Source organism: Vulpes lagopus, chromosome 10 (genome assembly GCF_018345385.1).
Source record: "Vulpes lagopus strain Blue_001 chromosome 10, ASM1834538v1, whole genome shotgun sequence".
Taxonomy (NCBI): domain Eukaryota; kingdom Metazoa; phylum Chordata; class Mammalia; order Carnivora; family Canidae; genus Vulpes; species Vulpes lagopus.
In genome coordinates, this window is record NC_054833.1 from 4,216,527 (window position 1) to 4,360,705 (window position 144,179).

Consider the following 144,179-nt stretch of genomic DNA (forward strand, 5'->3'; position numbering starts at 1 on the left):
CTACTCTAATGGGATAGACTTCAAGTCATTCTTTGGGTGAAATGAAGCAAGTTGGCTTTCAGATGATCTGAAACACAGATTGGCAATGCTTAGTGACCTGTTTCTCATCAAACTATAAGATCCCAGACTCAAGCCAGTGATTCATCTCTGGCTTAACATTGAAAAGACCCGTGGAACTTAAAAACAAAAAAATATCTGTGTCTGCCCATCGCCTACCTGGTCCAAACATATGCCAAGATAGATTTTGATTTATTTCTTCTGGGGTATGTACTGGGCATAGTAAGTAGGAATATGTGTGATTCAAAAAAAAAATACAGTCAGGGTTGAGAACTGAGCTTTCCATCATAGGACTAAGTTCAGTCTTATTCAGAGGCAACTCTATTGACAAATAAAAATTGGGTAAAAGAACACAAAAAAATTGTATTTGTTTTTCACTCTAAGAGAAGTTTTGGAAAAGGGCGATATATTAGTTAGCTGCTTCCCCACGAAAAGAAATAAAGAAAGATTGTGGGAATTTGATTTAATTCAATAAACATTTGCAGATGCCTTAGGGGATACAAAAGCCAACAAGACTCTTTTTCTCTAAGGAAGGTACAATCTTGTAGAGTGAAAATGCGCACATGCATAACTACACTTCTGCACGAACTTGGTTAAGCCCATTGGTAATTGTTCCATGAATAATAAGATGGACAAATGCATTGTTCTAAAGAGAAAGAATGCAATGTGTAGAAGGTTAGAGTATTAGAAAGGCATATTAGGAAGAGGAAGGTAGACTAGTATTGGCTCAAACAAGAACAGAGGCTCAAAGAAGAGATTGGCAGGCATGAGATTTGAGAGGGACAACACCTTGCATATCAACTGTTGTCTATTCTCTTGTGTCTCTCTCCATTGATTATAATAGTTAGATTCATAACAATGACAATAACAGCAGTAGCTTTCATTTTGGCTCTTTCTAAATGCCAGTCACTATGATGTCATTGCATCCTTATAGAAATCCTAAAAATTATGTCATCTTATTGTTTTCATTTTATATATATGGAATCAGAGGCCCATGGGCACTGGAAGTAACTCAAAGTGTTAGGGGACTCCAGAAATTGAATGTGGAGCCTCAGAAATTAGGCAAAGTGACCTTGGCCAATGAGGAACTTTGGAGGGTGGGGGAGTGGCAGTAGATTTCTGTCTTACCCTTGGGATGCAAGACCATTCTTGCTTGCTTGCTTTCCCTTGCATCTAACTTAATTGGTCACAGTGGAAACAAAACATGGAGTTAGAGGGATGCCTGGATGATTCAGCAGTTAAGCTCTGCTTTCAGCTTAGGGCCTGATCCTGGAGTTCAGGGATCCAGTCCCACATCAGGCTCCCTGCATGGAGCCTGCTTCTCCCTCTGCGTATGTCTGCCTCTCTCTCTCTCTCTCATTCTGTGTGTGTGTCTCATGAATAAATAAATAAAATCCCTTTTTAAAAAACAAAACATGGAGCTGGAGGGTTTCTGGCTTTCATTGTTAAATCAATAATCAGTTTTGTCACTGACATTTGATTTTGGACTATATCTCTTCATACCATGTCTTTGTATGGATTTGAAAGGAAGAGTACATTTTACCTTTTATGAGTGGCAATTGAAAAGAAGAGAGTAATTTGGAAGTATGTTGTGTTAAATTACATGTGAATGAATGGTTGACAAATGATTTTTCAGTTTTGAAGAGGAAAGCATTTGTGGGAAGGCTACCAGCCATCTACCTCTTCTGAGTTAGCAGGCAGCTTTTTAAACCACATAGCCCCAGGGCTGATTCCCAGATGTACAGATCACTAGCTGTTCACCCACTGACCAACTTCTGAGGCTCACTAAGCTTCAGTGGTTTTCATCTGTAAAATGGGGACTAAATGGGCTGCATTGATCATTCTCTAGTCATTGGGCCACCATTGACATCCACCTACATAGGAGATCAAGGAATTGGGACATCTTTTATTTCATAGCAAATTTTAAGGTAATAAAAGAACTTAATACCTTGCTGTTTAAACTCAACTCTCTAGACTTATAAATTAAGAGGCCTAAGAAAGAGCAAGAAAGGTGTCTGCAAGTTTATGGAGAGAAATCCCCAGATGCTTTCTCTCCTCTTTGTGAGTGCTAAAAAACAGAAATGTGGAAGAAAAAAAAACACCCTTCTCTTTTCCCACCGTGAGCTCTGTTCCTTTAGTGGAGGCTTTAGACACTTTTCCTAATGCTTGACAAATTGATTCCTCCTGACTACAAATCAGCTGGTCCTGGTTTGCTGTGCATATCATCTGTGGATTACAATCCTAGAGGAATTCTGGAAAGAAATAAATACTATGTTTGCTTTTCTTAAAGAAAAAGTATTTGACAAATACCTTGGAAATACCCATGAAACTGCTATAACCTTGGACCTCTGGTGGATTAGCTCCAAAAGCCCTCAAGAATGAATGTGCCGTTTCAGACTTCCCAATAATTTGAGTGTAGAAAATTTTTGCAAAGATAGATGGGTCGAAAAAAAAAAAAAAAAAAAAAAAAAAAAGATAGATGGGTCGTATGAAATGACCCTTTAGATTAAGCTGCTTTGTGACTTCCTTATATTTTTATAGTACTCTACAATTTACAAAAGGCCTGAATCTACATGACTTAATCCTTCCCAAATTGTTGAGTCAGACCAGGGAGTTATTGGTATCATCTTTTCAAAAGAAGAAAGAATGACTGAGAAAGGTTAACAGGTCTTTTTGAAATGACTCAGCCACTATTTATCTAAAGGAGCTTTACAAGAATCTTTCCCAGGTTATAAAAACTATTGTTTGTAAAAAAACAAAGCAAAACAAAACAAAAAACAAAAAAACTATTGTTTGTATAGAACTTCACAGATTACAAGTCTAAATAAAACTAAAGGCACCTGCTTTGTTAGGATTTGTGAGTGATACTAGAAATAAGAAACAGGTTAATTTGCCTTAAATAAGTTTATCGAAAGTCAATTTGCCAAATGATCAATTTGTTGATTTTCATCAAATATATCAATTGTGCTTTTTACCTAAAAGCTTTAAAAGGAATGAAGTCAAAATATAAAAACCATGTTTTAAACATTAACAAAAGTGAAGTTTATATGCTATCAGAGAAATCAAAGGATCATAAAAGGATGTGAAAATATTGGTGTAATGGAACTCCATAAAAAATAAAAATTTCTAGGGCACCTGTGTGGCTCAGTTGATTAAGCAACTGACCATTTGATTTCAGCTCAGGTCGTGATTTCAGGGTCATGAGATGGAGCCCTGAGTTGGGATCTCCATTCGGTATAGGGTCTGCTTGTTCCTCTCCCTCTATTGCATGCACAATCTCTCTCAAATAAATAAATAAATAAATAAATAAATAAATTCTTTTAAAATAAAAATGTTTGACATCTAATGCTATTTTTCCCATCTGATATTCAACATTTATAAGGAATAAAAATATTGGAGCTATTTCTACAAAAATAAAACCAAATATAATTACAGAGCACAGAATTCAGATTCACAAATATCTGGGAAAATCAGAAGTTTAACTTCGATCTAATATAAAATTAAATTTTCAGGAGATTAGCCTAGCACTCTGGAAAGACAATAAACATATTTAGTTCTGTCTTCCACAGCCTTACAGTCTAGTGGGAATGGTGGATTTTAATCAAATAGTCCCACCCATGAATGTAAAAGAACAGTGGGGGCAAAAAAAGAAGTAATAATAACATACAGAGAAAAAAGGATCAAGGAAGATTTCCCTGCTTTAGCGTCAGATGTGGAGATCTGAGGGATGTGTAAAAGCTAATTTGGGAAATCTGGAAATATATCCATAGCATAAGTGTTAATTACTTCTTAATCCTTTACACTAACAGGGTTCCAGAGCTTCACGGCTAATTTATTTGTATTTCTGATGAATGTGGTTTTTTCTACTGTGGAAACACCATGTGCCTTTCCATTCCTTGTTACCCAGGGTCCTGAAATGTAAATCCACTAACAATACTGTTAGGAATTATTTGCATTTCCATTTGTATGTTTTTCAGAGTGTTGCACTGACTTACTTAGTGAGGCTCCAATTAATGTAAGAGGGCAAACTGAACCCACCCAATTTGACCAAATTAGATTCTGAGGTTTGATTATGCACTTTGACTGCCGGCTTCCTTAAACCATACCCAAGCTTCGTAGCTTTCCTATATTCATGCCTCTACTTTGAAGCATAGGTCAAATATGTCTTCCTTCCAGAATTATAAAAATAACGGCATATCAATACATTTGTGATTATAGCAAAATGAAGAAGAAAATCACAGCTGTATAAGAATGGTGATAACCATGTTACCAAAGGGAAGTTTTATCAATACCCAAATCTGCAAATCTTATACTCATGAGAAGAACTGAATGTCTTTTTAAATTTAACTTTTGGAAAATGAATTTTCTTTTATTTCCTTGAGTTCCAGGAACCCAAAACAAACAAGAATAATGCCACCTCAATCAAATACATTATTAAATCGCTCCATTTGGCAGATACTCTAGTTCCCTCTTTATCCTGTTCCTGAAGCTGTCTTTAAAATAATCATCCTTTCATTGGCAAGATTAATGTTCACTGAAATTTGCATGCTTTATAGGCTCACAGCATATGTAAAATATGTTTTTCCCAGGGAGATATTTGTACAAAAACAAAATATACTATTGTGTTAAAATGCATTGTACAATTGTGTAAAATTGCTCTTTTTTTTCTTTAGTCATCTAGTTTTCTCATTTACAAGTGGTTTCTTTATTTTTTTATTTATTGCATTTTATTTTTTTAAAGATTTTATTTTTATTTATTCATGAGAGAGACAGAGAAAGGCAGAGACATAGGCAGAAGGAGAAGCAAGCTATCTGTGGAGAGCTTGATGCAGGCCTCACTGGATCCCAGGACCCCAGGATCATGACCTGAGCCCAAGGCAGATGCTGAACCACTGAGCCACCCAAGTGCCCCACAAATGTTTCTTTAAATGAAAGGATAGTGTCTTCATAATCAGGGGACTAAAATTTTAAATTCTAAGCAATACTCTCAATTTGTGATAGATTTCTTGAGTCTTGCCTCATATTGTTTAAAATCTTTGCCTCAAATTCTTTACTTGGGTAAATAAAGGCTCTTAGTAGCACCACAATCAATGCCCAAACTTCTTTTGAGCAACAGTCAACAACCTTTAATTATGAGGGAGAGGTAGCACACAGCAGAAGAGAAACCTGTTTTATAAATGCAGACATTTTAGTTATAGGGAAAGAAGATCAATGGGAATGCTGAGAGACTGATTAAAATAGAAAGCACGACATATAGTGAATAATATTGCAATATTTTTACTACTGTTGGAATCATTTAACAAAAGCGTTCCATAAAAATTCCACCACAGAATCAAGATGCTAATGTTATACCTCATTTATTGCCAGCATATTCAGTGACATTTTATAATGTACATCTGTCAGCCAGAGATATAAATGAATGAGGTGAACCATACAATTTACCCTCAGGAAGTTCCATTAGAGCCCCCAAAGTATAATATTTATGAGGTCAGAATCAATTAATCAGATAGCTGTATTTGCTTTTCAGCTCAGCAGGCTCTCTGCTTCACCAAACTGTTGCATTTGAAAATCTTTCATATTTGGCAAAATAGTAGGTTTGTATGTGCCACATAAAAGCTATTTTGTAAATCAATTACTTTAGTAACACAGAGTGTATTCAGTAGTAATTCATAGTCTAAGTGGAGAGAATGCAAAATATGTTCTTATCAGAAATGTTTTATCTCAGTAGGAGTCCTAAATATTCTTTATGAGCTATGATGGTCTTACCTAGCCCATGGTTTACTGAATCAAAGGCAATTATGAAAGAAATACAGACTTGTGCTTGTGTTGCATGGCAATTCAAACTTTGGGTGTGGTGAAACCATGAAAGGTGGCAGAGGCAGAGCACATGCTGCTGTCAAAAACAATCAGGGCAAAAATGGACAAGGACCGTAAGAATTTTACAGTAGAAATGGCTACTATTCTGATAAAGAAGGGCATGTGTAGTTAGCCTCAGAGAATACAATGAATGACAGTTGCTCTGTTATTCACAGTGAGCTGCTAGCTTCTCTACCCAGAAAGCAGGTCTCAGAGCAATTTTAGAAATGATGATAAGTTAGAGGAACTCTGATAGTAAAAATATAAGAGCTCTCTCTCTCTCTCTCTCTCTCTCTCTCTTTTATTTTTATTTTTTTGCAGTGGAGAAGAGAGAACAGAGACCATGAGGACTGGTACTTTATTAATAAAAATGCTAATAATTCTTTTTTATGATTTTACAACCTGGGTGGATATTAGAAATTATGGAAAAAGATTGTAGGTAATAAAAAAATTTAGCCAAGAGACAATAGAGTAATTTTACCAAGTCCATAAATTTACATTAAATTCCTGTTATTTGCCCTCCATATTGTGTGCATGTATGTGGAGGTGTGTCTGTGTGTAGTGTCGGTGGTTCAGTTTGGTAAGTCAGTGAGCATACATAGAGACCTACAGTGTGCAATAAATGCTACTGCTAATATAACCCAGGTAAGCTGGGCTGCTTTATAAGCCACTCAGCATGGCATTGCATTCAAACAGAACAAAATGAACCAACGCAACACAAGTGACATCTTAAAGACAGCAAAATAACAATATTTCTATCTCATCTCCTTTGTGAAACGAGCTAATGAGTAGTAAAAACTAAAAATTAAAAAGATCATGGGGGAAAAAGCCCCAAACAACCCTCTTTCAATAAAACTAGGAATCTCTGGACTGTAATTGCCATTATAGAATATAAGGTTCACAAGGGGAGAGATGCTCAGTTGTTTGGTTTATTAGCAGGGTATCCCCAGAACCTAAAAAGTTATGGGTAAATGTCTGTCAAATATATGGACTATATTTTTGAATGGCATTGTAAGACCTTTTAAAGTGATTGCATTCAACTAAGTAGGAGAAAGATCCCTTTTTGTTTTATTTTTGTCTTTCCATCTTCAAACTGTATCTCTTGGCCTCCCCTTTCTGAGGGAAAAGAGAAACAAATCCAAAATGCAGAGAGAAACCATCAATCATACTCTTTGAGAGTCCAAGGGCTCATGTCCTGAGTATGTTGATGGGAATTTTAGAAGGGTCATTTAGATTATACCTGATTTTTGTTTGGTAGGCTGACTATAACACCTACCCCCACTTAAGCAGAAAGACCCCTCTGAACTACAATCAGGATGGACACATGCCTATACACACAGCAAACAGGTTCTCCCAAAACTCGATGGCAGGAGTCTGCAATCCCTAGTATTTTACCTTTACTCAAACGGCAAGGGTTAGAGGCTTAGAGCACCTCCTGAAACATAGGGAGCTCTTCTATATACAGGCCTTGTTGGGAGTGGTTTTGCGGAATGAGAGGAGGGCAGGCCCTCCCCCCAAACAGAGGAGCATAGCAGAGAGGAGTGATCATTGCAGAGCACTGCATTGATCAGCATTGCAGAGAGGAGTGATCAGAGGAGCCAATCAACTTGGCGCTGCCATAAGCACATTTTAGAAAACATACCTGACAGGAAACACTCCTTTAAGCCCCGATTTATAATATTGACCCATTTCTACATCAAGGGGATGCTTGGGTCCGTGTACTTTTGTTTTGAAACATGCGTGACAAGTTGTTTCCCTCACAGTAATGATTCTGGCCTGAGGTGCTGTGATTCTTCCGAGTATATTCAAGTTACTTGGCGTAAAAATAATTAGCTTTCAGAGATGTCCTGTTTACTGAAGAGTGAGCATCACACTTATTTATCTGGTGCCATATTTCAGAATGTGTGGATATCTTTCCTGGTAAATTAAGTTCTATTTCAGCAGGGTTTTTTTTTTTTTTTTTTTTATGATAGTCACAGAGAGAGAGAGAGGCAGAGACACAGGCGGAGGAAGAAGCAGGCTCCATGCACCGGGAGCCCCACGTGGGATTCGATCCCCGGTCTTCAGGATCGCGCCCTGGGCCAAAGGCAGGCGCCAAACCGCTGCTCCACCCAGGGATCCTATTTCAGCAGTTTTAAAGAAGACTTTTGATGGTGTGTCAAAAATGCCTAACATAATTATCTAAATAAAAGGTAAATATGAAATTGCTAGTGGACTAACATCAATAACTAAAAGGCCAATGACAAAGTAATAAAGGAAGAAGAAGATGAAGAGAAAGACAGTAGAGCTTTAAGGAGAGAATCTTGAGGGATGGCACAGTACTATATCCCACATGTCCTGGCTTTTGTTAAGTGAATGGTTAGTAATTTGCTTTCAAATTATCTGGAGTAGGCTATCATTTCCTGACCGAATCAACTTGACCTGTACACTGTGGCGTCAACTCTAGGATTCATTGGCTGAGAGTCAATGAGGAAGATGGGAAAAGGTATACATTTTAATGGGAAGAGGGCTTTGTGTGATGCAGTATTTAGAATAGCACATGAAGAATAGTGGACAAAGCAGGGAAAGAGAAGGTAGTAAAAAAAGACAGGAAAAACTGGATTATCAAGTTTTTATATTAGAGGAACTTAAATAAAGAAGCAAACTGAAGATAGAGGGTGTTTGAAAATGTCAATGTAAACTCATGACCTAGAAGAAATATTTCTCCCCATCATTTTTTGGAGTTACTTTGTCTACTCCAAGTACCCAGTGGAAATTATTTTCATGCCACTCTTGACCTCCCTGGTGTTTGAACACTAATATCTTTTCTAAGGCAATTAGAAATCTAGGGAGAACAACAACTCATGCCATATCTTGAGGCAGAATGAATAAATACAGACCTGAAATATCTTATTGCAAGAAAGCAAAGATATTTTGAGAGATGTCTGGGGTTGTGTTGAAAAGGACAAAGAGGCCAGAAGAAAAAGCAGCCTGTTCGTGGCCAAGCTGTTAAAATTTGAGCATCAGAATGAAAAATTATAGCCAGTTGGAACAGAGGTGGATGTTCAAGAAGCTGTATGTCTGTGATTACAGTAAAACAGGGAAACAAACCCAAAATGCTAAAAAGTGTCTGCAATACACTTGAGTTTTTAATGTCATTGATAGGAGATGCTGTTTATTGTGTAATCAAAATGACATACATCATAGCCTATAGTTTTAGTCAATTAAAAGGTTATGAAACACAGAGTTTGGTTGTTTTGTGTTCTGTTCTGTTTTGTTTTGTTTTCTGGGAGGAAATGAAAATGCAGATACGACATGTAAAAGATGGAGGAATTTTGCATAAAATGTTTGGCTTTCCCTGTGTTTTCTACACCACATCATTGATGGCTCTTCTGGTGGACTAGCGTAGTAACTTATACTTTTGTTACTCAGCCAGTAAAATTGTGGTAGTCCGCTATGAGACAAAATTTAATAGTATTGTGAAATGTGGTGTGGTTGTCTGGAAATGAAAGTTTATATAAAGAGCTGGGCCCAAGATTGTGGTGTGGTTAAGGGCATAATAATCAGGGAGGGGTTGTAATTCCTGCCCCTTTGGATGGGGGAAGAGTAACTGCCTTTCACACATTTCTATGGGGATTTGGAGTGGTGCTTCTAAGTAACAATCTCTGGTCACTGCAACCTCAAGATTTCTTTTAGAGGCTTCTTTGGTTTGTGTATGCCTTGTAGCTGAGATTCTTTGGGGGCAGTTTATATTAAAATTTACAGGATTTTTCTATCTTCTTTTCTCTTCTCTTTACTCTTTCTTTCTTCTTTCTTTCTTTCTTTCTTTCTTTCTTTCTTTCTTTCTTCTTTCTTTCTTTCTTTCTTTCTTTCTTTCTTTCTTTCTCTTTCTTTCTTCTTTCTTTCTTTCTTTCTTTCTTTCTTTCTTTCTTTCTTTCTTTCTTTCTTTCTTCTTTTCTTTCTTCTTTCTTTCTTTCTTTTCTTTTTTGCAAGGAGGAGTGCGGTGGAACAGAGAGGGAATGCATTCCTCATTCCTGATTTTTTTTTCTTCCAAATGGAAGAAGCAACTCTTGCTGGCTTATTCCTGACCTCTCTTTGCACTTCAATCATTCTTTGCCTGGGGCCAGGGGAGGAGGGACAAGGATGAGGTTGCTTGCTGAGATTGGGAGAAAATGAGTTTGCACACCCTAGCCTTCTCCTGCATTTTGCTCCAAGGAGTAGAATGCTGGAAGGCACACATGTACTCTGCTTCTTAAAGTGCAAGTCTTCCTTGGGCTGTCCCCACCCTCTTTTCTGTAAGGGAGGTGCTCCTGGCCAGCCTTGCCTGTGATGGCATGGGAGTCTGAGTCTGTAATTCATTATTAGTCAGGACACCTTCCCAAAGACAGAAATCACACTCTACCACCTATTGCTTATCAGGAAATAGGTGGCAGCATATTTCAGCTATGATGGACTTCTCACGTTTATTATTTCTGAAGTTGCAAAATGCCTTGCAATCCATGAGATATTAGAAATCTAGTATTTTGTTCTTTCATCTGCCACCTACTTATCTTACTTCACAACTTGTTCAGATCCTGGATCTGAAAACAGCAACAACAACATCCGCTATTTTTTGGAGTCTTGAAGATTCCAAGGTGTATATAAAAATGGTTCAATGCTAATTACAGAGGTCAAAGGGTTTTAACCTGCAGAAAATCCCCAAGTCTGAGCAACATTTCACCCCCCCTCCCAAATAACAAGACAACTTGGATTGATTCTGACACAGCAATGAAAAATATGTGAGAAAACAGTGGAAGGAATGTGGCATAATTAAAAACAAGAAGGAGGATTGGGTCTAACATATGGAGTTTAGAGTCTTGCTTCCCAATGAAACACATGGGCTTGTTAAGAGTATACCATACTTTGGGGATGAGCACTGGGTTTTATTCTGTATGTTGGCAAATTGAACACCAATAAAAAATAAATTTATTATTAAATAAATAAATAAATAAATAAATAAACCTAAGACTTCCCATTGTATTAATGACAACATTGTGACATGCTACTTTAATGTAATAGAGTAACACTTTGTTCAATCCAAAGTCTTGAAAATTACAAATTTCTTCAAATGTGTCAAGGAAGATGATTTTTTATAAAATCTCTCAAAATAAAAAAAAAAAGTATACCATACTTTGGAAGAATGAATTGGAGAATTGATAATTTATGTTTAATAAGAAAATTACAGTAATAAAATATTTCTTCTTCTATTAGCATTAAGATAATATGCCAAAGTAATGTTGTGACGAAAGAAATGAAGCAGGGACCTGCAGAGAAAAATAATAATATACCTATTTTATGAAGAGACAATAAATGTTAGAAAGACACTTTCAGAGACTGAGGTGTATTGAATTGAGAGGATTGATCAGAAGTGAAATTCAGAAGGGGATTTATTTTGGAGGAGGAATGAAAGGCATAAAGATTAGCTAGTAGAAATAAAGGGACGCTTGGGTTGCTTAGTGGTTAAGTATCTGCCTTTGGCAAATGTTGTGATCCGGGGGTCCTGGGATCAAGTCCCACTTTGGGCTTCCTGCAGGGAGCCTGCCTCTCCCTCTGCCTATGTCTCTGTATCTCTCATGAATAGATAAATAAAAATCTTAAAAAGAAAATTAACTAGTATAAATTTAAAAAAAAATAAAGATTAAAATGTCATGAATACATGTAGGGAAACTATATAGTTCAGCTCCACCTTGAGGTAAACTAGAGAGGGTGGAGAAAAGACAGTAATGAAAACAGAAATAAAAAACATGACAGGAACAACAACAATGACAACAAGACAGGACCACCTGGCAATAGCATATTTCCATTCTTTTGATAACACTTTATGAATCTAGAAACACAGCCAAAGGTTAATCAGGTGAAGGTTTCAATAGCGACTGCAGGATCCAAAGGCCTGTTACCAGGGCAGCGGAGTTTGTTTGTTTGTTTTGTGGGAATGCCATTGTAATGATGAAAAACATAGGTGAACATTAACTAGAGGTGAAATCGCAAATGGTCTCCTGAAGCCCACCTGATCAGAAGTTCTGGGTGGAGTTTGGGAAGGATTTGTGCCACAGATAAAGGGTGCAGTTGTGAGGGATACACAATATGGCTACCTTGAGTCTCTATTAGCACCTGCTGTCCCTCTCAGACTAGGTCAAAATCACCATGTACCTGTGAAGTCACATTGTTTTACTTCTATTCACCAATGTCTGTATCTGGAAAGAAAATCGGTATGAGAAAACAAGACTTCTGCTCACTCACTTGATTCAGGACCAGAAGTGTAATAATAGCATGCTTTTGTCCAGCAGGATGATGTTGGCCAGGGAACTTCCTGAGGATAAAATAGAGATTACACAGGAATTACATTTTGCTTAATTTGAGGCTCCCAGAATGGCTATGTCATGTATATAATAGAGAGTTAATGCATATCTTGTGATTTGAACTAGGTGACTGTGATTTTTAGCAGCTCTGATGGAATCAGAAGGGTTCATATACTTGGTGGAAGATTATCAGAGGAGGATGAGCTGTACTTCGTGTGGTTTCAGGCATAAGTGCCCCCATATAATAACCCTGATGATAGGAAAATAACATCCAGTGAGGGGTGAAGGGTGTGGAGTATGGGCATTTAGTTCTGTCTACCTCACTCTTTTATTTTTTTTAAAATTTTTTTAAAATTTTTATTTATTTATGATAGTCACACACAGAGAGAGAGAGAGGCAGAGACATAGACAGAGGGAGAAGCAGGATCTGACGTGGGATTTGATCCCAGGTCTCCAGGATCGCGCCCTGGGCCAAAGGCAGGCGCTAAACCACTGTGCCACCCAGGGATCCCTACCTCACTCGTTTATGAGGACCTGCTTACTCTGGTGAGTCAGTTAACTACTATGTTCAAAATATCATTTAATCATTTTTAAAGAACAGTAGAATCAATAGTCAATGAGCTTTATTTGTAAGGAAGACTGTAGGCTTTCTGGGTTGAACAAAATAGACAAAGCTACAGTGTAGAGAGTGGAATTCACAAGCAAACCATTCTAGCATGACAGCCAGTGATAGTATTTCTGGGGGATATGAATTTTGGGGCAAGAGGTCAAGTTTGTAACTGGCCAGAATGAGTTATGAGAAAAAAAGAGACTAGAAAAAAATATTCTCACAATTCTTCCACTTCATGAAATATAATTCAGGGGGGAAAATGTGGTTTGTTATATATTTTCTGCTCTGTTATGGTTTCTGATAGGTCTTAGTGATTCCTTTTCTTTTTCCTACTTCCTCTCTAGCTACCAGGACGGCTGATCAATGAGATTTAGATAACATAATATTTGCCTTAACAGTGGTAATTCTGGAATGCCTGGGTGGTTCAGTGGTTGAGTGTCTGCCTTTGGCTCAGGTCATGATCCTGAGGTCCTGGGTTTGAGTCCCACATCCCACTCCCCACAAAGAGCCTACTTCTCCCTCTGCCTATGTCTCTGCCTCTCTCTGTGTCTCTCATGAATAAATAAATAAAATATTTTTAAAAAATAACATTAGACTCAGCATCTGCAGTATGGCTGGAGAATGTGGCTTGGAGTCTGTGGCAATGGGAACAAAGACCAAAGAAGATGCCAGAATTGCTTCTGTGCAGATGCCATTGCAACCACCAGTTTTGTAAGGTAACTGTTCAAGGCTTTTGTTATTTATATTTTATGTTATCCTTCTTTCTTTTTAAAACTTATTTGGAGAAGTTCTTTAAATAATGTGGATATTAATTCTTTATTGATTTTATGTAAAATAAAATATTTAGCAAATATCTTTTTCTGTATTATAGCTCTAGTTCTTTTGTCCCCCTATTTAAAAAATAGTGTCTACTTAGGGGCCAATTACATTGAATCAAGCTTGGTGATTGTGTTTTCCAAATCTTCTATATCCTTATTGAGGCTTTGTTTTTTGGCTTATGTTACCCATTATTGAGAAGTGCATTAAATTCAGTCATTCAGTTTGATTGTGATTTGTCTATTTCTTTTCAGACAACTGTCAGTTTTTTTCTATGTATACTTTAAGGCAACACTATTGAATAGAGTATTTACAATTATTTTTCCTCTCTGGTGAATTGAAAATTTTATTATCCAGTAAATATCTTTATGTATAGTAATGCTTATTCCTTTAAAAATATTTTTAATCTGAGGAGCATCTGATGGCTTAGTTGGTTAAGCATTTGCCTTCAGCTCAGGTCATGATCCTAGGGTCCTGAGTTGGGCTCCTGGCTCATTGGGGAGTCAACTTCTCCCTCTGCCCTTGCCCCTGCTTGTGCTCTCTCTCTCTCTCATCCTCTCTCCTTCTCTCAAATAAATAAATAAAATCTTTTAAAAAATTAAAAGCATACTTTTAATCTGGTAATAGTATACCAATTGATGCACTAATATTCTTTTGGTAGAAATTTATCAGGCATATATTTTTCTGTCCTTTCATTTTCACTTTCCTGTTTTCCTAAGTTTTAGATGTATTCCTCATAATAGTATATAGTTGGATTTTAAAAATCTAGTTAGTCTTTGACTTTTAGCATTTAATCTATTTATATTTATGTAATTGTTGGTTTATGTAAGAGTCTGATACAAGGTTTTACTTTATATTCCTTCATTTCCAAAGTATGCTATATTTCTTTTTTTCTCTTTCCTTTTAGTTTTTTTAGATTGATTTTCTTGTTTCATTTCTTTTCTCTACCAGTCTGGAAGTTTTACACATTTTCACTTTATTTAGTGGTTATCTTAAACACACACACACAAGCTTAAAATATTGGAGTTCAAAGTGAATAATAACAAGGATCTTATTACACAATGAATTCATTAACTTCATCCCATGTTCTATGCTATTACTTTCATGTATTTTAAATCCCTCTTGTTGCTTTTATTTTTAATATTTTATTTATTTATTTGAGATAGAGAAAGTACACATGAGTGGGGGGTAGGGGCAGAAGGAATGGGAGAAAGGGACTTAATCACTGGACCTTGAGATCATGACCTGAGCCAAAGGCAGATGGTTAACCAGGCACCCCTATCTTGTTACTTTTGAACTAACACTAGGTTATTAGTTTTTATGAAATGTTACTTTAGATTTTCTCTGCTTCATACTCGTCCTTAAATGAGGTTTGATTTGCCATCTGCTTGACATATATCTTTGAGAATTTTCCTTTTCTTTCCTCTGCTGGTGGTAAATTTTTTGTTTTTGTTTTTTGAAAATTAAATTTGTTTCATTTTTGAATCCAATATTTCTGGGTAAAAATTTTTTGGTTGGTCATTCATTACTTTATCTGGCAATGAAGATTAATACACTGTCTTTAATTTATAATACAACTATTGAAAGATATATGTATATTTATCACTTCTTTTTAAAGATTTATTTATTTTAGGGGTGTCGTGGTGGGGAGGAGAGGGTCAGACAGAGAGAGAGTCTTAAGCAGATTTTGTGCAAAGCATGGAGCCCGACATAGGGCTCAATCTCACAACCCTGTGATTCCAACTGAGCCAGAACCAAGAGTTAAATGTTTAACAGGCTGAGCCACCCAGGTGTCTCAATATTTGTCACTTTTTTTAAAAGGTAATCTGTCCATTTATTTGGGTGCTTTCCAGATTTTCTCCTTGTTTTTCATGTTCTTCACTTTCATGATAATGTCTTCATGTGGATTTCTTTTTAAATATCCCTCTTGAGGTTTACTGGTTTCTATGAATCTATGCATTAATGTCTTTCCTAAATAAGTATCCAATATTCCTTCAAATATTGCCTCTGCTGAACTTTTCATTTCAGTCTAAACTTCAATTAACTGTGACTACCGCCTTGTCCTTCAACTTTTGTGTCTTACTTGCTCTTTTCATCTTTTTGTTTTTAATGTTGTTTATTGGATCGTTCCTACAAAACCCACCTTCTGGTTTGTTAATTCTGTCTTCAGCTGTGTCTAATCTATTATAAATTTACCCAATTAATTTTAAATTTTAAATTTTAATTGTTATAGCTTTCTTTTCTAGAGGATCTATTCTTTTATCTTTTAAATAAATATTCTCTACACATTATTTTAAACTTATCTTTTATTCCTTTAAACATTATCAAGTAAAAGAATTTTGCATATCATCATTGATTATTCCAATATTTAAAATCTTTGCAGTTTCCTTTTCAATTGTTGCTGTGAGCTATCAGTCAAGGTGACTTTTTTTCCTTTGATTTCTGAGTTTAAATTAAGAGGAATTCTTTTTGTGTTGTTGTTTTTTAATATTTTTTATTCTTTTTGAGACCTGCAGTGATATATTTTCTGCAGATGGCACTGGATTTGTATCTGCCTGGCACTTTGGGTCAGTAAAAATTATAGGATTTATTTGATTTACTTAATGGCTTGAAATTATTTTGGATAATACAAGTAATGTGATTTGGAATTGCTGATATTTTTGCTTCTAGTTACAAGGGTCATCTTCCTGTTACCTCTTTTCTGGTTGTAATTTGTCTCTTGGACCTCACTCCATGTTCTAGTGCCAACACAATTTTCTTTGTAGTTTCCAGGAAATAGAATGCCACTTGGATTTACTTTTGCTTCACATTAACACTGAGGGTACAGCCCTTTGGGATCTCAGATCTATAATGGGGAATCTCCTATTAGAACCATTTGGGGGGGCACTGAGTCTTGTCTTCTCTCTCAAGTACTATGAAGGACTATAAAAATACAAACTAAATTTATCCATATTTGAAAAATGCTTTTAAACTATATTTGATTTCAGAAATCTGTTTATTTCCCTGAATTTCAACTTTTCTTGTATATCGTACTTAATATTTCCTTATTTTTGGCAGCACTTTTACCTTTGAAAAGAAGTCTTTAGTGAGAAGGTGTACCTAAGCAGTCATATTGTAACAGACAAGGCTAGGAAGAAGAATATAGAGGATGAGAGGTATCATTTCACTAAAGTGAAAATCTACATCACACTGGGGATGTAAATCAGGTCTTTTCTTAATCCTGAATTATCACAGATAATTGGTATGAAGCATTTTTATTAGCTCACAACTGACCCTAAGCAAAACGTGTCCTTTATCAATATTAGCCTACAATATGGAGGATTTTCTTAAATTTCTTATTCAAAACCCATTTGTTTTTCTTAACATACATATAGCCCAAATTATATGAATCCTTCCTCATGTTTGCCTTTGATCCATCAAAAGATTACAAACCTTCTGGAAAAGGTCAAGAGTTCTAGCCATTATATAATAATATTGCTAATAAAGAAAACTCTCTATTGCCGTGATGTCTGTTGTTGTCATGATTGTCGATATTTTGTGTTTGTGTTTTGTTTTTGGTGAGCATTTCAATGAAAAACTGCTCTGCTATTTGTCTGTTTTTGCAAAGGATTTGCCCCAAATCTATGAGGACCCAGATGGATTTCCCTGCTCTTTAATGATTTTCTGTAAAATTACTATTCCAAGTGTGATATATATTTTTCTATCACATGCCTGTCTTTGACTCATGCATTTTCACAGTCTGGATATTGAAGATATTTTCAGATAAAATTTAACTGCCAATATTTTTATGGTAAAGACATTACTTTTCTGTTGTTAACTTTGTTGTCCAAAAAAAATCAACTGGAAGTGGATTTATTCACTTTACTATTGTATTCAGTATCACACTAATATTATCAGAAAGCAGATTTCGGTATCCTACTATTCAGCCTGAAAACTGGACCCTTCGCTTTTGCCTTCTCATTAGCCCTGTCATAGTGTAAGCTTCTTTAATTGCACGTTCTGTATTAATTTCCTATTGTTGCTGTGACAAATTACCACAAATGTGGTTGCTTAAGACAACACACATTTCTTGTCTTATGGGTCTGGAGGATAGATGTCTGAAACCAGTTTCCCTGGGCTAAAATTAAGGTGCTTCCTTGGAAGTTCCAGGGGGAGATTCTGTTTTCATGCCTTTTCCATTTTTCTAGAGCTGTGTTCTCTCCCTCAGTCCCTGTCTCCATTTCTAAAGCCAGAAGTGTCACATTGCATTCCTTTGTGTCAAAGCTCACACTGCTTCTCTCTAATAAAGACATTTGTTATTTCACTTAAGGCCCTCCTGGATAATCTAGGATACTTTCTCCATCTCCAAATTCTTAACTAATTCATATCTGCAAAGTCGCTTTTGCCGTATAAAGTAAGATTTATAGCTTCCAGGGTTTAGGACCAGGATACTTTGGGGCACCATCACTCAACTGACCACATCAGGGTTCTATCTAGTGCTTCCCCTTGGCTGCCACCATTGTTAGCAATCCCTTCAGTTTGCTTTGCTCTAACAAGATATGAAAGCTACTGTACAAAGACTTAAACTTATAGTAGTAGAAACTGACAATACTTCATTTTCCCATTTTTGTCTTACATGGAGCCACTTATTTCACTCTGTTCTCAGATATAATGTCTTGCAATTTCAAAATGGACTGGAATAGACTTCCAAAGTTAAAATAATGAATATCATCTTTCCAATGTAGCTGTTTCTAACTCCATTGTTATCAGAAACTGAAAATTAGGTCTGGTAAATTCAGCCAGTGTGCTAGATTCCTCCTCCCTGGTTATTGTATATATGTATGCCCAGCTCAGAGTGCACAACAGGCAGGGTTGTGGTGTATGTATCGGGGTGTACATTAATGACAGAAGACTAAGCATTGAGCCCAATAGGAGCCACATGATGATCACACATACAGGATTGGATGTTGATATACAAATTAACAATAAAATGTAAATGATCTAGGTCCTAACTCCTCTGTGTTACAGAGTAAAATGCAAAAAGCAACAGGAAGTAAGAGTTCCTAAATATGGAGATATTAGTCAAAAAAAAATCAGGAAAGTCACTGAACAAATTGAGACACGTTGTTCACCCCTCTCTTAATCCACTCTTCTGTAGCTTCTAGATAACGTCCAGTTTCTAAGTTTCCCTGATTTTGTAAAACAAAACAAAACAAAAAACCAAAGACCATTCCGTCATAAAGTTGGGTTTGGGGAGTGTCATCTTGAGGGAAACACTCAGATTTGAAGTTCTCATGAAGAGCCTATGTCAGGCTGAATTCTTGTGGTTTATCATCTGTGCTGAGAATCTTGCTGAGGATGCTTTCAATAGTTGTCTTCCCTTGCCTCTGAGGGCCTTTGGCCTTGCAAAAAATTATATAACTGAGGTAATTCTTTAGAGCTCTCTTCCTTATCTGGAAGGAAGTATCCAGTTTGTCCTTTACTTTTTTGAAACAATATTTATATTTTGTAAGCACAGAACATTGGGTAAATTAGAATCACACAGAAAAATTGAGTGACTCATTAACATTATAAAGTTGGTAAATGCCTGGTCAGGGTAGAACTGAATTTCCCCGCTGTCTGAACAAGTGTTCTCCACGTGCTCATCCTAACTTCCAAACATCAAATGATGAAGAAAATGGATACAATTCACTTCCTGCATCTGATATCCGGCAGTGAATACAGGATGTTAGCACATGTGAAAGGAAGACATTTAGCATAAGAAGTGGCATATGGAACCCTGGCAAACATTATTTTGTGGTGGATTATGAATTAACCCTGAGTTTTCTTTTTTCCTTAATTTACATATTTTAATGTTGCCAGCATTTCATTTATATTTGGAACATTTTGTGTGTCTTGAAATATTGTTAGCATAATACATATCTGAGAAAAAGAACCATTCTTTTAAAATATTTTTTAGTCTTATCTTTTTAATTTTCTTCTCTGAGAAAGTCAGATTTGAAATTAGCCTATGCTGGTAAAACATGATGTGTTGTCTGATATTTTCTATGATTTTAACTCCTATGACTCTGCCAAGCCTGTTTTGAAGATATTAGAGGTCATTTTGAGGAAATGAAACGAGTATAATATTGCAAAAGGATAAAGTTATGTCATTAAGGGTGGCATATGAGTAAAGCCATGTCCTTAAGAATTTTTTTTAAAAAGAATTTATTTATTTATTCGCGAGAGACACACAGAGAGAGGCAGAGACACAGGCAAAGCGAGAAGTAGGCTCCCTGTGGGGAGCACAGTGTGGGACTTGATCCCAGGACTCTGGGATCATGACTGGAGTCAAAGGCAGATGCTCAACTACTGAGCCACCCACATGCCCCTGTCCTTAAGTATTTATGAGGACTTTGGTTGTTGACTTATTTCAGTCCCTGCAAATACTCACCTAATGAATAAGTAGGTTTTAGTAAATGAAAGTATTTTGTAGGCATGAATGGATAACTGCTTCTCTAGCCAGAAAGCCACACTAGAAAGTGTTTCAGATGGTCAAATGGGCTGTCTGTATACAGGACTACTTATGAGTGCAGTCAGCGTTATGGTAGCTCAAAGAAGGCACTTAATGAGTTATAAATGAACATATCTTTGGCTTAAGGTATAATACTTGGAAATGGTTGCTTTTTTTAGTAAGTTAGGAGAGCTTGCATAGGGAATTGAATAAATAAATGCATTTTTATCCTGATAAGTTTAATTCATTTTTGTCTGCATAATTAAAAACAGAAATAACAAAGGAAAATGACTAAGGACACAACATGAAGTCAAGCAAACATATATTAACAAGATGGGATAATTAGTGTCTAAGTGAATTTATCAATATATGAAAATATATTATACATTAATATAGATGGAATGGATAAATTGGCATGAATTTATCATTGCTATTAGAAACATACACTAGTTAACACTGAGATGGCTTCATTTTACTATCATTTTTATGAAACAACTATTATTTATTGTCATCAAATAAAAATGGTATTATAATTTAAAATTTAGTTAAGATTTTAAAATATGAATTTATTTATTTATTTTTACAACATTTCCACAACACAATGGATATATATTTTTAAAGATTTTATTTATTTATTCTTGAGAGATACACAGGAATAGAGAGAAAGAGGCAGAGACACAGGGAGAAGAAGCAGGCTCCATGCAGGGAGACTGGGTCTCCAGGATCACACCCCAGGCTGAAGGTGATGCTAAACCACTGAGCCACTGGGGCTGCCCTATGAAGTTATTTGATAATGTAAAAATGTTTAGCAGTTTATTAGGGATTTTATAAAAATAATACCTTACTAATATTATGTAGCTTTTTTTTTTTTAACTACAACTACTTCCCAGTGTACTTTCTTATTCAACCCTTAATCTCACATTCCTTCCATTGGACAATGTTTTCTGCAAAAACACAGATATTAGGTGTACCAGATGGAAGTTCGGATCTTCTCCAGGGACTTTTAATAATGTTTTTTTCTTCACAAAAATATCAACTTCTATTAGTTGTAGGGATTTAAATGTCTCTTCTACTCTGCTTTCAGCTATCTAAAAGCATGCTCAAGAGAGAAATATTAGTAGACATTTTCTTGAGATGTACATTAAGTTTCTGTCCTCAAAATTTGACACAGAAAGAAAAGTATATAGAACATAATGTCTCTTCTGAATGTGTCCCTATTTAAAGATCAGAATAATTGCAAATTATAATTTAAAATGGTCTCACAAATCATTTAATTTTACTAATGCCTATTAATATTAAATTACATGCTTAAGCATATAAGCTAGTTAGTGTTAGAGCTGCAAGTAAATCTTAAATTTTCTTACGCTTTAATGCAGTGCTTTTCCCATTATGTATGATTTGTACCTAAATTGATATGTGTTTTTGTATTTAACATTTTGAGATGATTAAGATTATTTAATTGAAAACTGATCCTCATTCATATAAAAGATACAAAAGACAGTAGAGTCTTGCAGAAATAACAATTGGTAGGTCAGAACACTGGGGCATTTGATTTGGCTCACAGTTTATTGGCAGTTAAAACTGAGAGGGAAATTAGATTGAATTACAGAGCTTCTGTTTTCTGGCAACAGAGAACCTACACATTCATTCAGAAAGACCATATTTTCTTGCACATGAATTTGATGTGGAATATATAACAAAAGTGGGAAGAGAATATTTTCAGAGCACCTACTATGTTTCAGGTATTGTATTAACTACTCTATGTATGCCATATGACTTAATTTTCATGAACTGTGAATAATAACAATTTTATATATGAAAAGACTGAGCCTCAGAGATGTGCACTTAACTGCCAGTTACTTCCCCCTTAACACCTACTAATCCCATCACTTATAAGTGATGAAGCCAAGATTTGGACTACACTGGTCTCAGGTGAGTGATGGGAAGGAAGGGAGGTACTTAGATACTATGCAGATTTTTCAAAGAGTCCACATATAATCAATTTGTTCACAAGCATTTTCTATACATGTACAAAATAAATTTTAGGTCTTACAAATGTATGTACTGTTTTTAATACTGTTTGCATTAATAAAATGCATATTTAGATACATTATTGATGTCTAGTAGATTTTTTTTACTGTACATTTTTGCAATCAAGGATATTCAACATACAATTGTGCAGAGGGTCATAAGTCTTTATGAGGCACCAAAGAAGTGCTCACAGATTAGAAACTATTAACAAACTTCAATCACTTATTGATCATTTACTGGACACTTATTGAGCTATATTGAGCATTGTGGGAAAAATGGGATGAAGACTAATAAGGTATACTTTCTCTACGAAGGAAGCTTAACATCCAGTTGTTAATATATATAAACAGTTTAGCTATCTATATCAGAAAACATATGATTAATACAAACTATGTGGTACTTATTAGAAGTTTAATAAAAATATGGAAGAGAAGAGAACAGGACTTCAAGTTTTAGATTCAGCATGTAAGGCACTCAGAAGTCACCATTCTGCCCTAACAATAAATGAAAAGATAACTGAAAAAAGCTGGAAAATCAACAACTCTTCTTAGATATGCTATAGAAGTTAGATTACAGGACAAACTGCTGTCCCCCAGATTAAATAGATGAATAGGTGGTTACAGAGAATCATAACTTTCATCAGCAGACTCCTTAGAGGGAGCCAGCACTGGGGCAGAAGAATCTGAACTGTACTTGACAAATTGCTGGAGGCTCAGAGTAGACAAGCCTGAGAGTTAAAAATTCCAAGTACTCCCATTGATGGTGGGATGGGGGTTGTCTCACAGTTTGGTGAGTTGTAGAGTCTCTATATAATTCTTGTAGTAAATACCAGAGAAAAATCCCCTGGTGCTTCTGCAAGGGGCAGGGAAAAATTATCATTCTGAAATACCACACCGAATTCTGTTCTTAAAACAAGACTTGCCCCTGGGAGAAACTATTTTTTACCAAATCCTAATCTACCGAGGTCCTTTTTGAACCTAATCAAACTGAGGATGGGAAAGTACTCAATCTCAGCCAGCCCTAGCTTTCCTTCCACATGTGAGAAGGGAAATGCTCAACTCTTACCCCTCTGAACACAGTTTCACCTAAACAGGGGGATACTGAGAAACACTGATAAAGTTCATAGTCTAGGGCCACAGCTTCACCTAAAGACTGAGACTAATCATAAGACTATGCAGGGCTTCCCTTACCCCTATATATTATCACTACATTATTAAAAACCTATTTGCCACAGTTCTTTTTACCCTGTACATCAGGTCCTCATTTCAGTAAAAAATTACAAGGCATTCTAAAAAGAAAAAGCACAGTTTGAAGAGACTGAACAAGCCTTAGAACCAGAATCAGATATGGGAGGAATGTTGTAATTATAAAACCAATAATCTAAAAAGCTGTGATTAATATGTTAAGGGATTTAATAGGAAAAGTGGACAATATGCAAGAATAGATGGAGAATATAAGCCATCAGGTGGAAATTCTAAGAAAAAATAAAAAAATAAATGCTAGTGATCAAAAACTTTGTAATAGAAATAAAGAATGCTTTAGGTTGGCTCACTTGGAGACATGACATGGCTGGCAAAGAATGTATAAACTTGATGCTATCTCAGTTGAAACCTTTAGAACTGAAACATAAATAGAAAACAAGAAAGGCTGAAAAAAAAAAAAAGAAAGAAAGAACAGAATATCCAATAGTTGTGAAGGAACTCCAAAAGGTATAACATACATAAAATGGAAACACCAGAATGGGAAGAAAGTGAGAAATAAACAAAACAATAATGAGTGAGAATTAACTCAAAATTAATGTTGGACACCAAACCACAGATCCAGGAAACCCAGAGAACATCAAATAGTTTAAAGGCAAACAAAAGCATACCTAACCATATCAAATACAAACCTCAGAAAATCAGAGATTAAAAAAATATTTAAAGAAGTAAGAGGGGAAAATAAATAACTTACTTATATAGGAAAAAAGATAAAAATTATGTCTGATATTTCTTCAGAAATATAGAAGCAAGAAGAGAGTGGAGTAAAATATTTATGGTGTTGAAAAATCCCCACCAATCTAGAATTCTGTACCCTATGAAATTATCTTTCCAAATTGAAGGCGATATAAAAGCATTATTAGACAAATATAGGTTGAGAGAATTTATTTCCAGTAAACTACCTTGTAAGAAATGCTAAACAAAATTCTACAGAGAGAACTATATAGATAAGAAATTTGTATTGACATAAAGAAAGGAAATGCATTAGAGAAAGAATAAATGAAGATAAGATAAAAACTTTTATTTTTTCTTATTTTTAACTAATCTAACAGACAACAGCTTGTTCAATATAATAATAGCAATGATGAATTCTATTATATACACACATATATGCTTGTGTATAAGTGAAATGCATAACCATGATGATAAAAGGGATAGAAGTGGGAGGAATCAGGAATATTTTGTTGTTATAAGGTACTTCAACTATCCGTGAAATGGTATAGAGATAGTTGAACATGGATTTAAGTTGGTTGTAAATGTATTTTACAATCTCTATAGCAACCACTTATAAAAAGTATAAAAGAAGGATAACTGGTATAAAATAATAGAGGGAAAATGGAATGATAAAATGCTTAAATCAAATCATAACAGGCAAAAAAAAGATGGAAAACAAAAGAAGACAAAATAATAAGAGCAACAGATAGTGATAGTAAATATGGTAGGTATTAATCCAATAATATTAGTAATCATTTTGAATATGAATGGACTAAAGCAGGAATTAAAAGACAGAAATTGTCAGAGTGGATCAAAAACTAAAACGTAGGTGTATGTTGTCTATAAGAGACCTACTTTAAACATAAAGACACATATAGTTAACAGATAGATGGCTAGAGAAAAATTTAAATGCTATACAATTTTTTTAAAAAGCAGAAATAGCTATCTTTATCCCAGACTGAGTAGATTACACAGCAAGAAAAGTTATCAGGCATAAAGAGGGGCATTACATAATGATAAAGATGTCAGTTCTTGGAGAAGACATAACAATCCTTAATGTGCCTGATACTAGTGCATCAAAATAATGTGAGGCAAAAACTGATAGAATTATAAGGAGAAATAGATGAAGCAACTATTATAGTTGGAAGCTTTAATACCTCACTCTCAGAAATGGACAAATCCAGCAGGCAGAAACTCAGTAAAGATATTGTTGAACTGAACAACATCACCAATAAACTGGATATAATGGACATCTACAGACTACTGCATTCAACCCAGTAAAATACACATTCTTCTCAAGCTCACCTGAGATGTTCACCAATATGAGCCACATTCTGTGCCATAAACCACATCTTAACAACATTAAAAGAAAAGACATCATATAGTTTCTGCATTCAGAGCATAATGGAATTAACCTAGAAGTAAATAATAGAAAGATAGTTGGAAAATCCCTCAAACCAACAACTTCTAAATAACACATGCTTCAAAGAAGAAATCTGAAGAAATATTTAACAATATTTTGAACTAAATGAAATGCAACTTATCAAAATTCATGGAATGCAGCAAAAGCAGTCTTTAGAAGGGATTTTATAGAATTTATAGCATAGATTAGAGACAAAGAATAATATAAAATCAATTATCTAAGCTTCCACCATAGGAAACTAGAAAAAGAGCAAATTCAGTGTAAAATAAGTGGGAGAAAATAAATGATAAAAATTAGAGCAAAAAAATGGAAGCAAAAAGTGAAAATCAAAGAAAAAAATTAACAAAACCACAATTGTTTCTTAAAAAAATAAATAAAATTGAGAATCCTCTAGCCAAGATAATCCCCCTAAAATAAACTAAAATAGAGACAGAGAGGAAAAAACCACAAATTATTAATATTAGATCATTACCGATCCCATGGAGAACAAAGGATAATAAATAAATACTATGAACAACTGTTTGCTCACAAATCTGATAACCAAATGAAATGGACCATTTCCTTGAAAGACACAATCTGTCAAAACTCACACAAGAAAAAATAAATAATCAGGATAAGCTGCTATCTCTTAGGGAAATTGAGAATTGAAAGAATTGAAATTAATAACCTTACAAAACAGAAAGCTCCAGGCTCAGATGGGTTATCAAGTGAATTCTATCAACATTTAAGAAAGAAATTCTTTACAAACTCCTCTGGACGACAGAAACAGTATACTCCTAAGTCATTTTAGGAGGCCATCATTATCCTAATACCAAAATCAGACAAAGATATTACAAGAAAAACATTGCAGACTGATATCTCCTATGAACATAGATGCAAAAACCCTTAACAAAATGTGAACAAATAGAATTTTACAATGTATGAAAAGAATTATGCATTATGATGAAGTATGATTTATTCTAGCTGTACAAAGATATTTCAACATTTGAAAATCTGTTAGTGTATTTATCAAATCAACAGGCTGAAGAAGAAAAAACACATGATTAAATAAATAGATAAGAGAAATCTTTTGACAAAATCCAGTACCCATTCATGTTAAAAACTCTCAGTAAATTAGGAACAGAGGGGAATTTTCTCAGCTTAATGAGGAAGTTACTACATTCTTTATTTACAAAAAACCCTCTACAGCTAACATTATACTTAATGGTGAGAAACTAGACATTTTTCTACTAAGATTAGAAAAAAGACAAGGCTGTTTCCTCTCAGTAGTGCTTTTTTTTTTTTTTTTTTTTTTTATTTATTTATGATAGGCACACAGTGAGAGAGAGAGAGGCAGAGACACAGGCAGAGGGAGAAGCAGGCTCCATGCACCGGGAGCCCGACATGGGATTCGATCCCGGGTCTCCAGGATCGCGCCCTGGGCCAAAGGCAGGCGCCAAACCGCTGCGCCACCCAGGGATCCCTCAGTAGTGCTTTTAAAAATCATGCTGGAACTCCTAGCTAATGCAGTAAGGCAAAAAAAGGTAATTATTGTACACTAACTGAGAAAAAAAGAAATAAAACTGTTTGCAGGTAGCATGATCATCTATGTAGATTTAAACTGAAAGAATCAACAACAACAACAACTAAATACTACTGGAACTAATAAGCAATTATGGCAAAATTGCAGGATATCCAGTTAATATGTAGAAGCCAATTTTTTTCCTTTATACAAGCAATGAACATATGGAATCTGAAATTAAAACACAATACCATTTCCATTACCCTCAAAAGATTTATACTTAGTATAAATCTAACAAAATATGTTCAAGATATATATGATAACAATTAGAAAACTCTAATGAATGGAATCAAAGAAGTAAATAAATGGAATAAGAGTCCATATTCATGGATAGAAAGATTCAGTCTTATCAAGAAGTCAGTTCTTCCCAACTTGATCTGTAGATTCAGCGAAATCCCAATCAAAATTCCGCAAATTATTTTGTGGATAGCAACAGAGTAGTTCTAAAGATTTATGTGAAGATGCAAAAGACTCAGAACAGCCAACATAATATCAAAGGAAACAAACAAAGTTGGAATACTGACATTTTGAAGACTTACAACTTTTAAGCTTACCAAAAAGCAACCAAGACAATGGTGAGATCGATCAAGATCAATCAAGACACCCAGGAGGTGAAATGACAGACAAATAAATCAATGGAATAGAATAATAGCCAAGAAATAGACCTACTTAAATATGCCAACTGACCTTTGATAAAGGAGTAAAGACAGCATAATGGAGTAAAGATACTCTACCCAACAGATGGTGCTGAAAGAACTAGACGTCCAGCATGTAAAAAAATGGATCTGGACATAGACTTTACAGCCCTTCACCAATGAACACAAATCAACTCAAGAAGATCATAGACTTTAATGTAAGATGCAAGCCCCTAGAAAATAACATTGAAGAAAATCTAGAAGACTTTTGGTATGGTGATGAATTTTTATTTTTTAAAGATTTATTTTAGAGAGAGAAATGAAAGAAAGAAAGAAAGAAAGAAAGAAAGAAAGAAAGAAAGAAAGACACACACACACACACACATATATATATATATATATATATATATATAGAGAGAGAGAGAGAGAGAGAGAGAGAGAGAGAGAATGAGAGAGCAAGGGGAGGGGCAGAGGGAGAAGTAATCTCAAGCAGACTCTGTGCTAAGCACAGAGCCCAATGCCAAGCCCCATTTCACGAGCCTGAGAGCATGACCTAAGCCAAATTCAAGAGTCAGATGTTTAACTAACTGAATCAACCCAGGTGCCCTGTTAAGAAAATGACCTGAAGGATTGAATATGGGCAAGAGATTGGTACACATACCTCATTAAGTATCATCAGAGAATTATAAATTAACACAGCAATGAAATACCACTATATACCTATTAGGATGACCAAAATCCAAAACACTGACACCACCAAAATGGTAGGAAGGATGTGGAGCAATAGGAACTCTCATCTGAAGAGAGGAAATGCAAACACGGTGCTACCACTTTGGAAAACAATTTGGTGGTTTCTTAGAAAACTAAATATACTCTAAGCACACGCTCCAGAAATCATGTTTTTGATATTACTCAAATGAATTGAAAATTTGTCATTTATATGAAAATATGCACTTGGGTATTTATAGATACTTCGTTCATAATTGCGAAGACCTGGAAGCAATCACAATGTCCTGCAGTAGGTGAATTGATAACTTAAACTGTGGTACACTGGGGATTTAATATATAGCATGGTGACTATAGTTAACAGTACTGTATTACATGCTTGAAAGTTGCTAAAAGAGTAGATCTTCAATTTTTTTTACCACCCACACATAGCCAAATTATAATTATGTGAGGTGATGGATATGATAGCTAACTTTATTGTAATCATTTCCCAATCTGTATGTGTATTAAATCATTGCATTTTACACTTTAAACGCACAAAATTTTACATATCAATTATAGCTCAATCAATATGGAAAATATAGTTCAGGATAAAATAATCCAAAAAAAACCCAAACCAGCCTAGCAATCAGACAATGTAATATTAACCAGCACTAAAAAGAAATAACTGTTAAACCATGAAAAGACATAAAGGGAACTTAAATAGATGTTACTAAGGGGAGGAAACCAACCTGAAAAGGCCAGACATTGTATGATTCCAACTCTATGGTATTCTGGAAAAGTCAGAGCTATGGAGAGAGCAGTGGTAGCCAGGGGGTAAGGGAGAGGGTGAGATGGGAGCACAGAGGGTTTTTAGGGAAGCAAAACTATTCTTCATGATACTGTACATGTCAGTGTACATGTGTCAGAATTCACAGAATGCACACGAGGCCTGAACCCTAAGGTAAACTACGGACTTTGGATGATGATGATGTATTAACATAGGTCCAGTGATTGTAACTGATGTACTGCTGTTGTGTGGCCCCACTGGTGACCATGTAGTGGCAGTGGGTACATGGAAACTCTATACTTTCCGTTCAATTTTTTTCCACCCACTCAGAACTGCTCAAAAAAAATAAATTTTTGTTTTGTCTTTCAAAAAGGGAGAAAATAATGTGGACCAGAAGGGGGACAGGGAAGAGTGTTTATGGAGTAAAGGGGCCAAAGTGAGAAAGAACTAAAGGAAGAATTCTTTATGTTCTGAGAGCTGCATGAGCAGAGGGATGTACTTCAGGCCAGGCATGAAATATAAGGATATAGGTAGAAGAGGACACATTCAAGGCAGTATCTGCCATATGGAGATGGTAAAGATTAGCAAATTGAGGTACAAATTCCTGTACCTTCCTCTTGGAGCAGACAAATAAGGCCATGCCATGTGGCCAGACCCAGTTGGGCCAAACCCTTGGGTGACTGAGACTTAGCTGATGGCGAGCCTGATTTGATTCCAGGTTGCTTAATTGCCAGCTGCTGAGTGGATATTTGTAAAATGCAGTATTTTGCCCCGGGCACTTTCTCTCTCTTTTCAGCAAAACTGAAGTTCCTGCTCATTATGAACAATGCAGTTGGCATTTTTTATTGGGGTGCCACCACAGCACAATAGTCACGACAGGCCCAGAAAATTCGGCTTATGCTTCGTTTTTTTTTTTTTTTTTTTTTTTTGGCTTTTCCTTTTTTGACAGCATCAGAGTAGCATAAAGAAGGGAAATCTCATGGAGATTTTCCCTAAAGAATTATGGTTTTGCAGTAGCACTGATTTATCATCCAAGAGACCAGTTCATAAAATAAAAATGTAATAAAACATAATGGGAATGGTTTTTCCTCATCCCACCACATAGGTCTTATTAACATTAATGGGAATTGTAAGTGAGTTTGGAAAGGGGAGGATGCCTGGTTTTTCCAAAAGCTTTATATTTAGACCGATTCAATGAGAGGGTCTCATACGCTTTATTCAAGCACAATATAGAATAAAGGGAGGGACACAGGGCCTCTCTTTGGAGAATACTATGCTTTTTGTTGGGGTAATTTGATTTATTTTACTCTGCAGAAGTGTGGAGACAGAGCAGGGGAACCATGTGACAGAGAGAGAAGGGTGCTGTTTTATTGCTAAAGCCTAATGCACAGTGAGTAAGTTCACTTATAATAATGATTTCAAAACACACTCTTGTAAAATGGTTCTATTTCTTCTTGATTTAGTATTCTGTGTGGTATGTCTTACTCTACCCCCCAACTCTGACAACATATAAAAAAACATCTCAGAGGGGGGAAAAAAGCGTAATGATTTTTCTCCCTTAATTGAATCAGGCCTTCCAGTCTCTCTGGGATTGAACAATTGCCCTGAGCAACTGGTTTTCCTCACTGGTGAGTGTTGTCTATGCAGTTGAGTGTTGCTGAGCAGCTAGTGTGTAGAAGTCTATTTTTTCTAATTAAAAAATATATAACACATTTTCATGGTGCAAAATTTGAAAAACTCTCAGAAGGTAGAAAAAAAAAAATAAAAACTGTCCATAATCTCATCATCCAGAAATACTACTCTGTTGCTACATTTTAATACATTAAATATATTTATATATATGGTTGTTTGCATATCTTTTACGATACTGACACTGTATATAGATTTTTGATATCTTGCCTTATAAACTGTTTTTATGATAACTATCTTCCCATCTCTTTAGATGGTCTTTGGAAGCATAGTTTCTAATGGCTAAATAATAATTTGCCTGTTCATTTAATTAACCTCCTATCGTGGGATACTTAGATTGTTAACAGCAAAAATCCTTTTGTATAAATTTTTGTGCATGTAATTGACACAGTGTATTATAAGTTTAATAGTATTTGTTATTTTGGCAGGTAAAAATATTATGCTGCTGTTTTACCTTTCGTTTGTTTGATTGATAGAGCAACTGAATAGTTATTCAAATGTTTATTTGGCCATCCAGTCACTATTTGGTGACTAGACAGCATAATATTTAATAATACCACACAAATCTGCATATCTGAGGCTAAAGTTCATTTTGAACTGTGTTTAAATATTACCGATGGGCCAATGCTTTAGGGCTGGAAGTTATAGATACTGTTATAGAACTCTCAGGAACAGTTTGTTCAAAAGAGAAACATAATTATTCATGTATTAAGAAAAAAAATTACAGTGTTCATGTCCCCAAATGTCTGTAAAGTCTGTAGGCTAGTGGCAAAACCTATGTTTTCTCAGCAATTTGAAAGTAAATGTATTGTCTTGCTAGATTGGGTATTGCAGAAAGCAGATACTGCTCTAGCTAAGTTCAACTCTGAAAGCTTCTCGGGCTCAACTTGAACAACAACTGTATAGAGCTTATTTACTTAGAGCCACTGGCTGGGAATTTTTTTTGGGGTGGGATTAAATGATTAAAATATTTCTCTCTTGTTACTTTGAGATCCAACAACATGGATGTATAGTCTTATCCAATCGGCCTCTATAACTTGTTCACACTAAATTTTAAACGACAACCACTGGCTTACAAATCTTACTCCTTGGCATCCTGGGCCTGTTGATTGGAAACTAAACTGAATATCATCCCACCTGCTACTTCCCAAAGTGTTTGGACCAGGATAATTCTTTGCTGTATAGAAATATCCCACCAATCACAAGATGTCTAGAATAATGGCACCTTCTATAACAGATACATGGCAACTCCCAAAAATGTATGGTTACATTTCCAAATAGCCCTTGTCAGGGAAGCATGGAAGAAATAAAATAAATGGCATGGGAGCTTATGATCGGTTAGTGAGACAAAGTATACAGTTATAATACAGAATATAAGATGATAAGGAAAGTATAAATAAGAGTCTGGTAGGGGCTACAGGACAGAAGAGATTGATTAGTTGATCAGTTCTACTTATCTTTTTCTTTCTACTTACCTTTTAAAATGTTTGTGTTTTTTTTACATAGATATTACAGGCAGCTAGTTTAATATAATTCCATATGTCAAAAGCAAGAGCATCAATTGCCTCCTCAAAGGCAACCACTTTCAATTTTGTTAGGCTTTTTATTTTCGGGCATTTATTTGATTCTCTAAAAATACATGTATGTAGTTAAGCGGTAAGCCACCTATCATGGTATATTAAGATTTATTACGCTTATGGTCTCACATACTACCACTATGTTTTTATATATAATATGTTCTTTTTAATATATTCTTTACCATTGCATACATTATTTAATCATTTATTTTTTTTTTTAATTTTTTTATTTATTTACTTATGATAGTCATAGAGAGAGATAGAGAGGCAGAGACACAGGCAGAGGGAGGAGAAGCAGGCTCCATGCACCGGGAGCCCGACGTGGGACTCGATCCCGGGTCTCCAGGATCGCGCCCTGGGCCAAAGGCAGGCGCTAAACCGCTGCGCCACCCAGGGATCCCTATTTAATCATTTAATGTAGATAATTGCATCTAACTTCTTTCTTTTTCTTTTTCTTTTTCTTTTTCTTTTTCTTTTTCTTTTCTTTTTCTTTTTCTTTTTCTTTTTCTTTTTCTTTTTTTTCTGTGAAGAACAACCCCACTCCCTTTTGGAAATGTGCTTCTAATTGCTGTTCTCCCACTAAACTCTGATAGAGCTCTCTCTTTTTATTGAAGACCACACTTCTCCAATGAAATTGTCTTCTGTCCTTTTCTCTTTCTTGTCTTGGGTTTTGACTTTTTATTCCTTTACCCTCATTTTAGTGTGACCTGAGGATGGTGCTGGAAAGGAGGTGGATATTCATATTCTGTCTTCCACATGTCATGGTCTCACTGACTCTCTCTTGGTCAGACAGAAGAGTTGGTGAGGGATTCCCAGAGTAGTGACTTCAGAGGTGGGTTTTCATAAATGACTTACATCTGTACAGGAAGGTGGAGCAAGAAGGAAGTCCACTCAGAGCCTGTGACAGACATAGGGACAGGGTGGAGGAAAGGGCATGGCCTGCCTCATCCTGTGGAAGAGAAGGGGACACTCAGGGACGTACCCATGTCTCTGTGCACAAAATTACATAACTGAGGGCCTTTCAGGACCAGTAAAATGTGAGGAGCTGAGTGGCTTTTATGAAAAATTCTGAACACTTGCTAGGAGAGTCACCAGATAGGGGAATGGTGCAGCTTATCTGAGGGCGAGAAGTAAGGTTTAATAATGTTCCTATATATACTGTCCTTTTTACTTTTGACTGAGGCCCAGCAATTACTTCATCAGTGTTGGTTGAAATAATTATCAAGATGATTTGATTAGCTTCCAAATTAGTACATCTGACTCTCAGAGGCATAGCATCATCTCAGCAATGGTTATCTTAACCCAAGCTGAATCTTGTTTGCCTACAAGTTTGCTTGTTGTATCTGATCTGTGGGGAAAGGCCTCTTTCTCCCTGCCCACATTTGTGTCTGCAGGCCCACTGCCACCCTTCTCTCTGAGGAGGGCAGTAGAGTCCCACAAATCACACTTCTTTCCACAGTCTTTGTTTCCTTTTCATTATTCACTGGTTTTCCCTTTTCCCCTGGATTCTCACTTCTTTTTGTAATTCCATCATCCATTCTAGGGAAATAATATTATCTATTGGGAAGGCCTCAATGTCTGTAACATAGCACACCTGTATTTAAAATTCTAGGAGTCATAAATACAGAATGTCAGGGCTTAATGCCATCTCACAGATCAGCGTAGAACCCTTGCCTCTTACAAAAATCTGAAAACCATAAAGGTGACTTGCTCAAAATCTCAGGTTAAGTATGAATAGCACTGAGACTAGAACCCACATCTCCAAATTCTGTAGTTTCTGCTGTATGATTTTACTGATTTTTGGCAGCTGGTGCTCAGAAGGTGTTTACCAGCAAAGGAAATCCAATTCATTGTCATGATATTTTATTATTATTATTATTATTATTTATTTTATTTTATTTTTTTAAAGTAATCTCTACACCCAATTTGGGGCTTGAACTCATGACCCTGAGATCAAGAGTCACATGCTCCACCATCATGAAATTAAAATGTTTGCTCAAATTTTTAAAAAATATTGCCATTCCTATCCCATTTCCATTTGCACTAAAAGTAAAGTAGGATATCTTTCCCCCATCAGAGGATTTATTTTTTTTCTTAATATGTGCCATGTATTATTTACACCATGTTAGCCTTTGTGAAGGATATAAAAGGTAAAAATATAATATCTATTTGGAGAGACAAGATACCCAAAAGAGCCAAACTAGTTAAAATAATATAAAATCATGAAAGAAGGGTAGTTGTAACTAGTTGCTAGGTTAGTTATACTAGTTACCAGGTGAAAGATCTACAGGGTAAGAGCTCTGAATTCTGATAGGAAAAAGTTTGCTGAGAGGAAACGTGAGAGGCTGACATAGATGTTGAATGATGGGTTGATGTCTGGAACAAAGGTAGGGAACATTCCTGAAGGGAAAGTGGTTCATGAATGATGCTGATGCTCTCTTGTGCCAGATACTGGCCTAGTGCTAGGCAGGTAGAAAGGTCTCAAGGAATTCAGAATCCAGCACACCCATAACTTACACTGCACTACAGTAGAGCTTTCAGAGGCCCATTTTACTTCCTTCCCTGGAAGTAAAGAAGATAAGGGTGGTAATCACACATAAGCGAATACATATTTAATATTTTCCAGGCATTGGGCAGCCCCAGTGGCGCAGGGGTTTAGTGCCGCCTTCAGCCCGGAGCATGATCCTGGAGATCCTGGACTGAGTCCCATGTCAGGCTCCCTGCATGGAGCTTGCTTCTCCCTCTGCCTGTGTCTCTGCCTCTCTCTCTCTGTGTGTGTCTCTATGAATAAATAAATAAAATCTTAAAAAAAATATTTTCCAGGCATTTTACCCATGTTGTACAACTAAAAATTCATGGTAACCATTGGAAGTGGGCCGTTATTATCACCAATTTACAGGTGAGCAAAAATGCAGTTTCAAATCATGGTCAAGATCACATAGGAAGAGACTCGAATGAGATACTTTTTCAGAAGTACCTGCACCAGGATCCACTCCTACAGATTCTGATTCCAGGAGTCTGCAGTAGGGTGTGGATATTGGGGCAGTGGTTGTAGTGGTGGTTGTTTGGTGTTTAAACCTTCCAGGTGGTATTTATATGCAGCCAGGGAGGAGGATTCTTGGCTTAGAGGGATCAAAGAGCAGTTCAGGTTCATACATCTAGTAAGTTGCAAAGTCAAGGTTCCAGCACAGAGGTCTGGTTCCCTCAGGCCGCCCCTGGAAGGATGGAGTCGCTCAATGGCAGAGCACTGTGAACAATGGATGTGTATATGTGTGCATCAAGGGGATACTCAGAAATGATGCATTCAGGGTATACTACGTCCTACGATTTGGCTAACCAGAGAACTTAAGATGTCTGGTAGGAAATAAGGCTGGAAAAGATGCTCAAGTCTCTGTTTCGGGTGCCATCTGCTAGGAACCAATACAGCAGCACAGAAATGAAAGAGATACTGCCGGCTTCTGTTCAGGCCACTGGTAATGCCTGAACCATGCATGGTCCAGATGGTGGATCCTGAGAGGCCAAGCTCAGGGTTTTCCTGTGTGTAAATCTGTTTGAAATGGAAGAGAAGAGATATAACAGAGGTCAAGAGAAGGGATTGGATGAGCTCACTGGGCCCATGTGAGACCTCCGACTGAGAATCAGAGTGATCATGGCAAGGCTACTCAGCACTTCACTGGCTGGACCGTGTCTGTTTCCTGGATGACAGGGCTCAATTGTCACTGGGCAGATTCCCTCCCAGTCCACAGATATGCCTGCCAGGGTCTGAGAACCCATTTCCTAAGGCAGGGCGTGGAACTTCAGTAGTAAGAGACCTTGTGCTAGGTTCTCCCTCTACTGTCCCCATGCAGGAGTGGCATGGCACTGCCAGCTTCAGGCTGAGCGCTCACCCCCGAGTGAGGGGATGCTCTCTTGAAACATCCGAGTTCAAAGCCGGAGCAGAGGCAGAGCCCCAGTAGGAGGTGCTTCTGTACTAATTAGGATTCTGTGTTGAATATTCTCTGTTCCTCCAGACTTGTCTCTCCCTACCTCAGTACCTGTTCTCCTGACCTTCAGTCACATGATTCATCTCTTCCCCTCCCTCTTTGCTCACTTTCCTGCACTGATCCCCATCAGGAACAGGCTCAGGGGCATCTGGAGAGCATCAGGAATGCTGCCCCAGCTCTCAGCTTCTGCAAAAACGATGGTGGAGTGGGTGGTGTGTCTATAATAGTTCTTTAGAAAAGAATGCATTGATTTCTCTGAGGATTTTTTTAAAGGCTTTGGGACATGACTGAGGGAATGGCTAATTACTATTTATGACTGTTTCATTCGGAGCTAATTGCCGGAGCTGCTGCAGACGCTGAGGCCCTCACTGCTGCTCTGCACCAAATGTGCAAACAGTAATAAAATGGTCGGTGGGGGCTGATTCTTTGCACACTGCTCCTGAAACAGAGTGTCTGCATGTACAAGTATGAGTGCATGTGTGTGAGCACACACACAATTTCACCGATTTCCAGGGGCCCAGAGGTAATTCCTGAAAGCCCCCTATTTTCTGTAGGTCATGAGCAGACGTGAGGGCCGATTTGTGATTGTGTAATTAACAATACTGAATTCTGCGCTGAGACGTGAAACAACTAAGGGATTTTATGCTTTCCTCCCCCCCCCCCCTCTCCTAACCACTCCCCTGGGTTGACCTAATGGGCAGGGACACTGCATGTATGGAGAAGTGAGCTGGCTTCATCAAAGTTTGATTAAAGTAAAAGGAAAAAATGTAGAAATACTATATGGAGACTGGAGGAGTTTTCCCCCAAGTTATGCTTTGGCTTTCCTTTAATTGATTTTCCTACTTAGTGTGAACTCAGGACGGCTGCAGTCTATATGGGGTGAGCTCCTGGATAGTACACAGGCAGAGTCACGCACATCTGGTGAGCAGCCTCTGGTCCGGTCCCGGGGGTGAGAGATGTTCCTGGTGTGTGTCCCCAACCCCCATGCACTGTCCTTCCCCCACAAGTGTGTGACAGCAGCAGCAGGGAAACACAGACACATGTGTGGTTCCAGGGGAATGGAGAGGAGGGTGCTCTAAGTCTCTGCTGAAATCTAAGGGAAACATGCACACAGGTTGCTACCATTTCCAGACAGTGCCATTGTTTTTTCTGGGTGCCACTGTATGTTCAGGAAAGCTTGACCTTTTTTTTTTTTTTTTTTTTTTGGAGGGGCTAAGGGGAGTGTATCAATCAAGGGTATACATGAGAGTCTCAATCTCTGATAACCAATTTAATGCTTGTGCAATGTTGGTTTAGTGATGAGAGCTGCACATCTCCACGATATAGGTGATGGGATGAATTAATAAACAGCTAACTGGTAAGAACCAGCCTTTCCTGAGTTTGGCCTCTACAAAAGGCCTGGGAAAGAGATCTTGCAGGATTGTCCAAGTAGGGCAAGGACCCGGAAGTTCTTGGAGGTGAGACAGAAGCAGCTGGCTGGCCCTGGAGAAGGGGAGAGAGTGCTGAAACAGGCATTTAAAGGACACTTAAGAAAGAAAAGTACCTGCTCTTGCCCATGTCCCTGGGACAAAGAGTGTTTTGGGGGTTTCTCTTGGGGATGGATCCCAAGCCCCTCGGCTCCCAGCCTGGCAAAGATACCTGGTGTTCAGCACTGATGCAGATGCATGTTAGACGTCTTCTGAGGCAACCTGAGGAATTCAGAAGGAGAAGTACAAAGGAACCATAAGAGCAGAGGCTGGGGGCTGGGGCTCTTGCTCATCAGAGAATAAGACCCAGCCCCATTGTTGGTGATCTTAGGATGGAGGAAGCATTTTACAATCTGAATGAAGTTGAATGTCTCTCCATCATTGAAGACAGAGTTTCAGAGTCAAAAATAAGTTTACTTAGAAAGTTTAAGTAATATATATATATATATATATATATTTTTTTTTTTTTTGCACCCAAATGCGGTAAATTAATGTCCACATCCATCACATAGGTTTAGAATTCAAATAAAAACAACAAGGAAATACATACAGACGTCTGGTTTAGGGTCACAGATTAACTGAAATAATGCTTCCTGGTTGTCAGTTGGGTGCCAATTATGATTATTTTCTTTAGTTCAAATCTCACAGACCCATTTTGGGTTTTGTGCAGGGTGCGAGGGTTATAAAGCTAAATATATTCCTATTAAGGCATGTTCAGACTAGAGAGGAAGACAGATAATGTAAATAGAAGTTTTGAATGTGATGTCATAAGCACAGAAGTAAGACTTCAGAGCTGAGCATTTATCCTTTTTTATTTTAGTTTCTATGGACATCTGAGTTTAAAATTCTCCTATGTGTTAAGTATGTTTGCCCATTTCCTAGGGATTAGATTCCAGTGTTGTGCTATTTTAAAATAATATTTTTATACCTTTATAAAATATATATTGAAATACTTTCTTTTTGTAAGTTCATCCTACGAAAGTGTATATTAGTTTGCTAGGGCTGCTATAACAAAGTTCCACACACTGGGTGCTTTATACAGCAGAGACCTATGTGTCCCTGTTTTGGAGGCTAGAAGTCCAAGATTGGGGCATCAGGAAGACCATGCTGCCTCTGAAGGTTCTAGAAATGGATTTGTCCAGGCTTCTTCCCTAACTTCTGATAATTCCTTGGCTTGTGGCAGCATATCTCTAATCCTCACAGGGCATTCTCCCTTATTGTGTCTAGATTTCTCCTTTTAATGAAGACACCAGACATATTAGGTTAGGCATTCTGCTCTAGGATGACCCCATTTAACTAATTACATCATCAATGACACTATTTCTAAATAAGGTCATATTCTGACATACTGGGGATTAGGATTTCAACATATGATTTTGGGGGAGGGTGCAATTAAACCCCTAACATAGGGTATCATTTCTTTTCTGTTATATTGACAATCTTTTATTCCTCTAGAGAACTCTTATTTGAATTGGTTCACCATTGTCTTAAGCGGGTCCAATATTTATGCTATCTTTCTCTATGAAATGCCTAAGTAGCATGATTTACAACACACTGTGATGCCTATTCTAGAAAAGGTCTATAGGTAAAAAGAGGGTCTATATTTTCCATTTTCTTGCTAGTGACTTCCAAGATACTCATCTACATTTCCTGCAACAACTATGGAGAACTATATGAGATTTGACTAAGTGGTTTTCTTTTCTCTGAGTCTTGTAAATAGTTAAAATTGACTGCTTCCCTCTTGGGGCACTTCCATTGGTTGCTGGTGATGGTCATTGTTGGTGGAGTGTGTCTCTACTCTAGTGGTTCCTCTTGTTCTTTCAATAGCTCTTGGAAATGTTACATATAGGTCCAGTTATTTAACATATGCTTCCTGCTCCCTGTCCCTCTAAGTGCTCCTATTTTAAGCAAGAGCAGACCATTTAGTATTTCTCTCCTTCATGGTGAGCGTACATCTGTTCATTGCAAGCACCTATCTTTTTAGCTAAATTCAATTCAGTCATCTCTATCTTCTTCCACAGCCAGCTTTAGTTTTCTCAGGTTTAAGCCAGGCACGAGATTCTGTGATTCTCCTGAAAGCAGTGAACACATTCACATTAGTCTGGATGCTCTTCTTACCCGCCCAGAGGTAATGGAGATTGTGAGCCCCATTAACATTGGAGCAGTGGGAGGAAGACTCACAGCAAAGCAAATCTCTTTCCAATGATAGTCATCTCCACAAATTCTCACTTTCTGACATCTTTTTACAATATGTGCACTTTTTTTGGTATGTTAGCTGTATTGCAATAACAAACATGAAAGCCTTACATAATTGCTACCATTACATATTCTTTATTCACAAAGTATTTTAAAAGTTGTCATATTTTTGAATCCCAATAACTTTATCGATTACATAAGAAGGCAGATAAAAGTATCCGCATTTGACAGATGAGGAAGTTGAGGTCCAGAGAGAATAGGTAAGCTTGCCCAAGTATAGATGACAGCTAAGCTAACACGGGCCTGGAAATAGAAATTTCACTTACTGATCACATGCACACAATAAATGCTTTTCAATAAGAAATACACAGCCCTGGGAAGATGTGATAGATGTGGGGGAGATTGATAGATTGGAGGAAGGGAAATATGAATTAAAAAAAAGTTTCCAATTAGTTGATTTGCTTTTTGTTGCATTCATGATATTTCATGAAATAAGGGGGTTTACGAGATTTTTATATTTTTCAAAAAAGGGCATGGACAAAAAAAAAGAGTAAGGAAGACAACACTCAAATGCTCTCTTTCACTAGACTCATACTCTTCCTCAGCTCACGTAGCCTGCCAGGGTTGACACACATTTATGGTATGCAATCCACTTTGCCATGATGACATTTATACTGAGATAAAATTTCTTTTTTTTTTTTTAAGAGTAAATTTCTTATTATGGTTTAGCTTTTTAAAAACTTATCAGCATGAAAGTTACTTTAAAATTAGAGCTAATAAGGACTTTAAGAATTAAAACCCCATAGACGTTTCCTATTCAAAAAGCTAAAGAGCTAACCAAACAAAAATAAACCATAAACATGAACTCTTCCTCCTCCTGCCCTCCCCCACCTAAGCCCCTCTGATTTTTCTGGTTTATTTTAAGCCCATGGAGAACAAAACCCTTGCTGTTCCTTAACAAGTGAGAATGACTTGCCCAGACACACAATAAAACATTTGTGACAAGCGAGCATGCACGCCCTTAATCCAGATTTTGCTCAGCACAAGGTACTCTGGCTGCCTGATTCAACAAAGGGCCTTCTGTCCCCACTCCTTGCCAAGGCTGAATGCCAGTTGTCTTAAATCTGATTGCTCCTTGAACCCCACTCCTCTCGTGGATGGATGAGAGTACCACCCAGAATACCAGGACCCATTGGACCGAATAAGTGAGGATATTGTTTTAAATCAGGTTTCCTTTGTCCTTCGCTCTTTGAAAATGTTAGTGTGCCCTTGCTTTGCTTCTCTTCCAGAAGTGTTTACTCAACCTCACCCTCCAGCCCCCTTCCCTAAAACAGCTGTTTTCCCACCTGGTGGGCAATGTTACCTTTGACAAAGATGTCAAGAGGCCAATGCAGACTTGATTCTGTTAGTTATCTTTCCCAGATTCATATTATTGTAGGGTGCAATAAGAAGTGTAGTCAATATGAAATAAGATACCCGGATATCAGCAAATTGAAGGATGCTATGGAGAGAAGGAAAGAAAATAAATTGAGAGGGTAATACAGAGAGGAGTTCCCTTAGAAGAGAGGACATTAAATGGCCTTTTGGTGACTGCTTGATATGAAATTCCTCCCAAATCTGAAAATCTGCCTCAGTCATCCACTATTCTTGTCACTCGATTTTTAGAAAACTAGAATAACTTATGCCTAATTATGAAAACAATGTTATTATTATTTTTATTATTTTATTATAATTTTTTAAAAAGACTACACAGGAGAAAAATAAAAACCTCCACAATTGGGGGGTATATAATGCAAGATTTCTCTCTCTCTCTGTCTTACACAGACACAGACACAGACACACAGACACACACACACACACAATACAGTTGATTTGGTAAAGTATGTATTTTTAAATAATAATATACAATGGAAATATTTTTTTAGTAACGAATACTAATTTAATATCTGGCTGGAATTTTATACCATATATCATACTTTAAACAATTCTCTACAGTTGATCTTTTTGGTCAAACTTTTTTGATACTCTAAATAATATTGCAGCAGAAATCCTTGGAGCTACACTTACTTTTATGGGGAAAATAAGTAGAAGAGAAATTTTCTAAGTAAAAGACAAGATAGCTTTAAAAATGCCATGATGTTTATTGTGATCCAGGAAAATTATTCCTCCTGCATCATATCTCTTTTGAAAACACCCCAACCTCATGTTCTTCATGGAGACTACTTCGAATGAGCAGAGCTGGCCTTATATGCAATTAGCCTTGATGCTTTACTGACCTACCTACCTTTAATTTAAACTATTATGCATAGAATACAAATAAAACATTTGTATTTCATGTGCTTTCATGTGCTTATGCTGGCATATGTCTGTGTATTCAACATGTTTCTGCCTCTGTTTTGTTTCATGATTATTTCAGTGTTAAAGTGGGGAGTCTATACCTTATCTGTTGTGAATCCCTATTAATTTGGGAAACAATGTATAAACTGCTCATGAAGAAAGTCTTGGGCACATTATCTCATTTGAAATTCCTCGTGTTCTGCTTGGAAATGTTTATCTTAAAAGAAGCTAGACATTGTTATCTCCACAGCAATATAACAATAGTTATCATTCTGCTGGGAATGGGTGAAATTGTCTGGTTATTTGTAAGAGAGTACTTAAAATTATATTTTAAGTTATTTAGCTTTAGGGGGCCAATGGCCATTTGAAAATTAAGTTTTTCTTTTTTTCGGAGATATTTTTTCCCTGCCAGACACTGTGTTTTGTCATATAATAATCGTCATTGATTTCTTAATTGTGTTCATGATTCTTTCCTAGCAAAATATGGTAGCAAATTTTATTGAAATCATTATAGCTAGGTTGTCTGTAGGGTTAATGTCAATACAAGCATTTTCTTCCTTTCCAGTTTGCAGCCCAAGGACAAATAATTCAGCCTCCTGAGATTGTCATTCACAGCTCCTCACCAACAGGCACATGTATGCACACACACACACACAGCATCATAAGGCCTTATCAGGAATGCCTAGCCAATCTTTTGTCTTTTCCTAATTCAAATAGCTATTTATTTTTCAGTGTATAAAGAAAGAACTGTAGGTAAATATTGTTGTATATCTGAAACAGATGTCTTAAAGTAATGTTTCTTAGCTTTTACGCCAAATAAACCAAAAAACATAAGGTAGAGCTTGAAGTCAACTATTAGCTAAGTTTATGTACCAGAAAGCAGGTGTTTTGATTGACTATCAAAAGCATCTGACCCTCAATACTCAACTGCTGCATTAAATAAACACATTTATCAAATTTATTAAACATTTGCACAGTAGTTTGCTAGTTACCCTTGGATTAAGGCATCCAATATGGCAGGATATTGTGGGATCTCACCATAAATGGGACCAAGACAACATGTAACAGCATCATTTGTACCATTATTTATGATTTTATACACATGACAACATATACCCATAAAAAGAGGATCAGTTCTCACTTCAAAAACCTCAGTTTCAGATTAACCCCAGAATAAATCATTATTTATGATTTTCAGCATTTTCAGTTTTACTCTTTGGGAACAACTCTGAATCCAAGCCTTTCACCGTTGCTTTATTTTCAAGAAGGAATTGGTTGTTCATGGAGACATTCATTGAGATGCAGCCAAGCCTTTTACTTCTCTACTAAAACAATTTCTGATCTTTCTTCACTACTTCCCCTACAGGTTGGTAAATATATACACAAAAATCAATCTTGTTTTACGTGATTTATCTTATTTTCAGAAGGTAAAGTGATGCTTTGGTACCTTACTTGTAAATTTTAAATAATAGAAAATTCTGTGTATCACTGGAGGCTCAACTAGGGAAGCAGAATTACTATGAGTCATGTGCTATAAGAGATTTATTTTAGATCTTACATGATATTGGGAGCTAGTGAAGAAGTGTTATGGAAAGCTGTTGCCTCTGCCCCGGTAGTGGGAATGACATTGCCACAGGTCAGTGGGACCGGCAGTGGGAGAAAAGCTGGGGTAGATGAAGGATGAACTAGTAAATTTATAAATCCTAAATTTATATGAGAAACTAGACCCTGGGTGTACGTCTCACTGCATCCAATCTTGACAATAAAAGATGCACTTTGCACAAGGAGGGGTAAGTGGGGCTGTGGGAGGGAGCTGCAGACAGAGAGGCTGCCCCAGGCTCATCAGATAGTCAAACAAATCAACAACTTTGTGCTTGAGCTGTAGCAGCTGCCCTGACCTAACCCAACTTCAGAATCTGATGTCCTCCCCTCACTTTGCATTCCAAATCTGCTTATATTTCTCCTGGGTCACCTAAACTCCAGAGAGGGGAATTCCAGCAAATGCTGTTAGTCTCATTCAGCTGATGTAGCATAAAACCACTACAGGCTATGATGATGCTTTGAGACTCATTTCCCACCTTGTCTGAAACTTACTGAGAGGTCACCATCTTGCTTGTTATTCATGCCAATTCATATATTTTTCATATTAACATTTCTTTATATTTTTGATGACTGCTAATTCAAATGTTCTTCCATATGTCTTTTCACCTGGTAAATTTCTATTTCTAATATTCTATTTGTTTTAGTTTCGCAAAAGCTCAGAGCCAAATTTGGTATTATATTTCAATAATTAACTTAGTTCTGGTTCCAAGAACAGTTACCTCCTTTCTTTTTCATATAACTTTATTTCGTTTTATATATTTTATAAACTCATCTATCTGTATTAATCTGAACTCTGAAATTTCTATATTTTTAAGGAGAAAATATTCTGATATAAAGTCATACAGTAAAGTATTGGCAGTTTCATATAGGAACCATATGATGGCCATCTTGATTCCCTCTGTAGGCACCAGTCATAAGTTTTAAAAATAGATAGTGACCTTACTTATTTTACTTGTTGTAAACTAGTGTGTGTACTTTGGAATAGAGAAGGACATGATGATTTTGCGGAAACAAGACAAATAAATAACAAATTTGTTATGAAAACTTTTTTTATTAAAAAAACATGCAATTGATGTAGTCAATTCAAAGAATTCTTTGGCATCCTTGGTTATTAAGTGGAATAAGAAAGATGAAAGCTCATTCACCCTTAGATTTTAATAAAGTTAACAAAGAAAAATGCATTTTTCTCTTTAATTTTGATTTCCTTCTGATGAAACTTGCCATTGTTGCTACCAAAATGCATTTTTCTTCTTGTCAAAGATACAATAACCACACAATGTATATGGGATGCAGTTGTTGAGGTGCCAGAAAGTAAAGAACCATAGCTCACTGGTGTGGTGCAAGCATAAACAATATTAATACCGTGCCCCATTACTATTTTTAAAGTATGAAAAGACTAACTTGGTTTCTACCAATGGAAATACCATACATGTTTAAAAAGATGAAGGTGAGCTTAACAGTGTTAAATTGCTGACAAGTTTAGCAAGACTATTGACTATTTTTGGGTTAATATCTGAATAAGAATTTAATTAAGGAAAAAGTATACAATTTATGATTAAAATAGAACATTATAGACACCGTGTGATTCTTGACATGTGAATGACAATATAAGGATAAATATAAGAGTGATAGAATATATTCCATAGCAATATAGGGAATATGGGAGGGCACAATATTATAGAGATGACTATTTGTATAAATTCCTGGAGTGATTGAATGTGATGTCAATAAATATGCCAGCATTATTTTCTGGAGACAGAAAAGGTAATTGTAAAATTTACCTGGAAGAGCAAACATGCAAATATATCTAAGGGAACCTTTAAAAAGTAAAGCTAATGGTGGGAGGGGTACTTAGACCTACCAGAGATTAAAACACACAATAAAACAATTTCATATTGGTGCAGGAATAAAGAGGGAAATTATCGGATCAGAATAGAAAATCTAAATAGCTCTGTTTGTATATGAAATGTAGTATCTTGATTTATAAGTTATATGCTACAGCAAATTCAAAGAAACCAGTGCCTCTTAAAGAAAAGGCTTATTCCAAGGCTGGGACAGAAATGATAGAACATGAGTGTCGAATATTTAGCATGCCAGAAAGTTTTTTATAATACTCTATTTACTTTGGTGTATGTTTGAAATTTTTAGTAATAAAACATTCTTACAAAGGATGGTCTCAGAAAAAATGATTAAACATTCTAATGGTTTACTTGGTTTAGCTCTAAAATTATGAATGATTAATATTATTTTGAGATATAGCTTTTCAAGGTTGGCCTTTTGGTAAGAAAAGTTTTTGAGACAAAGATAAAGAATAATAGATTAGCTATACTCCAAAAATCAGATCCTTTTGATACCCTAAATACAGTATTTGATTAAGTGGAAGATTCTAAGGGATTTTCTTCCGATATCAAAGAATACATGCATCTGTAAGAAATTATAGAACTTGATAATGCTCTTTATTTACTGTATACTTTTTATAACTTGATTTATAAATATGCTGCAAATTAAAACGATTATGATTTTGGCATAGGACTACACTGGTGGAACAGACTAGAATTTAGGAACAGATTCAACTGTTAAAAATTATGCTGTTCTTTGTAGAATAAAATGCTAATAACACAATATAAGGAGAATATGTATTGTAAATTTATTTTGTGGTAACAGGGGTAAGTTTGTGTTGTGTCATCTATTTTTTTAAATGACATTGTTTGCCAGGGTTTTCAGTGAAGATTTTTAAATAATGAAAAGAGATCCACTGATCTCAGCGAATCAAACCCATTTAAAATGCTTTGACATTTCACAGAAACTTCTGGTTTCTTTATCATAATTGCGGGAAAAAATAATATATTAAGAGAAACACAAGCCATTTTTGAATGTTATAGACAATGACCAAATGTAATCACAGTTATCAGAGTAACTAGGCCAAAAAGAGGCAGATGTTAAATATTTACCTATTCATGGAATTCCTTAAACCATAATAGTTGAAGTGACTTAGTCAAACACACACACACACACACACACACACACACACACACACCCATACACACATCCACAAAGTCTTGAGGGGAAAAACTCTGTAAAATTCTTTAAAAACACATTTTGCTAACTAGAGCTTAATTTTTTGGTACTGACTTCCATAAAAAAGGCATCTTTCAGACATGGATGATCACATATCATAAAACTGTTAAAACACTCTACAAGAAAAAGTTTCAGTAACAGAGGAGATACAATGATGCCTTTTTAAGGCTTCCATGCTCAGACTCCTACATTTTTTCTTTTAGCCCTGCCACTGCCTTGTCACTTCTAGCTTGCAATTTGAAGATTTTTAAGCAAGCAGCCTCAGCTAAATAGCAGAATGACAGCTGAACGTGATTGATATGCAGAGAATCCCTGAACTAGATTTTACCTCTGCACATTCCCTCAAGTGACTGCTTGCCTCATAATGGTACAATTCTGCTACTTCCTGAGCTCCTGGTCTGATTGGAATCCCAAATCCCTGGTAATGAAACAACATGGCAATCCCTCAGCAAACAGTCCATGTTGCAGAATTCAGCACTTCCTCCATATATGCTAAGTCAGTTAAAAGCTGCTCTTTTCAATAGTGGTTCCTTTTTTTCAATGGCTTTTCTAAGGTAAGATCCCAGAAAGCAGGTGAAATTAAAACAAGAACAAAGCCGCACAAGATGATTTCCAAAGTGTATTTTATCTCCCAAAGTATTTTCCTTAAGGAATCCAGCTTGCTCAGAGAAACAGGAAGTCTCGTAGTTTTAGTATTTCTCTTTTGTATAATTGGAGGATTTATACCACTTCTTTAGAGTCCTGGACCAGGTAAATAAAAGATACTAAATTTATATCTGCTTTTGAAGATGCAAATTTATACTTCAGGTAAGAAATCTTACCCCATGAGTCTTGGTCCTAGCTCTAAAGAATACCTCGAGGCATGGGGTAATAATTCAATTTGTGGAAGTATCAGAATGGGAGCAAAAGGAAACAGTAGTGAATAAGGCAAAATTAATAGGAAATAAAGGGAAGTCCATATGAAAGAGATAGGGAAAAATAGAGGGGAAAGGAGTGCTATCATCAAACATAACACAAGCAAGTATGTCTTGAGGAATGTGGGTAATTTTGTGGATCACATGTAACGGGTTATTTCCTGGCTCTGATCCCTTAGCAACCCACAAATATAGCCTGATGAGCTTTGAGAATACTAGGTGTATCGCAGGTGATTGTTACCACATGGCTGTATGTATTGGTTGCCTGGGGTTTCTTGCATGCTGTCCCAACGTAATTACTAATAGCATACCTGTCACTCTTAGGAGTGTCTTGATACCAAGTTATATGATTAGACTGTGTATGTGGCTCTGCTTTTTATGTTGTTGAGTGTGTCTGTATGTATGTATAAAAAAGAAACAAATAGAACTTTCTTAACAAATATCTTAAAATATTGTTTTACCTTATTACTCGATTTCATGGGGTTTCTCATGGTTTTTTCACCCTTTTGTACCTTCAAAAGAAATGGCCCAGGTAGGAAAGGGGCTTGAGCCTGTAGAGCCAGCATAACTTTGTCTCACCTTGCCTTTTCTTTTTATCTTTTAACCATCTACCTGGGCTCTGGAGCTGCCCAAGTTTCATCATGTTCTAGCATGTTAGCAACCATAGGCACATTTTGATCTATTCCCAACCTTTGCTCCAATATAGATACACTTTATCTTTCTCCTTTACAAAAGTCTAAGTTAATTTAACAAATATTTATTGACCACCTTGATGATACAGAAGGAACATTTTTCTTTGTAAAGAAACGAACACAAACAAAGCAAATTCAAGCAAGTTACATACCAAATAGGATGGTGGGTAAACCTGAGAGGTAATAATATAGATCCTTGTAACGGTTTTCTGTTATGAATCACAGAAGACTGATCACGAGAGGTATGCAGATGGTCATGCTCTTGCATCTGGGTCAGTGGCCAGGGAAATCAAGAGCACATTTAGAATGAAAGCACTGTGTTAGGATGAGTATAAGCAAGAAAGGCAGCAATGAAGGATACCATCAAAGACAAAGAATGCAAAGACTGTGACTACGACCACATCCTCATTGGAGCTCACCAATTTGTCTTGAGCAGAATGCACAGCTCTTGGGAGAATTCTAGGGTATTGTTTTAAACTTAAACCATGACTCCAATTCCAGTTGCTAGAAGATCTAGTTTCTTTACTGGAGCAAAGGGATACACCGTGATACCTGGTAGCCAATTATTGATTAGTTGGATTTTTAAATATTTTAGTAAAAGATCACAAAGAACATATTGCTTTCAGTTTACAGAGCCAGAGATATATTTGTTTGCCATTTTATCTTGGGGCTCTCATTACTCCAGCCCTCTGTTATAATCTCATTCACTGGAGCATTAATCACCTCTCCATTCAAGAAGACTTCATATAAGGCCCTCCACTCAGGGGCAAGAAGTAGCAGCTACCTTGTATATTTTGGAAGGAAAGAAATGTGTATGCCAGAGGTTGAGAAATACATTCTACTAATATTCAAGGGCCTGGCAACTTACTGAAATGCCTAGAGCATGTTTTAATATCCTTTGCAAGGTCAAGAAAAAGTAACTACAGTTGATCCTCCTAATTACCAAGAAAGAAATATAACACCTAAGGAGGCTCTTTGGGTTTTGAAAGTCACATATACTCATTTTTAGAACAATATGAAAGAACACGAGTTTTAAATGTGACTAGAAGCAAGAGAAGGCTTTGTAATAGGCCCTACTTGCTGTGTAAGATGCTCTGTCACTTGGGCCATATGACCCAGTTAGCTCCATGACTCCCAGTGTGTCTATTACAGATGGATATGCTTTATGGAGCTTTTATAAAGCCCATCTAGCTGAATCACTTTATAGGCTTCAGGTTTTAGAATAAAATCATGTCATTTTCAGCATATAATAATTCTCCTTTTGATAAACAGCTTCTGGCTTATCACCAGGACCTAGAAGAGGAGGAACCCTTGTCCATGGGCTCCTAAGTCTCTCAGTAACACAGCCATTCACAGCAAACTGGGTGTTGTATGGGCCCACCAAGCTATAGAGTATAGTTGGGTGTACATAGTAGTTTTCTATCTACTTGAAGTGGCAAATGTGAAATGACTCAAGCAGTCACCAAAGGCACTTACCCATAAGTTGCATGGAAAGTGGCTCAGAGTCTCATGGCACCTAGACTTGCAACTTTGCTTTTTCTCTCTCTCCCAGCAGTCTATATAGTCTCATGGATCATTGTCTGGAATGAGTTGACTGAAAAAGAAAAAAAAAAGATCCTGATTTAATATGATTTTACATGTTATGCTGGATCCATCCAAAGTAGGCATTTGAAGCAATTTAGCCATTATCCCAGGGAGGCCCTGAAACATAATAAAGAAGATAAGTCCTTCTGATGACAAAATTTTTAGCATTGCATATGTTTTTGGTTTTGTTTTTGACTTCATTTGTAATGGGAGACATCCAGATATACAAATGTACATGGATTCATGGGCATTAGTTGACAATTTGGCTGAATGGTAAAAATGAAGAAGGAAATGATTGGAAAATCAGTAACAAGGAGGTCTAGAAAGGAAGTATTTGACTCTATCTCTTCACATGGGCACTGAGTGTGAAGATATTTGTGTCCACTGTAATTGCTCATAACTAGAAACATCAATAAGAGATGTTTGGACATCTGGAATAAGATGGCTCATTCTGTGGATGTAATCATCCTCCTTCCCCAGTTATTCCTCACCTTGCACAATGAGCTTTGTGAAGACAAGCAGCCATGGAAGCAGGCATGGAGATTATACATGAACTCCACAACATAAACATCTATTCACCAATGCTGTGCTGGCTACAGGCAGTGATGAATTTCCACACTGCCAACAGCAGAGATCCACCCTGATTCCCCAGTGTGGCACACAGAGGGTGAGCCCGCCATCTGTTTGCAAGTTGGTTATGTTGGATGATTTCCATCATGGAAGGAGCAGCATTTCTTCTAACTGAAATAGATCCATACTGTGGCTAAGGATTTGCCTTTCCTGTTCAAAATACTGCTTCTAAAGAAACCACCTGTAGACTTATAGAATATCTCATTTTCTGTCATGATATTCCACACAGATTGATTTGGAGCAGCTGCAGCCTTACAATTCCGCAACGGGTCATGCTGATGGAATGTGTCGGTGTTACCACATATTCCATCACCTGCATCAGCTGAATAGTTATAGTGTCAGCTGTTTGGGGGTAATGTCTTCAACACTGCAGGGCATGCTCTGAATCAACAGCCTATTCATGCTGCCGTTTCTACCATAGCCAGTAGGCAGAGGTGTGGGAATCAAGAAATGGAATGTAAGCAACCACTTCCACTATTACTCTTCTTAATCATCCACCAGCAACATTTTGCCTCTTGTTCTCATGGTTTGGAGCTTTGCTTAGACCTCTGTTTTGAGGTTTTTGTTTTCAAGGAAGAAAGGCTTTCACCAGGGGGCACATGCTACTTCCATTAAGCTAGATGCTGAATCTGCCACCTGGAAATTTTGGGGTTCCTCATAACACTAAACCATGAGGCATAAGGCTGGGATAGTTGATCTCATTAAGGGGGTTTCAGTTGCTACTACATTATAGAAATAGGGAGGGATGTGTTGGCAACAAAGGACAGTAAGTAATAAGAGGTATGCCTCTTATTGCCCTGCCTTGTTTTGTGACAAAAGTTCATTCTAAACTACAATCCAGTTCAGTCAGGACTGCAGATGGGGAGATACTTTAGGAGTCAAGGTTTAGATCATCTCACCCAGCAAGAAAACATGACCAGCTAAGTTGCTTTCTGAGGCCAGTGAGAATAGGAATTGGCTATTGGAGGAAGAATATCATATATACTAAATCTGATCGCATGAGCAACTGTAGAGATTATGTCTAAGATATCTTAGCCATTAATATATATTTCATTATGTACTTTACAAGACAGCAAAATTGGCGTGTGACTCAGCTAGAAGACAAATGAACATCACCCAAATAGGGCTAGCCTGTTGTTGTCTATCCTCTTTGGGGTGGAAGGTAAATATGGTTTGGTTGTAGCTAGAGTGGTATATGTCAGATTGATCTTGCTATTCTTTTTATTTGTAAGGTAAATATGATGAAAAAAAGTGTGTATGGCTGTCAGGCTGACAGGAATGGACTGTCCAATTGTGGTATGTCAATGTGGCTAAGCTGCGAACTACATTTTCCAGAATCCTTTTCCCTGCATGGTTAGAAGTGGAAAGGGAATGTTGCACAATGTTTGGGAGCAGCAATTGCTTCAATGAAGCCATTTCACTGAGCTACCATGGTGAGCAGGGGGATGATAGCCAGCAGACGACAGTTTGCCCTTGGACTCCCTGCCTCACATCCAAACCATCCTCCCATCTGCAGGTTCTGGAGTGTCATAGGAGGCCCAGGCCCGAGGCTCACGACTGGATACCTTCCGGATGATCCATACAAATGGAGTCACTGAGCAGGAAAAGCTTTACGTAGATCATTCTGTGAAACTTCTTTCATGATTTAATTTGGTTATTAGCTAGGCTTCCCTGCTTTCCCTACAAGCTCCACGTTGCTTCATGGATGCTCACACGTACAACCAGACTCTCCGACTTCCAGGTGTTTCCATGAATAGGGCAGTTTCAGGACGTGCCTAGAGCTGAGGTCTTTAGGCTTGACCCCTGGTAGTTCATTCATCTCCACTTCTTGTCATTGCTTATGCCCTCCCTAGCCAGGCCTGGGAGCCACATGGCCAAGAACCTCGAAATTGTTGCTGAGTTGGTTTCTGTTTTAGGGGATGAGTTGAGGGACAGCTAAATACCTCTAAAAATCCTCATCATTCTTGTTTCAAAGTCCAACCTTTTCTTTAGCTGTCTGCCAGCTGTTTCCAGCTTGAGACTCACTCTCAGATTTCTGTTCCTTGACCTCAGCAATCAGGTTGAAGTGATGTAACCAATGTCGTCTTGTTCTCCAGCATGCTTCCTGAAGCTTCCTCACTGTGCTCCCAAGGTTGAGATGAATGCTTCACAGAGACTGAATAAAATGGTCATAGTTTATAATATTTAAATATTAAGCATGTCAAATGATTTCTTCTTGAAGAAGATAGAGAGATCATTCTGTCAGGCTTTTCTTTTCCTTTGGAAAGCACCCATAGTACATATTTTATGTAGGCACAGACAAGCCATGTATTTTGCAAATAGAGAAACCAGAGCTTCTCAGATTGGACCAGGCTATAGGTACAAATAGGCTAGAATTAATAACAAAATGATAACAGAAATTGCTCTATCTTTGAGCCCCTCTAGAGTAATTGTTAGAACCAGAAGCCCACCCTCCTGAGAGAATCCTATTGTGACTAGCCCCTTTGTACCAGGTCTCTGACACTTTCTCTCTTACTACTTGAGTTTCCCCTAAGGTTTCTCCAGGCTTTGTGTTGATTGAACTTTCACAGTCCTGGAGGCTGCCCTGTCTTACTGCCTTGAAATTCCACCTTCTGTTCTGTGTGCTATCAGTCTGATGACAGGTAGCCCTGCCTAGCCCCCAGTGATGGTGTCACTGAAATGCAGAAAGGCCCTCTCCCGTCATTCATTATCAAGTGCTTTGTCAGCCCCTAAACAGGGGGCCTTTTACCTTGATTGCTGCAGAACTCCAACTAGTTGACGAGCTCTGTCATTTGACTCATTTTTAATCTTATTGCATATGTCCTTCCTAGCATCTTGGTACAAAATTCCCCTGGAACTAATTTGGAAAATGATTTTCATCTTGATAATCTACTCTCTGTCCCCATCTTTTCCCACTGATACCTAATTAGTATCCCCAAGTAGAATCAGCACATCCTACCGGTTTTCTCAGAGTGAATTTTTTCTCCATTCAGTCTGTTGTTTAGAAGGGCAGATACCCTTAACTTACCCTAGATTTTTAGAACCAGCTCTTCAAAAGGGGCTATCTTTATTCCATCTCATCAAGAAAGTCTTTTTTAATTCTTCAAAGATTTATCCTCACTTTCCCAGCATGCCCTGCCATATCCTGAAGTGCCAGTGTGCTAATAATGGGCCCAGCCTGAGTCCTTCCCGGTGTCCTAAATATATATGCTCATCAAACTGTAAGCCCTAACATTACTGGCATCTAACCATGGCCGTAGAAAGCAACCAGATCCTGTGTTCCCAGATACTTTACAAAGTACTTGATAGCATATAAAGAGAAAAAGACTGTACCTGGCTGCTTATAGGAAATGCATACGTAGACAATAAAATTATTTTATAATTTCAACTGTATTGAAAATATCAGTCCTTGGATTTCATTTTTCCTGACAGAACAGAAGAATATCAAAACAGATATTTTATTTATATAAATATTCCTGTTACATAGAGTTATACACCACTATGGAATAAATGACACCCAAGACATGTTGCACAAATAGCTTTCCTCCCTCTGCCTTATTATTACTGTTTGGAATGCTGACATTCAAGTTTTTCTCCAAGGTCCGGGGGGTGGGGGGGGGGGAAGAATTGTTGCCCAGCTTCAAAAATAGGCTTTCTTCTTCTTTCTGAGGCCCACAAAAAACTTCCTTCTTTGAGGACTCGTTGAAATAATCTATCAGTTACTATTAAAATTCTTCTCCATTCATTGAGCTTAGAAGCACAGTCATAAGAACTGAAGCCTCCCAGTTCCCCCCTGATTCTCTAAATGCTGGGGAACTGTGGGTGCAAGTAGATTAAAAGTGGCATTATCTTAAAAGTTTCAGTAAATAATGGATCTTAAATGAAGAGTCCAGACAGAGTCACAGTGGCTTAGATGAGTCAGCCGGCGATGGGAAGCCGCCTGGGCGCAGCGGGTGGGTGAGAGCTCCAAGGCTCGTCTCCTTTGTACAGTCCAGGTGTTCTCTGAGTGGAAGAAGGACCTTTTTGTCCATCTTTCTTTCAGAGCGTTCTCCCCCTCCCCCTCCCGTCGCACCATGGGTCAGACCCTCCAAATTGAGAAAGAAAACCACTTTTCTATGGGATCATAGAATTTTCTGCACAATAGGAATACACTCGCTGATGGGGTCAAGCCAAAACTGAAAAACCCAATGAAGGGCTTCAGAAATATAAACTAGAAGTTGCGGTGCTTTGTCACCTGCTGCCGCTCGTCCATCTAATAATAGAGTAATTGCTAATTCATGACGGTAAGCCGAAAGGAGGACGATTATGCATGTGCCTGCACAATCCTAAGAAGTGGCACTTTGTTTCCTGTGGCTGCCACCCAACAAAGGCAGCAGTGAGAAGCGGGTCTGGTTACCCGGGAGCCGTGGTGCTGAGGCAGGCCATCCTGGCATCGCTCTGACTGCTCGCCTTTGTCCTCACAGACTGCCAGTGCCCTCCCCGTTGAAAGGATGAATATGTGGGCCTTCACACAACATCGAGGCTTAAATTAGTTGGATCCATGGGGCCTCTTGGAGCACCTGCTCTCCTACTCAAATTCCAGCCCTGTTGGGACCTATTATCTGTCTCCCTTCTCTCACCCTCCCCCTTCGTCATTATGTTTAATCCCACAGACACCTGCCTTGGCTTTGGGGGACTCCTGATAAAAAGAGATGAAAAGACCCCACCCCCACCCCATTTGTATCCAAATCTACCCAAATCTACCCAAATCCCCCGCCCTCCATTTCTGTGGGGTCCTCTTCACCTGGCTCCAAATTCAGGGAAGTACCTAAACCATATTTTAAACCTTCCATCCCTGAAGCTTCTGCTGGTGGTTCTCCTGAGATATTCCACCATGTTTGTATTTGCAGTCCAGTTTCATTTGAAAAGCATTGTATTCTCCGCCTTCCTGCCTGGAAGTAAGACAAGTCCATGACAGGCTAGATCGTTTGTTACTGAAACACTGAAGCGAAAAGTTTCGCATCTCACTATAGGAGAGTTTTCTCTGAACATGTCTTCCACCTCCTCTGTCACCCAGATTTAAAACTAATTTTGCTAAAATTACTTTCCAATCACTTTTCTGTTACAAATTACTTTTACTTGTAAAATGCAGCATACATCTTGGCCTGTCGTCCCCTGAACTACCCGTGTTTGAAACATTTAGGAATATTTTAGAGAGCTGCTCAGTTTGTTCTGGATTTTTGTCAGCATGTGGTAGAGGAACAAATAATGATTTCATTTTTAAACACTTATGAAAGGAAAGTTTCCTGGGACGAGAGGCTTTGGTGAAATTTAACTCAAAAGTGTGAGGGTGAAAAAGGTTTCAAGAGACTGGTTGGGAATGGGAAAAGATTGTGAATAATTTAAAAAAGTATCTTAGTATACAAAATAATTGTCTAACAATAGAAATTTCCTTTCTCTTTCTACCTGGAGGATTAATGTAATCAATATAACCTGACAGAAGTCTGAAGCATGACACTAAGTTGCAGGGTCTGGGGTTCTCTTTTGTATTAAAAGTTTTACTGGTAACTGGTAGAAACTGGCTTTTTTTAGTCTCCAAAACGTGTGGACAGATGTGGGTAGAAAAGAGGATCAGTTTGGATCATCCTCTCGTGTGGCTGAAAGGACATATATATTTTTTTTTTTTTTTTGTTTAGGACCAGAGGCAAAGGAAGAACAATCTGAATATGGAAACAAGTTTTCAGGAAAAAAAATTGTAGGGGCTAAAACTTGTATGGTCATGCTTAAAGAACGAAGATGCTATTGAGGTCCCCTGGTGTATAACCAATAATTGTCATGTAATTTTTTGAGCTCAAACATAGGTTGAAAAAAGCTTACAAACATATGCAATTTATGAATTGACCTTTCCCTTTTTTGTATGTGGCCAAAATCTTAGTCTACATACATCTACAAAAATACATAAATGGTCAAAATCTACATAAATCAGCCATAACATTGCTCATGCTTTCCTGGAGGCATGTGGTTTCTAATCTGTACAAAGTACTTCAGCAAAATGTAATTCAACATTGCGTGAAATTTTGGATTATTTTGGGAGGGGAACTGGAGCATGTTGACAAACAAGAATATTTTAGTGGAATAGGCAGAGCGTCAGACACGGGGCATTGTATTAAGGACTGTGGATGATGCTTTGAAATAGTTTTATGTCCCATGGAGATATCTTTAAAGTTGAGTGTGAGGGAGAAAAAAAATAGAACTTTTATGTATATTTATTTTTACCTAAAAATAAGAAATGAATAATATGCGACAAGGGAAATGTATCCAATATATGAACAACTTTTACTTTGGAAGCGCTATGCCCCCCATCTGCTGAGCGCTGAGAGTAAGTGAGGTATCAGGAGGAAGGGTCCACACCCACAGCGTCTTCACACATGTGTCCACTTTCAAAATTACATCATGTATTGTTAATTTGTATGCTCCTAGTTAAGTGAGATTTTCAAGGATATTAGCCTGTTTTATAAAATGGGAAAGTGTCTTAAAAAGAGTCCTGAGGAGAAGTCTAGGTCAAAAATAATACAGATCATGTAATTGCAGCAAAGAAGAGGTAGCAGAGCTGACACTTATCTGCTTCATATGAGCTCTTCATCAACTGCTTCAGGAGGCAAAAAGAATGATATAATCAGATCTGACGAGAAATCAGTGCCCTAGAATTAATATTACACAGAAGATTATCTGAAATAGAGATATGTGTCCGTGGTTAATGATGAGCCTTGTTTTAACTGTGCATCCTGCCTTGAGATTTTAGCTGAGAATAGTAAAGCTATCAAACTTAGCAAGATATTTTAAAATATCATTCATTTCATTTTTACCTCACCCTTTAAATTTTGATATTCTTGTACATATAATACGACATAAATGTAATAGTACATTATTAGGTCTATATGCTATATAATAGTACATAAATGTATGAATACATTATTAGGTCTATACCCTAAATATGTGCATTATTACATTATGTGGTCTATGAGGCTTGCATTTGAGAGTTGGTTCTATTCAATGCTTAGTGTGTTATTCCCTGAGTTATATAACCTTCTTGAATATCATTGCTTCAACTAGAAAATATTCCTCAGTTATTATGTCCACGTTAGTTGTTTGGGTTGGTGAAAACTTAACGATGCCTAGCCTCAGGAATCTTTTGCCAGGGTTTTAACAAAAAATGAGAAAGTCCCTTATGCCCTTTTCCAGAATCCTTAACCAGTAGCCTATCTGTTTGACTTTGCTTTACAAGAATAAATCAGTTGGTTGAGAACTTAAAACTTCAAGGAAGCCTGAAGTTATCTCTGGGCTCTGGGTGAAAAAAATATTACATGTATGATTTTCAAGGTAGCATTGCTACCAAAAACATATGTATATTCAGGGAATCTGCCTGAACTTTGAGTGACCTGAAATCTACCAGCACACATTGTAGGCTGGGACATCTGGTGGTCAATAAACTTATTTATTTATTTATTTATTTTACATGAAGCAGCTGCATTTGAGCAGATGACCAGGGGCTGTGCAATCAGAGTGTGAATAGCTGAATTAGTAAATCATATTAGGCTTCTTAGGCACTTGTTTAAGGGCTACATGTGCCTTTTTAATTTTCCTTTATTAAGGTTGGCCCCAAACATAGCAGTGTTAGCAGTAGGGTTATTAGTGACTTATTTGCTTCATTAAAATTTATGGCACATTTTATATCCACCATCTGGGGCAATGTCTCCCCACCTCACTGTTAAAATGTAACTTAAAACCATGCCTGGCACTGATAATTCCTGAAAAAAAAAAAAAAACACTCTATAGGTGGAATTCCTTTTTTTTTTTTTTTTTTCTAATGCCATAGTTATCCTGCCAGGAATTCAATACACAAACACCGTAACAGCAAAGTCAGTATTTCCAGTCCAACTACACTCAATCACTGCTGGAACACAAAGTCCTATGTTCAAGTGTTTTGCTGTAAGTTTCTTGTTTATAGGTAAAGGGGAAAAAAAGAAGGGGAGTTATTATTTTAAAAGTTGTGAACCCTGCAGAAAAATGGAAAAAAACTTAAGATGCCTTTGGCAGAGTACTGCATATCTTGACCTCCCATGGTTTAATTCAGGGGTATTTGGGTTTAGGAGGCTGCGTATATATTAACAACAGGATGGATTTAAAGTAAAACTCTGACATATTTATGAGCTTATGGACTTTTAGGGCCTGTCTGATCCACAAAAATGGTTTAGGTTTTGAGAAAAATATTAGCAATGTGGGAATGTCCACTTCTAAGCTTAACCTCTTGTCTCTTATTCAAATGCCTGAAATGGAAATCTATGAGATTAGAAGAGAAGACTCTTGAATATAAAATCTGAGACATTTCACAGTGGAGTCCATGAGATGGAAAGAAAGATATTTGGTATAGCACTTTGTGAATACACATTCACTTGGGGTATAAATTCTGTCTATTAAACAGTATTTCTTTTGTTTAACACACTCACACACACATACATACAATTAGAATTCTTCAACTAGATAATAATTTTCTTTGGTTTTCAAAATTTAGCATCAAACTATTAAAGTACTATGGTAAAGAATTGACTCGGTATTGTAGTTTTGTAGTGACCAGCATATTTTGGTCCCATTTGTACCACTTAATGGCTGTGCAATCTCTGTGTTTGTGTTAGTGTATCTGTGAATAGAGAAAAGGAATATCTTCTAAACCTCTTCTGTAGAGTTTGTAATAATCAAATAAGATCATGGATGTTAAAATTTTTGGAATAAGCTAAAAACATCATTAAAAAGCAAGCCATGTGTTATTTCTTTCCCCTGTAAGTAAATAAAATATTTGAATAGGAAAGATCTTATAAGGTTAACTTCCACCTCCCTGGACAATATTTTTAAAAAGTTCAAACAGATGAGATATTTTGTTAGTGTTAAAAACTCCAGAAATTGGATTCAAATCTTCTTTGGAGATTCACTGAAAGGTATATAGTAGCCCTTACTGCCAGATTTTTCTTCCTTTTCTTCTTCTTCTCCTCCTTTCCTTACCCCTTCCCCCCCTTCTTCTTCTTTCTTCTTCTTTTTTCTCTTCCTTCTCCTCCTCTTCTTCCTCATTCTCCTTCTTCTTTAAGATTTACTTATTTATTTTAGAGAGAAAGAGAGAGTGGGGGCAGAGAGGGACTGAGGGAGAGGGAGAAAGAAAATCTTAAGTAGATTTCCCGCTGAGCACAGAGCCTGATACTGGATTTCATCTCATGACCCCAAGATCATGACCTGAGCTGAAATCAAGAGTCTGATGCTTAACTGACTGAGCCAATCAGGTGCCCCTTTCTTACATCTGACCCTAATTTCAGATCCTTTATTGGGAGTCTATTTTATCTTTCCTTAAAGTCTCCTTACTGGAAATGGGATGAGTAACGACCCTTCTGATCCTGAAGTGACTTTTACTAAGTCTCACCTCAGTTTTCTCTTTTCCAAATAAAATCATAAATTTAAAATTAAAAATCTCCCCAAAGAAGGGAGAAGAAATGTTGGGAAATATCAGGAAGGGAGACAGAACATAAAGACTCCTAACTCGGGGAAACGAACTAGGGGTGGTGGAAGGGGAGGAGGGCGGGTGTTGGAGGGGAAGGGGTGACGGGCACTGAGGTGGACACTTGATGGGATGAGCACTGGGTGTTTTTCTGTATGTTGGTAAATTGAACACCAATAAAAATTAATTAAAAAAAAAAAAAAGAAAAACAGAAAAGAAAAAAAAAATAAAAAAAATAAAAAAAATAAAAATCTCCCCAAAGTACTATTTTTACTACAATTAATGAAATTACTAAACTTAAATAAATCAACTTCTAAGTCTATATCCAGATAAAATATGTTTCATAAGTTAAGATAAAATTAAAAAAAAATTTCTAGAGAATAAGAGGCTGGAAGAGTTATTGCCAGCAGTCTTGATGTACCAAAAAATGTTAAATAAAGTTATTCAATAGAAAAATGATATCCAGATAAAAATTTGTGCATAACCAGATAATTGAAGTATACTAGAAATAGTAAAAATGTGGGTAAAAATAAAGGAATTGGTTAGAATTTTCAATCTTTTAAAAAATACAGTAATTCAAAGTAAAATGAGTAACAATGGAATTTTATAAGATATATAGAAATAAGATGTGACAACAGTCTCATAAAGAATGGAAGCCAGTAATGGCTCTGCTTTTATATGTGAAATAATATAAAATAATGTTACTTGAAGATAGATGGTTAAGAAAAAATAAAAGGATATATTGTACACGTCTAGAGCAACTACTGAAGAGAACTAAACAAATTATAATATAGTTTATAAACAAGTAGTAGAGAAAAATAGACTCATAAAAATTATCTATCCAAGAAGGCATGAAGAGGGGCACAAGGATATAGAGTAAGTGGGACAAAAGAAAAGAGCATATGCTAGATTTAATTCAACTATATTTGTAATTACATTAAATATAAGTGTCCTAAAAAAACATAATTAAAGGCAGGAATAGGTGAATAGTAAGGAAAGAATTTACTCTATATTTCCTAAACCTAGTTAAAAAAGATAGACTACAAGTAAAATGAAAGAAGACGGACCTTGTATATTGCATTCTTGTGGCTGCTATAGCAAATTACCACAAATTTGGTGGCTTGAAACAATAGAAATTCATTTTCTCATAGCTCTGGAGGCCACATGTTTGAGGTCAGTATCCCTGAACCAAATTCAATGTCAGCCTGGAGGCCATGCCTCCAGAGGCCCTAGAGGAGAATCTGTTCTCTGCCTTATTCAGCTTTTGGTAATTTACAGTATTTATTGATTTGTTGCTGCATCTCTGTAATCCTTCTCTCTGGATTATAACGCCTTTACCTCTTCTCTCTGTGTCAAATCACCTTCTGTCTCTCTCTCATAAGGACAGTGGTGATGGCATTTAGGACTGACCCAGATAATCCAGGATGATCTTGTTCTCTCAATATTCTTAACTTACTTAAATCTACAAAGTCTTTGTCATATAAAGTGACATTTTTGCTTCCAGAGATTAGTTCATGGTATCCGTGGAAGCTTGTCTTGGGATATCATGTAATTACAAATAAAAATAAAAACTGGAATGGCTATATTAATATCAGAAAAAGTAGATGTAATAAAAAGGAAAAGCACCATGGTTAATAAAGGACATTAGTTAATGATAAAGAAGTCAATATCAAAAAAAGAAGTCAATATCAAGAAGCTATAATAATTCAAAATGTGTATGCCTCTATTAAAGTGCTTAAAATACACAGAACAAAAACCTAACAAAAATGAAATGAGAGATAGAAAACTACGCAAGTACTGTAAGAAATTTCAACAAACTTATCTCAGTAAGTGATAGAATAAATAGGCAGAAAGTCAGCAAGGATATAAACCTTGAAACACTATCAACAAACTTGACCAATTATAAAATACTCTACCCAAAAAAAGGTGAATACAAATTCATTTTTAATACGATGGAATATTTACCAAGTAGCATCATTTTGTTGGAAATAAAATTAATCTCAATAAATTAAAAAAGATTGAGATCATACAAATATATTTTCTGACCCCAGAGAAATAAAGCTAAAGAGCAAAACCATAAAGATGTCAAAGCAGTCCATAGGTTACACACACACATACACACACACATACACACACACACAAAATAGAAAACACTTTGGACGAAAAGACAATGAAACATATTCAAATTTGTGGAATGTCACTAAACTTGTGATTAGAGGAAAAATTTTAAGATTGAATGCTTAACTGAGAAAACAAGAAGGATTTTGAACAATTACATTAGGTAATACCTTTAGAAATTAGTGAAGGAAGAGCAATTAAATTCAAATTAACCAGAAGGAAATCAGTAATAAAAGTAAGAGTAAAAAAATCAGTGATAAAAAAGTCAGTGAAATGGAATACAGAAAAATAATAGAGAAAAATCAAAGCAAATATCAGTTGAAATCCCTTTTAGAGACTAATCAAGAAAAAAGGGAAGAAGACAAAAATATCCAATATCAAGAAAGAAAGGAATAATTACAGAAATTACAAATATTAAAATTGGTGCTGGAGTTTTATAAATAATCTTTTGCCAATATATTGTCCAATTTTCACAAGACAAATTAATTGAAAGACATATACTGTAAGAGTTTACTTATGAAGAAATACATACCTCAAAGAGCCCTGTATCAATTTTATAAACTTGACTTTGTGATTTAACTTACTCATAAAGAAAATTTTAGCCCTATATAATTTCACAATTGAATTATACATGATATTTAAAGAATAAAGAATTATATTTCTACACAAATTTTTCCACAATATAAAAGATAATGATAAACTTTCCAATTTATTTTATGACTCTAGAATTCCCCAGAAAACAAAACGATACCAAGACATTACAAGAAAACTACAGACTACTCTCAGAAAAATAAAAAGGTAAAAAAAAAAGCTATCAAATCATAATGAGCACATATAAAATAATAGCCTTTTATGTCCATGCACATTTACTTCAGAAATATAAAGTTAGCTTAACATGTGAATATCAGTTTAATTCATCCTATTCATAGACTAAAAGAGGAAAAAAATACTTTTATCAATGGAGCCAAAAAAGTATTTTTAAAAATTCAATATACATCTGTGACTTTAAAAGTAATAACTCTCAGCATACAAGAAATAGAAGGGAAATTCCTTAACCTCATAAAGTGCATCTGTGAAAAATCTAGAGCTGAGCACCTGACTGGCTTATTGGTTGAGCATCTGCTTTTGGCTCAGGTGGATCCCAGAGTCCTGGGATCCAGTCCTGCATCAGGCTCCCTCCAGGAAGCCTGCTTCTCCCTCTGTCTATGTGTCTGTCTCTCTCTCTTATCTCTCAAATAAATAAATAAAATCTTTTTTTAAAAAAGAAAGAGAAATCTAGAGCTAACATTATATTTGTCAGTAAAAGACAGATGCCTTCATCCTCATACCAGGAACAAAGCAAGAATATTCCACTCACCACTTTCCTTCAACATTGTATTGGAGATACTACCTAGTTCTATAGAGCAAGAAAAAAAAAATAATAAAAGAGGCATCCAATTTGGAAAGGAGAAATAAAAAATTTTGTTTGTGACAATATTATTCTCTACTTAGAAAAATCAAAAGAATCTACAAAAAACTTGCCAGAGGTAATATGTGATTTTAGCAAGGTGACAGGATACCAGTTGAGCAAATACAAGTTAATCATATGTTGATATGCTAGTATATCCAATTGGAAGTTGAAATGAAAATGAAGACATTTAAATATATAAAAAATACGACATATTTAGGACTACATTTAACAAAACACATAAAATATCTATACACTGAAAACTGCCGAGGAAAAAGAAAAAAAATCGGAATTAATGAAATTATGTACTTTTTTCATGCCCTGAGAGTTTCAAAATTGTTATAGTTTAATTTCTTCTCAGTCTTCTGTAAAACTTCAAAGTAGTTCCAATCAAAATCAAGGCAATTTTTTAAGATAGAAGTTGATAGAATTATTTTAAATGTTATTTGAAAATCCAACCGTTTGACCATAATGTGCCCAAGAGAGATTTTCTTGTGTTAATTCTGATTGGTGTTTACTGAGCTTTTTTAATCTGTAATTTTGTGTTTTTCATTAAATTTGGTAAATTTCCAGCCACTATTTCTTCTAATGAATTTTTTTCTCCAACATTTCTCTTACTCTCTGGCACTCCAATTACATCCTTAGTAGATCTCATGAGTCATTTCACAAGTTCGTGAGGGGTTGCTCATTCTTAGACTTTTTTTTATGTTCGTCATTTCCACTGAACAGTTCAAACTCATGAAATTTTTCCTATGTCATCTCCTTTTTGCTGTTAATCACATCCACTGAATTTTTTTATTTTAAATATTTCTCAGTTCTATAATTTTTATTAGATCTTTTTTAATAGTTTCTATTTTTATGCTGAGATTTTCTCAATAGGAGCTGATTTTCTTTTACAATCTTAGCATACAATAATAGCTGCTTATGTGCTAATTCCAATATCTCTGAATAGAGTTGGTCTCTACTCATTGCTTTTTCTATATAGAAGAGTGTATGCTTTTCCATTTCTTTTTTTTTTTTTTTTAAGATTTTATTAGCAAGAGAAGAAAGGAAAAAAAACAAGTGGGGGGAGGGGAGAGGGAGAGGGAGAAGCTGAGCAGGGAGCTGAGCAGGGAGACTGACATGGGGCTCGATCCCAGGACCCGGGGATCATAACCTGATCTGAAGGCAGACACTTAACTGACTGAGCCACCCAGGTGCCCCTGTTTTCCTTTTATTATTATTATTATTATTTCTCAGCTTACTATTGAGTCATTTTGTATTGTATCCTCAACATTGTAAATGACATTTCACAATATTCTGGGCCAGTTATGTGCCTCTAAAGAGTTCTGTGTTTGTTTTTGTAGGCTGTTAAGTGGGCTTAATTCAAACTGAAAATTCTATTTTTTTTTCTTGCAGTTCAGTTGTTTTAGTCTTTCTAGGGATGCTTGTTGTTTGCATAATGCATGTATTTGAATCATACATATGTCATAGAAGGGTCAGCCAGAGACTTAGGGAGAGTGTATACATGAAATCCAAGGCTCCCTTCTCTGATTCTTCTGTTTCTGGAATTCCACTTTCCAAGGGATGTGATTGTCCCAAATTCTGTTCTGACTTATCAATCCAGTAATGTTGAGGTTTTTCTACTGAAGTTATAATTCTCCTGCACTGAATATTGGGGCATTCTCAGGGTAAAAGCTGTGAAGTGGGAAACTCAGTGACATTGCTGTGCTCGTTTCCTAGTATTGCCATACAAAATTACCTTAAAGATGTGGCTTAAAAAAAACCTTATTCTTTCACAGTTTTAGAGGTTGGCAGTCCAAAATTTAGGGCTAGCAGGGCCTTACTCTCTGTGAAGGCTTTAGGGGAGGATACTTCTTTGCCTTTTCCTAGCTTCTGGTGGTTACCAGCAATCCTTGATGCCCTTTGGTGTATAGACCTATCATTCCAATTTCTGTCTCCATCATCACATGCCATTCTCCCTTTGTGTCTTCATGTCCAATATCCCTCTTCATTCAAGGAACTTAATCATGCAGTACAATCGCATCTTAACTCAATTACATCTGCAAAGACCTTATTTCCAAATAAGGTCACATTTGCAAGTATGGAGATTAGAACTTGCACATATCTTTTGGGAAATATAATTCTACTCACTACAGTTCTCTTCTTGCAAATGTTCCTTCTGAAAGAGAGTGTTTGTCTCTTTCCATTCACTCTCTGGTATCTTCATGTAGTTGCTTTCTGTTTTTTTTTTTTTTTCCAGAATTTATATTTGTTCTCTCCAGCAGGATTGGTTTTATAGGAGCTACTGTGCCATACTTGAAGTAGAACTTCCTTCCCTCATAGCTATTTCTGTTTGTCTATGTGTCTCTATCTATCTATCATCTATCTGTTATCTATATATCATCTATCTATATCATCTATCTATCTATGTATCATCTATTTATCTATGATTCTATCATTCTTTTTTTCTATCTCAGTTCCTCTGTAAGTGTGTCTTTCCACCATACAGATACAAAACCCAGGCCCTGGAAGCTTTAGATAGAAGATTTGAGATCCCAGTGGAATTAAGTCTCCAAAATTGTTAGCTGCCTATTAAATACTTCCTCCTCAATCACAATTTCGCTTCATTCCTCATTTCTTTAAAAAAGCTAAATTTAAAAAGTGGTCAAAAGATAAAGAGAAGAGGTAGGAGACTTTCCTGTTTGTCTTACATATTTTTTGCATCACTTTTACTTCGAATTTTAAAGAGGAGGACAGGATATAATTTAAAAACATGCATATTTCTTAATGACCACATGCCCTGACTACATGATACCCCTTCCCCTAAAATCTCCAAACTCTGAAAGTTTCATGTTTGGTTTGGAAGATAGAAAACTGGGTAAAAACCTTCTTCGTATACAAATACTCATGATTTCCATGGAATTATCTATTTGAACCTCAATTTCTATCACTACATGAGGGTTATTGTGAGGATAAAAATACATCATTTGAGTTTCAGTGTGTGGCGCATCCAAGCAAAAATAGACCCTGTTCACCAGAATATGGCCGTATGTTGTCTTTCATGTCTTTTTCATACTTTCACTTTCCCTTAATACATATTGATGGGACTTTTAAAATGACAACTTTATATACAACAAAATAACTAGTTGAGGTAAATGGAATTCATACCATACATAACTTGAAAGATCCATTGGTTTTGATTGGGTTTTTCCCTGAAAGCTGTGTTCACAATTGCCCTTAGATCTTTTGCTACATATAGCAAGCCAGTGCCATGTCCATGATTCTACACAGTTGTCCCCAAAAATGTTTTTTCTCTTTTCCTTTCAAATATCTCAGATTTTGTGCAACTACTTTCTCTGTAAACTCTGCCTTATTAAAAGCATAGCAAGTCTTTTTGTTAATTTGAGTATTCAAGCTTTATAAGTATAGGTTCACTCATTTTTTTTTATCCCTAGGCACTCAGCTTTGCTGTGCCTACAATGTGGATAATAACATATACCTTATTCATGCTTCTGAGAAATGCAAGGAAAGTTAATTAGAAAATGTCAAGAAAGCTCTCCCAGATCCTTAGAGGAAAGAGCATCATGTGACTACGATGTATCATTAGTATAAAAATAAGACCATTCCCAATCCCATAGCTCTTAAAGGGTCTTTACACAATGCTAGTGCATTTAAGAAATAAAATTATAGACTCAATGAACTGGAAAGAATCTCAAGTAGTCATATGGTCCATTCTCTGCTTCAAGAGAGACCACGGTTCTACCTTCCCATATGATTTCCTAACCTATTTTTAAGACTTCTAAAGAAAAACTTCCGAAGTTCCAAAACTCCATTTGATAATTTGTTTCTGCTCTTTAATATCTCTCAGCTGTATAAAATATTTTTTAACCTACTTTTTTAGGAAATGTCCTACAATCTAATATTATTCAAGATACAGACTGGAATTTCTTGGTCAAGAATTACTGACCTTGGGGGCATCTGGATGGCTCGGTGCTTGAGGGTCTGCCTTTGGCTCAGGTCATGATCCTGGGATCCTGGGGTTGGGACCCACATCAGGCTCCTCGCAGGAAGCCTGCTTTTCCCTCTGCCTATGTCTTTGCCTCTCTCTCTCTGCCTCTCTCATGAATAAATAAATAAAATCTTTAAAAAAAAAAGAATTGCTGACCTTAACTATTTTACACAGCCAACTAAAGTAAGCACAGGATGTAAGAGAGGGGGCACAGATGGGATTTGATCCTGAAGCCAGGTCAATGTCTTGATTATGAATCTTTTATTTAAAAGAATATTCCTATAACAAATTTTAAGAATTTACTTGATACATGAATTTGCAAAAGATGACCATTTCCTCCATTCAGTATAATTTATTTATTTATTATTGGTTGAAAATCAGATTTCAAAAGGAGGTCATAATTGGACTTCATTTAAAATATTAGGGAGAAACACGAGAGAGAACCTAATAAAATTACAACTTCCTCAATATTTTCCTTAGTATAATCAGAGTTACCATATAATCAGAAATATTTATAGAAGGCTCCTTAGGCCATGATATACTGTAGCTTGGGATTCAAAATAATATAGGCAGTTACAAAATGGATTTATTAAAAAATGGATTTATTTAAGGAAAGGACAGGTTAATGCACAGCTTAACTTAGAGGTATACGATGTTTCAGTTGACGTATATCTGAGAACCATTTACGATTTGCATATTTTTAATTTCCGTATATTTGGAAGAAATCAGTGTTGTTCAGTAATCCAGGAACTTATTTGAACATTTCTACCAAGCAGATAATGACCTTCTTCCCTTTATAAGACTCTTGATATTCCCTTGCACTATGTATGACCAGTTCTCTTGGATCTGGTCCTTATCCTACCACTTTGTAGTTCTCTTTTCTTTGGCCAATTTCACAATACCTCCGAATTCTGTTTGCCCTTAGATCTGTTGAGCTTGAGAAGTCCATAATTTAAACAAGGAGAGATGTGAAGCAGATAGTTGCAAAGCTCTTCAAAATTTATTCAACCAAATTTAATTCAACTAAAATTATGGACTCACTTGCAGTCTTATGCCAGTAATTTGCACTTTGGGCTCTCAGAATCTGGTTATAAAAAATGCCATCATATGTACTTATACAGCAAACTATATTCAAGACTTAGTAATAGCTATTGCTTTTGGATAATTTGATATAAAAAACTACAATGCTACAATAGTCTGCAAAAGAGAGAAGATTCTTGGAGTTTACATTAACATTTATATCACATATTAAATAGAACATGTGATCCCAACTCTTTAGTTCTACATCTACTTTGGATTATAAGGGCATTTAGTTATAGGATCTGGATATTTATTTGATCATTTCCATGCCTCCTGATCCTTTGGACAAAGCACACATTGCAGAAAAAAGAAATGAAATAATTAAAAGTAGGAGAGCAACAGTAATGAGTGTGATTTCTTTTTGACGATCTGGAACTAAATTTTTGCTCAAAGGACATCAAAACTCAGGTCAAGCTTTTTCCAGTAGCAGTGACTTAAACAAACATGTGCTGGAACTTATTTTTAGACATAAAGGTACACAGCCAGAGGTTTTATTCAGGATTGCTATTAAATAAACTCCCCTCAGGGCCTTGTAAAAGATGGTATTTGAATTAAAAGTAGACACATCCCATTTTCCACATTCTGCAAGTCCCTGAAGATTTCTCATTGCCTGGATTGTGGCAAGGGGAGTGCCCTCTTTGAAATCTCCATCGAGCCCTGTCTCTATAGTAATTATGAGTTTGGAGATCATTAAAAGTCTTAAAATTTTGGGATGGCTTTTGAAGCTCTGTGGCTGATCAACAACATGTTCTAAAAAGCTTTTGATATATACATGGCTCATTAAGTAAAGGTCAAAATTGGACAATGTCCTGTTAATTTCCTTTTGCCAGACAAATCAATATCTGCATCAACATTCATTAAATTTGACAGAAGCTAAGAAAGTTAGATGTGAAATGTAAATCAATACTTATTCCTGATAGGATTAACTCGCTGTACAGAGAGTATAAAACATCAATTCTTTATACATATTGTTCAACCCAGTACTCCACTTTAGCCTTAGGGAGCCTGCTTCCCACTCCCCCCCCTTTATAGCCTTCACCTCTAATCTGGCTTTGGGTTTTTGTTGGCTAGAGCTGAGTATTCCATCCTTGAGCAAATTTTATATCTTGTTCATATATATGCAATGTAATATTTCCTTTTGTGTTATTAAGTTTGCAACTCTTTAAGACCAAATCATGCCCCACCAGCACCACCCCAAAAATCTAGACATTTGAAAGTTTCAGAGCATATTTCATTTCCCTATGAAATGTGCAAATTAAAAAGTTTCATTTTCTCCCCCTTGCAGTTATCAGCACAGCTTGTGATATCCTATGAATCCCAGAAGGTTAAGTTTGGAAAAGTTCAGTTTATTGATACAAATATCTAGGAGTTGTTTGGTTCCTTGTTGGTATTGCTATCTCTGAGACTCTAAACTCGGCAACTATGTAATTTCATGAACCTAGGCTTATTTTAGTTGACATTGATGCTTATTGCTCTTGCTATTGCAAGATTCTAGAACAACTTTTCAACTGAAGAATATTAACTAATGTACATTATAGTTGTGATGCACAGTGGATCTTGTTACGTTTTTATTTTTTAAGAGATTTTATTTATTTATTTGAGAGAGAGAAAGAAAGAGAACAGGGGAAGGAGCAGAGGGAGAGGGACAAGCAAACTTTGGGCTGAGCATGGAGCCCGATGTGGGGCTCAATCTCATGACCCTGAAATCATGACCTGAGCTGAAATCAAGAGTTAAATGCTTAACCAACTGAGCCCAGAATGGGGCCTATTGGCAATAGGAAAGAATCCAAACCAGAGAGAACTGGACTCCATGGGCTGAGTGGCTTCATCAGGAGGTGATGAAAGAGGTCGTCTAGAAGGATCATAACAGAAACCAAGGAGAAACACCCAGAAATGAAAATAGAGAGAGGGATGTTGATGTTTTTCATGTAGAAATGAGAGCAATCATCTTGCAGAATAAATAGGTTTCCATCACTTTCCTGCTTTAATACAATCAATAACTTTCTGGACAATTAAAATAAAGTACCTCTTTCTTAACTTGGTCTCTAAAGTTCTAGGTAATTGGAGGCCCGCCTCCTTCTCTATATTTTTCTTCCGTCACTTTGCACATCATTCGCCATATAGTTAAATCTTCTTTTTGTTGCTGAGCATGCCAAGGGCCACAGGTTTTGTATTCATTGTTTCTGCTGTCTGACACTCTCTCCGCCTAGACCTCTGCATGGCTGCCCCGTCATTACTCTGGTCTTCGCTTCCATGACACTTCCTCATGGGCATCTTTCCTGATCATCCCTAGAGAAAATGACCCCCCCTACTGGACATGTGCCTTATGCTGTTGGTGTTATTTTTTCCATAGCATATTTAGTCTATTCATATTTCTATGCCTTTTCACTAGACTATATGCTCCACGTGTTGGGGATTCTGTAACTAGAACAGAGCCTGGTGTAACCAGCATTTAAATACATCTGTACTGATCAATGAATAAATTCACAGAAAAAAAGGCAGAATCTTTGTCTGGTGGAGCTGTGGAAATGGAATGCTAGCTACCTGGGCTGCTAAGGTGGAGACGTGGACGTGAGGGCCTCAAATAGGGAGCTAGTGACCAAACTTGGGGTAAAATTGGTCCATTCGCTTGTAATTCCAGTTCTACTCACAGGTCCTACCTACTTGTCTTGAGAGGAAATTTGGGGACCAGAGGTCACACTTGTTTCCTGATTCCAATTCTTTGTTCTCCTAGGAGACTCACCTGACTCCATGCTCTGTTGTGCTACCCAAACGCTGACAACTCACTCACAGACCCTCTCAGACCTCCTGATGCCAGTCCAGCTTCCAGAACTTCTGCCTACTGGTACCTTCTCAGTGCTAGTGAGCCCCCACCAGCAAGCAATGCCTCCTGTGTACCTCTTGCTTGACTTTCCCACAAGATACCCCAGAAGATCTATCTACTTGTAATGGTTACAGGTCAGTTTGGTTTTGTCCACGTGGTAAGTCAGATACACGCTTCCCAAGTTCCCCAATAGGTCAGAACTGGCCTGAGAAATCCATTTCCTTTAGAGCATTAGCATCATTTCAATTTTTGAGATGAAAAATAAGCACTTATCAACAAGACTGCCTGGCATACTAGAAAAGTCAGCAGATCTGTCACATTTGGATTACAGTTTCTGGAATGACCTTAGTAGAGAAGTTCCAAGTATATGATAAAATAAGAAGCAAATCTGCTATAAAATTAAGAAGCTTAAACTTTGGGTCCTTCTCTTATATGTCAGGTCCTTCCCTGGCCTTAAGAAGGAGCCTGCAAGCTTAACCTAGTCACGCATTCATATGAAACTTGAAAAAGTATAATATTCCATTCTGAACCCCCTTCCATCCCATTATCTCCCATATTGGCTGGTGTTGGGGTAGCTATAGGATTTCCAGGGTAATCTAACTAAGGAGGAGTTAATATAGGAATATATTTATAAAGGTGAATTTATTGGGATATATTCCTGTGTTTTGCCATCATTTTCATGTATGCTGAAGTTATTGTTAGCCATCCTGACATAGCCACTGGGGTCTTTCACACAATATACTCTTGTTGGTAACTAAATACTAAACCAATGCTTTTCACTCTAAGGAAACAACGGTGATGCCAAATCTGGTATTGTTTTGGAAAGATGGCTGCTGCCGCTGCCGTGTATGGATTTGCTGGTGGCATGATCCACACTGTAGTGGAATGATGATCAGTGTTTGACTTCTCAGTGACATTCCATGGAAATTCATAGGTAGAGGTATGAGATGAAGGGCTTTTAATACATTTTCTGTAAAAATTAATCATTTTTCATAGACTATGGCCCAATGTGTGAACTGAGAAACCATTGGGACTTGATTTTTTAAATAATATTTGCAAAATCATATCATTTATAGAGAAAACTGTCTCCTTCAAAAACCAAATTTGAACTATGAAGTAAAAGAGGACAAGAAGTTTTTCTTTTCCTTTTCTTTTCTTTTCTTTTTTTTTTTTTTTTTTTGCTTGATCAAAACAGCATACTGGGCAGACCTGATTTGTGGTTTCATTATTGATGTTGGGCAAAGAGATGACAAAGAAGGAAGTAATGTGCTGCTGGGTGGATCTTTGATTGGGGCTTGATTAGGGAGGTAGCACACAGAGATTTTTGGCCTGATGGCACTTTGTGGCAGCAGGCTGGGGGTTCGGCTCAGCTTTGAGTTGGAGCATCTCTCCATCAAGAGGCCAGCCTTCACAGCTGGTCCTAATTGGGGTTGTTCTGCTTGGGCTCCACAGATGGTGATGAGACAGACCGCATTTTCCCTTGGCCAGCTTGCCCCTAGCCAAAAGTCAGGCTGGTGTCCTGCTGCTGACCCATGCTTTGCTCACCCTTTGGCTAATCAGAATATCTCTGTCTGTTGAGCTGTCAGGCTCACCTCTCCCAAGACCATTATTTCATTAAAAACATTCTACAAGAAAACATTGTGAGTTTTTCTTTCTACTGCACTGCCTGGCTTAAATGGCTTTGAGCCTTCAGCAAGACATTGACATTCTCAACTCGGTAAGAAAGAGGATCACTCAGAATGAAGGATTTTACAAAATGAAAGTCTTTGTTCTTGATGCTCAGAAATCTTTGACTTCCAGTTGTGCAACGCTCCAGAAAGGAAGATTTTATTCTTTAAAGCAAATAATGGCCTTGTATCTTGGAGGAGAAGTTGGAGATAGAGGGAAAAAAGCAAGTGGTGGAGAGAAAGACATTCTATAAAATGAGAGGATGGAAAAGGGCATACAAGGCTGAAGGGCACTGGGCCAATAGCAGGAGTGGACGGGATTACAGAGTGTTTTTATTACTCAAGTACAGTTGAAACGAAGGTGGAAAGATTACTGACTTTTGCTAACTCCAATGCATATTTAACAGAAACATTGATATCTGGACCATCACTAGGAGATACATCTTTTTAAACAAAATGAAAGAACATCCTTGAAAACATTAAGTGGTTCTGCAGTTGAAATATAAACTGAATGAAACAGAGATCCACTTTCCGGTCCCATTACTGTATGGTTCTTATTTCATTTCCAATGGAAAAGCAAAGCATAACTTTCCCCTCTTCTACCTTCTCACCTGATCCTGGGGGTAAAACAAATGCTTGCAGATTAATGAGTTCTTAATGACCTGGGTAAATCTTAATTATTGAGATAACGTGTGTTAATAATCATCAGCCCTTTTGAATGAATATTTCAAACTTGCACCAAGCAAATATGCATCTTATTCACCCTAACTAATATGGTACCAGCATTAAATAAATGGCAACAATAGAATGTGGCACAACTGTAGTGTGCCTGTATTAGAAGGCTTCAAGAAACATGTCTTGCTCCTTTTTGGAAAATTTAGAACACCCAGGGCCAACAGAGTGGATTTTCTCCATCAATTGTGTGTTGTAGGGCTGTGTGTTCCATGAGACAAAGAATAAAATACTATGCATGTTAAAAATGGCAGCACGTTAATACACACTGGTTGTGCAGTAACTAACAGTGACCCCCAGAATGATCATGCTTTTGACATTGAAAAGATAGCGTATACCTTTTTGTGTTTCCAACTTTCAATTCTTTGCTGTAGGGCATCTGAAATTGGATTTGGAGGGGGGAAGTCTTGATGTTCTTTCCATTATTGTAAAATGAATTCTTGGAAAAGCTGGAGGGGTTCTGTGAGCAATTGTTAATGAGGCTTTATTAACCTAGGACACCCCCTTATGGAATAATAGCTTAGTAAAATAGATGTTCTCACAGGACCCACTTGTTTTATTAATAGTGCAGCAGGGAAGTATGCAAGGCTCTGGGGAATGAAAATGGTCAGGTGAATGGAGTCCATGACTTTTCCTTCAAGATCAGCAATTCAAGTCAGACATGGTCTCAATCGTACGTCACAGTTATCAGGTCCATTCTCGTAGACTGTTTTGTGCCAGAACTGGCAACCTTTCTTTATAACTTACTTAGTTAACTTTAATTCTGTATCTATATATTTTTTCATAGATTTCTCATTTGGGAAAAAATGTAATTTCTACCTTTAGGAACTCAATATTTACAAAAAAAGGGGGAGAGGGGCAAATAAGTGCCCATCATGATATGTTTAATCAGTTTTTGTGGGTTTCAATCAGAGACATGGTTTTGTTTGTTTTATGTCTTTGGAAATGTGTTACGTTCAGAGAATGTCCAGGGAAAGAGACTCGAGTACTAAAAAGTGTTTGAGTGCTGGGGTGAAGACTAGACTCATGCTGGAAGCAAGGAGAGCAAAGTAAACTTGCAGGATGCAGGTAGGTAGAGGTAGGTAGACACCGCTGGGTGGAGAGGTACAGCCATGTGGGGGAGCCAACACAAGGTGCAGGTGCATACTCTCAGTATTGTTGGAGTCCTCATGAGAAAGGTATCAGATCTGGTTTGAAGGTTTCAAGGAAAAGAGACCGCCCCTCCAACCTCTCCCTTGCCACCTCAAAACAGCTAAACTGAAAATGACAAAAATGGCAAGCAGACAGCACCACTCTGACTCTGTATTGTGTGCTTCTAGACTGAATATTCCATGTGGCTCCATATTGCTGGTGTTCTGCCCTTTTTTGGGTCTGGTTTGGCCTTTGATGACTTGGGTCTTAAAACACAGCTAGTGGCTGTTCTGAGGAGGCAGAGAACCCACTAACTCACAAGTGCTCACTGGTAAACAAACAGACAATGGAGGCGCGTCTAATGACTTGAAGCCACTGCCATCTAGTATGAATTTGAATTGGTGACCAATTTGGATGCAGGGATTTTTTTTTTCTGTGTGTTTAAATATCATTTATCCTGAGAAGCGCACATTACTGCAACGAACAGGAGACCCCATTGGGACTTAATTAGGGAAGGCTGAACTGGGAAGTGATAGTTTCCATGTTGTTTTGGAGCTTTGCTCCCAGTCCTTGTTTCTATCTCCTGTAGTAATACAATTAATATCCTGTATCTAGTTTTAATGGAGGCAGTAACTCTAGTAAGACACATTATTGCTTCTTGGCCCAAAGAGAAATGTTCATATATTTCTCTTCTTGCTGTTACCTGTCAAGTCGACTGGCTTCATCTGTACCCTGAGACATTACACATTCAGGAAAGCAGTTGTTTCCATATGTCTTGGGGGAAAGCTATCATTTTTCAGCAAGGCATGAGGTGCATGGAACATTTTTCGTGCTTGCTTTCCCTCTGCATGTATCAGGTGGTAGCTATTATAGCATTCCCAGTACATACCACCAATGTGAGAACTGGAACTTCTATAGCCTACAGTTTGTATTTATTTCATTGGGAGACAGAGTTTTAAAGCTGCTTCCTGATATAGGGCAACAGCTGGGAAGCATCTGTTCACCGTCTTATGAAAGAATTCAATGGGAGCAAGAAAATATTGGTTAAGGACTGCTACTAGGACACTAAACAATCATCTGGGAAGTAAATCAATGACAATATTTTCAGTATCCTGTCATTAATTTATTTACCTAGAGTAGAGAATAAGGATTATATCACACTTATTTTTAACCAATTTTTAAATTTTACTTGTTCTCTATAGACTACTTCCACATCTATCATTCATGATCCTGGCTCAATATGCTACTAATTTATGAGGCCCATATTTATTTCACTTGTTTTTGTTTTGGGGGGATTTTTTCTGTTTGTTTTGTTTTTTGGTTATTGCTGTTTGTTTCTGTTTCTGTTTTGTTTTGTTTTTGAGAGAGAGAGAGAGAGAGAGAGAGAACACGATCACCCATGAGTGGGGGAAGGGAGGGGCACAGGAGTAGGGAGAGAGAGAATCCCAAGCAGGTTCCATGCCCAGTGCAGAGCCCAATATGGGGCTTGATTTCACTACCCTGAAATCAAGACCTATACTGAAATCAAGAGTCAGACACTCAACCTACTGAAACACGCAGGGGCCCCAAGGCCCACTTGGCGTACAACGATCTTGGTGTAAGGGATAAAGAATTTCTTTGTTTTATCCTATGTTAACAACAGACTAAAAATATGAGTGTTTCCTGCATCTTTTTTAATAGGAAACTTTTTTAGAAATTTTAGGTTTATAGAAAAACTGAGCCAGGAGTGGAAAGTCCTGTATACCTTCTCACTACCACCCCAACCCATGCTTTCTCTTATAATTAATATCTAGATGGTACATTTATTGCAACTGATGAGTAAATACTGATAAGTTATTGTTAACTAAAGTTCATAATTTACACAACAGTTTATTCAGTGCTGTACATTCTGTAGGTTTTTGACAAATGTATAATGACATATATCTACAATTACAATATCATACAGAATAATTTCACCACCTTAAAATCCCCCTTCACCTCTCCTGTGCTTTATTCCTCTTCCTATTCCTGAGAACCCTAGTGACCACTGTTTTCTTTTTACTGTCTGCATGGCTTTATCTTTGTTAAAATGTTATATTATTGTAATCATACAGTACAAAGCTTTTCTAGATTGGCTTCTTTCAGATAGCAATATGTATTTATGTTTCCTCCATTTCTTTCTGTGGCTTGATTGCTTATTTGTTTGTATCACTGTATAATATTCCATTTCACAGATGTACCACAATTTGCTTATCCATTCACTGGTTGAAGTTTCCCAACTTTTGGCAATCATGAGTAAATCCACGCTAAACTTTTGTGTGCAGGTTTTTGTGTGGACATAAGTTTTCAACTTATTTGAGTAAATACCAACTAGCAAAATTGCTGGATTATGTGATTAAAAAAAAATCTAGTTTCATAAAAAATTGCCAAACCGTCTTCCAAAGTGGCTGTGCCATTTGCTTTTTTAACAGCGATGAAATGGGAGAGTTCTTATCATAACTCATCTTTGTCTGTGTTTGCGGTGTCAGTGTTTTCAATTTTGGTCATTCTAATGGGTATGTAGCAGTATCTCATTGCTTGTTTTAATTTGCAATCCCCTGAGGACATGTGATGTACAGCATCTTTTTATATGCTTATTTTCTATTATACATCTCTCTTGGTGAGGTGTTTGTTCAGATATTTTGCCCATTTTTAAATTAGATTGTTCATTTTCTTACTGTTGGGTTTGAAGACTTCTTTCTATATTATAGATGCCAGGCCTTTATTAAGTGTTTTACAAATATTTTTCTCCCAGTGTATGGTTTGTCTTTTGATTCTCTTAGTGATTTACTCTTTCATTTAACTTCTGCAATACTGCATCTTCTAAGAATATCATGGACATAAAAAAATTATGCTTATAATGTTGATTTTAACCTGTAAGTTCTAAGGAAGCGTAGTTATTTATTTATTTATTTATTTATTTATTTATTTATTTATTTATTTTCTGGAGATAGCATAGAAAAAAACACCCAGGAGTTCCGGACTCTAAATGTGTAAAAAACTAAGAAACATGAAATTTTTGAGAAACAGAAGAAAGATTAGTGTGACTGGAACACAAAATAATACAAAAAGGCACAAGAAAAGACTGTTGAAGTTATTGAAGGGATTTGTGTGTGTCTGTGTGTGTGTGTGTGTGTGTGTATGGTCAGTGAGCAGGAGCAGGGAAAATATTCCCATTTGAAAAAATATCAGGGTAGTACTATCTTGATGACTCAGTGGGTTAAGCACTTGATTCTTGTTTTTGGCTCAGGCCATGATATCAGGGTTCTGAGACTGAGTCCTGCATTGGGCTCTGTGCTGGACAGGGAGTCTGCTTAAGATTCTCTCTCTCCCTCTCCTTCTGACCCCCCCCCCATTCATATGTTTGTGTACTCTCTCAAGAAAGAAAGAAAGAAAGAAAGAAAGAAAGAAAGAAAGAAAGAAAGAATAAGGATAAATTATTGATTTGAGCTTAATGGGACAAAGTTCATGTGGGGTTAAATAGTCAGGAAGTTATTGTTATAATGCAGACAAAAGGTGTTGGTAGTTTCCATGTGTGTCTGGAGATTTTAAAAAAGATATTTTAGGGTTAAAATGGATGTAAGTTGTTGACTAACTATATTTTCTTGGGAGTAGTTAAGGAAAAGAAGGTGTTAAAGATACTCCTAGTTGACTGGATCATACAATTTGGTGAATGATGGTGCTATTCATTGAGGTAGAGAATCATGAAGGAAGATGAAATCTGACAAGGAAGATGATGAATTTTGAATATGTTAATGTCGAAGTAGCTGAAAACTAACTGAAGATGTCAAGTAGACAGCTGCATGTATAGCTCAAGAGTTAGGAAATTCTGAGCTGATGATATAAATATTGAGAGTCACCAGCCATAAATATATGACTAATATAGAAGATTAGATCACTGTTCACAAAACGCCTACTTCCTCCCCCGTCTGCTACCATGAAAGACATTTACTTCGCTTTCTCCAGGCCTAGGGCTTGCCATGTGACTTGCTTTGGCCAACGGCATGTTAACAAATATGATATAGTCAGTGGCTTGAAATGTGCTTATGGAACTGGGCTGTCCATATCGTGTTCTAGCCTTTCACCAGCCTTGGTGAGCTCCTGATCTGGGAAGTACAGAAGACATGAGCAGATCTGGGCCTAACCTGCAGCCTGAAGACAAACCAAGTCGAGTACAGCCCAAATTGGCTGGAGACTAACTGAGCCACAGAGGCATTGGGGAGATGTAGGTCATGGCTATTTCATTATGTTTTGTGCCACAGTAGCTATCTGAGACAATGAGCTCATTTAAGGGGTTACTGAAAAGTCAAATGGGGAAGGGACCAGGGTCAGATCTGGAGGAATGCCAACACTAAAGGTTGGGTAGTGAGGAGTGGCCAGAGGAAAAGGGAAAGGTCAAGGATGCTTAATTAGCATGGAAGTCACAGAGGTGGGTATTAGTCAACAGGGAAAAATAAAACCTACTGTAAATTCAAAGAGTATTCAACAGCATTGAAATGCAAGAGCTTCCCAGTGGAGGACAATATGCAGGTGAGCTACAGAGTCTTGTGAAATGAAAATATAGAAGCAGGTGGAGAGAGAGAAAAAACAAGAGCACAGGAAGAAAGGGCTTAATCACCAACACAAAGCATCTGAGGATTTTGTAGAGGATGAGATGCGGACCACAGGCTGCAAAATTGGCCTTATATAGTTGGAAGAACTCCCCTTTATTAAGCAGGTGGGAAAAAGGTTTAATTAACTACAGGAAGGTGAAGAAATTCCAGTTGGTAGCCTCAATTTTTACTTTGGAAGTGCTGTGTAGAATTGAGTCCACCTTCTGAGAGGGAGTATGGAAATAGGGGATTCAGAGGCTTTGGAGTGAGTGGGAAGACAGAGGCCCCCTCACATTGTGCAAGAGGGTTAACTTGCAATGACTAAGAAAACCCCATTTGTACTGTATAGTTTTCTCTTGAAGTCTTGAAAGTTTTTGTTTTGTTTGTTTGTGTGTGTTTTAATCAAAGAAGCATGATAAGCACACTTTTGTATGAGTGAAAAATACCTGTATTAAATCTAAATGGAATACTTTTGCTTTTCTCTTCATTTCTCTGTCTTCCATTATCAGTTATTTTGCATTGCAAATAAGCACATACTCAACCTTGAGTCGAAAACTTGGCTCCTCTTCCCCTTTCATTATGGAGTACTCATTCCAAATTCCAAAATTCAAACTCACAGAACAGACATATGAAGCTTACTTAGATTTGCAAAGAATAAAAGGTGATGGAAGAGGAAGAAGGAAATTCCATCATTAATACTCTGGGTCATCTTTGTAGCACTGAGTTTTAACCTTGAAACTCTTCCAAGATTTCCTTTTCATGAGCTTTATGGCCAATTGCCTCCAGATAGGCACACTTCTTTCTACAAATATCCTTTTAAATTTGACACCCGGGCCATATGTTATGCTGTTTCGCTCTGATTTTCAGGCAGAATTCTTCCCAATCTACATTTAATTATGTGGAGCATTTGGCTTTGCTAAAGTCTAACAAGTCTACTAGAATCCCCTGGAATTCATTCTGTCTCCCAGATCAGAGGAAGCATGGATGTTAATTAAGTGGGACTGCAGTCTACCAGGTAGTTACTCATAGTGTATGAAGACATGTTCAGGAACATTGGTGGGAGGTAATTTACTCCATTCTGACTCCAATTATTATGGAAGAACTTTGCTACAGAAGAAAATACGCCCTGCTCTGGCAAGTTATTGGCAACTTTTCTTCTTTGAGAAGGTGAAGGTCAAGGCAGCTCTGCCTGATTGATTGGCTAAGAGGGATGTCATCCAGGATTTGCGTGTGAAAGTTATTTTGGGCTACAGCCATCTGAGGCACAGAGCAGATTACCTGGTTTTTGATGTGGGAAACAAAGGCAGAAGAAATATTATTAAATTTTCTTACTACCTACAGACCATTGACAAGTCCTTGAAACAGGCAGAGTGACATTCCTCCAGGGACTCAACTGCCTCGATATTAATAATATTCTAAGGGCAACAGGCAATCTTAGCCCAATCCCCAGGATCCTATAAGCCTACTTTAATGTATAAAAATTCCTTTTTTTATCTCTACCCCCCAAGATACATGTAGGCAATCATCCCCCAAGCATATGGCCTATTGATATACACCTGAAGGGTCTCATGACTAAGGTTTTATTAGATGGTAATAAATGACCTTTTCCCAACAAAAGCTAGCACCCTCAAGGTCCTGGTAACCTTGCGTCCAGATTCCTTATAGGCTTATGCTCTTCCTAACTCCCTCCCAATTTGAAAGTATATAATGTGTCACTCCTCATGACTCCAATGCAGCTCTTTCTACCCATGGGTCCTATCCTTGTGCTTTAATAAAATCACCTTTTTGCACCAAAGATGTCTCAAGAATTCTTTTTTGGTCATGGGCTTTGAACCTTAATGTTTTTCCCTACATCAGTTTTATTTATTGCTAGATGTTTCCTGTTGCTTTGATATCATAGTGGAACTCTGCTGTGCTACCAAGATCCACTTTTGAGATATGAGGTAATCATTTCCCCAGTGGCTAAAGAATGGTGCCTATTGACAGTTCATAGCTGACTCCTACCCCCAAGAATTTCCCTCAGCCAAAATAAGCAGTTTTGCCTAGTATTATACCCTCACTCAGGACACAGGACACATTCAATAACTGGTCAATTTAGGACTATAATTCTAGGCCCCTTGTCTCTATTAGGAACATCTCTGTGGGACTATCCCCACTTCAGAGCTTCCTGTGAGATCACCTGAGGCCTCTGTTATAAGTACACCTAAGTGCAACTCCTTTCCCTGGGCAATCCAGTTTCCCTCTTTTTTTTTACAAGTATTTCTGAGAGCATACCCTAGTAAGCCATCTAAATGTAAATCTCCATTTTAGTGTTTGTTTCTCAAGAAACCAATGTAAGGCACTTAGTGCTGGGGTGGTCCATCTTGGAGCTGGATCATTTGCCAGCCCCCCAACAACAGGGACTGCATTACTCTAGGTCAACAAAATACTGATAACTCCTGGAAAGTAGTGTCATATTACAAGAATTTCCACCCATGGGGAACTAGGGAACTGGAATGAAGTAGCAGTGGAAGGGATGTATGAACATGTTAAGTACCCCAGGCATTTGAGAGGTTCCAGAAAAATAGAAATTATAAGATCAGATGGCTGTGATGGGTGGCTAGCAATGCAGTGGAGAAGCAAAGATGAGGGAGATTAGTCAGTTTAAAGCAGAGTGATACACACTGACGTGTGTGTATATATGTCTGTGTGTGTGAATGACACTCCCTAAAATTGAATTCTATGAGAAAAGAAATAAAGCAAAAAAGTAATAGCTAGAGTACTTCCTTGCAAATATAAAAAAAAAAATATCATCTTATGCAGAAAGAGGAAGGGAAATCTAGAATGCAGTTGTAAAAGTGTGTCCTAGAGAAAGTTGAATTCTAAGTCCCAAAAAGACTTCTATGCTAAGGTGAGGGCCCTGATGGAAAGAAGAGCAACCTGAGGGAGACTGGGGATAGGATATATGGGTCAATGCACTCAAACTCCTGAATCTTTAGATCCTTCTGAATCCTCTGGGCTGGCCAAAGTGGTCCATTCCTTCTCACTCAAGACTAGTCCCTCTCCTTCTTTGCTTGACGACATTGCAAAGATCTCCTCTTCAAGACAAAGTGTGCCCCACTCAGGATCTGCCCACACAGCTCTTCCTGGACAATAGACCATTAACTAGGGTTAAGTGAAACATTATCTATCTGAGGAAATGCTGACCTGATGTGTTCTATACTCTGAAGGAACTATAAGGTGGAAGCAGCACATACCAATATGAGCTAGGAAAAAGTAGATGGGATTCTATTATGAGAATACTTGGTCATAGCACTATCCCTTGAGATAGGAGTCCCAGAGGCAGTGCTAACATGCTGCCAGAATGGCTTTGGGACATTTCAGGAAAGTGATGGCCTAAGGAAGTAAAATGAAAGTACAGAACTGCAATGGCAGGGAATAGAAAAAAATCAAAAGGCCACTCAGTAGAAGGCATTCCAGGACGTGCATACCACGATATAGACCAGAAATCCCATTGGCTGACTATGTTCCATGGAATTCTCCATGATATACTCCATTTCCACAGCAACAGGCAAGAGCTTCTTGAGAGAAGCATCAACATCATTGAGAAGCCAATGGTGGCTGTCCAAGGGGCTGATATAATAGGAGGTATTGTTCAAAAACTAAGGTTCCCTGATAGCAATGGAGATGGGAAGGTCCTGCAGTGAGAACCCAGGTGGCAACACTTAACTATTATAAGTGAGGCGGGCACAATTATCATGAAGAGCAATGAGGTTGGGATGACAGCCATGGGAAATTGACCTGCAGGAAACTACAGAGATGGTTGGTTGAACATAGCCTTTCTGAGGGCAAAATAGATGGTCAGCCAGCCTGAGTATTGTTCAGCAGACACAGAAGAAATTTTAAAAGGGTGGTCAGGAGATGGAGGGCAACCATCTGGTAAGAAGCCAAGCTCCCTTGCCTTCTGTAACTTAGCCAGCTTTTAAACCCAGAGTTCATAGACTGAAGCAGAGACAAGATTCCCAGGAGGAGGGAGCCCCATAAAGTCTGTTTGTAAATGCAGCACCGGTTGCTCCAGATCTTCCCCTAAGGGTACCTGTGGCCATATCCTCAAGTAACCATACACTGAGGAAAGGAAAATACCTCAACATTTTGAGAAATGGCAGACTTTGAGTGGGGTTAGATAATGAGTGGAGTCCTGGTTCCAGTTCTGGTTCAGGTCACAGGAAGTTCATTGTCCCATGTTTATGTTCCCAATACCCAAATTTATATTAGGCATGTTCATATTTGGGAACCATCATGTTGATTTCTTGGTCTATGGGGTTAGAGCTGCCACAGTGGGGAAGGGAAGCCAAGCTGAATTTCTAAAACCATCCTTTCGTGCCTACTCAAGTCAAGGTAGTAAATATAAAACTGCATTACACATTGACAGAGTTTTGCCACACTTACTGACCTAAGGGATTGGAAGGTTGTTGCTTCCCTTATATTCACATTTAATACACTACTCTGGTCTTTACAAAAATCCAAAAGACCTTGGAAGATCACAGTCAACTACCACCATTCAAACAGTTGGCCCATTTGCAGCTGGCCAGATAGAAGTATATTTATTAGCTGTGTATTACACCGTTACCACCAGGAAGGAAAGGTAATGCTTGATAGGCCTCTTCAAGGCCTTTCAACTTTACGTGACTTCTCCAACCAATTTGCCAAATGGCACAGAAGGTTCCCAACTTGTGTGGACCCTTGAGTAGGATAAGGTTCTGTATCAGGCCCAAGCTGTGGTATAGAGAGCCTTGCATGTGGGCAATAGAACCCAGGAAACCTCATTGCATTAGAGATATCTTTGCTGGGAAGAATAGAAAAACATGTGGAGTTTATATCCAAACACGTAGAGTTTCCAGAAAGCCCATTTAGGAAAATCACAATGTGGACCTCTAGATCCACCAAATCATAAGATTAAATGGGCCCAGCAGCAATCTATCTTCACATGGGAGATGTTAAGCTCTCCTCACACTGATATCTCTAATTCAAGACTGGGCATAAGCAAGCAAAGGGGGATAGGTAAGCTATACCAGCAGGTAACACATACTCCCTGTCATGCCCCAGGATCTTGTGGGCACCCCCCCTCAGCTAGGGCCACATGTACAGTCCCTGACCCATCATCCTATTTTCAAGTCTGAGGAAGCCAACCTAAAACAAATGCTGAATCTTCATAGGTCACTAATGATTCATTTATTCTGGTTGCTCTTTTTATCTTGTGATTTATACTGTGGTTTTTCCTATAATAATTGTTTGCTCTGGATGGGTAAAGACACAGTTTTTTTTAAAGGCTTTTTTTCAGTAAATATTTCTTTTTTAAAAAGATTTTATTTATTTATTCATGAGACACACACACACACACACACACACAGAGAGAGAGAGAGAGAGAGAGAGAGAGAGAGAGGGAGGCAGAGACACAGGCAAAGGGAGAAGCAGGGAGCCTGATGTGGAACTCGATCCCGGGACTCCAGGATCATGCCCTGGGCCAAAAGCAGGCACTAAACCACTGAGCAACACAGGGGTACCCAGTAAATATTTCTAATATTAATTTCTATTGGTTGAGTGCTAGTGTATAACTCTTGAAATAGAGATCCTTTCATATAGTTCTTGTTACTTCTTCCTGAAAATCTGTTCCTAAAGTTTGGAAACCATCACGAGGTTGTATTGGTAGCAGGGGCTTCAGCAAAGTGGGGAATTAACTAAGAAGCAAATATCGGGGGGAATAGAGATAAAAAGAAATTAACAAAATCCAAACCGTAAAAATTTTGAAAAAAAATCTCACAACCCATTTCTACACATCAATTTTGTTTTTGATTTTGCTCAACACTATGCTGCCAAAGGCTAATAGAAATATTAGAACACTTCTCTGGATTGCTTACTGCAGTGAAGAAAAGACTGATTAGCTCCCTGCTAATGAAGAGCTATAAAATAATATATTAACAAGGCACCAAATAAATACCATTTATTTCCCTTGTCATCAATTACCATTTGAGTCAATTTAATCCTGATTTTCATTTTCATATCTAAATAGTTTGTTTCTAAGCTTGAAGAGCTAGGACAATTCTGTTAAGTCAGTTTTTTGGTAGCTCTGTGATTTTAAATGTTAACCTTTCTAAATGTCTTCAGCACTTTGCATCAAAACTAACAAAACACTGAAAGCTGGCTAAACACACCAAGATTGTGTCTTTTCTATCTTAGAGTGTCTTTTCTAGGGAGTTCAATATTCAACATCTCTTTTTCCTTGTTTGATGATCAGAAGGGGAAAATAGCAGATATTTTGGAGGCCAACATCATATTTTTTTTCTCCTTGCTCTGTTCTGTCCGGTACTGGTCAGACAGGACCTCAGCAACCCATTTCCACAATGTTCTCAGAGGGCCTAAATTGTGAGCCTTATGAATGGCTTTGTGTTCAAACTTCTTTTTCCTTTTCTATTTCTTATATCCCTCACTACTGTGCTTTTTTATAAAGAGCTAATAAATGTTCTTCCCATTACATATGTGAAGGGTATATTTAAACACCTATGAGCATCTTCTTCTTAAGTCAGTTAAACCTTTCTCTTCTTTAAATTTATATTTTTAATATTTTTTTTTCCATGGATTTCTAAAATGAGATTTTCAGATTTGTTATTTCCCGTGGCAGGAGAAAACCTGGTGTGCAGAATGAAGTCATGACAGATGGAACGAGCCAGGCTATAGTAAGCATGTATGATGTGAAGAGCCTTTCAGTGAGTTGACCTTTGGTTCTTGGGCGTCAGGGTCACCTAGCCATTGTTCCCTATTTTAGTAATGGCAGCTTACTTTATTTACGAAGGCAGACTGTTGTTTTGATGTGAATGGCTCCTGTTCTGTGCTCATATGCTCCTCTACTCATAAACTCAATAGTTAGAATTTAAAATAAAAAAAAAACAAAACAAAATAAGACAAAAGCCACAGTGTGCCTGGCCATCTATAAAGGGTATAATTTATTCTTACCAGGATTGACCCCTTCTTTGGTGTAAATCATCCATTTCTCTGCCCCCATCATCCTTACTCTTTGGGGTGGTATTAATTAAGAGCCATTGATTTTCTCCTGATGTCAACCCACCCATTCTTCCAGCTACCCTGCTAATCCGCTCATTCGTATTTAGCAAAGGCATTCACTGCAGATGCTACTTCTTTCTATTCATCTCTCTTCCTCTTCCCGAGTCTTTCTTCTCCATTCTGAAGAGTCTGTCCTTGACCCCTTGGCTTCCTTCCTTCTCCCCACATCTCTTTGTGGCCTCTTTTGGCTGAATGCGTTAGTGACAATGACTACATTGACAATTCTGAAACTTCTCTGTCTACCTCTAACCTCTGTCCCAATATATAGCTTCTCTGTCAATCAGAGGCCTCCTCTGGGCATTCACATGCATGCCCAATCTATTTGAGAATGAAAGAATCTTTCATTTTGTCCCTCTTCCATTCCATCATTTAGAATCACCTCAGGCACATGCTTCTAAAGCCTGAATATGCATTTTGATGCATGTCAAGATCAAGATAGATCTTTAAAGACAGACAGTTCTGTGGTCAGAGGCTCTTGGCTGAGAGGCATTGCAGCTCATAGATGTCAAATTGTAGGAGGGAGCCTGGATGCATGGCCACAAGGCCTGGGAGGTGACATAGGAGGGAAGCTTCCTCTCCACAAGCCCAGAATCTCCACTGAGCAGCTCCCTGAGAGGTGATTAGACTTTGGAGCACAAATTCAGGCCAAAGGAACTCACCAAAGTGGATTTGGAAACCAGAATGTCAGGGAGTGAATTTAAAGTGGATGATAGATCTCTCAAGTGAGCCAGATCAGTAATTTCCTCTGGTTGAGAAGAAACTACTGGGTAAGTGAGTTCAGGAGAAATCAAGTCAAAGCTCTGAAGGTTACCTGATTGAATGAGGACTCGAAGACTGCCTCTTGGTATATAGTTTCTCCCTGGGAAGAACTTAGATCCCACCTAGTAAAACGGAGTTGGGTTTGAATCTGGGTCTCACGCCACAAGCTTACTCCTTATAGCAAGTCATTCTTCAGGTGGTCATTTATGTAGATTTTGTTCTAATTTCCATTTTGGGGAGTGCTATTGCCTTCACTTTGGTCCCTTTTCATGAAATAGAGAGCAACATACTGTAAACTCCTCGCACTAATCACAGTGGGTTTCTTTCATTCTGGCCCAGAGAACTTTTGGATAATCTACCTTCCGCTGAAGAAGAGGATCGATCGTATGGGAAAAGCACCTGCAACAAGTAGTTACACTCTCCTATTGAAATGAGACCCTTGATACTGAGGTATTTTGATGACTGTGGTGACCAAAATCATTTTGGGTTTAACTGATACAACCCAGGAGGAGTTAACGCTTCAGAACACCAGACATTAGCTAAAAAGTAATATTAGCTCATGTAAAATATACTTAAAGCTAAAACTTAAAAAAATGCAATCAGTTCTAAATGAAGGAAAAGATCAATCAGGTTTAGGGAAATGCAGTTTAGAAACAATATAATTATTTTATTTTTTATTTTTTCCAAGTTTTTATCTAAATTTTAGTTTACATATAGTGTAATATTAGGTTCAGAAGTAGAATTGATTCATCATTTACATATTAAAAGCAATATTATTTTAATTTCGACTTTGTGTGTGCATCTTTAAGAATTATTTTTTATTTCTTTTCTTTATACATGGCACATGCCTTGTGAGGCATCATAGCATACAGGTGAAGAATTTGGTTTCTGGGGGCACTTGGGTAGCATAGTCCGTTGAGCAACTAACTCTTGGTTTCAACTCAGGTCATGATCTTGGGCATGGTGGGATTGAGCCCCACGAGGGCTCCATGCTCAGCGTGGAGTCTACTTGAAATATTTGTTTTCCTCCTCTGCTTCTCCCCACTGCACTCAAGCTCACACTTTCTCTCTCTCTTTCTCTTAAATGAATAAATAAATCTTAAAAAAAAGAGAAAAGAATATGGTCTCTGGAGCCAGATTGTCTGGATTCAAATTCAAACCATTACTTTCCAGCTGCGTGACTTCCAGCTTGTCCTTAATTTCCCTGTGTCTCAGTTTCATTGTCTGTGAAAAGGGGGTTTCTGATAGTAACTACCTCATATTGCTGGTGGAAGATTAAATGATTTAGTCTATTTGACAGTAAAACAATACTGGGCATAGAGTAAGAACCATCTGAGTGCTTGCTATTATTTATATAGAAATGGATGAATGTGAAAATTTATGTGCTTTTTAAGAAGTAGTCTTTTTTGAAAGAGAGAAGACTTGGTTTCCATCTTTCTCTCTCCCCTTCCACTAACATCAATACCACTCTTCTCACTTCTATCCATACTCAGGGCACACATGCATCAATATTTACATCTCATAAGAATTTATCTGTATTTGTCTCTGTACTCATGTGTTCTTTTTTTAAAAAGATTTTTTTTTACTTATTTGACAGAGAGAAAATGCACACAAGCAGGTGGAGGGACAGAGAGAGAGGGAGAAGCAGACTCTCCACTGAGCAGGGACCCCGATATGGGGCTCAATCCCAGGACCCCACGATCATGACCTGAGCCAAAAGCAGACACTTAACAGACTGAGCCAGCCACGCACCCCCTGTACTCATGTAATTCTACAAAGAATATGCATATATATATGGAAAAGTTGGTAATTGTTTCATTTTATAGAAGTGATATCATCATATGCAAGCTTTTCTACAGTCTGCTCTCATTCAAGAATCCCTTCAGTAATCTGCTGTTGCATGAATTCACGGTTGCATTATGATGAGGATACACATTGTTTATTAAATCGTTTGTCCTTTATTTGCATCTATTTCCAGTTTTCTAAACTATTATAAGCAATCCAGTAATAAATGGCCTTTTATATAGAAATTGCCTTTTTTTTCCTATGGTAGAGATTCTCACAGTTGAACCTCTGGTTTGAGAGTCTGTGTATTTTAATTGGTGCTGTCAGATTGTTTTCCAAAGCTGTAACACTATGCATTTCCACCAGCAATGCAAGCAAACACCCACTTCCTGACATCACCAGTAGCAACAGGTGCTATACTTCCTAATTATTTCCAGTCTTATTGACAGAGCAACAGCATTTAAAGGAGTTAGAGGACCTCTCAGGTTGAAGCTGTCTATCTGAACAGAGGAAACAAAAGTAGAAGTGAAATGAGGAAGGAAAATCAGCCAGAAGCTAGCAGATGCCTAGTGAAATGCAGGATGGGTGCCTCTTTCCCTTAGGAGCAGGTTGAAAACAGAAGCAAAATTCAAACAGAAATATGGCAGATTTACTTTAGTCCACTCACTTCTTTATTTACTCATTTAAAACTACCTATTTAGCATCTACGAATGCAGAGATGCAAAGCAGATAGAGCCATAAATAAGATAGACAAGTTCCATGTGCTCAGGGTACATGTAGCTGGAGGTTCAGTTGTGTATAGATATCCACGATCAAAGGGATCCAGTCTGGGGAAATACTGAGCAAACCTAGAACCAGTGAGGCAATCAGTGCCATGCTGCTGCATGTAGTAGTGGAATCCACTTAACATGAAAGAGAAGGCGAGTAGAACCCAGTTCCACAGCAAACCTGGGCAACAGAAACAAAGCAGGAAGCAGACCCAAGTAGCTAGGATACAAGATGGAGGGCTTACGACCCAACATCAGGGTTTGTAGGATAGAAGCAGAGAACTCCAAGCACCCTAAAGATTCAAAATAGAAGAGTCAATTAGATCAATCTTCACCACAGCGCTATTTAATTAGAAATGGGAAAGTTGCTGCCCATAGAGTTTCATTCAAGTACCTGACATTTGTCCTTTGGGGTATAATGGCAGAAGAGAACTATTTCCAACTTCCAGGGATTTATGGGACAAATAGTTTTGATACACTGATTAACTAGATGCATAGCAATGTCTCTGCTGAGCAGGGACCTTGATGTGGGGCTTGATCCCAGGACCCTGAGGTCATGACCTGAGCCCAAGGCAGATGCTTTACCCACTGAGCCACCCAGGTGCCCCTACACCACAATATTGATAGTGGTCACTTCGGGGGAGTCAGTTTCATCCAGTAAATATTTAATGCCTGCTCATGTCAGGTGCTGTCGAGTCCAGTGCTGAGAATATAACTGTAAACAAGTCCTAGCCCTTGTAGAATTCATCTTCTAGGAAGGAGGCAAAGAAAATACAGTATCTGTAATGAATACTATTAGGAAAACATTACAGATGATAAGAGAATCTGGAGGGACAGGGACTGCTATTTTAGATAAGCTGGCCTCCAAGCAGGGATCTGAATGCAGGGGAGGACAAGCAAGTTATTTGGGGAAGGTCTCCCAGGTAAGGTGTCAGCCAGGGCAGACTCTGGCCAGGAGGGTGTCTGGGAACTTGAGGAGTAGTGAGTGTGAAGGGAGGAAGGCCAGAAAGGAGACAGCTGTTTACATGGGGATTGGTTGGCAAAAAGAAGAATTTCAGAGTCCATCTCGAGGCAGGGGAAGCCACCAGAATGTTGCAAGCATCAAAGTAGCATAGTCTGACCTGGCTTTGATGGCTATGGCATGAGAAACAGAAAGCTCACGGTCTGAGAAGGCAGGGAGAGGGCAGGAAGCTATGCTGCAGTCCCTGGGCAAGATGGAGGTATTGCTAGTAGGGGTGAAAAGGAGACTCAAGTCAGCATAGCTAAGATTTGCTGTTTGTGAGGCAGGTAGAAAAGGGAAACGTTGGGGCACTGTAGGAGAAACAAAAGATGGGGAACTGATCCTGACAACTGAGTAAACCCTGTCATGGTCCTGCGGAGTCTTACCGCCCTAAGCATCCTGTTGCTGCTCAAGCCCATGAAACACATGCACACCAAGACCCAGTTATTTTGCAAGCGACTGGAAACGGCCCTTCCACTGGGGGGCACTAGAGGCACCCAAAGGATCTTGATTGTACATGGAGTATTCTCAAGGCTAAAGTCAGACTGCGCCTGTGCATAGTAGCTAGCATAGAGCATGTGCAATATCTTGCAGAGTTATTGGAAATCCCTGCCTATTCCTAGAACTTGACACAAATATTCTGTGCCCAATTATAACCACCCAGAAGGGTCAGAGCCCCACATCCACTGGCACACCTGAGATCCTTTTTCTGAATGCGCCCACACTTTCTCCTTGAGTGTGCACTTTCGCTTTGCAATAAAGCTCCTGCTGCTATATTTTCTCCTCTGATTGGTCCTTGAATTCTTCCTCGCACTGAAATAAAAAACCTGGCACTCGCTTGGGGCTGAGGTCTCTCAGGGAGGACCTAAGAACTCCACTCGGTTTCCAGTTATCAATTGGGGGTTTGACTTTTCTGTATGGTTAGATTATTTTCTGCACAATGGGAATGTATTGTTTTTATAATTCAGATCATGAAACCTAAGCAGTATCATAACATGGCTAAACCAAACAGACCACTAGCAAAGTCAGGTGAAGAGCGTGCTAACAACAGAGCAACAAAAACAAGGAAGCCAAATCACAATGCTATTAATGAAATGATGGGAAAAGGTAAAGTGCTCTTCATTAGAGTTCAAATTGAAAGTTAAGTCAAATTCTAGGGATCCCTGGGTGGCGCAGCGGTTTGGCGCCTGCCTTTGGCCCGGGGCGCGATCCTGGAGACCCGGGATCGAATCCCACGTCGGGCTCCCGGTGCATGGAGCCTGCTTCTCCCTCTGCCTATGTCTCTGCTTCTCTCTCTCTCTCTCACTGTGTGCCTATCATAAAAATAAATAAAATTAAAAAAAAAAATAAATGTTTAAGTCAAATTCTAGCAACTATCCTGGTCTCAGGATAAGAAAGCTGTTTTTATTGTAATTCTCCCAAAGTGTTACATTGCATTTAGAGCTATATTTTCCAGAGAACCTGCATCCAGGCCCATGAATCTTAATGAAATTAGGTGGGTAGCTACAAAGTTATCTTTATGCAAACAATTATGGGCAAATCACTTGGGTTGTTTTTGAATTTTGAAGTCATTGGAATCAACATCTGGGTAGTCATTGCTAGTGATTTTCCTGGGGTCCAAATGTACATTTAGTTTCCCTGTTTTCGGCATATTTTGAGACCAGGGAGAGAAAAAAGGCACATTAAAAAAACATGAAATGTCTAATGTTACTGACATGGAGAAAAAAGTTACGTGGTCAACAAAACAAACAAAGCTGTCTGCTGACCAATCAGGAAAAAAAAAAAAAGGCAAAACAAATTTACTTTTTTTTTTTTTTTTTTTGTCCTGACTTAAACTTTTGCACTTGAAGATTCCTAAGGGATTGATTTTCTCCCTGCTTGCGAGATGAAACCAGGGAGTGTTCACCCTTGACAGGCCAACTGCTGCTTCAACTGCAGTCTGACCTTTGGCTTGCTGGTGGAATAATATTTCCCTGACACGGCTTTGTCAAACTGTCCTTTCGTTTTTGCAAACCTCAAGATAGGACATAGCGGGCCAGCAAACTCTTCCAGAAATCTTGCAGAGAATAAGCTGGCAACTTTTCTAGTAATTTGTGGTTGTGAAAGATGAATTGTAGACATTTCAGGGGCGGGCAGCTTCCCAGGGAATTGTGTAGATACTCACTTCTGAAATGGAAATCTCTTTCTTGAGGTGTGTGAGGATTTTGTTCAAATCTTAGTTTGATGACTTGAGCTCAGAAATTAGTAATTTAAGGTGGAATGGTTTAGATGCCTTTCATATTTCTGTTTATAGCATGAAAAATGGATATTCCCATGCCCCATGCCAATGATAGAGATGTGTGCTATCATTAATTACTTATCTGAATCTGCCACCTAATAGGAATGCTAATACTACAGCTAAACCTTAAGATGACTTTAAAAATATGTGTCCTTACCACTGTCAGTGCACACTCCTTCCCCTAACTTTAAAGAAAAAAAAATCATTTTATGGTTAGGACTTCTTTTTTCATTTCCCAATGCATTTTATAGAGTCTGGACCTACATTTATTTTTAAACAGCAGGGACTATGCTGCCTTGCATGTCAGAGATGAGCGTGGCTCACACTCCACCCTCTTGTAAATGGGGATATTTAATTCTGGTTTTTTTCCAGTATCTTCCTGTCCTCTCTGTTCTTTCTTTTCTTTGACCCTGTCTTGGCAATTAGCATTACCGAATGTGTTTATATGATCCAGACTGTGAAAATGGCATTATTGCATCATCTTATTTAAACCTTATACCAACCTGAGGACAGCTCGTGGAGGTATAATTATCCTCAGTTTATCAGTAAAGAAATTGAAGAGATGCTGGTGAGCTAGCAGGGTAGAAATTTACACTCAACCTGTTTCTAATGCTACTTTTCCATTACTCAACACATCCACTTGGATTCAGCACATTTTTTTCCTCAGAGTTAATTTTGTTAGGTTATTTTAAGGGGGTGATCTCCTGATCTCCCCGATGAGATTTTTGTTTTGTTTTGTTTTGTTTTTTGTTATTCTGTCATTTAAAAGATAATCAAGGAGTTTGAGCAATTATCCTATCTTCCTCTATGTGTTTCATTGAATATACTAAAGTCCTGCTATGTCATTTATACCACTCTACTTAAACTTGAAATTGCAGTTTAATCTCTGACCCAACATATATGAAAGGATAATGGCTCTCCAAACCACACCTCTAATTTTATCTCCCTCCCATGTAATTTTCATTATATTTGGTTTGACCAAAACAAAAACAAAAACAAAAACAAAAAACAAAAACAAAAACAAAAAAAAAAAGAGAGAGAGAGAGAGAGAGAGAGAAAGAAAGAAAGAAAGAAAGAAAGAAAGAAAGAAAGAAAGAAAGAAAAGAAAGAAAAAGGAAACTGCCTGGTAATGAAATCTATGTAACAATGTAGAATGTTTGATATGGAAGCTATTACTCAGTGGAAGGGTTGGACAGTGTGCATGCATAAGCAAACACCCTCCCCCACACACATACACACACTTACACACGCCTTCTTTTCCTGTCTAGTCTGGGGGATCATGAAGTGCTATTTAATGGGCTGCTGTGTTTTTCTAGCCTCCTGTACAAGGTGATCAACCTTGAGGAGGGGTAGAGACAGCTTTGCATACCCTGAAGTATTCTGTAAGCTCAGTATTTATATTCAGATAAATAAAAATGTCAACAGAGATGCATAATAATAATGTGCACCATCTAAAAAGGAATTAATGAAGTATGTCAGGACTTTAGTTTTTGAGATTTTAAAATATATGTCCATAGGACATATTTAATGAATTTTAGTTTAATTCTAAATGGTTTGCTATAAAAACTCTTTCTGGGTTCTACTGCAATAAAAATAATTATAGAAGACTGGTCAGATGTTCATGGTGTAGCCTCTTATGCAATCAGAAAGATTCCAACCTTACTGACTTGGTCAGACAATAGTTAAGCCATATTTAAAATGATATGCTGTTCTACAACAGAAAGGACAGATTTCCAACTTTGTGGCAATCTGGTTTAACATGACTCTTTCCTTATAACTAGTCATATTTCTGTCTCTTTTCTGGTATAATCCTTCATTCTTTCTTTCTGACAACCATTGTTCTATGAATTTCAGATCATGTTAGTTGGTTCCTAGATTCAACCTTCCATATTTAGATCCCATAATCTTCCAAGATTGTGGGAAGTCTGCCATTCTCCATTTCATTAGGTAAGTGGAGATATTTTTACACTTTGAATCAATAAGTGCATAAAAAACTGGCTTTGGGGCTTTTCAAAATATCATAATTTCATAAAGAATATTTAATTTAAGTTGGCAGGGACTCCTGGGTGACTCAGCGGTTGGGGGACTGGCTGCCCTCGGCTCAGGTCATGATCCTGGGATCCGGGATCGAGTCCCACATCAGGCTCCTGTGAAAAGCCTGCTTTTCCCTCTGCCTATTTCTCTGCCTCTCTCTCTTTCTGTGTCTCTCACGAATAAATTAATCTTTAAAAAATAATTTAAGTTGGCATTTATCTGATATTATAGACTATAAACCATATGCCATTAGTGAAATGTTATGTTTTTTTAGTCAATAAATATTACAGGGACAGAACTATGTCCCTGGTACCATTCTAGATATCCGGGGAATAAAAAAGAGTAATATTTTAGATACCGTTCTAGATATCCAGGGGCCTGCCTTCCAGGAGCACAGTATGTATGTATATAATGGAAATGTTCAGGGTTCTGGTTCCAGGTAAGATGGAGTAAACACACTTTTTTCTGCCTGAGTACAGCAACGAAACATGGACAACATGCATGGAACAGCTGTTTGAAGACTGTGTCAAGTAAATAGCAACAGGCAAATTGAGAAGAACATAAGAATTTGAAGGTAAAACCAATTTTTTTTTCCTTCTGGCATCTCCTGACCTACAGGTAAAGCAATTAGGAAAGCAAAAATTAATAGTGGTGTAGACAGAGCTCAAGGAGAAACTTCTAGCTGGCTTAAGAAATGAGAAGATTCCTTTTTAGAGAGTCAAGAAATGCACTTCTTTATTCTTTCCTCTGTTATGTGTGTCAGAAATGGCAGGGATAGTTACAGGATGCCCTAAGAGTCTGGGGAAGATAAGCCCTCCTTTCTGTTGGGTCAAGCTGTGGCTTCAAGAGGGTGAGGTTGTGTCCACTTATACTTCTCCCACTCTACTACCAGAGCTAAAGGAAGAAATTGTACCATACACAAAGGGTCAATTCTTCAGGAAGGCACATTAATTCTAAGTGTATATGCACCCAACAGACCTACAAAATATTTTGTATGAGGGGAAAATAGATAAACCTGAAGGAGAAATAGAGGAGGCCACCATTACAGCTGGAGACTTCAACAGTCCTTTCTCTGGAGCATACAGAACCAGTAGATAGAAAATCGTCAAAGATATAGAACAACTAAATACGATCAACCTATTGGATATAACAGACGTTTATAAACACTACTTAAGACTATCAGAATACACATTTTTTTGTGTGTGTGTACGTAAAGCATACGCCAACAGAGACCATAATTTAGGTCACAAAATAAAACTTAAGAAATGTGAGAAAAATTTAGATCAGGCTAACTATCTTCTTGACTCGAATGGAATTAAAACTAGAAAGCAATACAGAAAGGTAACAGAGAAATGTCAAATCATGAAAATTAAGTAATATACCAGAATAATCCAAGGATGAAAGAAATCTCAAGGAAAATTATAGAACTTTGTAAACAGAATTAAAATGAAAATACTGAGCACCTGGGTGGCTCAGTCAGCAAAGCATCTCACTCTTGATTTCGGCTCAGGTCATGATCTCAGGGTCCTGAGGTCGGTCCCCATGTTGGACTCTGCGCATGGTGTGGAGCCTGCTTGGGTTTCTGTCTTTCCTTCTGCCCCTCCCTCTCAACCCTACTTGTGCTCTCTTTCTCTCTTAAAAAAAAAAGTACTGAAATCTGTGGGATGTAGCTAAAACAGTGCTGAAGGGAAATTTTAGAACATTAAAGTTGAGAACACCAAAGAAAGAAGAATGAATTAAATACAAAAATATTTTTCATAGTTCTAAATGATTCTAAAATTCATAAGGAAAGGCAAACAATTGTGAAAAAGGAGAGTTTAGTTGTAGAATCCTATCTCCCAATTTTAACTCTTACTATGAGGCTACTGTAGTGAAGACAGGATGGTATTGCTGAAAGTACAGACACAACTGATGGTAGGGAATAGAATTCAGGTACAAACCCATGCAAATACAGCTTCTGGTTTTTGACAAAAGTGCAAAGGAATTTCAATAGAGAAAGCATAGTCATTTTAATAAAATAATGTTGGAATTGGGCAGCCATATGCAAAAATTAGCTTAGCCTTATACCTTATAAAAATACCTATAAAAGATTCATAGATCTAAATGTAGAATGTAACACTAAATGGTTCTATATAAAAACATAAGAGTAAACCTTTGTGACCTGGGATAAGTCAGCCAAACACTAATTCATGAAAAAAAGGTGATAAATTGGACTACATTAGCATTAAATAATTTTTCCTTTTAAAAGACACTCTTAGGAGAATTAAGGACAACAAGTTACAGATGGGGAGAAAATATTTCCAAATAGCATTTCTGACAAAGGACTAATATTAATAATATATAATTAACACTCAATAATAATAAGAAAACAAAAAACTCAATTTTACAGTGGGCAGATTTGAAAAGATACTACATCAGACAGACATGAACATTTATGTTGATACAAAAATATATACACAATGTTTACAGCCATTCTATAGCACAATTGCCTAAAACTGGAAATATCACAAATGCCCGTTAGTGGTGGACTAAACAAAATGTTACATGTCCACCTGTGGGAGACAGAGAAAGAGAGAGAAAATATATGCTCAAAGGAATCTTTGTGAATAAAGGAAATATACAGATGATCATTATAATAATAGCAAAACACTTTCACAGTGCTATGACTAATCAGTGTTTTAAACAGTGCGTGTATAGCAATTTATTTAACTTTATAGCAGCACTCCCTCAGTTCTCCAGACTTTTCTTTTTCATTTTTTTATTTTAGATTTTTTCCATTTATTTGAGAAAGAGAGAGAGAGCATGAGCATGAACAGGAGGAGAGGCAGAGGAAGAGGGAGAAGCAGACTCCCCACTGAGCAGGTTGAAGAACTCCATCCCAGGACCCTGAGATCATGACATGAGCTGAAGGCGGTTGCTTAACCCCCTGAACCACACAAGGGCCTCAGTTCATCAGTCTTTTAAAAATATATTTCCATTAGATCTATTCCTGAAAATCTACATATATAAGGTTACATAATCATGACTCAGGTAGTATTGTAATATTAAAGGTCATCACAGGCTAAAAGTCTTGTGGATTCATATTCATTGAGGAATAATTGAGAAACCCTGTAGCATGTACTCACTAAAGTTCTTTCAAGGTCAGTGATTCTAGGAATATTTTCAAAATTTCCTGGATATAAATTAGATAATAGTTTAAAAAGACAATAAATCATCCCAATAAACTTATATTGGAAGTTAGTAGGCTAAGTAAATCATATAGAGAAAAAATATGTATAAATCTATAAAACATCAAACCCAAGCCTCTAACTTCTTGAAAAATAAGAATGTAGTTGACCAAAAACTTCAAAAACATTATTCAGTCTTTCTGTGGAATAATTGTGCTCCTTATATGAAAACTTTTGGAAAAATATAAAACAAAGAATTAATGAAGCATTAGTAATTATGTATGTATGAAATTTTGAATTTTCTCTTTAACTCCAGGAAATATCTGAATTATTTTTTTAATTGTAGGCCAATATCCTGAGGTTTCACTATCTTATTTTTTATTCCTTTTTTTTTTTTTTTTTTAAGATTTATCAATTACCACCACCACCACCAACAACAAAATAAACCTATAAACTCAGTTAGGAGAAGATGATGTATAGGACAAACAATCCTAGTCCATGGTTCAATAAAATAATGTACAGAAGATTATTTTACAAACTGCAACAGTATTGAAGTGCTATAATTATTAGGAAGACATGAAGTACAGTGAAGAGGACAGCAGAATGTCCATTTGAAAGTCACCCTCAGGGATGCCTGGGAGGCTTGGTTAAGCATCTGACTCTTGATTTCAGCTCAGGTCATGATCTCACAGTTGTGGGATCGAGCCTCAAGTCAGGCTTGCTGCTCAGCATGGAGTGTGCTTGAGAGTCTTTCTCTTCCTCTGCCCTTTCACCCTGTGGGGATATTCGATGACTTTTTAAACAGAGGAGGGGAAAAAAGGGGGCAAAAGATGACTTCAGAGTCATCTGAAGTAATAAAGCATGTTGCTGGGTCATGAGTGAGATGGCCCTAAGCATGAGGACACTAACATTTTTAAAGAAATAAAAGTTACGGTCATTGTGGGACTGGAAGAGGAATTTGGGAAAATAAATTGTAGCCCAGGAAAAGTGTTCTGTGCTTTTTCAGTTAGAATTTCTCTTTCTGGAGCTGCCATGCATAGTTGTTCAGGATGTTAACTGAACAAGAGGATCTAGACAAATGTATGGAATGGAGCTAAGATCCAGCCTATATTTTACTTGGGAAGCCACAGAGTTTAGGATTGCATTTGCCTGAGGAAGGGGTGCCTTATTCAAATGAGCATGGAGACCCTGTGGGCTACCTGCAGCAATTCACCTGTAGCCCAGGTACCTTCTGATAAGGTCGGCCTTAGCCATCTCCCCTCATATGAAAGCATAGAGCTCTTAAGACCTACACTGCTTGTGAGAAACAGTCATATGTTGCATTTTATTGTTGGTATTAATTTATTACTGTCATTATCTGTCAATAAAATTTTTATTATGCAATGACATTTATTGCACATCTGTGTTGTGTGGGCTGGGATGTGTTTATGACTTATCGCTCAAAGAACCTAAAATACATCTTGAGTGTAGGAGTAGTTAGAGTTTCTTGGATCTGTTTGACCTCATGACACGCCCTGTTTAGCTGCTGAGATTTTCTTTGAGACATTTACTGATTGATTGATTGATTGATTGATTAATTGATTGATTGATTTACTAACTGGGGTCAAAATAGTCTGAGGAACGCCAAATGGTAATGATAGCAGATAGTAGAAAAATAAGAATGTAAAATAATTACTAAAATTGGAAGTGTAAATGTGTAGCAGGTGAAAACCTAAAGTCAAATCACGAAAGCTTAGGATGTGTTACTTCCACCTCTTCATCTGCTGATCATCATATTTTTAGTTTCAGTATTTTTATCTTCTGACTTTTTCTGGGATGTTAACATTTAATTTTAAATTGGGTTTGCATCGGAAATATACTTAGAATGACTTTGACGTATTATTGAATATGATTTTTTTTCTTTTTTTTTTTTTTTTTTTTTAATTAACTTTTATTGGTGTTTAATTTACCAACATACAGAAAAACACCCAGTGCTCATCCCGTCAAGTGTCCACCTCAGTGCCCGTCACCCATTCCCCTCCAACACCCGCCCTCCTCCCCTTCCACCACCCCTAGTTCGTTTCCCCGAGTTAGGAGTCTTTATGTTCTGTCTCCCTTCCTGATATTTCCCAACATTTCTTTTCCCTTCCTTTATATTCCCTTTCACTATTATTCATATTCCCCAAATGAATGAGAACATACACTGTTTGTCCTTCTCCGATTGACTTATTTCACTCAGCATAATACCCTCCAGTTCCATCCACGTTGAAGCAAATGGTGGGTATTTGTCGTTTCTAATTGCTGAGTAATATTCCATTGTATACATAAACCACATCTTCTTTATCCATTCATCTTTCGATGGACACCGAGGCTCCTTCCACAGTTTGGCTATTGTGGCCATTGCTGATAGAAACATCGGGGTGCAGGTGTCCCGACGTTTCATTGCATCTGAATCTTTGGGGTAAATCCCCAACAGTGCAATTGCTGGGTCGTAGGGCAGGTCTATTTTTAACTCTTTGAGGAACCTCCACACAGTTTTCCAGAGTGGCTGCACCAGTTCACATTCCCACCAACAGTGTAAGAGGGTTCCCTTTTCTCCGCATCCTCTCCAACATTTGTTGTTTCCTTCCTTGTTAATTTTCCCCATTCTCACTGGTGTGAGGTGGTATCTCATTGTGGTTTTGATTTGTATTTCCCTGATGGCAAGTGATGCAGAGCATTTTCTCATGTGCATGTTGGCCATGTCCATGTCTTCCTCTGTGAGATTTCTCTTCATGTCTTTTGCCCATTTCATGATTGGATTGTTTGTTTCTTTGGTGTTGAGTTTAATAAGTTCTTTATAGATTTTGGAAACTAGCCCTTTATCTGATATGTCATTTGCAAATATCTTCTCCCATTCTGTAGGTTGTCTTTTAGTTTTGTTGACTGTATCCTTTGCTGTGCAAAAGCTTCTTATCTTGATGAAGTCCCAATAGTTCATTTTTGCTTTTGTTTCTTTTGCCTTCGTGGATGTATCTTGCAAGAAGTTACTGTGGCCAAGTTCAAAAAGGGTGTTGCCTGTGTTCTCCTCTAGGATTTTGATGGAATCTTGTCTCACATTTAGATCTCTCATCCATTTTGAGTTTATCTTTGTGTATGGTGAAAGAGAGTGGTCCAGTTTCATTCTTCTGCATGTGGATGTCCAATTTTCCCAGCACCATTTATTGAAGAGACTGTCTTTCTTCCAATGGATAGTCTTTCCTCCTTTATCGAAAAAAAGAATCAGAAACAGCCCACTCTCCCACAGAGTTACAAAATATGGATTACAATTCAATGTCAGAAAGCCAATTCAGAAGCACTATTTTACAGCTACTGGTGGCTCTAGAAAAAACCATAAAGGACTCAAGAGACTTCATGACTGCAGAATTTAGATCTAATCAGGCAGAAATTAAAAATCAATTGAATGAGATGCAATCCAAACTAGAAGTCCTAACGACGAGGCTTGACGAGGTGGAAGAACGAGTGAGTGACATAGAAGACAAGTTGATGGCAAAGAGGGAAACTGAGGAAAAAAGAGACAGGCAATTAAAAGACCATGAAGATAGATTAAGGGAAATAAATGATAGCCTGAGGAAGAAAAACCTACGTTTAATTGGGGTTCCCGAGGGCGCGGAAAGGGACAGAGGGCCAGAATATGTATTTGAACAAATCCTAGCTGAAAACTTTCCGAATCTGGGAAGGGAAACAGGCATTCAGATCCAGGAAATAGAGAGATCCCCCCCTAAAATCAACAAAAACCGTTCAACACCTCGACATTTAATAGTGAAGCTTGCAAATTCCAAAGATAAGGAGAAGATCCTTAAAGCAGCAAGAGAAAAAAAGTCCCTGACTTTTATGGGGAGGAATATTAGGGTAACAGCAGACCTCTCCACAGAGACCTGGCAGGCCAGAAAGGGCTGGCAGGATATATTCAGGGTCCTAAATGAAAAGAACATGCAACCAAGAATACTTTACCCCGCAAGGCTTTCATTCAAAATGGAAGGAGAGATAAAGAGCTTCCAAGACAGGCAGCAACTGAAAGAATATGTAACCTCCAAACCAGCTCTGCAAGAAATTTTAAGGGGGACTCTTAAAATTCCCCTTTAAGAAGAAGTTCAGTGGAACAATCCACAAAAACAAGGACTGAATAGATATGATGACACTAAACTCATATCTATCAATGATTTTTTTTCAAATAAGTGAAAAGAAAAATGAGGGTAGAGTATCCTAGTTTAGTTTAGAGACTGTTTTTGAGGAATACATTTACTTTACATACAGAGAGATTCTTGTTAAGACTCTTCATCAATATAAAACACTTAGGACTAAATTATTGTATTCCAAGGTCAACTTTTTCAACTTCTGCCTGGCAGCTGCAATTTTAAGATGCCACCCACTGTAAGGCAAATTTGATTTCAGATATTTTTAAATGAGAAAAGTGGATATCTTAGACTTGATGAAGTATGGTGGTAGGTGAGCAGTAGGGTTGGTTGTGTGCTAGGAGTGGTGGATGGAAGGATGTTCTGTTCTGCAGGTGTTGAAATTAGAGTATCTGGGGAGACTAGCTTTGAGTGAGAGTGATACAAGGTCAGGAACCTCAAAGGCATGACTTCAGTTCAAAGATGTACCAGTTGACAGAAGGAAGCCCCAGTGGCAAGCAGAGGGAAGTGAGCACTGTTCCCAGGGGTCCATGTGAGTCAGGGACGTGAGATCCAGCATCACATACGTGTGGCTGAGACCCCTGGCCACTAAAGTCAAGTCTGTTATTCTCCTTCACAAAACCTGCACAGGAACTTAACCATGTCTCCCTGAAGGACAAAACAGAATTCAAGGTTACAGCCAACATTCCCTATGCCAGTAGGTGAAAAGAAGGATAAAGATGGAAACCATATGGTGCCTTAATAAAAATAAGGGAGAATCAGCCCATCTTCTACTGCAACCCTCTTCTCTAAATAGATAAAGATGGAGATGCATCAAAACAAAAACACCTTGATGGCTATACTGCTGAGCATTTATCTTAATTCTTTGGCTTTTCACCTCATTCTTGGGTTTTCTACAGTGCAATTTGCTCGTGCCTTCACAGTCCTGGCAAGAGCAGTGGTCATATATTATTTGCAATAGCCCTGGGGAAACACAGTAAAATAGTTTTTGTGAGAGTACAGCTAGGAGAACAGTATTTACAAAGGATACTTGCTGCGTAGGTTATGATTACCGGCCTTGAATTGATGTAACAAAAAGAATATGCTTTACCAAGGAGTGATACTGCTGAGATTTTATAGAGACATTATAATTCACAGTGAATCTCCAGCACAACTGGGTTTACCTCTACCTCTACCTGGAGTCAAATTCTCTGGGCTCTCCTTGAACAGGAAAAAGTGCAGAGCTGTAAATGAGAACATATGCAGATTTCCTCTCACATGGGCCAGATGAGAAGATGATTTACCTTTGGGGTAGTGACCAATGATAGGTAGGAGATCTGTAGAATGACATCCTAGGCTGGGGAGGGAGGTGAAAGAAAGAAATTGCCTTCCCTTCCAGGATGGAGGCTGTCTGGGCTGTTTGCCTCCCCATGGTCTTCAGGTGAAATCTGGACTGCAGAGTTAGAGGTTATAGGTACTGTAAGGTCCCTTATAATCTAGCTGCTCAGTCTCATGGCATGCCATTTCCCCATGATCTCTACAGTCTACAAGTTCATCTCTCAAACAAAATTTTATGTGCAGTCATACGATTCTCTGATTTTCCTACAGTGCCATTCCCTGTCTTGTCTTCAGGTTTTCATGTGGACTGAGTTCTTTCCTCCAACCCTTGATTCCCCTCTCTTCCCCAATGCAGGAAAACAATTATTCATCCTTTAGGACTTATTTTATATATTCTTCTAAGAAGAATTCTGAATCCCTAAAGGTCAGATTGGATTCATTACTTTGTTCTTAACATCATGTTGTGTTTATAGTCATCATACCCTTTATTTTTTTTAAAGATTTTATTTATTTATTCATGAGAGACAGAATGAGAGAGGCAGAGACACAAGCAGAGAGAGAAGCAGGCTCCATGCAGGGAGCTTGATGTGGGACTCAGTCCTGGGACTCGAGGATCATGCCCTGGGTCGAAGGCTGGCGCTAAACTGCTGAGCCACCCAGGGATCCCCAGTTGTCATAGTCTTTAACAGACTATTTATATATAATACATTTATTAACCTTGTGTGTTTCTCCAATAAGACTGTAAACTATAAGGGAAAGGAACATGCTTTAGCAGAAGCTGAAAATTGCCCACTAGAGCCTATTCTGTCTTTGTTTCATACCAATAGTTGGTTAACTACTCCCACAGACCCTGTCTTCTCTTCTTCCACAATGATAGCATTCTAGCTGGAATGCAATTGTCTAGGCTGGGACATCCTTTGAAGCTCTGGGCCACCATATGCCTAAGTTTTGGAGATTGATTGGAATTAAATATGATGTTTAATTTTATAGGCCTGCTCTTCAATATTTTGTATGCCTTTTCCCCTCCCCATGAACTGGAATATGGACATGCCTGAGACTCAGCTTTGCCACACATTTTTGCACATGCAGAGAAACAAGATGGAAAGGACCCAGGTCTTTGACTGACTGGGTAGAATTGACCTAACTGCCCCTAGACTTTTTCTTTTCACTCTTGTGAGAAATGAATTTCTAAGATCTTTATGCTGTTGATTTAACCTAGCATCTCTTAGGCCAACAAAGAAGAGAGAAGCTTGAATAATACCATAAGACTCAAATACATGTCCTTAGCTGAGCGGTCAGCCTATGTGGGGCAGACACATGTTGCAGCCTGCAGAGCTGGTCATCTTTCTTATGCAATACAAAATATTTAGTAGAACTACCCTCGGAACAACCTGGAAGGTGGACAATGTACGTAAACATCCTTGGCTTTAAAGGAAGCACTTGGTGTCATATTGTAAGAGTGAATTTGCTTTTTTTTTTAAAAAGATTTTAGGGATCCCTGGGTGGCGCAGCGGTTTGGCGCCTGCCTTTGGCCCAGGGCGCGATCCTGGAGAACCGGGATCGAATCCCACGTCAGGCTCCCGGTGCATGGAGCCTGCTTCTCCCTCCGCCTGTGTCTCTGCCTCTCTCTCTCTCTCTCTCTGTGACTATCATAAATAAAAAAAAAAAAATAAAGATTTTACTTATTTATTCATCAGAGAGAGAGAGAGAGAGAGAGAGAGAGAGGCAGAGACACAAGCAGAGGGAGAAGCAGGCTCCATGCAGGAAGCCCAATGTGGGACTCGATCCCGGGTCTCCAGGATCACACCCTGGGCTGAAGGCAGCGCTAAACCACTGAGCCAGCAGGGCTGCCCATGAATTTGCTTCTTGAGGATTATATTGAGGAATTATAAGAATGATGAACTCAGGCAATGACTGGCTGGTTTTCAAGAAGAAATACAATATAATAGAGAGCATGTAAAATACAATATAATAGAGAGCACGTAAAATTAGAAATACAATATAACAGAAAACATGTAAAACTGGATATAATTATTGTTTTTCAGTATCTTCCTTCAAGGCTAACTGTATAGGCCAGCATGGAAGTAAGTCATCACTTCCAGATCAGGAATTCTTTGCACTTCCTGCCTCATCTACTGTTTTTGTTCAGTTTTCTGAATGGTAGTTTTTATGAATCAGTTTTTGTGTACAGGGAGCCATGTCCAAACCTGATGGAGGACAGAAAATCACCCACAAGATATGAAATTTGAGTAGGATAAAGTAACTGGGTGGAATTTTTTATTTCCTTTGAGTAGAATTGATGGTGTTTTACATATAAGGAGAAGTTTATGTAGAAATTTGGTGACATGATGGGTGGCCTGTAGTGGAGAATGCTATCTCCTGTCAAAAAATATACTTTCTATGTAGTGATAGAACTGAATTATAGCTGGGACATAGCCTTCTAGCTTGAGGCTAAGCATTCAGCCCTCACCGACACTCTCTGCAAACCTGTGATCTCACCAGCAGAACATGGTGGGCATTGAGGGTGCCTCTTCTAGGTGTCTATTCCATGCACACCATTCATCTGTCAGTACAGACATCTAATAAGCCATTCATTGCTGTATCTTGCCTTCTGTCAATTATCTATGCTGTTGTAATTCTTGATGACCCTACTATGATATCCTGACCCACAGGAGGCAGTGACAATCCCAACACACTGGGTAAGGACCATTCCACATAGACACAGTTGGGAGCATTTCTTCTCTCTGGGTTCTTACCATTTCCCAGGATTCTATCCAGGAAACAAGAGTTATCTCCTTTCTTCTCTTTTATCTCCAAACTGATCTGAGACTGTATTGCCCTCTCAAGGTTCCACCTTGGAAGCGGTAAAACACCAATCCCCTTTTTTGAGTGCCCACCAACCTCACATTCTGTTCACTTCCAGTTTGAGTGTCCTCCCCCTTCTTAGCCTAAAAAGTTATTTTCTACAGGCACCTCGGTGGCTCAATGATTGAGCATCTGCCTTTGGCTCAGGTCGTGATCCTGGGGTCCTGGGATCGAGTCTCACATTGGGTTCCTGAAGGGAACCTGCTTCTCCCTCTGCCTATCTCTCTACTTCTCTCTCTGTCTCTCATGAAAAAATAAATAATCTTTAAAAAAAAAAAAAAAGAAAAAGGAAAAAAGTTATTTCCTAGCCCTTGGAAGGGTACGGTGAAAAGAAAAAAATCTGACTCTTTTTGTCCCACAAAAATCTATGTTAGGCCACAAGTCTTTTAAATTACTCTATGAGTGGAATATTTCAAAATTCACCCAGAGAAGGGAGAAGAAATGTGTGGGAAATACCAGAAAGGGAGACAGAACATGAGAGACTCCTAACTCTGGGAAACGAACTAGGGGTGGTGGAAGGGAGGAGGGCAGGGGTGGGGGTGAATGGGTGACAGGCACTGAGGGGGGCACTTGACGGGATGAGCACTGGGCGTTATTCTGTATGTTGGCAAATTGAACACCAATAAAAAACAAATTTATTATTAAAAAAATAAAGTATATTATAAGGATTACAAGTCATGACCAAATGATATTTACCCAGACTGCAATGGTAATTTCACTGGTAATTTTTATAAAATCAAATAATGTAATATACTGCACTAATAAAAAAGATAAAAAAAAATCAAAAAAAAAATTCACCCAGAGAAAAAAAATTTTTTCTTCTCTTTTCTTTTCTTCTTTTCTCTTTTCTTCTGTCCCACTGTCACACATACCTTTCTTGACACAATAAGCATAAAAAAACTTTACTATAAAAGTTGAGGTAAGGGCCAGACAGGAAAGGAAATGCCAAGGAAAATAGAATTGGTTAATATTTCATGTTTAAATAGGGCAAATTATATGGTGCATACTTATTTGAGAATCTGAAGTTGATTCTAATCAAACCTATCCTAATATAACAAGAAACGATCCAGTTTTGATTATAAATGGCTTGATTTCAAACTGCAAAATAGATCTTGAAAAATTTGTGGAGGATCATAATTTTATCAACTATAGCATCTCTGGCATTTATACCATCAAAAATCCTATTTGTCTGAAGACTTGGCTGGTCTCCTAGGACAAGATGATTTTAGAAATAATTGTCAAAATCGAGGAGCAAAGACAAAGATTCCAATTGAAACGTTAGGGAGGAAGGTGAAGGAATTAGGATGCTGATAGGCAGAAGAGATTCAAGATGTTCAAGCCAGGTCTTAGATGCTAGTTATCACCCTGAGAAGTGTCCTCCAACCCAGGTTCAGGTACATTGGTACAATCTATTTACTTTCTCTGGAAGGTGAAGAAGAATATCAGGGAGGCTCTGTCCAGGAATGTGAATAGCCCTCAGTATCTTAGAAGGAAAGGAAATAGTTGTTTTGAGAGGTTAAAGGAAAGACACCGTGTATTATAGATGCTGTTCCTATTCCCTAGTGCTAGCTATCAAGTCCCCTTGACAGAAAGACAGGATCATCCGGTGGTGGTGAACTGATTACTGTGATTTTTGAGAATGTTTTAATGACCTAAATGTGGCCTCTTGGTCTGAGAGATGCCCAGGATAGCGTAAATAAAATAGCTGCTCTTTAAAAGCTGCCCCCACACAACACCAGTGCCCACATGCATGCAAATCTAAGCCCTTGTATGTGATGTTATCCTATTGGAATTTTCCATACCATGTGAGGTTGACTTGATCTCCTGAAACTCTCTCCACCCTGATCACTGAAATACCCTGCCTCTTGATTCTTCCTGTACCTCTCTGACTGTATTTTTTTCACTATTTTTTTCTGTCCTCTTCCACCAGTTTCTTAAAATCTAGGTTTTCCACCATACTCTGCACTCCATTTTCCTATCTTCCAGCTTTGCGTTGTTTTCCTGGGATATGTCACCTACTTGGTTATTATGGGTATATGGAGGATACTCATACAAATTTGTGAATCCTTTCAGGTTTCTCTAAGTAGAACAATGCATCCTCCTTTATGCTGCTGTTGACATTTGCTCGGAGCTTCGTGAAGCCAGGGGACGCTTTTGTTCGCTTACTTTTCCATAACTAGCTCCTAGCATAGTGCCTGCCACATACTGTATATCCTGCATGTATGAATAATGCATGCATGTGTGTGGATGACTGTTTATCTACACACATGTGTTATAAATTAGCTTTTAGTGCCGGTCTTACACTGAACACCTCTAAGGACAATGCAGGAAACAGCTAAATACAAAAGCAGCTTTCAAGAAAGAGTAATCAAACTAATAACAGTGCCTTTTAATAGATTAAGTTTAAATACTTGGCACATTATAGGGTAAGGGAGAAGTCATCAGTCTAGCGTAATGTTTTGGTTCTAGAAACCGCTGTATTTTTCATCTTATATGCTGACATATCACAAAAAGTTACAACTAAAACTGAACTCAAAATTGAAGAAGAGTGATTGATTGAGACACAAGATACAAAAATCTCAGAATGAAGGCTGCCCTTTGCTAACTTGCCTCACAGTGGTAATTTGTTTACCATCAATGAATACACCAGTAGCCCATTTATGTTAATACTAACATTTTGAAATATCATAGGATTATTACCATGTCATTCGCCAAGTGTCATCTGTTGACTTTTCCCCAAGAATCATAGATATTTTCATCCTACAGGGAAATCAAGAGATTATCTTGTCCAGCTCTTTGCTTTTAGGCAGGTAAGGCATTAATATTCTTATCTCAGGAAAAAATTGTTGCAGGAGCCGTGAAAAAGGAAGGACTTGACCAAAGTACACAGTTAGTTAGCAGTGGTTTCCTAGGCTCGACATTGAACAACTGTGTGCACTTGTTACTATTCTGAACTGCTGATGTGTCTGCAGCATTTATTACCCTGAATTAACCTCATAGAATGCTTGTATGATAAGGCATATTCAGAGATGCATGTGGAGAATCAAGAAGGGAGGGCACGTGATGACTTCTTAGGAGCAAGACAAAGAAAAGGAGCAGTCATCTTTAGGCTCATCCTTTGAGTTACAAAGATTTTGTACACAAATCAAGCAAATTAACCTCTAATTTTCAAAGAAAAGCATAACAATGATCTTAAACAGCCATATCTGAAGAGTACAATATGGATCAATAAGGTTATGAGGAACTCTACTTTCTCTCTTTATCCTTTTCCCACCCAGAATGTGGTGAATGACCTGTAGAATCCTATTGTTATTCAATTTGAGTTATGTTCCATAGGGAAAGAGAGATGTAAGGAGAAATGTGAATGTTTTGGTACTTGCCATCCACTACTGATACATTTGAGCTAGAGATTTGCAGAAAGCATCTGTAAATTATGGCATTTGTGCACTAAAAAACACTGCATCTCTTTCTAAAACTCAACTCAAAGCAACCATTTACCTTTCATTTTTTTTAAATTTTTATTTATTTATGATAGTCAAAGAGAGAGAGAGAGAGGCAGAGACACAGGCAGAGGGAGAAGCAGGCTCCATGCACCGGGAGCCCGATGTGGGACTCGATCCCGGGTCTCCAGGATCGCGCCCTGGGCCAAAGGCAGGCGCCAAACCGCTGCGCCACCCAGGGATCCCCCATTTACCTTTCTTCAGCCGCAGACTGATATATCAGTCTGGTCCTACAGAACTCCCGTCCTGGAATACAGCTGTGTCTATCCTCTTCTGGTACTCTCCCGGTTCTGAACTTACTTTCTCTTTTCCCATGTTCTATCAGCATGACAATTTCCATTTGTTCACATCTAGCATAGTACACTCTGCAGTGACTGTCCCAGCAAATGCCCGTTTCTGCCCCCATGCAGTTGCAAATTCTAGACATTGACCACAATCAGCCCTAGCCAATCAGAACAGTCCATCCTCTTGGATGCAGTGATTGGTGTAGGGAAATACATCTACTGGAATGTGGTCCGACAAGAGTGAATCCCATGACTTTATTTAAGGATAGAACAGGGGACAAGGTGATGTCTCCTGCTATGAATGGTGTGACATGTAGAGTGGCCCTGGCCATTCTGATGGAAAAGCCATCCTGAGGATGTAGCCAAAATGACAAACAGGGGGAAGATGTGAGAATCTCACTTGAAGCTTGCTTACCCTCTTCATCGTTTGGCTACAAAGGCAAAATCAGAGATGAATACAGAGGCAAAAAAGCCAGTTTGAGTTAGCTATCCTTTGACTTATAACTGAAATAATTTTAAAAGCTCTCTGGGGAAGGAGAGTGTGTTACAACATGTACACAATGTGGAACTTTGCTGGTCTAGGGATGTCCTCCTGTCAGAGAAACAAATAGCCCACTCCACCAGGGAGGGGGTTGGCAATGTCATTTTGCACCATGTCCTTAAAGGTAAGTGCGTTAGGTTATGAATTTGATGGTATAATTATATGCTCTTATGATATAACTCTTCCAACTATTTGTACTTTGAAGACCAGACTTTTAAGCCCAAAGGAGTGATTTTTTCATGCTGAAATTTGCCTAAGTTTGTTTGCGGGCCAGCAGAGTTTATTTGCCTCTCAGATGTGTACAGACTACTCCACCTGTGTGTGCTACACTTTGAGTGAATTAAAAACGATAAAGCTTTACTATTAATTCTGATAACCAAGGGAATGCCATTCTTTAACAATTCTTTGTCATGCTCTTCTGTACCACGATTCCTTTTTTTCCCAAATGCCCCACTGTGTTCCAGATTGTACTTATTTTATAATGAGGGAACATCTACCATGGTTTAAATAACATCTTTAAGTTTTTGTCAGGGTTGTTATTTTGTTCTGTCTTTTTAAATTTGCTTTTGGTGGGGATGAAGCACGAACGAATTATTGCATAGGAAGTGGCCTCACAGAGTTTTGGGCTCAGCTGCATAGCCAAGGCAGATGGGAAGACGTAGCATCTGCTACACATTCTGGGTAAACATTTTGTAGCCTCTTAAGCAAATATAAATTCAAGGTGCCCTGTCCTTCTCCCTGGACCTTTGGCTGGCATCCAGGAAACCTGGTGAACCATCTGTCCATCCCTGTTTATGGTCCATTGTCGAAGACATTCTTAATTTTGCCTCATTTTGTCTTGTTTATAAGTGGGGTCCGTACTGTTCATAGAGAAGAGCCTTGGGCTCGAGGTAAAGACTTATTGGTTCTAATATTTGTTTGGTGTCTGACCTGTAGCATAACCTCAGGTAGAAAATTTCATCTTTCATGGCTCCTTTCCACATCTGTAAATCATGGAGTTGAACTGGATGTTCTCTGAGATGCCTTCCAGATTCCATGAAGAGCTTGTCTTTGTGGGAAAATATGATGTCCCTTCCCTGAGTACTGAGTACAGGGCCCAAGTACTCTGCTTTCACAGAGTCCTTTGAAACCTGAAGAAATGAGTTTGTTGTTATAAGGATGCCATGTGGACTAAATAAATTGTGGTAGTGACTTTAACAAAGTACCAATCTCATAGACATGTTCTCTGGGCACAGCTGGGCATGCACTCATCCATCCATCCATCCATCCATCCATTCACCCATCCAACAGGGCTTGGGCTCTTCCAGTGATGGGGGCTCCTATATGTGCTGTGTCAGAGGCGAGAAATGTCAGGGAGAGGCAAGTACCATGCATGAAGGGTTATTTCTCTGTGCTCAAGAATGGAGCTCATCCTCTAAGAGGGAGAAAGACATAAATAAATGATTAGTTTACTAACTTCCTTTGTGGATTGAGGACCAAGGACAAAAACCGAAGGAGGGTAATGAGGCCAAAGGAAAGAAGACTCAAAAGAAGCATATACACTGGATGTTAGGGAAAGATCATTTTCAGTTGCTTACTTTCCCCCACCACAGTTAGAAAACTATCCAAAATAAACTCATCCCATGATTGCAAGAGCCCAATTAAGAAACCTAGATGATTAAATATGCACTGTATAAATCAATGTATTGGATGTATGTGAGCTTGCTGAGTATGTAACTATGACTGTTTTGTTCACTGCTGCATCCCCTACAATTAGCACAGAGTCTACATGTAGCTGACACTCAATAAATACTTTCCAAGTGACTGGTGGAAGAATGTATTTATATTAATTCTAATTGAGTGGTGTGATGTTTTCTTTATCAATTATTAAATAAAAGACCCTATATGTCAATGTATAGGAAAGGAAATAGGCTGATTTGCCAACAGCAAAACATTGCAACTTCACTTTCATGAAATTAGGAAGGGAATGATGATGTGAACATATTTTTAAATAATCTTAATACTGAAAATTAATGGAGAAGGTGGAAGTAAGAATTTTGTGTGATCACGGAGCTCTAACAATCTCACTTAATGCAGAATTTGCTAATTCTTCATTACTATTACATTTACTAAAAAGCCCCTGATATACTGTAAAAGCCCAGAGCAGTTGGAGGAGCCCTGTCAGTGAATGGCCATCAGAGCCAAGGTGATCAATTCTGAGCAAAGGTTTAACAGCCTGAGAAACAAAGATGTAGCATTTCACCCAATAGTAAGCCTTGGAAATTGCAGGGTGGCCACAGACCAAAGTGTGAGTGTATGGCTCTGTGACTGTCCCAGCAATGAGCCTTCTATCACCCAGAGAGTGACAGCAGTAATGCCATCAAGATTGTAGCAATTACTATAGTGCTCATGCTCTCTCTCTCTCTCTCTCTCTCTCTCCTTTTTTAACAAGGGAGACCAATATACATTAGAAGTCCTTACATCTTATTTATATACAGTAAGACATTTTGGATGCAAACCTTTGCTTTTATGTAATTTTTACTTATGGGCCTTATTCCTTTGGCAAAGGAAATCACAGGCCTGAGCCTTCTCAAGTGAAAATAATTTTAGCTTTTATAGGAACGATAGAGTCGTTTGAAGCAGTAGGAACATCTTAATGATTAAAGACATATTTTTCAGTGTGAGGCTGATGGACTGGGGCTTGGTCAGATCTGGGAGGGATAGAATACAGTCAAGTGATCAGAAGCTTTCAGGACATTTTGTGGCTTGAAGGAAAAAGCTTTCAAATCTTTTAAAATTGCTCTGCACTAAGGCATTTCAGGGCCCACTTCCTTTTCAGATTCAACTATTAGAAAAATGGGAAGCGTTGCAATCATTGCAAATGGGCTCAGTGGGCAGAGGCAAGAGCAGAATTAGGGGTATTGGTGCACATTATGCTGATAGGTGCTCCCCCAGTCACTCAGCTAATCTCCTGGCAATGATTCTAAAACTCTAAAGTTACATGGTGTGACCAGGAGTTTGAGAGATCTCTTCATAGAGGAAAAAAAATATGAAGGAAATGGCATTTGAGGATGACAGTAGAGTGCAAACATATCCCCTGTCCCCCTGGTGGTATAGCCAATTCACTCATGACCCTTGGAATGAAGTTAGCCAAGGAAAGGGGGAGTCTGGCCATAAGGAGCCACATCTTCATCATACCTGCTCCTACGTAAATTGACACTTGCTAAAGTTGTTGAATATGAACCTTTTCTTTCCTTCAAAGAATGGAGCAGTCAGACAGATCAGGTGTTAGGAGTTTACCTGGGTGTGTTTCCGTAGCAGACACTGCTAGCTGCCAATGCAGAGCTTCATCACCTGCGTGGACAGAACTCAGATCCCCTCAGGGGCGGACAGAACCTGGGTGGCTGCAGTACCTGCATCAGCATCCAGTGTGCCCCAGAAAGAACATCATTTTCATGTTCACATGATACTAACATTTTTAGGAAATACTGACCTGCCAGATATCTCTTCTTTCCTTTCATATTATAAGAGAATTCTGATTTTGTTTGGGGCAGTACTATGCTCAATAAAAGTATTTAATATTCTGATTCCCTTGTGGATAGCGATGTTCAGGTGACAGAGTCATTGCCGATAAAATGTGAGCAGGAGTGTGCTTAGGTGGACCTTCTGGATAACCTAGAGTTTCGTAGAGTATTGGGTCTCAAAGTCTCTGGGCCAGCAGCAGTATTCACATATCGTGGGCACTTGTTAGAAATGCAAATTCTTTACTTAGACTACATAATCAGAAACTGGGGGTAAAGCCCAGCAATTTTTGTATTGACAAGTGTCTATGTGATTCTGGTGCATGATAAAGTTTGAGAACTAATGTCTTAGGCCTAGTGTAATTCTTCTTAAATGTGATGGAAGTTGGAGTCACCTGGGGTGATGATGCTTCTTGGGTACTGCCCCCCCCCCCCGAAAGTCTTGTTTCATTGTTCTGGGAGATGGGTTAAGTCCACGCCCATCTGTATGGTTGTAATACTGAACAGAGATGCCAGATGTCACCTTCTTGCTCGCCAGGTGATTCTAGCTCGGAAACGTGGGAAGAGCCTGGTCCTCTCATGGCATATGCCATACTGTTCTGCTTCTCAGTGATGGAGAGGACTGTACTGCGTCTGCATTTCTGCTTCTGTTTCCTTATTTGCTGTAAGCTCCCTTTACAAGTAACAAGATGGCAATGCCAAAAATCTGGAGTGCTTCCTCCTAATCCATCTCCCCACCCTGAGTTGTCCTTGAAAATGAAAAGTGGGTTAGATCCCAAAGGTAGTGAAGAACTTTTTAAGTATGGTAGCAATGATAATATAGTTATGGAGCAATAAAGGAAATATTGCTTTACGTTCATAGCTGGATCTCTGAATAGGGGAGACCATGTGTTTTTTAGAGATGTCAAGCAGTGCGTTCCTGGCATTCTCGGGACGTTCATTGGCCTCCAGCTAAGGCTGGCCATGGGTTTGCCCCAGCTTGAGGTATACTAAATAAGCAAACTCAGTAATTTAGACTTGGGGCACTGTGGTTTGTGGCTGTTTAAGTTTACTTGTTCATTGGCCTCCAGACTTTTCCTAAATTGTTGGAGAACCCAGCCAGCATGGGCACAAATGGTCGAAGCAGGAATCTGAGTGGTGTTTAAAAAAACTGGGTTGTGGTGAATGAGCAAGACTGGGTGGAGCTGGTTCATTTAGCAAAACACACATTAGCAGTTGATGGTGGTTTAGTTTTATAGCAGGAGTGAGTATGCACAAGTGGGAATTATGTTTGGAGAGAGAATTCACCATGCTGCCTGGGTTAACCTCTGGAGGTAAGGTAGCTGAAGTGAAAAAATGATTGATTTGGAGTCAGTTTGATAGAACTCACCTAAACACAGAAAATCAACAACTCGACACTACAATGATGATCAATTTAATATGATTAATGATGTGCGTTGAAGAAAAAAATATCATTTTTCAGCCACCAAGCTTATAGTGTTTTGGGGGACCCATGTGTTAGCCTAGGTCTTCTGAGAAACAGAGGCCATAATAAACATGGGAGACTTTCATTAAGAGAAACTTAGATGAGAAACAATAGGGAGAGGACCAGGAAGTCTGATAGAAGTCTGACCCCGTGGAGGACTGACGGAAAGAAAGTTGACTGGAAGCGTTCTAGATTAGGGGAAGCAGCTTAAGGAAGGCTTGTAAGGCCACCAGGGAGTTATCAAGCCAAGGTTAGTCATCAGAGAAACCTTATGTTTCAGAAGAGAACCTGCTTTCATGTCCTAGCTAGTATCTTCAGTCTAGAGCATTGCACTTACTAGCAACAGATTATTACACATTAGCACAGATGGGATACATTCAGTTAGATCTTCCCCTCCACTGGCAAACAGCAACTTTTGACATGGAGTTGTCTATGTGACTATACGATGTTCGAGGAGTCAATTCTACTACTTTCATGTATCGTGAGATATTCTTGATGTAACAAGTTCAAAGGTCATTTGGCTCTCCCTTGCCAAAATTTCATTTTCATATTCAATCTATCTTTCTTCTTTTCTCAGATGCCAGAAACAATTGATGAGCCATTGATGTATTTTATGCTGTTCTTTTGATTACAAGTCTCATTTTTTTAAAAGTCGTTTGTTAAACCCCAGTGTTGTTTCTGTGAAGATATGTTTTAGTTGTGAATGACTAGTGCAAAGAGGGTTGTTTTCACAACTGGAAAAGTAATTCAGCAGGAGTAAATGGCTGCCTTTGTACAATTGTCATTTTGATAATAGAGCACAGCAGCCTAATGACAGCCAGTTATACTTACCAATGCATGAAACGTTAAATGCCATCATGTTACTAGATGGTTTGTCACAAATAAAAGTATGTGTACAAATGCAGCGATGCATTCATGCGGTGGTGTGGGATTTTTAGGTAATCAACTCCTTGGTGTGGATCTACCCACCTGCCAGATAGAATCAGAGAACTTCTAAAACATTCAGAAATTGTGATCCTGTTGATTTTGAGAGGAGCTGGGTGTTTACATGTTTTAAATTCACAGGTTTTATAAAAGAACCACCTGCAAATTTATAGTGAGTTTTTAAGTTATCCTAAGAAAGAGAAAATGATTTTCATAGAGACCTTTGGATCTTTTTTTTTTTTCCTTTGGATCTTTTAAAATATGATCATGGGTAGTAAAGTCACTTTGGAAGACAGTCTTATCCAGGAGTAGTCCACCTTGGTATTTACTCCAATGAGTTGAAAACTTACTTCTGTACAAAATCCCATGCAAAGATGTTCTTACGAATTTATACAAAATGTGTAAATGCCAAAACTTGGAGGCAACCAAGATGCCCTTCAGTAGGTAAGTGGATAAATAAACTGGTACATCCTGGCAATGGCTTATTATGATTCAGTGCTAAAAAGAAAGGAGCTATCGAGTCATGAAAAGACATGGAAGGATGTTTTAAATATATATTACTAAGTGAAAGAAACCAATCTGAAAAGGCTGCATACTGCATGACTCCAACTATTTGACATTCTAGAAAAGGCAAAACTATGGAGACAGTTAAAAGATTAGTGGTTATTAGTAGTTGGGATGAGAGATGAATAGGCATAGGAGAGAGGATTTTTAGGATAGTGCTAGATATGTGCCATTATACATTTGTCCAAATTCCTAGAACTACAATGTGAAGAGTGAGCCCTAACATAAGCTATGGACTTAGAAGATAATGATGCATTAATGTGGGTTCATCGATGAATGTATCATTGTGGTGCAGGGTGTTGATAGTTGGGGACATTGCACACGTGTGGGGGCAGGAGATATATGAGAAATATCTATAATTTCCATTCAATTGTGCTGTGAACCTAAAACTACTCTAAAAAAATAAAGTTTATTACTTAAAGAAGGTGATCATGAGTTTAACACTGGATTAGGGTAAATAAATACTGGATTGTTTTAAGAATAGGAACTGATGGTAAATACTGATTTCTAGTTTTTCTCTTTCCTTGCATCTACCATCTAGTCATTTTTTTTCAAAATTTAGAACATTTTCATAGTGTATATTTGAAGGCAATTTACTATAAGCAAAACTTTATCATGATGCAGCAAGATGAATTATTTGAATTCAGGAAACCTGTACTGCTTAGGCAAAAGAATTTCAGTGACATTGGCAATTATCAGTGTGTCCACAAGCAGATTAGTAGCTAATCTCAAGTGATCACATCAAGAGAATTTGTACAACAGAAAAATTGGGGTAGCAAAGGATTTTATTATCATTTCAGATGAGGAAGCTGGAAAATGTATAATAATGCATATTGGCTCATTTCTTTCCAAAGTAGCTGCTGAAATACGTTTGCTGTATTCACAGCTAATCAGGCAAATAGACAACTTCTCCAAATTTACTAGAACCATTAAAAAATAAAATGTTTATAGTATTAAGTGGGTTTTAACAATTTACATAGATTTGTAGTAAAGTATTAAGTTGCAATGAATAGCTTAATGCAATTTAAAAGTCAGGGGCATAGGAATCTTATAGACCTGGATACTAATTTGAGCTTTACTTCTTATTAGCTTTGTAGTCCAGGAAAGAAACTAACCTCTTTTGGCCTTGGGTTTTCAATCTGCAAAACAGATGGTTATCACTTGTATCACTTTTCCTGAAAGCCAGGTGAACTAATGTTGTAAAGCACATGGCAAGTGGTGCATGGTTGTGGTCAAATTATAGTGAGTTATGACTATTACTGACAAAAATATAGGAGGTAGTGCCAGCACCTCTTGTTCCTGTTTCAACCAGGGGATAGTTCACATGGTTTTTCCTTTGTTTTTTGGCTCACTGAAAATCTAGAGACGCTATAAATCAAAATGTAGAAACATGGGCAAACTCCCATATACAAAATTGTGTATAAAATACTCGAGATATCCAGACCTGCCCCCAAATCTAACCATAAGCCTTTAGTTTTAGGCCATTGTATCTCAGAGTGTATTCTGGAGATGATGTCAAGAAAATGCATATTTGGGAGCACCCGGGTGCCTCAGTAGTTGAGCATCTGCCTTTGGGTCAGGTTGTGATCCAGGGGTCCTTGGGACTGAGTCCCACATCAGGCTCCACACAGGGAGTCTGCTTCTCCCTCTGCCTGTGTCTCTGCCTCTCTCTCATGAATAAATAAATAAAATCTTAAAAAAAGAGAAAATATATGTTTAGGTGGATCCTGAGAGATTCTTTTTTACAGAGTACGAGGGAGAAAGGGGAATGCACATCTCCAATAGATGCATATGCATGCCGGTGCAGCTTTCTCTGGTTAACTTTGGACTCTCCCTACCCAGACCTCTGGCTTCTGTGCATTCTTCCTTTTTTTCCCCCAGCCTCTCTGGTTTTGACTTTTATTCTGCCCAGACCCAGTATACCAAATTCACATCATTTTGAGCAAACTAAATATCAGATCCTGAGGCTCACTGCAAAACATTCCTCTTCCATGTAAGTCTTCCAGCACAAGAATTAGTGATAGACATGGCCGCTCTGTTTTCTTCCACACACAGTCACAACCTATGGACTCTGTCTCCTTCAACTCACACATGCACTCAACTGACGTGATTGTTTCAGCAGCTCTGGACAGGAAACGGGTTAGGAGGCCTGTGCCTTCTGCCTCCAGCACCCACTCTGGGTTCCATAAGAGGTGGAGCTCTTGCTGATCACTGATTCTTATAAACCTCAGTGTGATTGTCAAGGACTTCCCGCACCGTATTCCTCTCCAATGGTTTTGTTATGCTAGGGGCACTTTCTCTCTCTTTCTCTAGCCCTCTCTTTTTTTTTTAAGATTTTATTTATTTATTTGAGAGAGAGGGTGAGAGAGCAAAAGAATGAGAGAGAGAGAGAGAGAGAGAGAGCATGAATGAGCAGGGGGAGGAGCAGAGGGAGAAGCAGGCTCTGCTCATCAGGGAGCCCAATTCAAGGTTCGATCCCAGGATCCCAGGATCATGACCTGAGCTAAAGGCAGATGGTTAACCAACTGAGCCACCCAAGTGCCCCCACCTTCTCAATTCTGTTTATGTCGACATCTCAGTATTTCATGACCTTAGCACTTTTGAAGAGCACTAAGTTATTTTTTCAAGTGTTCCCCAATTTGGCTAAATATGTTTTCTTATGATTAGACTGAGTTTATGCATTTTTATCAAAAATACTACAAAATGACATCGTGTCTTTCATAGTACACCATATCAAGGGACACAAAGTGTCATGATCTCAGGGTCATGAGACTGGCTCCATGCTCACTGTGGAGTCTACTTAAGACTCTCTCTCCCTCTCTCCCTCCAGCTCATGCTCATCCTTGTGCTCTTTCTCTTTCTTTCTCTCAAATAAATAAATATATATTTGAAAAAAATAAAATAAAATTAAAAATAAATAAAAAAGAGTTTGGGGGCATTTGAGTGGCTCAGTTGAGCGTCTGTCTTTAGCTCAGGTCATGATCCTAGGGTCCTGGGATAGAGTCCTGCATCAGGGTCCCTGAAGGGAGGGAGCCTCCTTCTCCCTCTGCCTATGTCTCAAGCCTTTTTCTCTGTGTCTCTCATGAATGAAAAAAATAAAATCTTTAAAAAAATAAAAATAAATAAAAAAGAGTTTGATACATAACTGAACACAGTCCTTTCTCATCTCTTCTAAAACTAAAAATGTATTACAGTAGGAATTTCTTTTTCAGTTCTGCAAATATACTGAGATTACTTGTTTAGAGTTCAGTGCTATGACAGTTTCTGTCTATATGGCTGTCCTCCAAATGAACTAAAAAATAACTTTAAACATTTCATCTCCTTTTTCCCAAAATCCTCTTAGAGTTTTTCTTTTGTAATATAACTCTGGACCAATTCAATTACATCTAAAATCAGAAGAGGTTCAGGCAAATAGTGGAAGATTAAATCACTTTTTTTTTTTTTTAAGGCAGCTGGAGTTTATTAAGTTGAAAGATTCCAAAGGCTTGCCTCAGAGTGTTTTTAAAGATTTGCATTTGAAAACAACTTAGGAAAAAGTGAATATTATTTGTTTCAAAAATGTGTTGCTCTCAATATTAAAACAAATGTTAAAAATAGACAAAGAATCTTGTTTACCATTTGTGGGTTGTTGTGGCTTTTTTTAAATTTTAGTGCTATTACTAAGTTTGTGTTGCTGCTTTTTATATGAACTATTTGAATCAAAGCAGCTGTTTTTTGCTGGGACAATATGCCAATTTTGCTAGAAATTTTGAGGACATGGTTTAAATGGTACATCCATCCAAGAAGTTGTAGGAGAGCTATCTAGGCTGAATTAAATAAGTCCCACAGTATCCACTATCACCCTAGAGCTTCAATAAATGCCAATTATGGGTAGAGAGCATCAGCATTTGTGTATCCAAAATGAGGTTCTGTCCATGTGGGTAAGTGTGTTGGGAAAGCCCTAAACAAGAAGCCTGAGGTTTTGTTCTTTCTGTTTTCTCTTATTACACAGCTATACTTACTTTTCTTATTTTTTTTCAATCCAAACTTCAATCATTTTTGAGTTTTTAAAGAGCATATCATTATGTTATCTCTAGAATTGTCCTTTTTATTTCTTTGATATTGGATTCATTATGATTCTCATCATTCATTACTTCATCCAAAAATTATTCATTGAGTGCCAATTATTGTTCAGGCTTTTCTGGAGGATTCTTTCTAAAATGGAAAGATTGTTTATGCATTCTTGTTAATATCTTTCAATCAGTCTGTAACTTATAGGAGAAAGTTCCAGCTCTGACATAGCAGATAAGGTACCATCATGACTTCGTGTCAGTAAAGCCAGCATCACCATCCCCAACATCTATGATTCTAGATATATCCACTTGTTTCATAAACTTACCATGTCTTTGCATATGACTGTCTTCTGTATGAAATGCTTCATTACACAGTTGCCTTTTACACATTCTTCAAAAGTCAGCTGAAAGGTTACCTTTTCAGGGAAGTGCTGCCTAATGAATACTTATAGAATAAAAGAAGAGGTAAAGTAATTAATGAATTCCTACTTGCATTTCCAGTCTGGTCTGGAGGGCTTTCCAAAGACTTGATCCCAAGAGGAATATCTAGAGTAAGAAGAATAGACAGAGAAGTCTTTTGAAACATCTGGTTTATATCATTAATCTGGCAGTTTGTATACTACCAAGAGATGTGTCTTGTTGTTGTTGTTGCTGTCTTCTCTCTTTGGGGTAGTGAAGTTGATGGTCCTTCTCAAATTCAGGTAAGCAGCTAACAGATCTACCCACATTGGACTTGCTCTGAGGTATCCTGGACTTCTTTTCAGTCAAGAATCTATTCCCTATTGCTACCTTGCCAAAATAATTCCATCAAGTACAGAAAAATCCTTGAAGAAGGAGAATACTCAGTCCAATCAGGGATCTTCTTTCCAAGGAAGGAATCTGAGAAATTTCTCAACCAAGAGCTCAGAAGAATTCCTGACCATTGAGATAGTTTATATTGAGACTGTCCGTGAAGAGAGTCCTTCTCCAACATCATATGCTGGGTTTCAAATGAAGACCACTGGTGGCCAGTGGTGATTCTCTCAAGCTACCAGAGCTTGGCAGGGAATGTCAGACACCCTCTTGCTTAACTGAATGCATTGCTGTAGAGTAAGCTTCATTCTCTCTCAAATTTATTTCTCTGCAAAGGTTCTTCTTTTTTTTCCATTTTTTTTTTTAAAGGTAACAACTCGGGGATTCCTGGGTGGCGCAGCGGTTTAGCGCCTGCCTTTGGCCCAGGGCGCGATCCTGGAGACCCGGGATCGAATCCCACGTCGGGCTCCCAGTGCATGGAGCCTGCTTCTCCCTCTGCCTATGTCTCTGCCTCTCTCTCTGTGTGACTGTCATAAATAAATAAAAAATTAAAAAAAAATTAAAGGTAACAACTCCCTCTCCCCAGCCTAAAGTTAGCTTGATGGAAAACTCTTAGTAGCTCCCAGGGGGAAAATATTGTGTACTCAGGATGTGATAGCTCTTGGCAGCTTTGTAGCATTGTTTTTACCATTGATTTGTTGCTGTTTACAGGAGCCCCAAGAATACTTGCATTTTAATTTACATATATTTTTTATCTCTGCTATTAATCTCTAAATATCTTGAAGGAAATATTTATATTTGAGTCATCAATTTATCCTCCACAGCACGTGGCACTATATTATACAGGTAAAATAAGTATGGTTTAAGTCACTGATGGAATGAAATGAAACTCAAATTTGGGACTTCAGAGAACAGAGAGCACAGTGTGGCTTTCCGTAGCTTATTTATATAGTAAATCTTCACTCCATGTTAGTATCATCATTTGATCAACTTGGAGCAAAATGTTAGCTCTATTGCTTGGCTATTGCCTTAAACTATAACAGAATAATGAAAACAATCTCAGATTCCATAGGGCAAACATTAATACAATGTAAATTAATACCCTCGTTACAAAATAATTTTTTTTCAGAGGGGTTCCTGGGTGGCTCAGAAGGTTGGTCTGACTCTTAATTTGTTTCTATTCAGGTCATGATCTCAGGGTGGTGAGATCCAGCCCCTCATCTGCAGGCATGGAGTCTGCCTAATATTCTCTCTCTCCGTCTCTCTTTGCTCCTTCCCCTCTCACACACACTTTCTCTCTCAAAAAAAAGTTCAGCATTCAGAATTATTTTGATTTCAATAATTTTGTGCAGTATTTGGGGAATGCAGTATTTGGGAACATTTTCATGTTGAAGTTGGTCCTCCAAACTTGTGTTCACTTTCAAGTGTGTTGGAAAACACTGTGTAAAGTTAACCTCTGTTGCCTTTTGTAATTTGGTCATGGTCATTTAATTCAAATTAATACCTTTCACTTGGTATGTGGAAAAATGAGATTTCTCATTGTGTAGTAGAATGTATAGAGTAGTTGCCATTTATCCAACATTTTAAAACACCAGTTAGCATCCTAAACAGTTTTTTTTGAAAACGAATAATGCAAGCCTCCAAAATTAATGGAAGTGATATGTTTATATGGAGGAGATAACTGCTCTGTTTGAATCAGAGGTATTTCAAGGATTCACTGAAAGCAAAATGTTTTTTTCTGCATTGCTTTCAAAAGGTGATAGTGTAGTTCAAGATAGTAAAAGTGCACCAAACCCTACTAGATAACATTCCATTGAAAGCTTTGGATTTTAAAAAGTCTCTTTTTCTTATAATCAAATCTAATTAAATTTTATGATTCTTCAGATGCTACCACTCATTCATTGAGTTTAGCCACTTTCCTTCTGGAGAAAGTGCTTGATTTGAATTACCCCCAGATCTGAATTCTCAGCCCATCTCTGTGTTATTCTGTGAGTTTATCTTTTACTTTTTCCATGTATTCATACATATATGATCATGTGGCTGGCGTGTAAATGAAGCTTAGCCAATGTTTCTTGAATGGATTAATTGATGTTTACTATGACTTTGGTCAAGATTTCCTTATCACTAAAATTAAATAGAGTCTGATGTTCAAGTTCTCTTCTAGCCTTGCACTTCTAAAATAAGCCCTCTTTCAAATTCCTCCACATAGAAATCTCAAAGTATTTCAGAGTAGAGCAATGTAGGCTAAATTTTTTGTTATTATTTAAGATGAATATTCACCCTTCATCAGTGGCTATTCATCTTTGGAGAAATTGGGGTATGTACATGACTTGTGTTTTCCATACTGGTAACGGTAATGGCCTTTTCTCTATGAACTGTTTTGCCATAAGTCTCAGGTTGGGAAAAGGTTGAATGTCAGGTAGAATCAGAGCCCTCATAATTATGTTGCTTTCTGTACTGAATTTCTTATTTTTAAAACATAATCCCCAAAATGATGTTTCTGTTTTGTTAGAGTTCTACTAACTTGTTCATTTACCACTACCACATGTGTTTCAAAATCAGTCACCAAAATCAAATTGTTCTTTAAAATCAGTCACTGACTCCCCACAGTAAGGACATACTGTCCTGTTATAGCTCTTTTAAAACCTGTTGAGGCTCAAGAAGTTCTCCTTTTGACTAGGGTGAATAAATCAGTAGACTGATGTTTGTGTAAAGTAAGATCATGATGATGGAGGTAATCCCAAAAATAAGTACTTTCTGATTTTCCCTTTAACTCTTGACGAGCTCTTTATCCCATTCCATTAAGAAAATACACACATGCACAGACCTCTATTTCCCTAACTTCTTGTCTCAACTTACAGTGTTCTCAGTGTTCTTATGCTCTGAGAGGGGAAATATTTTATATCATCAAATTGTGCTGGAATCAATGTGAGCCAAACTTCCTTTCCTGCAGTTAGATATTGAATCACCTCTAAGAATCACCTCTAAACTGATGGTTAAATACAAATCCTGTACATATAGCTAAGGTACCTGAGTACCACTCTCTACTGACGTACTATCTGGTGATCTTGGGACTCTCTATACTTTAATGTTCTCTTCTCTAAAATTGAGTCAATAGTAGTATATACATGTTCGTGGTTTTTTTTTTTAATGGATTCAATAAATTGATACATTTAAAGCATTAAGAACACTACTTGAAAAATTAAAGGATATAATAAGACTTAGTTATTCTATTAAAGTATATAATGACAGTAATTATTATAGTTATAATTATTTTGTAAAGAAAGCTTTGAAATAATTTTCATTAGGCACAATACCAAGCAATACACTTTCTTACCCAACATGCTCCAGTATTCTGTTTTAAATATTTATTTTGGGGCAGCCCAGGTGGCTTGGTGTTTTAGTGCTGCCTTCATTCCAGGGCCTGATCCTGGAGACCTGGGATTGAGTCCTATGTCAGGGTCCCTGCATGGAGCCTACTTCTACCTCTGTCTATGTCTCTGCACCTCTCTCTCTCTCTCTCTCTCTCTCTCTCTGTCTCTCATAAGTAAATAAATAAAATCTTTAAAAATATATTTATTTTGAAGGGATGTAGCTTGAGGATATTATGCTATAATATTGACAGCATGCAAAATATCAATAGAGTGTTCTTATGTAGGAAGTAACCAGATAGCATCTATTGGGCCAATGCTCTGACAGATAATTTCAAGGATACCCCAAAGAGCAAATATTTAAAACTCAATACTGGATAATGCTAAACAGAGTAGTGTTTTGGTAGAATAGGTATTGGTAAGTTGACAGACATAAATTTAAACATTCAAGAAGTTCGGCAAAGCTGAAGCAGGATGAATCCCCCCAAAATATACCTAGGTAATCCCGGTCCACTGCTAACGACCAAAGATAGAGGGAAAATCTTGAAAGTATCCAGAAAAAATCAAATTTAATAAAAGTAAAAAATGATTCAAATGATCTCTGATTTATCCTCAAAACAACAGAGTCCTACAGCTAGTGGAATACTACCCTTAGTGTGTGAATATCTCTAAAGAATGAAAACAAAATAGAGGCACTTAATAAAAGAAACTATAAGAATTTGTTACTAGAGAATCTGTACTAGATGAAATTCTAGAGGATTTTGTAGAACCAGATACAAAACCAAAACTTTCTAATGTTCTTCTCTCACTGTTTTTAATCATGCTTAGAAAAATCTACCCTATTGACTGTAAGATGTCTCTGCCAAACTCAATGGCTTTTCGATCTCAAGAGTTAAAAATGTTCTAAATTCCTAAAATTCTTAATTTTACATCCAATTAACACTCACTGTTGCCCTTCCACTGCTGCCAGTGAAATTTTAGTTGACAACTAGGAGTGGGTGGATGAGTAGCCTGTTATATTACTCTGGTCTTCTTTCTTTTTTCTGTGTCCCTTTCTTTTAAGTTATTGGACTGAAAGGGAAAGATTAAACAAAAGCATCAAATATCTTTTCATTAGCAAGTGCCACTATGATCTTTTTGGGTTGCTCATGACACAGGTATGCAACCTCTGGGGGGATATCATAGGGCCTTTTTTTTTTTTTTTCAGGTATTCAGACTGGACTTGTCTTGGTGCTATGTCACTGGTATTTAAGGCAGAGTATTTCCTGGGGCCTGTGAACCATCTCATGGTGCATCTCATGGACTGGTTCTGTCATGAGCTCTTGGGAAAACTCTTCATTTTTGATATTCAGTAATACCTCCTCAACTGCCTTTTCTAGCTAGGTACTCCACAACCACATACCTCTGGGATACTCCCTTTTCCCAGGTTTTGTATAATACATGACTGCCCCCAATAGTACAAGACTGTCTTCTTTCTTCTATGTCTATCTAAGCCACAGAAGATCTCTCTGCCTTACTACTCAAAACTTACACTATTGCACATTATTTCACTGTGCTCTCCTTTCTTTGCTTAGCCATTTATCCTCACTTCCTACCCCCTTCTCCATTCAAGAGGACAGGAGGCAGATCAGAGAGTCCTTCTTAAGTGGTTGAATGGTCAGAAATGAGATGCCACTCTTTTGAGCCTTCTTACTTGGTTGTAAAAAAGATGACAAAAACATGTCCCCATTCCACTACCACACAGGAAAATAGAGAAGGGTCCCAGAACTCTCTTCTCTATGCCAATGACCCACCATTCCATGTATAGCCTTGAATCTTCTCCTACTTTATAACTTTTGCTCGAAGAGATGAATGGGAAAATGGCTGAGGAAGCAGACCATTTTTGATTGCCTGATTTAAGTTCTGGGGAGCTATCTGGACACTTCAATGTTGACTCCTTTTAGAATGTAGTAGTAATCATCACTTCTTGTGTTCATTTTTGGACCTCATTCACTAATTCTGGAGCAACAGCAAAGGATCTACTGAACATTCTGTTACAATTGCAAAGATTGAAATCTCCTAAATATAAGATATAATTCTTCTTTTATTTTAAAAAAATCTTTTTTTTTTTAAATTTGGAAAGTAGAACATCATAAGACTCTACTTGTTGAGAATTTGGGGAAATGCTCAATTTCTAGGTGTTGATACTAGTCTTTAACAAGAAATGCATTTTATGAGATTCAACATAAATGACCTCAGGAACTCTTGACTATGGGTCCCACAACCTCTATACTTCTCAGTGGCCAAGTTAATTGGCATGTCCACAAGAGAAGTCACACTGCCTAGAGTAAGTGCCAAAATCTGTAATTATTTAATTTTGAGCCAATGGTTTTATCAATGACAAACTATGTATTTATGTCCATGTTTGTGGCTTTACTGTGACATATGTTAATGACTTATAAATCTGTATGCAGCTAGTCCTCTCCTGAGCTCCAGAAAAAAAACATATGCAATGCTCATGTCTAATTCAACATGATCAATACTAAACCTATCATCTTTCCAAAGTGTTCTATTTCTATATTCATTCTTATAAAAGATATATTTTGAGCATTACTCTCACAGATTGGTTAGTCTCATGGAGGTAGATGGATAACAAACAAATACCCTGTGAGATAATAAGTAGTATGGAAAAGAATAAAGCAGGGAACAGAGGGTGAAAGGAGTGCTATTTGACATAAGCTGGCCAGTAAAGTCCTTTATGATAAGATAATACCCAGCTTAAGGCATGAAGGAACTATAGCAGTAAATCATATGGATATCTGGAAGAATCCTTTAGAGACAGGAGTGGGGCTGGAGCATTTAGGGAAAGTCAAGGTGGCAGGTATGTCTGGAGCATAGTGATCAAGGAAAAAACTGGTAGGGAGTGAGGTCAAAAGAAGTTCTTTGGGTCAGATCACATATGGTCCTACAAGCTTATATAAGAGCATGGCTTTTACTCAGGGTATTATGTAAGGCCATTCAGGATTTTAAGCAGAGAGATAATATGAACTTTACTTGATAATGTAAAAAGAGTCATGTGAAAGAAGAGATGTAGTGACAAGAGGAATCAGTTTAGCAGAAGACATTATAACAGAATTATCAAAGTCAAAAACAAAGCAAGACATTTGAAAACAGCAGGAGAAAAGTGTCTTGTCATTGCAAGGGGAAACCCATAAGACAATCAGTGGATTTTTCAACTGTAGTGGATTCTCTTGACAGGCCAGGGGAGAGGAGGATGGTATATTCAAAATATTGAAAGGAAAAAAAAAAACAACCTTGTGAACCAAAAATACTATACTTGGCCAAAGTATCATTCAGCAGTAAGGGGAGATAAAGACCTGGAACAAACAAAACCTAAGAAAGTTCACTACCACTAAACTTGACTTACGAGACTTGTTAAAGAACATTCTTCAAGCTAAAAAATGTTACTATTTAACATTGTAAAAACACAAAAACATGTAAAACCCACTGATAAGGGAAATATATAGTGAAAGTTAGATTCTCTGATTTTGTAATAGTGCATAAATCACAACTCTGGTTTAAAAGTTAAGAAAACAAGGGCACCTTGGTGGCTTGGTGATTGAGCAACTGCCTTTTGCTCATGTCATGATCCTGTGGTCCTGGGATGGAGTTCCACAATGGGCTCCCTGTAAGGAGCCTGCTTCTCCCTCGGCCTATGTCTCTGCCTCTCTCATGAATAAATAAATAAAATGTTTTAAAAAATAAGTAAAAGTTTAAAAAGCATATCCAAAACAACCATAATTATAATAATTTGTTATTGGATATGTAATACAAAAAATGTAAATTTTAACATTAATAACCTAAAAGGTAACGAGGGGAGGAAAAAGTAAAGGTACAAAGTGTTTGTGTGCTACTGAAGTTATCAGCATAAAATAGGATTTTGTAAGTATAAGGTTTTTTATAGAAACATCATGGTACACAAAAGAAAAACCTGTGGTAGGCCCACAAAGATTATGATAAAGTATATTACCACAAAGGATGATATGGAGAGGGAAAGCAAAGCAAAATAGAAAAGAGAAAACAACAAAATAACAATAGAAAATCCTTACCTATCAATAATTACTTTAAATATAAATGTATAAATTCTGTAATCAAAAGACGGAATGATTGAATAAATAATAAGAAAAAAAAAGCCAGATCCAATGATGTGCTACCTACAAGAGACTCAATCTGACTTTAAGGACTGATATGTAGGCTGAGTGTGAAGTGATGGAAAAATATTTCAGGCAATGATAACCCAAAGAAACAGAGGTAATGAGGCTTACATCAGACAAAATGGACTTTAAGCCAAAAATGGTCTCAAGAAGCAAAAAATTCATTATATAATGATAAATGGATCAATTCCTTAAGAAGATATAACAATTGTAAATATTTGTACACCCAACATCAGAGCATTTAACTACATAAAACAAATACTAACCGGTATGGAATGTATAATGGTAGGAGTGTAAAATAGTGCAGCTGATGTGCAAGACAGTTTTTAAGATCCTCAGTAAGTTAAATACAAAATTACAATACGACCGACGAATTCCACGCCTTAGTCATGAAAAAGGATGGACATTTTTTCAATTAAAAATATATAATTATAGACTTTTTCTCTGGAGTTACATGTTTTATGGAAGAAGAAGCTGAGATTGTAGTTATATTGCACGCGTTCAATAGCACACAACTATAAATGATGGAGCCTGAGAAAGAAGTCACATTTCCAGATTCAGTTTTCACAGATGGCTAGTGATTGAGTATAAACTCTCCTAGAACATCAGTGGAGCTCCAGGTAGCTGTGATGTGTTACTATGTAGCAATTCAAACTGTGCTGAATGAAAATAAGTGCATCTGTGCATAAGCCCTGATAAACTCTAGGTGCTTAAAAAAGGAACAGATCCCAACTCAGAGATGATTTAATATCTTCTGATCACCGTAAGTAAGTGTTATAGTTACAACATGCCTTTTCTGGCCATAAGCCTGAGTAGTCACCCTAAAAATAGCTCCTGACTCAAAACATATACCAAAATATATCAAGTATCATATATAATATATAGCTGAGGTCGTAGGAATAATGAACCTTGAGACTCCTGATTCGAAGGAAAATGGGAATGGAACCACAGCATTAACATTTTGGAAGCCAGGAAGCTTTATACTCGTGATAATGGAATGAACAGCACCTTAAAAAAAAAAAAAAAAAAAAAAAAAAAAAAAAAAAAAAAAAAAAAAAAAAAAAAAAAGCTGGATTCTAAGCTGGAAGCAGGAAAAGCCAAGCCAAGAAATGACCGTATTTATACAACACAGTCCTGCCCCCAACCCCCAAAAGGCTCAGAACTTTGTAGCATTGGGTATCTAGTAATTGGGGTAAATTTGGGGATAAATATACAGAAATTTGTTGAAATTTGTATGAGAAGCCCCAAACTGCTTCTCCCACTGGCAGCAGGCAGGAGGCTACCCCTGTGGAGAGGGGGTAACAGAGTCTCTGGCTTGGGTAACACCAGGCTCAGCTGTTAGTTAAAATTTTACCGGAAGAAAACACACACTCCGTGTTAAGAACTCAGCATTCTTCCTTCCATCAGCTCTCAGAGTGCTGGCAGCCGGTCCCTGAGTTCCAGCAGAACCTCACAGAGCCTAACCAGCCAGGGCAGTGCGAGGTACCAATACACAAGGCTTCCCGATTGTACTGCTTTCTCACGCCACAGGAACAGGGTGCCACGAACTGGGTTGCTTAAACAACAGAAATTTAGTGTCTCATATTTCTGGAGTCTAGAAGTCTGAATTCAAGGTGTTGGCAGCATTGCTTCCTTCTGTGGGCTGTGAGGAAAGAATCTGTTCCAGACAGACCTCCTTCCTCGGCTCGTACATGGCCGGCTTCTCCCTGCACATCTGTGTCTCCGTATTTGCCCTGTTTATGAGGAAAGCAGTCATGTATGATAATGCCCTGCAATAATAACCTCATTTTAACTTTATGATAAATATCCTGTCTCCAAGTAAGGTCACACTGTGAGGTAAGGTCCTGGGTGCCAGGACTCCAACATGTCCATTTGAAGGTAGACACAATCCAACTCATTAGACCAACAAAACCGCCAAGCTCCATGAATGTAGACAAAGCTTCTGGTCTTCCTATTTATGCTTTACTGTTAAATCTATGTAGACAAAAAGATTGAGAAGATAACCAAAGAAGTTGATATGTAGGATGAAGGTAATGAAGAAACAAGTCTTTGGACAGATATGACAAGATATTTGCAAACAAAAACAGGTGTTCTGATTGAGTCAGGGGTTAGCATCAGTTCTATTCCTACATGGGGGTTTTCCCCCCATTTTTTATAGATCTAAGAGCTGAGAAACTTTGTTCACATAAAAAAGTAGATGAGAATGGAGGAAATTTCCTTGTAGCTCTTAACTGCATGAACCCTTATATATCAAAAACCACACAGAGATCTATCCCTAAAATTTTTAAAACACACATTAATTAACAAAAAAGATGAGATCCTATGGACATCTTGTTGAGAGCAAAGTGTTATGAACCACAAACCCCATGTAAAATTATGTTGTATAGTCAGGAGATTCATTTATCCTTCTAAATAAACTGCAATGTTTTAAGCTGTCCTTCGGTACTCAAGGAACTTTTATATTTTGGAGCAATGTTCCATGGTGTAATTCTGAATGGATATGCAAATTTTTATTTTTATTTTTTTTTATTTTGCTTTAAATAAAGATTATTTTATATGTATTTTAGTTTGGATGTATTCTTATTTTTCTGTACGTATAGCTCTGTGGATCTCTAACACAGGCATGTGAACCCTGTGCCAGGGAGGAAACAGAAAGTTGTATCAGCCCCTTCTCCCAAAAAGTTTCTTTGCACTCCCTTGATGCTTTGTATTCAGGCTCTCTTCCCCACATCCCTTTGCTCTTGGCAAACACTATTCTGCTCTTTATCACCACATATGTGTTTTTCCAGAATGTTGTAATAATGCATTCATATACTATGTAACCTTTTGAGACTTTTTTTTTTTTTTACATTTAGCATTATGCCTTTAAGATTCCTATGAGTTCATTCCTTCTAATTGCTGAGTAGTATTCAGTTGTATGGATATAACACAGTTGTTTATTCATACACACATCTAAAGACATTTAGGTTGTTTCTAATTTGGGGCAATTATGAACAGATCTGTTATAAATGGTTGTGTGTGATTTTTGTGTGAACATAGGTTTTCATTTCTGTAAGATAAATATGCAGTATTGGGTTTGCTGGGTCTTATGTTAAGTATGTATTTAACGTAGGAACTGCCAAACCAATTTCCAGTGTGGCTATGCAATTTTGCATCTATTGGCTCTCTATGAGAATTACCATTTTTCTATCACTTTACTGTCACCTGATATTGATATTTTCAGTATTGTTTATCTTAGCTATTGTGATAGGTTTATGTAAAATGAGAAGGAGGCATAGGAAAGGAAGAATAATAGCCTGACGCCCTAACTGTAGGTACCTTTTCAAGAAGATCATGTGAGGAGAAAAAGTTTTGTGGAAGATGGAATTAATTGCTTCCATCTAAAGCACTATGCTCAGGGCACCTGCATCCTCATTCAGTTAAGTGTCTGCCCGGGTCCTGGAATTAAGCCCCATGTCAAGGTCCCTGCTCAGCAGGGAGTCTGCTTCTCCCTCTCCCCCACCCTTCCCTTGGCTTATGCTCTCTCTCTCTCTCAAATAAATAGTAAAATCTTTAAAAACAAAAACAAAAGCACTATGCTCACACCCCTATGGAGACATTATATGTTAACTTTACCAAAGTTTGAAGACCTGCTTTATTTATGTCCACTAAACAATGCAATTCACTTCATCTCTTCTGTTCATATTCTCCATTCCAGTTTCTAAATTTTAGACTTGGTTGGGGAAAAAAAAGAAATATTAAAAACTGATGATTATAATTTCCAAGATTGCTGATATTCTTTATCTCCAGAAACTCATTTTTTTTTATTTAGAAGGCAACACATAAAAATACTAAGAAACCAACTTTTGAAGCTAATCTTGATGGCTCTTAAATAATAAATCCAGTATGAAAAATAAATTTTCAATGACTAACTGGTCAGCAAGTTCATGTAAATATGCCAAAATTTTTGGTTAGCTAGTTCTTTATTACAAATGGGCTAAGCTACTAAAACAGTTGCTAGAATTAACTCAAAACAATGCTATAAAGAACTAATTGCAGGAGTGATAGTGTTCTTGTTTTGTTCTTTATCTGTATACTAGACTTTCTGTGGACTTCGTTTCTTTGAGCATCATCACTTAATACAAAAGTTAATTTAAATAATTATCTATGAAAGAAGTGAAATTCCATTTTACCCTAGATGTATCAATTGCTATTATTTTGCCTTCTTAAAAAAAAATGTATTTACACAGTAGCTAATCTTTGAGCTAAGGACAGACCATCTGGTTCAACCATGTAGTGTCCAGCACTCTTCAGAGTACCCCTCTTTCCCCAAAGCAAGCAGATGTTTGTCGAATGACTGAATGAATGAGCAAATAAGTAAAACTTACTAAAGCATACTTTTTAAAAATGTAGTGTTTTTTATAGCACTATAATTAGGTCTTACGTATATTATTTGATTATATATTTGAGCACTTGTTTCTAAATTCCACTTTTAGATTATCTTTCTCACTTATATTTCTTAATTGACTAAATTTTTAACAATAATATTAGAGTCTTGATATCAGTCTACCCATTTGAGACATTTCCAGACGTAGGTGACTTCTAGGGCTTTGACAATCAGCTACAGAAAAGGCCCGAGGCACCGCTTCATAGTGTAAATGCCAATGAAATTATTCTAGTTTCACAGATGTTTAGATTTATCTGTATCAACTCTGACTATGAATATGTGTCTCCATATATAATGATCTAGAGCAAAAGGATGAAAGCTGTTCTTAAAAGAAAAAAGGCATTCTGAATCTTTACTGTAAATTATACACTATACAAAATCAGTCCAAATTGTTCAAACCCTTGGACACTCACAGTGTTATTATGCTCACTGCTCGGAGTGCTGTATAATTATCCCAGTTAACAGCAGTTTGCTAGTGCTGATCCCCTAAGAAGAGATGCAAGACTCACAGAACTAAAATAAGTACAGATGTGGGTCTCTGCTTTTGTTCTCTGACTCTGCATGTGAAAAACAACCACTTAATTCCAGGCTTTTTTCATTTTCCTAGTTAAGATGTTAAGCTAGACAGATCAAGTGGTCGCTTGGTAAATAAGAATCTCAACAGTGAGCTGAAAGGCAAAATGCCGTATGCATCTCAAAAGCTAAACTCACTTAATGGGAATAGACATGAATTTCCCTTACCTAATGAGGGGAATGCACTTATCCCATTGTGTTTTTGCTTTTTTTTTTTTTCCTTTCTAAGCATAGGGAAATAATTTTCGAAAATATTTTGGCTTTCGGTGATACTTTATCATTATATATTGCAGTATCAGGAAATAAGTGAGGAAAAGACAAATGGATGGGCAAATGGAATAGAACCCTAAAAGGAAACCAGAACCAGGAAAGGGTATTTGATTTAAGTAAATAAAACTAGAATGAGTGAGAGCAGTTTCAGGAACAGTATTACTGTGGGTTCCCCCACCCTAGTGCTTGCACTTGGAGAAGAACTGGGATGTCAGGAAGGAAGTCAATATAGAGTATATAAAACCTTCTCCCGAGAACATAAACCTCACTCTCCTAGGGCTCCTCTGGGTCCTGTAAATCAGTCTTCACTCTTAATTGTGTCAATTAACAGTGCCCTGAGTAAGCCACAGGGGCAAAGCCGAAGAGCCAGAGAAGGAGGTGAGTCGGTGGCAATTCTCCCGACATGATGGAGTCTAACCTAAATTACACACTTTATTATAATGGCATTACTAACCTAAATATCATTGCGGATGATTCATTCCCATCATAATCATGAGGGAATCCTGCAAGTCAGCTTGAGAGAGAATTGGATCTTCATTTTTTATAGTTTGATTTGACGCATTCTGCGCTCTGCAATATAGCAGGTGGAGAGTGTGTGGCATCTGCAATCCACCTCCAAGCGTTGCTCTCTTAAATCCAGCCTAGATCAATATGACCAAAATTTATGGACATTTAAATATAGTTAAATGGAGATTGGTAGGAATGAGGATGTTTTTATCCTGCGTGGTTTTTTTCTTTTTCTTTTTCTTTTTTCTTTTTTTTTTTTTTTTTTTTTGAGTTAGTTACTGTGGTAACTGGAGCTAATAGGACAGCTCTCCACGGGCAAAATGAATCTGAGAGTTTGCAGCAGTGACCTAGATAATCCAGACAAACTGCCCACTTTTGTCTGGAGTGTCAGGGAAATTGCTCTAATTCCCCACTTCACTTTGATAGTGGGAGCCTACTCTGTTTTCTTCAGCGTCCTATTAAAGCTGAGCTCCTCTCCTTGGTCCATAGGATGGGGCTGAGTGTGTCACTTGGAGCTCATTCTCTGTAGCTCTGGCTTTGATTGCTATTGAACTGAATGGGACTGAAATAATAATTCAGTTGAACCCACGGGAGCCATATGGCCCGCTGTATAGTGCAATCATTCTTGTGTCATTTAAAGTGATGCTGTGTGAATGGCAATAACTGAGTGCTCCAATCCTGGTCACCCTTTGTTATTTTCGTCCATCCTACAGATACTTATTAAGTGTCTATTACATGCCTGCAATGGTTCCAGGGATCAGGATGTACGTGGATGTAGTGGAATTGGTCCTTTCTTTTGGCCACTGAGACCCAGAAACTGTTTCTTGTGTTTGGGAAATCCCCCAAATTGTTTGCTCCCTACTCCTTCCTCTCTCAGGACATCGTGTTCACTTCTTCAGCTTTGCTTTTCAGTTATGGTACAGGCTAGATTTTAAAGAGGAAGCTAGTGAAAGAAAGTCTCAGGCTTGTGTGGGTGGTGGCAGCTCTGAGTTCCAGAGCAGCAGAGGGAGAGAAGCCCCTTTAATAAAATGCCTAACACTGTGATGCTGGTGGTAGAAACTGAAAGGTCCATGCTCAGGATAGTAACAGTGAAATCTCTATTGAAACAGTTCAATGATGTGCTTGTGAGCATTCATTTGGCTCTGTGCCCTCTATGATGATTCTGTGTCTTACCAAAGGATTGATAAGCTACCCAATATATATTAATAAATATTTTTTTCTGGATAAACTAGCTAGAGTTGGTTTCTTGTGTTTGAGATTAAATAGTTCAGGGGGGAGACCAAGACAGATGGTCAGCTCTTCTCAGGGAAGAAGGGTGTCAGGAACAGAATCATACATGAGGCCATCTCTGAGCTGAGACTTGAAAGGTGAACACAGACCTCTTCTCCATCCCTCCCCAGACCTCCCCATCCCTCATCAGTTCGACCAGGATTGCATGGACATGGTAGTAATTCAGAAGGGTTTGATTGAAACAGATACAAGAAATGGACAGATAGATGACAGCTGTCAAACCCTCTAATTTAAATTATGAATTATTACTATTATGCTTTGCTATGCTTGAAAAAATAGGGGATTTCAAATTACACATATGAGGTTTGAGTCCTCTCATTATATTAGCGAGGGTAATTAATGCAACACACAGGTTCTCAAATCTCCATGGTGTAACAGAAAATGAACTCTCAATCATGTCAATATCTGTGGCTGGTGATGCCACTCCTTAGAAGAGTTCTTCTAAACAGTGGGATTCAGGCTACATCTAGTGGAACATGAAGTCTCCAAAGTCCCCTCACTATGGCACAGGAAGATAGGGAGGATGGGACACACCCCGAGATCAGAAATGACTTCCTTCCTTCCTATTGCCTTGGTCAGGTTACTTTCATATCTCCCACCCAACTTCCAAAAAGGCTGAGGAATAGAGAGAAGCACAGAGATATTTGTTATGCCTTAACAACCTCTGCCTGTTAATCCTTGGGTCACTCAATATCCTATTCAATTCTTCCAGCACAGAAATCACACCCCCCTCCCTCCCTAAGGGAGATGACCCTGAGTCCCATCTAGTTACCACAGTTAGCTCAAATCCAAGATTTCTGGGTAGGCCATATCTTCTTCATCCAAATGTTGTTCCTTTTGCTCCAGAGGCCCATGGGTGAAACATGGCAAATTATCTGTGCTCCTCCCCCTCTACATATACCCACTACATATAATGTTGAAGCAGGAGTGAGAGATGCAATAGAATCCCCAGTGGGGAGGAAGAGGAATGGGATAGAGCTGTAAATGTCCTGTGGCAGTGATGAAATCACAGAGAGCAGAAGCTGCAAAACCCCCTTCCCTGTATTGTGGGAGGCACTTGGACTACATTTTTGTTCCTCTCCCTGAGAAATTTCTCCTGTGTTCCATTTCTTTCTGGGAACTCCAGCTGTACCCTCCTGGCTGTTTTGCCCTTTCCATGGTCTTTGGCAACATCTGAAAAGGATGTTGAGGAATGTGACCACTTGGCAAGTTGCACAACTTTCTTGCGACCTGCTTCCCACATATATTCCATATATATGGAAAATAAGGAGCTTACAGAGCATGTCAATTTTCAAAGTGTGAAAGGGATTTTATTTATTTACCTATTTATTTTGATTGAGGCTTGGAATTCATTTGGAAAAATAGTGTATCAATTACCCCCACCAACAAAAATTAGTAGGCTTCCAGTGTCTTTGCATCCCATCTGTTCTATGGGCCAGTAAGTCTACTCAAAATTCTCTTTGAAACATGGTTCTTAATCTGATTCCCCTCCTCCTTTCTGTTCTGCTGAGATGCTTACTTCTGTCAACTCAGCTGTGTTTCTACTGGCCCCCTCATGTGCATCATGTCCAAGCCTGGGTGCCATATTTTGATTTCTCTGTTGTTGCTCACCCAGGCCCACGTGGGTTTTGACCACTTTCCTCCAAGCATAATCAAGCGGTACATTTCTACAGACTGGGGTCAAGTATCTTTTCCTTCTTCTTCCAGGGTTCTTTGATGTCATATTGGATGTGACCTCCTCAGGGACCCTTCACATGCATACACCAGAAGTAGAATTGCTGAAGAAATGAATGTAAATGGATCCACTCTTGGCTTTTGGGGAATGGGACACAATGGATAAAGTCTCTCACCTTCTATTCCTTGGTATACAGCTCTGAGATGAACTCTGCAAATCTCACAATACTGTGCAAAACTTAATGGCATTGTCTAGAGCAAAGGATAACTCCGAAAGCATTTCCCTAATGGTTTTCCTTTTCCTTGACTCACTTCATATCCCTCATTCTCTCTTCCCAAATAAGATTTTTGCATATAAGCCTTTTGCTTAGGCCCCACTTCTGATGAATGCCTAGGTAGGGTAAGCTAGTGGATGGGTGGGAGCTGGCTGCGGGGTGGTGGTGGTGGTGGTGGAAGGACTCCCTTAGTGTGATCCTGACTTCTTTCATCCAGTTGAGCTCAGGCATTTCCTATATAGTAGAAGTTTTATAGGACTCTTGCCACTTAAAGCCTTCTTGACCTCATAGTTCCCCTGTCCAACCTTGGATTTCCATTTGTTTGTATGCTGGCCTGCCCACCTGCTTGGAGTTTATAAGCACTCAGTTTCTCAATATATCTGGTCCCTGAATTTTGGAACATCATCTATTTCTTTAAATTTCTACTTGCCTCTCATTTCCTCACCTCACATCTATAGCATCTTGCCAAATATTATCAATAGTGGGCAATTCACAAAACACTTTTCTACTTCTTAAGCCTTTTCACTAATTTGCAAAAGCAGTAGGCCTGTGGCTCACCTCCCATAGGAGCATGTGTGGCACCGTCCTGGGATGTTTCATGTCTTCCTAACCTAAATCACCAGTGTGCCAGTCCATCCTCTGTACAGTTTCTACATTAGTCAGAATACTTATCTCTTGGGGCTACCAGTGTGAACCCTAAAATCCAGTGGATAATATCATATAGATATATTTCTCCTGCTCGTGTTGTCCACGGTATGTTGGGCAGCCTCCTCCACTGTGCAGAGAGGCCATCTGGAACACACAGACTTTGTGTGTGTTCCAGAACCCTCAGGGCAAGGGAAAGACTGGGAGGAGGCTCACTGCCCCAGCTCAGAATGACACCATCATTTCTGCTTCTGGTCTGTTGGCCACTCAAATCAAAAGGCCCTACCTTCAGGGCAAGAGCATCTGCAAAATAGATGGGGAGCATGTGGATAGCTGATCAGCAGTGTTTCTGCCACCTTCATTTTGATTGAGTGTTAAATTTCTCATCTGTGGAACAGGAATTATAAAACATGCCCTAGTTTTAAGAGTCATCATGAAGTTCCGATCCAATATGCTTTTCCTGCACTTCTAATGAAATATAAAGTTTAGACACACAGTAATCCTTCATGAAAAAGAAGAATAACTCCTCTTTTAGCATTTTGTTACACTTTCTTATTCATTCCTGGAAAATCTTCAAAAAGAGAGGTTGGCTTCCATATTTCGAGGAGGACATGATAACCATGGTTGGTTTCCTTGGCTAGTTATTCCTCCCAGGACAGGTTGGTATTAACTTGGGCTGGTTTGCTCTATATCATCAACTACAAATAAAACAAAACACATAAAAAAGTGTGTCTTAAACTGATAGGCTTGCTATTTGCACTGTAATCTCATATTCCCATTCTATTCCAGATCGGTTTCTGATGGCTTCTGGTTTGCAAATCTCTCCCACAAGAGATTCATCCCAGCAAAGTGACCTGATCTGACCTATTACATCTGCTCATCTCTGCAATAAATCCTATCTAGCTTCCTCCTCAAATACTTGCATCCGCCCTCCCCAGGCCAGAGAGTTCACTCTTGTAGACTCACTGATCAGAAGGCCATCCTGCATTTGTATCAATCTCTCAGAATTTCAGGATACTCCTTTGATATTATGTAACTGCGTTTCCTCAAAATTATTGCCAAAAATCTCTCCCCTTCCTGAAGAACTTTCATCTGGTGGGTATTTACTACTGCAGTTCTGCTCTGTGTGGTCCGGAGGATGTTGGAGGAAAATCATCTGTACAGACTAAAGAAGTGGAGTTTTTAAAGGCTAAATGTGGTCTTTGTGGACAGCTAATAAAGATTATTGTTATTATTTTACTCCCTTAAAATATTCCAGACTCAGGATGATTTCTCCACCATTCTACCACACCATTTTGATTAGCTGATATAGTCTGCAAAATATTAATATTTTACTAATCTTTTATTTCAAATATAAGCTAAAATTCTTAATGGTGCATATTTTTTCTTTCAACTGAAGATTTTATATATATATACACACACACACATATATACATATATATATAACTGTAAGATACTTTCTTTTTTTTTAAGATTGTATTTATTTATTCATGAGAGGCAGAGACATAGGCAGAGGGAGAAGCAGGCTCCATGGAGGGAACCTGATATGGGACTGGGTCCTGGACTCCAGGATCATGCCCTGGGCCAAAGGCAGGTGCTAAACCGCTGAGCCACTGAGGCATCCTTTATACGATACTTTCAACTTACTATTTTTTTTTAATGATAGTTCTTTATGCAACAGTGGTTCATTTCTCAGAGTTCTTGTTGCAGTCACATCACTTATTGTACAACAAATGTCTTTATGTGCAAAGAAGCAGATGCATTCTAATCTGCACAGCAGTAAGATTCACACCTCCAACTAGATATACAAACAATTCCTTCTGTATGCCTTTAACTTATTTTATTCTGAGCTGCACAATAACTTATGGTCAAGACAGCACTTCTGATATCCTTCCTCACTGGGTCAACCCCGAATCACTAAGATGTTCCTGCCCTCAGTTTACCATGATCCCCTGAGCTGTACGGACATTAACATAATGAGTAGCATTTGTGTTGGTGGTAATATTTAGTGTAGGCTAATTCTGCCCATTAGCTTAAAGTACTTTGTGTGTAGTCTTTGAACATCAACAGGCTGGCTGGATGAATGCTAAAAATATAAGAAAAAAAAAAAAAAAAGAAAAGCTGCCCGGTCCCATTGTTTGATTTTTCAACTTCAAATTAAGGTATGTTGACAACACACAAAAGGAAAGTTTTCAGATAAAAACACTTTTTGAGCTGTATAAAATGCCATTAATTGTGATGCTTTTGTAACACAGCAAATCTTTACTCTCTGCATCTATACTGCTCCTGGAATATGTCTACGTTGGGATTGTTTCGTGATAAAAAGAGGTGGGGGTGGGAGAGAGTATGTTTTCACTCAGTCCCACATACACATATCCGTAGATGAATGCAGGGGACCACACACAGTACATACAAAGAAATTGATGTGGCACAGGATATTTACTTCTGAGCACAGCAATTAATCACTCAGGACAGCCGAATTAACCTTGCTAGGGGCTGTGAAGAATAAACTGGACCTTAAAAAAAAAAAAAAAGAAAAGAAAAAAAATGAAAAAAGAAAAGGCAGAGGAAAGAAACTGGAAACTTTGTGACTCCTTGGCATTGGACAAAATACTCTAATCCAAAGTAGGCCCTAAATAGAATGTTACGAAGGCCGCTTTTCCCTCACATATCTTTCCACCTTGACACAGGTTTGGACTCCTGCATGGAGTTTTTTCCTGCATGAGCAGTTTTTCAGTGAATAGTCGCAAGATGCAGGATTGCACATTCTAGAATTTATCAAAATATTGAGTCCTTTGATCTATGGTCTTTAGTGATTTTCATGTGTTTTAGAACTCCTCAAATAACAAAACATCCAAGCCTACAGTTGAGAGAAATTTAGTGTAAATGTAATTTTAAAGAGAAATAATACATATTTTTAATTTATATACAATCACCAATTTTTTGGGAATCTGCTCACTGTTCACATACCAGATGATCTTTGTTCTAGAATTACCTATTTACTTTTAAAACAAAAAGCAATCTAGGTACATAGATTTTGTTAAATCCAGAGAGAATTTGACTCTTGAGAAGCTTATTTTATAGGCTAAAATTAAAGTCCAGAGTGTCTTCAGGAAAATCAACATTCTGTTAAAAGCAGGACAGATTCATAAGACCTCAATATTGCATATTTTCTAAGTGTCAACTGTTGTTGTCTGAATAACCCAAATTGCTTCTGAGTTAGTAGGATTCTTCTTCTTTCTCCTGCCACTCTGAATCTTATCTCCTTGCCTGTTTCCCAGTGCATACACATAAAGGTAATTGGAGGTTAAATCTGATCAAATGAATACCCATCTTTCCCTTAATTCAAAGCTACTTTTTGCTTTTATTTGAGAAATTGATATGTTCATCCTCGTTTCATAGAAATGCAGAGAAAACACGTGTTTCTAATTCCAACCATGAATCTACTCTAACTTTTGGATCCCTCTTCTGCTGAACTGAAATAAAGAATCGAGCTGTTTTGAAAAAGTGCCTAGCATAACATAGTGGAGGCACAAAGAAAACTGGAAAAGAAGGTAAAGTGATGTCCTCTTAAATTTTTTAGCAGCCAGGTCTCTCGACTGGGTTTACTTGAGGAAGTATGAGAATAACAAGAGTCACTCCATGTTGAGCAAACAAGTATGCCTGCTGGAATGGCAGTTTCTATAGATTTTTCCTTCTGGCTTCACAGGGTGTCAAACCCCAGGGCACTTGGCAGCGGCTGTCTCCCCGTGTCCAGGAGGCTGCTGGGGTCATGCAGTGGTTCTCCTGCACGAACACTTCCCAGGATTCCAGAGAGTCATAGCACTTTGCACTGCAGTCACCGCTGCCCTGCTGCCACACTTCACTTCCCCAAACGTGTCCACTTGGCACAGGCTGGTGCGCACCTGGCTGGGCTCCCTGAAGGAGCAGGCTCCTCCTCAGCAAGGAAGCCAGGAGCTGTCCCTGTTCCTGTGGACCAAGAGATGCTGCTCATG